Below are 123,643 nucleotides of genomic sequence, written 5' to 3' on the forward strand. Positions count from 1 at the left end.
AAATCCCCCCTCCTCCAATTATAAAAAAAAAAAAAATGAAGAGTAGAAACATCACAAGCATAATAAACATTAGCATAATTTATAGTTCTGCATATAACTAGTTATACTTAATAAGAAAATTTAAATTTTTCCTTAATTTAAAAGTTGAACAGAGAAAGGAGTGATTTGAAAATGACATCTCATTTTAAAAGTAAGGTGTAATTACCAAAAAGTATATACGCAATTTAAAAGAATTGTCAGTTGATTATGACAAAACGTTAAAAATTTTATCTTTATACATAATTTTGATTATATTTTTTATAGAGACAGCTGGATTCATAATCATTATATTTTGAGTCAATTGAAAGCAACTTATATAAATTATTATTCATCGGATTTAACCCTGAATCGAACATAATGAACAAATTGTACATATCAAGAAAGAGCATCCTTGTGATTTTATTGCATCCTTGTCACATTCACGACTTCCCCCACACTCCAACCTTCACCTTCTTCCCCCTTTTGATTTTTAAAGAACACATTTCTCCTTTCACCCCTTTTGATATTGACTAATATCTCTAAAAAAAGAAGGAAGAGCTTACCTATTGGCACTAAAGGCAACATGCTATTTACTTAAAAAACATAAGAATACATTTACCGATATAATTATTGCAAACCAATGAGCATTTTTTTATAGGGCAATCATATTTAAACTCCATTAAGGTAGCTCAAGACCCTACTACGAATTATTGTCATATTTAAAAACCTTTTTATAGATATAATCAATAATTAAAATTTTGAATAAGATAAGTTTGCTTAATAATGATAAATCATCAAGATGTCATTCCAACATGATGTGTTATATTTTCCTTTGTTATAATAATTTATGCTATGGATGATAAATTAATGCTTATAAGTATGAATTATCTCCATCTTTTCTCTACCTAAACAAGAGGAAGGAACTCCCAAATTTGTACAAATTCCCACGTAGGGATTTTCTTGATGGAGGGGTTCAAAGATTTGTGCAAGTTGAGTGTTGCTAAATTTAATGCTTTAATTTAATAGATCTGAAGATCTATTGGTGGGTTTCAGATGAGCTGATGGGCTGACAGTGCCACAACCTGGGAATTTGCTTTGTCAGAAACTTTAAGGAAGAAACACAGAGGATCAGGTGCCTGTTCTTACTTCTTACCCAAAAATTATGTAGTGGGAAGAAAAACATATTTCAGGATCCTTGGCAACATCAAAAGTTTTTGGATAGTTTCGCCCTGAAGCTGGGAGTTTTTGAGTGCTGCTGCACGATCTCCAATTTCCCAATCAGGAAACCTTAAAAACTTAAAAAGGAAACCCCTTTCCCATCCTCCACATCTTTTTCTGACACGTGGTGGCGCACCCAAGTCAGCCAGTTTAATGACCCAAATCGCCCCTGCCGTCCCATTCAATGCCAGATATGTCCCTGTGCTCCAGCTGAAATGACGAGGATGTCCTCAGAAAAATAATTGAAGAGTGGTTTTCCACGTAGAAAAAGCGCAACATGGAGGTAGGAAATGACAGCCATTATCATGGCAATGGCGTATTGTCTTTCATATATTTTCAAGTGAAATTACATGGTCCTCAGCTTTTTCGTGACTATGGCCATTGATTTGACTTAAACTAAATTGAAACAATACCAACGCCATTTATCTTGCCTGTTAGGTGTGTTTTTTTCCCCATATTTTTTATTAATTATTTTTTTCATTTAATTTTTCTAAGGTGGTGGGCAGTGGGCTAGATATCTAAGCAGTTGCTTTAATTGGATGACTTTGATGCTTACTTAGGAAGACATGGATTGTGGCTTGACAAGTTGCCACATAAATCCAAACTTCCTTTTACCCATTTTGAGAAAGCTTTTTGTAGAGCAGGCGAAGCTTGGTTGGAGCAAACTGTTGAGAAATTTGTTTGATATCACCCAATAAAAGGATCAATCTTTCTTGAAGGAGGTCAAGGATTGCTATAAATCTAGCCAACAACAACTTTGTCCAACAACTTCGAGACACTTTCATAATCATCATATAGTATGCCACAAAAAATTGACTATGAATATATCATACCTAGAGATCAAAATCACAAACCTAATTCTCTTAGATTGACTTGTTTGTAGTTTCCATTTCAATATCTATCGTTTTTGGGTCATTTGCTTAACCTTAATGGTTAGCTCATACATCCTTTTTAATCAAACGGTTTAAGATATTAATCATAAACACCGCTCTCTCTATATATAGGCCTAATCATTCTTAAATTGATTGTCATAGTACATATCTAAATATATAAAAGGTTAATTTTAGCATGCACTAGTTATGTTTTTTTTTTAATTATCGACAATCAAAACTTGATTTAAAATTAAAGTTAATGTTTTATAATCTACCCTTTCTTTATTCTAAATCAATCTTGTGCATATATATATATATAAATTATTGAATTTCACTTTCATTAGAAATGGGAGATTAAGGGCTACTTATTATTAATATTCATAATTAGTTTGTAAATTTTGTACCAACAGTAGATTGAATTTAAACCAAATAAAATAAAATCATAATTGATTCATTTACTTTTCAAGCTTATAAAATGACTATCTGCATTTTTAATGACAAAAAAAGTTTATTAAAGTTAACAAATTTGAATTGAATTTCAGAGTTTTTGAAGAACCGTACCCAATAAAGAAGAAGAAAAGAAAAAAGAAGAGCAAGCCAATTGACTTCTTTGTAAGTCTTATAAAAAAAAAAAAACCATATATATATTTATTTATTTTTTGCATTTTCACGCAATGATTATTGGTGCTCAAAAACAAGATAATGAGGTCGTTGACAATGACAGCCTCCTCTGCGGGGCTGTCACTTTTGCCCACCACTCTCACAGCTGCACCGGGGGACACAACGGCCATTTTAAAATTTAAAGGACACAAATTCGAATTTTATTCAAAAAAGAAAAATTTCCCCAAAATAGGATGTACGGGTAGACGCACGCGTCGATCATCTATAAGGGGGACGGCTCTTTTCCCCTAAATCAAAGCAATTAAACAAATTCTTTCGACTCGTTATTGGTCCACGTGCCCCTAGTCCCGTTGAAAACCACGAGTGGTTTCTACACCAAACCCGGTGGTTTTGCTTCCTCTCCTAAAAACTTTCCTTATATAGATGGTTTCTGCTGATGATAGTCAAGACCAAAACGACGTCTCTGAAAACCTCGGTTTGTCTCCTTCCTCCCGTTTCTCACTTCCTCTCCAAGTAAGTTTTTTTTCCCTTTTCTTTTCAAAAATAAAAAGCGAAAAAAAAACCACTAAAACTCCAATTCTTTTTGTTTTTTGCCAAGCTTTTTATTATACCTCCCCCTTTATCGAACATCGAGAGTTAATTTTTTTTCTTCTTCATTTTTTTGTTTGAATAAAAGAAGATTAATTGTTGAGTACTGCCGAGCTAAGGCTATGGGGAGAGGGAAAATAGTGATAAGGAGGATCGATAACTCGACGAGCAGACAAGTGACGTTTTCGAAGCGAAGGAACGGATTGTTGAAGAAAGCGAAGGAGCTCGCGATCTTGTGCGATGCTGAAGTCGGAGTAATGATCTTCTCTAGCACTGGAAAGCTCTACGATTTTGCTAGCACCAGGTCCTTTTAAGATCTCTTTATCATCATGATTATTTTTTTTCTTCACGCTTGATTATTCCTTTAATTATCATGATTTGTGATGCTGGCTAGCTATTGTTTTCCTAGATGAGATTTGTATTTTTTTTCCATAAAAATATTGTTATATATATATATATATATTTATTTATTTTTTGTTAATGTGACATAAAAACGGGAGCTTAGGGTTCAAAAGATGGAAAGGAAGTTTGAATGCAAGAGTTATAGTTTTGATTTTATGATTTTATGACTCAAAAAGAGTTTCGATTTTACTGTGCGTTTAGTTAGAGTTGCCTTTGATTGTTCATCGTTGATTGGATATCGTTTAGGATCTGGTTGAGTTCTTAGAAAGTGTTAAGTGAGCGTAGCTAGTTTTATATCTTGGAGTACGGTTACTGGTTAGAGAGATGTATATTGTAACCTAGTAATTTCAGTTTGCTAGTTGACTTCGAGGCTTTCTACGAAGACTAGCCATGGCTGATGGAAGGTTTCCATACAAGTCGAGTGTACTGAATTAATTACCTTTGTGAAATTTCAAGTTGGAGTTCGAGCGCTAAGAAGAATTATAGCTTTGCTTTGTTAGAGTCTAATAGGGGACACAAGCCATGACTTTTTTGCATGGTTAAGATTAGAAGAATTCAAATTGATGCAGCTTTGTTAATTATAATGCGCATGGTTGAAAAAATAAAGAAAATGGGAGTTGAATGTCGCCTCTACAACACTGTTACATATTGAATTCCTATCAGTTGAAATGACCTTAAATTCTTACTCTTTTCTTTTCTTCCAAAAGACACCAGATACAACCAAGAAAACACCTAAAGTTGTAGGAAAAGAGAGAGAAAATAGAGGATTTGCATTGCAAAACTAGACAGACTGGTCTAATGCAAGGGTTCCAACCTTGCTATCCTTGAATATTTAGACTGATATGCAGCACAAGTGTTTGAATAATCGATAGGAAACCTTTGAATCTCAGGAGAAAAAGATCAGGCTAGGGAAATCTCAACCCCAAATCTAGGTCGCTAATTGTCATGAAAAGGAAAGAAAAATGAAGCTAAAGAAGGGGAAGAAGAAAAATTAAGAATAGATAAGTGACTAATATATGAAAGTATATCTAAAGTGTTCCACCATAAAATTTGTGGAATGATGGAATTGCAGTATTGTTTGAAAAGTTTGATAAACAAAGTGTAAACATTGATTGAGCACAACTTTGAGATCCATCCTATACTGAAAAATATAAATGTCAATCGAGCATTGTACTAAAAATGGTTCTTAAATTTCCCCTTTAAATATGACTCATGAATATCCATATATTTTAGAGGTAGTATTATGTGTAAAGAGGCTGGATGGTTAAGAAGTTAAAAAGTTTGCTAGCAATTGCGGAAAAATGGTGGTGGCTAGTTGATTAATTTGAGATGGCAGAAATGGGCATATATAGATATATAACTCATACGAATTCAAAGTTAAGTGTCATAGAGGGATGATATAATTGTTGGTGATGATGGATAATGGCACACTGAGTGAGGCTGTTGCCACAATTTGATCAGTGCAGAGATAGCAAAAGCAAGGCTTGTGGTATTAAGAGGTCATTATAAGCAAATGGGAGGATATAATAGTAACAAATTGCCTGTGTTTGCTTGCGAATAAGATATAAAAAAACATAATTTCTTGTTGGGATTTTTCAAACGCTAAAGAAAGAATGGGAGGAGGAGGAGGAAAAGAAGGTAATTGAAAGCGTTATAACTGTGAAGTCAATGGAAGAAAACAAAAGACAATTCAAAATGTTGAAACTTTAATTAGGAATGAGCTAACTAAAATTCTTTCCTTAATAGTGCTTTATTATTCAATTAAAAATCCTTTTGTTTTATGATTGCATAGGCTATGAGGTATTTTATACTTGAAATATTTTTTTAGGTTTTTCAACTTAGCTACAATTTTTATTCACTAAACGTATGAAAAAAGAGGCAATACTATTCCTAAATCAGCACAAACAATTGATAATCGAAAATGCTGTTTTCTAGTATTTCAAAAGGTTAGTAGTTCCACTTGCATCGAGAGTGATACTCTTTGAAATGCAGCAAGTATATTTCCTGGAACAACGGGTAGTACTGAAAGTTATCGGCAAAATTCAAAAATAATTAGCAATGAAAATAAACTAAATTTCTAGGTAAATTTCCTTAGGCCAGGTTTACAAATTAAAATTGCAAAAGAAAAACTAAATAATAATTTAGAACCTGTGAAGTAGTATGTCCTATTTTGTAGACCAACAATATATAAAAAAAACAATTAATAATGATATTTAAACATAAAACAATCATTGTAGTGGTTAATAAACAATCAAAAACTTATTAAGAAATCTATTTAAATTTATAATATATTTAAAACTTATTATTTGATCACTTGGACTTTTGTAAATATATGAAACACATATTTAGAGCAAGGCTATAGGTTTTGATAATTAATTTAATATATTATATAGATGATTTGGAAATCTAAGGAGCTTGATATACACAAGAAACTTCATTACCTTAAAAAAAATGAAAGAAACTTTATGTATGTTTTAGGTACAATTTGTTCATTTTCAAATTTTCAATGATAAACAATAATACTTTTCCACCTTTAATTACTCTATCCATTAGCTTATTGTACGAGATCAACATAATGTTGTACAGTTTTCTAAAACTTTTTAGAGAATATTTTGATGAAGGATGAAAGGATCCTAATCACTCCTTTCAGAGAATATTTTGATCAAAATAAAAAAGAACTGCAAGACATAAACCAAATCTGAATTGAACTGTATATCTTAACCTAGGTACTAGGGCTTCATCATAAGAGTGATTAATTAGGGCTTTTTGGTTCATAGGTGGTAGATAATATTAACCTAGGAAAAAGGAAAAACTTCAAACCCCAAGTTTCAAGGTGGATCGAGTGAGCTGCATGCACCAAGGTCGACTTGAGCCTTGTTTATTAGCAGCTGCTGGATTGGAAACTTATACACTATCTTTGAACTGTCAAGCATGAATGCATGCTGTTCCTAGAGTGGAAAATTTTCTTGGAAACTTTTTTTTTTGTTTTTTAATTTTATTGGTACATATGAGGAGGCAGGAGACAATAAGGATTTAAACTTTGCACCTTACAAAATTTTGACAACATTCTAAATAAAAAAAAATCAAACCCACTGATTTTTTCTTTTTAAATAAAACTCTAAATCATAATTAGTTAAAACTGAAATTTATATTGTGGATAATTAGTTAGGCATTCACTTTCTTTTCATTGTCATAATCACTATAAAATGGACCCCTTAAGAAGAGATAAGAACTAATCATCTTCATGACAAAAGATACTAGCTAAGTTGCTCCTGTAAAAGGAAGGAAATATAATAGAAAAGAATCATGCATGAATCTTTTACAATAACATAGCTTAGCACCTTAACACATTGGAATAAACTATGGTGATTATGGACCACAAGACTGATTACTTTAAGATCCTTATGAAATTTAATATTGGAAAGATATCCATCTTATAACCAGAGAAATGTGAAGAAATTCTTACTTACATTATTTAAATATAATATCTTTGCCCCAAGAAAATAGCTGACTTGGACGGGTTTCCAAACACATTCACCACTTGCCCTTTGTTTATTACATCTCGTCAAACTCAAGTCCTCCCTTTTGCCATTCTTTGTTAATACTTTTGAAACTGTTTGGAATAATTGAATGCTTTCCCTACGATTTCCTTGGATATGGTGGCTGATCAGCATTCAGTAGCACAAAGGTCTTAAGCATCTAAGCTGGTGAACTACTGCCAACCTAACTTTATATATTACGTCAAAATTTTTGGATGGTGGATTCTTATGTTGTGCAAAGCAAAGTGTAAAATAGGTGCTTTGTGATCTGTAGGAAATCTCTTGTTTGGAGCCCTTTCTTTTTCTTAATCCATATATATATAAAGAATCATATCTCCACATTTATATTAATATCCTCTTTGGTAAAGAAGTATATAGAATATTTTTCTTTCATATAATTCTGAATATTAAGGAAACTTATCTTTTAGGGAATTGGCCTATAATTAACTTAGTATTAAAGCCTATGCTCCTCCTATGAATTTCTTTGTATGTACTGAAAGAAAATTTGATTGAGTCAGTATATATCTTTGGGATTATTCATATCGATAAGTGTTTTTTTTATTAAAAAGTATATATATAGAAATTACAATTACAACTAAACAACTTTTGAAATATGTGGTTGAAGAAATAGACGAACTAGCTGAATAAATAAATTAATGTAACATTAGATGAAATCTTCACACAACTAGACTTGAATCTAACACTTAAAAAATTCCAACAATTCTTCTTTATCATTGATTCAAAGTTTCATTGGTACAGTAAGTGTATATCATAGTACAAACTTTAATATGTAGTTAGAGTCAAAATCAATATTTTGACTAAATATTTTCTTTCCAACTTTCTCATTAGTATGCAATCCTAAATTATACTTCAAGATAACCATCAGAGGAACATTTCCTCTGGAGGGTGCATGATGATTACACTATTCTTTACATTTTGCTAAAGTATACACTTTTTTAGTGTTGTGAAACTAGTGTCCAGTCTAAGTAACTATTACTGACAAAGGGGAGGTTAGGGGGAGAGAGAGGAAGTGGAGGGAGATTGGGGGTGAGTGGAGTTCCTTGGTTAATGAGAGATAATTCTGTCTCACCTTATCCATTGTTTCACTTTTTCATTTTCAATTATTTGAAGTTGAGATTTTAAAATTAAAATTCTCAAAATTTTTAACAATTTGGATGAGCTAACAATTTTTAATTAAGGGTTGGAGGGCAAAGGGAAAGACTTATATACATTGGATGGATGAGGGAATATATACAGTGCTTTCTCGAGTTATTAAGAAAAATTTTAAAATTCATGTTAATTATATCTGTCCCAAATATTTTAAATAAAGTTACCAACATTATTATTTGAATTTATGTTTTCATTAAATTTTAACATAAAAAATTTATTTTTACATGGACCAGCCTCAAAAATTAACTTGAAAGTAAAATTAAGTTTAAAATTTAAATAACATTACCATTACGGCATTTACAAAAGGAAAAAGGAAGCAAAGCTAATCCATAATATATATATATATATATATATAATTCTCACGTAAAAAGAGGTGGAATTTAAAATTTGTAGGTATCAACTTGAATATTATCGAGCATTGTCGGAGAAAGCCCATGCTACCAGTAAGCCAAATGCATATGTAAATCTGCAATAACATTAACATAATAACAAATTAAATTATGTAAATCTTTGCTAACTATAAATGATGAAGACCAACAATTTTAAGTGAATGATATACTGGTTTAAAGAGGAACAAGTCAAATTACAAAGAATGTGAGATTGCAACTAAAATTACACGTGAGCCTTTAAAAGATATCTCAAATTGGATAAGAAAATAGTTATATATTCCTATTCACAAGAAAAATAAAGAATGTAGGGTCTATTTGATTTACAGACAATTTAGGGTTTAGTTTTTTTAAGGGAAAATTACTCCTACCCTGTTAGGTTTTTACGTTCATTTATCTTGGATTCATTAATGTTCAAAATACACTTCGTTCTAAAACTTTAAAAACGTTGTTAACAAATGTTAAAAAATAACTAAAATACCATTAAGATAAAAAAACATCAAAATGCATTTTTTTGAAACTAAAGATTTGAGATTGCTTCAACATTGATCCCATCCATGGCTTCATGAACACCACCAGGCTAGGCCATCATCGACCGTAACTTTGATTGCATTCACATTTTTAGCTATCTATTTTTTGCGGTTCATTAATTTGATTATTTCCATCTGTTTGGATGGAGTGTTTATTTTGAATACTAATGAATCCATAAAGATTTAAGATGAAACTCTAACCGTTGTTAGCAAAAATTCAAAAATGACTAAAATATTGTTGAGATTAAAAACACCAAAATGTTTTTTTCTTTTTAAATAAGATATTTGAGGTTGTTTCAACATCAATCTCGCCTATGGCTTTGTCAACACCATCAAGCTAGGTGTTACAATCTTAGTGATAAGTCATGAATCCCATCCCAAAGAAATTGTCACACTCCCAACGAGGAACCATGAGTATGTTATATTTTCAACAAAAAGTCATGAATCTCACATCAAAAAAAGATGTCATGGTTCAAGAGAGTCATAAATCCCATATTAATTGCATACTAAAATGAGATTAGGTATTTAAGAGTTTACATCATCTTCAAATTGTGAAGCATTTTTTGTGAGATAAAACCATGAACACAACGAATCAAAACAGACAATATCTTACAAGTTGATATAAATTGTGACAGTTGATATCAAGTCTATATAAGAGTGAGATTAAACAATTAAGAATTGTACCATAACTTGTGAAGCCGATATACGATATACTAGAATGAGATTGGATATTTAAGAGTTCATACTATCTTCAACTTATGAAACTCTTTTGTGGAACAGAATTGTGAGATCAACAAGTCAAAGTAAACAATATCCGACTGCAACTGTGTCTTAGAGTGAGATTAGACATTTAAGAGTTCACACCATAACTTGTGAGATCGATATGCTAAAATGAGATTAGACATTTAAGAGTCTACACCATCTTCAACTTGTGAGACTCTTTTGTAGATAAAACTACGAGATCAACGAACCAAAGTAAACAATATCTTACAAGTTGGTGTGGATCATAATACTAAGCCATCATTGACCAAAACTTTGATTACATTCACATTCTTAGCTTTGTCTTTGCTTTGTGGTTCATTAATTTGATTATATTCACCACTGAGAGTTTTATCTTAATTTATTTTAGACATTTCGTCTCAAAAGAATATATATCGTAAGACACGTAAATATATGAGGTTGTGTTGGAAGGAAAAATAGGAGATCTTTTTATTCTCTATCATAAAAAAATTATTTACAGCAGCTTATATATATATATATATATATATATACATGTTAACCCTAAAACAACCCTAAAATAAGAAATTGTCACAAATATAGAAAGCATAATATTAAGTCTTGAAAATCAGACACAAAAATACAATAATCTCTAAAATTATTCCTAAAAGATCTTTACCAAACACCAGTCAACACTCACCCTTAAGTTAGTGTATAGACATCACACATGCCCAACTTGCAAACTAAAGTATGAAATGGTCTACTGCTAAGTCCCTTAGTAAACACATCAGCTAGTTGTTTTTTTTAGGTCACATGAGAAACCTTCAAAAAACCATTGTTATTGTTTCTTTTATGAAATGCCAGTCAATCTCTTTATGCTTTGTTCTATCATGTTGAACCGGATTGTGAGCTATACTGATAGCAGCCTTGTTATCACAGAACAAGGATAGACATTTCCCTTCTGACAATTGCAATTCTTCCATTACTTTATGCAGCCATAGTAATTCACAAACACCCTATGCCATAGCTCTATATTCTGCTTCTACACTTGACCGAGCTACCACATTCGATTTTTTGCTCCTCCAAGTAACTAAATTTCTACCTATAAATATGTAATAACTAGATGTTGACCTCCTATCATTAGGTGATCCAACCCAATCTGCATATGTAAAAGCTTTTATCTTTAAGTGACCATATTTAGAGAAGAGTAATCCTTTTCTAGGTGCAAATTTTAGGTATCTTAAAATCCAAAAAACAACCTCTAGATGAGAATCTCAAGGGTCATGCATGTATTGACTTACCAAACTTACGGCATAGGCTATGTCCGGTCTGGTGTATGAGAGATAGATCAATCTCCCAACCAACATTTGATATTGACCTAAATCAACTGACTCACCAACTTTTGCTTGTAATTTATGATTAGCTTCAATAGGAAAGTCTACATGTTTACATCCCAACATACCAGTTTCTTCAAGAAGATCCAAAATGTATTTCCTTTGAAAAATAAAGATTACTTTATTAGATCTGGTAATCTCTATTCATAAAAAATATTGCAACTTACCCAAATCCTTAATTTCAAACTCCTGAGCTAAAAGTTTTCTGAGTCGGGCAATCTCCTCCTTATCACCCCCAATCATAACTATACCATCAACATAAACAATAAGTAATGTGATCTTACCATTACAGTGTTTAATAAACAAGGTATGATCAGCATTGCTTTGATGATATTCAAATGAGATCATGGCCTTACTGAACCAATCGAACTAGGCCTTGGGTGATTACTTCAAACCATATAATGCCTTCTTTAATTTGCAAACCTTCCCTTTACTCTTCTCATCATCAAATCTAGAAAGAATTTTCATATACACCTCTTCTTCCAAGTCTCCATGTAAGAAGGCATTCTTGACATTAAATTGTTGTAAGTCCCAATCAAGGTTAGCTACACGTGATAACATGATTTTGATAGTATTCATTTTTGCAACAAGAGCAAATGTCTCTTGATAGTCCATCCCATAGGTCTAGGTGAAGCCTTTTGCCACTAATCTAGCTTTGTACCTTTCAATTGAACCATCTACCTTATGTTTCATTGTAAACACTCATTTGCATCTAACTGATTTTTTTCCCAAAAGGGAAGTAACAAGTTCCCAAGTCTCATTTTTTGCCAAAGCTTTCATCTCTTCAATCGTTGCCTCTTTCCATTTTGGATCATGACATGCTTCTTGCCAACCTTGTGGAATAGAAATTGAGGAAACAAACAATACAAAGGCTCTATAGGAAAGAGACAGAATCGTAAGAAACAAAGTTAGAACTAAGATGTTTAGTACAAGTTCTGACTCTTTTTTTGATAGCAATAGGAACATCAAGATCATTAGCAATGGGATTAGAATTAAGGTAATTAAAAGGTAAAGAAGACTCACCACATGTATTTTCAGGGATTGAACTAAAAAATGACGCTTGACCAGGTATAACATGCTTGATGGCTTTATCTGTCTTTTCCATTCATATGTAAGTTTTCAAATTTAGCCTCCTAATTACCCAGTTTTAGGTTGTTCCTTGTCATCACTAGGATTTTTACTAGAAAACTGTATGGGGCAAGTGCTATTACCTCCACCTCTTCTTCCTTATTCTCCCCCCGAAAAGGTGAATGAGGTGCATGAAAATAAAGCTCAGACTCTCTAAAGGTAACAACCATACTTAGAAAGTACTTTCTCGAGGGTGGATAATAACACTTTTGAGTTGCAGAGTAGCTAACAAACACACATTTAAAGACCCTAGGTTCTAACTTACCTACGTTCCTCTTGTGAACAAAACATACACATCCAAAATTTTTTGGAGAAGCAGCATATGAATTACTACCTTGTAGAACTTTTAAAGGACTCTTAAAGTTGAGTTTTTTAAGGGCATTCTGTTAATAAGGTATACGATTGAAAGTACTGCATCGCCTCAATAAGCCTTTGGAACATTCATTAAAAAAACATGAGATCAAGCCACTTTTAATATGTGCTTGTTTCTCCTTTCAGACACTCCATTTTGTATACTAGTGTCTACACAACTAGTTTGGTGTAATATTTCATTGGAATCTAGATATGCCTTAAACACACCATCCATGTATTATGTACCATTGTTGATTCTCATAATCTTAACCTTAGCATCAAATTGTGTACAAATCATTTTGTGAAATAGTTGAAAACAAGAAAAAACCTCATTCTTTACTTTCATCAAATAAACCCAAGTTAATCTAATACAACAATCGATAAAGGTAACAAACCATCTGTAATCGGATAGAGAAACTATTTGACTAAGTCCCCATACATCAGAATGAATAGTCATAAAAGAAACTGAACTCTTATTATTAGTTGAAGGATAAGAATGTCTGCTGTGTTTAGCAATTCACAAGCGTTACAAATTAATAAATCCAACTTGCATTGTTTAAACAAACTAGGATATAATTTTTCTAAAACAAAAAAAGATGGGTGTCTTAATCGTTTATGCCATTGGATTATTTCTTGGTTAACATTCATAGAGTCTCCTAATAGGGCTCGAGTTATACTAGGAATCAAGTTACTGCGACCTTCCTCTAGTAGATACAAGCCATCTTACAATCTACCAAAGCTAATTGTTCTCTCTGTTTTCAAGTCCTAAAAAACACAATGAGTTGGAAAGAATTCCATTTTGCAATCAAATGCTTTTGTAATTGAACTAACAAATAAAAGGCTAATAGGAAAACTAGGAACATGAAGAACTGAATATAGATTAATGGTGGAAGTACATTTAACAGAACCTGTTCCAGATATAGATGCTAAAGATCTATCTGTGATACAGACTTTATCATTGTCTAAACACAGAGAACAAGTTAAGAATTTATTAGAAGAGCCTATCATATGTTTGTTTGCTCCAAAATCTAAAATCCATGAATCATTATGAGTATCAAGAGTAGCAAGAAAAACAGTACCTATTTTGACAAAATTGGAGGAAGCAACTATAGTTGATTGAGAATCAAGTTGAGACAAAAGACACCTTAGGGTTTGTACTTCTTCATTAGAAAGACTGCCAATACTAGTCTCTTTAGATATTTCTACTACTTCGAATAGGTTTGCTTGTGGTCTTGTTGAGCCCATCCGTTTACCTCCACGACTCCTAGTTGGTTGACCATTCAACTTCCAACAAGTCTCCTTAGCATGCCATAGCTTTCTACAATAATAACAGTGTAAATGATCCTTGTCTAATCGACCTTGGTTGCTGACTTTCAACTGTTCACGAAATGAATTTGCAACTAACCCTGCCTTGTCTACTGAAACTGTGTATATCATAGAGCTTCGACTTTCTTCTCGCTGCACATATAAATAAGTTTGCCTTAATGAAGACAAAGGATCCTTACCAAGCACCTGAACTCGTATTTGATCATATTTCATATTTAAACCAGCAAAAAAATCATATATGTGTTCTTTTTTCACTAGTTTCTGAAATTTAGCTACATCTTCAGAACATGTTGCTTGAAAATCTTGGTAATAGTCAAGTTCCTACCATAAACCACTCAATTCAACAAAGTATTGAGGAATAGTCATCTCACATTGTTTCATCTCATGCACCTTATTCCACAATTCAAAAATCTACGCATCATTACTCACTTGAGACTAGGTTTGAGAGGCTACATTCCAAATCTTAAATGCAATATTCAAGAATAGATAACCTCGGGCAATTTGAGATTGCATAGAATTAATGAGCCACGACATTACAAGGGAGTTTTTAGATTTCCATTGATTATAAGTGGGACTAGTGACGTCTGACTTTTGTTTATCTCTAGCAACATATCCTTTCAGACCTCTAACTTGAATGAACAATAAACAAGATCTTAACCACGCAAGATAATTTGTTTCATCTAGCTTTACGGGACTGATTTGTAAAGAGAGATTCTCACCGATCAAACCAACTTTTTTTTCGTTAGTTATTTTCTTCCCATCAACCTTGATTTGAAACACCAATCAAGCGAGGCTTTTGATGGTTATCAAGAGTTGCAGACAAGATCCCCTTACTGTCGAGCAATAAAAAATGACTTCTTTACTCAACGAAAGCTTTGTTACCATGTTGGAAGAAAAAACAAGAGAGTTTTTTATTCTCTATCATAAAAAAATCATTTGCAGCAGCCTATATATATATATATATATATATATATATATAATGTTAACCCTAAAACAACCATAAAATAAGAAGTTATCACAAATATAGAAAGCATAATATTAGGTTTTAAAAATCTGACACAAAAATACAATAATCCCTAAAATTATTCTTAAAAGATCTCTATCAAATACCAGTCAACAAGTTATAAGGTTGTAGCACAAAAAGAGCTTAGTCCATGGACAACAAGAAAAATGCAAGAGTGTGATACGAAACTGTTGAGTTTGAAAATTTACCTTACATAAACAATAAAAGATCTTTTTGAAACACAGAAAAACAAGAGAAAAGAAAATCACCTCATAAGGATATGAGCGATTGTACTTAGAGGTATATATCATCAAGGTCTACATGATTGTTATCTTTGTCAAATCAAGTCCTTTTTTTTTTTTTTATTAAGTTGAAATTTTTATTAAAATATCGCACATGATTCAAAAGTCAAAGTCCTGTAATCTCAAATTGCCATTACAAAGGATCCAAAGCAAAACTAAAAACAATACGATACAAACACCAATAATAACCCAACAAAACACCTTAACTTATAAGTTAAGAAACAGACAATTCCTCAAACAAAGCAAAACATAACTAACTTCTACCATAACAAAAAGATACGACACCCAACATTAAAAAAACCTACCATATCAACACTAGGCTACAAACCTTTCCTTTCAATCAACACCTAGGTTTCAAGAGAATCAACATACTTATTAGCTTCCTTATCTGGTTTGTTAAAACACCTTCCTTTCCCGATGAACTAGGCATTCCTTTAAGTATAACCATCAACCTTAAGTACAAGAAAATCAGTCTAGGGAGATTTCCATTGGATGCCCCTTTTGCATAGTGAATGCTTTGAAACATATGCTTTAGCTGAAATTCTTTTATTTGTACACCATATTTCACTTTCGAAAATAGTTTCATTTCAAACCCTCCATAGAGACCGCAGGTAGCCCCGCAAACCAAACACCATTGTTCCTTACATACCACATGCCCTACCACACACCCCAACATTCAAAAGTAAAACCCCAACAAATCCAGCTCCAAAAAACAGCACATGAACAGATGATAACAGTCATCAAGGGCAGAATGACACAAGGGGAATTGACATTTCTCATCCAAAAAAATATGACCCCTCCGTTAGAATAACCTTTTGAAGGGAATAAATCCAAAACATGTAAACTATAAAAATCGTTAAACGAATGAGGAAACCTTGATACTCTCAATTGTTCAGATGGTGTTATCAAACACCTTTCAAAATAACTCATGAAAGCAAGAGAGAGCTTTTATACTAGAGAGTACCATACTCATCAAATTTCTTAAATCAATCAGTCCTTGGTTGCACACGTCTTAGGATAATCAATAGTTGATCAAACACTCATTTTTCTAATTCCAAATATCTCTTCAAAGGTTAATTTGCCAATTGGAATTAGACTTCAAGGAAAAACTTTATCACTGTAGCATTCTTATTCCTAACAGCCAAAATCAGACAAAGAAATAACTCATTCAAAGGTCAATCCTCTAACCAGTAGACATGCCAAATTGAAAACATTCATCATTGCGTGATACCTTACCACACCCCTTTTTGTCAGTAAAATTTTGGACCCCTCGCATGCTTTAGATACTAACAATATCCCTTCACATTTTACACAACACTTTAAGATTCATCAAATCAAAATCTCAACATGGCAACACATCTTGATGAGACATCATTTGATCGGATCAGCTTCAATCCAAGGTTCCAATTCTAAGAATTCTCATCTTGACGATATGAACAAAAAAACAAACCCCCTAACTTCAAAACTAAACAAAAATAGATCACCAATCACCAAAATAACCAACACTCCAATGATCCAAATGTTGCCAAAAAACAATAGCAACAAAGCCAAAAAAAACCCAGATAGACTTAAACAAATTCATAGCACCAAGACACCAAACAGATTGAAACCCCAATGTTCATAACAAATCCAAAGCAACAACACAAAACCAAAACTTACCCAAACAAGGATTACACCATCTGAGCTGGGGAGACTCCTTTCCATTTCTTCAATTTATCAATTATCAATTCCTCACTTGAGTTGGCAACTAACCCAAGTTTCTTGCTGAGACTCCTAATCTCCTTTGCCTTTTAAAGAATTAATATTTCTATTTCTAAAGTCTCCATCTGATAGAGAAGCATTGGCCATCTTTGAATTTTCAGCAGCTGTAAGTTGTATCTTATGTTTTCTTCCATGTTTGCTCTTACCCTTCCTTTTCAGCACCTTTCCCTTCTTAATCTCCCCTCAATTTCAATTAGAAGGCTTTATATACAGTTCCTGAGTTCAGCATACAAGGTAGCAGAGAAGAAGATAGATCTTGTTGGAATTCCACCAAATCAATGGATTTAGGGCTACAAATTGGTTCAATCTGCTCAGACAAGCCCTCCTCTTTTCTCTCCAAGCCTAATAGTGAAATAGGCCAACATACACCATAATCAGCCCAGCCTTTAAGATCTCAGAATTCTCCCACCACCGCTTTTCCTTCAGCAGATTTCTTTCTCTTTTGTTAGTACTCCATACCATCTGACAACCATCAAAGGCTCCAATGTTTCCAAGACATTTGCATCAGAATTAAGGTTGGCTCCTAGATTCCTCCGAATAGCACTTGAAGCGTCTTCGAAATTTGAATACATCTCCAACTTTTTCTCCATTGGACTCTGTTCCAACATATTAACACACTCCATGTCAGCATTTGATGCCACTTCAACATTGTCATCAACCTCCATGATGATGCATGGACTCTGCAGAGAACTAAATCCTCCTTTTCTACCCCACAATGAGGAACAAAAACCCTCCTCCACTGGTAATTCACATCCACGAATAAAATACACGTTGTTTGCAACTTCCAACTCAACAACTTCATTAATGCATTCCATTTTATTAGTGGAGATAAGCATCGCGACATAACTGAAATTTTCAAAATTAAGTGTTTTGGTTTTAATGGAGATCAATTCTCCCCAACCATTAACGATATTAAAAAAAGTGTTGTAATTCCATGCATGAGCAGGTACACCATAAGTTGCAATCCATTTTTGACAGCACTTGATAGTGAAATTTGCATATCACACTTCAACTGAAGTGAACAAGTTATTAAGCCAGTCCCAATCTTTTTCTTTCAGCTCATCAAACATCATTTCATCACTATTGGAAATAAGAAAATTCTTTGGTCCTAGTTTTCTCTCATGTAAACCAGAAAAACCATCAATTCTAAACTATTCCACAAGAACCTTAGGATCAACATAATAATCAATGATGGCCACCACACCCTTTTCAAACCAAAGTAAATTTTTTATCACTAATTTCACCTACACATCGTTTCGCTGATTGAATATTGCATATATTTGCAGTATATGAATTTGAGACCTTTTTTGCAAATTCTTTCTCACCCTTTAGCACCTGTGCATGGGATAATTTGCTACTTTGTATTGAAATCTACTTTTGGACACCACTGCCATACTCACTTCTCACTTCTGTAATACCATTACCGGATAGTTCTAGTAAACCATTTCCTAGTTGTTCAGCATTTCGTTTTTTCCAATAAGACACTCTGCCACCAAATCTGGCAATATTCACCCCTATTCTCTGGTTCAATAACCAAGCTCCGTTGAATCTTGAAACTACCCTTCTAGCATCAGAAAAAGTAATATCTGACAAAGCCAAATTTTTTCCCTGTCTTGCTTCCTTTCTTCACAATAAAAACATCCCACTGTACCAAATTGTTGAAAGATTTGCCTAACCCATCTCCAATGAACTCTAAAAGGCAATTATTGACAAAGACTATGGTAATCCTATTACTGCTTACCAGAGCCAGCATTTTATCACTTTGTAAGCATCGTCTAGCACTTCGACATCTCTTCCAAGACATTCAATTAGCACTTTCTGAAGACATTGAAAATCAAAGCTGTTTTCATTCTTATACCCCTCTATCCCAGTAGAAAATCTGCCAAATCAGCATCCATGTGACCAAGAATGAAAATTCATGCTAAGTTGGCACTTACATGGCATGTAGCACTGGCTTACATTGCATATCACATCATTTACTGAACTTTTTTTTTTTTTTTTTTACAGTGGTTACAAATTTGTTTTTGAGTTGTGTAAAAACTCATTTTCAAACTCATCTAGAATATCAAGCATGAGCTTATTTATAACATCACAATTAAAAGTATCTAACTTTCTAAGAAACTTTGAATGCATAATTATAAAAAATTTTGCACCTAAGGGTAAATCGACTCTATAAGATGTGGTTTTGTTTAGAAAAATGATAAAAAAACTGAATTTTGGGAGACAAAAGAAAAGTTCAATATATTTACATCTTTTATCATTATGATCGGACCACTTTTGGACTTAAAACTGTCAACCCAAATAACACAAGTTGAAGTTAGAAAAGGACAAATGGCGCTAGCATCAAGAAACCACAGTGAAAGGTCAAAAGCCTATAACCCTTTGGTTAAAATATGCTTGTACCAAAGCACATATATGAGGTAGCTTTTGGAAAAGATTAATGGAAAGGTGATTATAACACAAATTACCTTGCACATATGGTTTCCATGGAAAAGGGGGAAGATGAGGTTGGGATCAAAATACAAAAGTGATAGTAAAAATTAGTGACATCTTAAAGATATAAATGAAATAACATCTGTTTCAATAGCCAGCTAATGACAAAAAACCTCAATTAGATAGCAAACAAACATGTATATGTTGAGGTCATTAAGTCAAACAAGCACCATCTTTTATGTTGATAGTCATGGGAAAGAATCATGGAGAGTTAACATATAACAATGGGACCAATGATCCTTTCTCAAAATTACTGACAATTGCAGCAAGACAGATAACCTCTTCTTTAATAATAGTAAGACTCAAAAACAAAGTGGGGAGGAAAGGCAAGGCAACAAAGTAGAGACTGAAGGAATACAATATACTTTACCGAGAACCCAATCTGTGTAGTTCAGATGTTATGGTTGAACAGCCAAGTATGAGATTAATTACAGCAAGAATGAAGGAGATACAACATTCTGACTAGTCAAGACTTGAATTACCTATTTAACCAAAAAGAAAACTTACGTTTAGAATTATGACTTCAACTGTTCTGCTCACCAGCTAATTTATCTTTCTGGAAGGGAACTGTCATTGACTAATATAATCACAACTTCGTCAGAAACAAGAATTTAAGATACACCAGGAAACAAGATGATTTTAGAGAGAGAGAAAGGAAGACAACAAATGTGGTTAAGTTACAGAAGCTATCATTATACTTTCTAGAGCCCCACGTGTGGTGATTTTTAGTGTAATGTTTTTCAGCATTTTTCTCTGTTTTTCTTTTCTCTCCTGTAAGTGTTTAGAATTTACAGAATGTCTGATGCAATTCAAATCTACTCTTGCCAGTATGAGATCAGTAATCGAGCGATACAACAAAACAAAGGAGGAACATCAGCAACTGGGGAACCCAACCTCTGAAGTCAAGGTATTGTTTAGTATTTGATCCTCAATTTCTTTGTATTTTACCTTCAGAGCATGCTCAATATGTAATTTTATTATTAGTGAATTTGCATGCATTTAGCTTCAACCAGAAAGAAAAGGTAAGATTGCAATGTTAATAAATTTCCAGTCATTGGACCAAACTTTAAAAAAGCATACCTGGAAATGTGATGTGCAAAATTCAACATCCCTAACTTTGCGTATGCTGTTTTCTCTGAACAAATGGGAGCAATAGAGCAAGACAATTTCTTTTGTTTTTGCTTTTCCAAATTGGCAGTAGGTTGAAGGTATTGGGCAAAATGCATGCAAAATTTTATAGCTAGACATTGGTTTCAGGTCTAAACTAGATTTTATGCAATTATAGACAAAGTTGACAGCACCACAACCTGATAGATAATAATTGATAAAAATACAAACCATAAACTCCTCTTCTGGCTGTTGGAATAGGAATGACTTAATTGCATGCATAAGCTAAATTGCTATGCTAGGACTCTGTCTTTCTCATAGCCACAAGGTGATGGAAACAGTACCAATAGAAAAAAATTGGATGATATCAAGGAAAAGAAAATGGGGCCCAAGGGGAACATTAGCAAAATGAAAATGCTAGGAAGCAATAATTAGCTTTAGATGAGACCATAGACATTAAATAGGAATCAGTTTGAATAACCCAGCACTTTTTCCAAAGTAAGGTTACACAACACTTCAATTAACTTCAGTTTATGCATCACATCAAATCATACCATAATCTTTATAAAAACTAAGCCATGTTCCCACTCAAACTTGCGTTGAAGATGTATCTAAAAACCATTGTTGGTCATATAGCCTCCATAATCCTCCTTTTTCTGGGCTTGGGACCATGTAATTTGTATAAAATACAGGCAGAGTCACCACATACCACAGGAAACAGTTCCCAATGATATATATGATAAAGGAGTGAACGTACAGGTACAACCAGCAAAACATTTTTTGCAACTGATATAGAAAAACCATAATGAGATGATGTCTAGAAGATGTGTGAGCCTAGAACATCTTTCTAGATGTGCTAGAGAGGATATATTTTAAACAATAAAAATTAAAAGGGAGGGTGAGGGTGGCTATAAAGCTCAACCCCATAGACAATTGAACAGTTTGAGCAGGTCTTAGTTCTAACCAGTAAGATACCTTGCAATGACAAGAACTATTGTCAAATCACGCACTAGTATTGAGGTGGTATGGTAGTATGCATAAATTACATGTTTCACTTTCATGTACCAGAAAAATTTTAGAAGCGAAGGTTCCAACTATAAAATACTGTATGAAGGCATCATGAAAAGATTTATTTCAGTTTTGATTGGTAGAAGATCAGTATACTGTATACATGTAATGTTGGAACAGACAACACCTCACATACATACCCAGGGATGGAAGGTTAACAAGAGATTACTGATGCTGCCTCAGAGTCATGGCATTCAACCTGCAAAAGGTTAAGAAGGAGAAACTACCTCTTATCTCAGCCTGTTGTCAAGATAAAAACCATTTTGTTGGTACCAATGCTTATTTGTGGTTATTTGTGGTTACTGGCCAACTACAGCATAACCATGACTCAAGATGGTAACAGATCAATAGAGCAAGAATTTTCCAATGTCAGCCATTAACTTGAAGGAGAATCACTGACGCAAGGAAAGAAGAAATTTGATGAAGCTAGAGATTACACCTCAAACATAGCAGTCAGCTATCCAAGCTTCCTATATGCATGGAAGATATTTAAAAACCTGCCAATAGGAAATTTCCTCTGTAGTTGTCTTCCCATTGGAGCCAGATGTTTGAAGAAGTGATGAAGCTTTGAACTTGGCTCAAAGCTTGTCCATGAAAAATTATTGAAGTTAATTCACCAATGAGAACTATCCACTTCAAGGGTTAACAACAGTAAAACCTACTTGATCTTTCCTTCATGTTTAATTCTCTATGCAATATGTTCGGTAGGAGGGATAGAGGAAGGAAGGAAAAGAAGTGGAAGGACGATAGTGTTTCTTTTGTTTCCTTCCTTCATTTGGTAGGACGGAAATAGGAGGGAAGGAAAATGGATGGATTGGCACCTTCCTTTCTCTCCAAATCTATTCCTTCCAAATAGGGAGGAAAACACCCTTTCTTCTTAAGTTTATCATTTCATTTATAATTTTACCCCTAGTCTCTATCTCCCTCTGTTTTCTCTCTTTCATACCAAACACAAGGAAGGCAAAAAAAAAACTTCACTTTCTCTATTCAATTTTTTCTTTCCTCACCTTTTTTGACTTCCCTTTATTTTCCTTCCTTCCTACCCAAATAGTGTATAGTCTATTAACTTTTCAACAAGCAATTACCTTAAGAATTAGGAAGATCCTTATAATGACCCCTTTCCCCGGAGACTTCACCAATTTTCTGAGAAGCCATATTTTCATCTCTTTTATGCCTCAATATAGGTAAAAGCTTCCTCCAACAAAAGCATATTCATGGACAGCTCCAAAATTAATAACATATTCCAAGGGCAAAATAGACCTTGCTATTCCTTGCTTCTAGACCAAATCCAAAGACTCCATCTATGATCTATCTATTTTGGAGTTCATATCTCAACCCCTTTTTTGCTTTTAAACTTTTTACTGGTGATATACATGGAAGCTAAAAGCAATCTCCAATCTCCAAATATAAATTATATTACTCCAAGAATAAAATTTGCACCTTGTAATATCCAAAAGAAAAAGCACCTAGCAGTGCATATAAATTTCAAATCAGATTTTGAAAAGTTGTTAGCTCTAACAGCCTAATTTTACTTGCTAAGTTGCTTGATCAGGCAATCCAAAAATAGAATCAACAATCTGGAGCAAGAGCTGATAAGAATGTGCTTAACTGTAACAAATAGACCAAGGACTCGAGAAGTGAATTATCAGCTGAATAGTTAAACTATCAAATTCCTGCTTCCACTGACACATTAGTAGAACTCATAATGTAACTTACTTCGCAAGATCAAAATCCTCTCTAGCAAGAACCTTGGATCTAAATATGTTTGATTCTGTTGTGAATTGCCAATGATCATAGTTGGTCATTTAGAGCATTGTCAAGTCTATATGTATGCATGGTTATTGTGATATTTCAATATCAAAGTTATTTATATGCATATTGATACTTAAGCAATTAAGGCTGTACACTGTGAATCTCACCATAATCTTATTTTTCAGTTCTGGCAAAGGGAGGCAGCAATTCTGAGACAACAACTGCAAAACCTGCAAGAAAATCACAGGTATATTGATTTTTTGGCAATACAAATTCATCATATCCAACATCAATGGACAAGTACAATGAGCCAAAAATGCAAAATCAAGAAAATAATTTTTCATTAGGCATTCTTCAGAGTACAATTATTATGCCTATATGTCTGAATTTAACAGACAACATCATGCTTTTCAACCAATAACATGTCACAAATAAGTGATATAACAGCTCTTTTCTCCTTTGACCTGTTATAACTATCTATTCCACCCTTTTATAGATGCAATTATGCTCAGGATTGTCTATGCTTTATGTCATGGTTCATATATCAGAAGATCAGACTTGAATGAATCATTCATTCTTCAGTTAAGATGAACACAAAAAGATTAATGGCCCTAGACATTAATTTCTGTTCTGTAAAAGCAGATTTCCTATCTAGCCTTAAAGCATCAAATGCATCAATTCTAAAAAGTAGAAATAGAAAGTGAAAGACAAGTCCAATTCATCTCATGTATATGCCTAAGAAAGGCTTTCACAATGTCTAAGATACAAATTTTATAGACTGAAATTATGCTTCTGCAAACCAAACAGACAAATGATGGGTGAAGAACTTTCTGGATTGAGCGTAAAAGATTTACAGAATTTGGAGAGCCAATTGGAAATGAGTCTACGTGGTGTCCGTATGAAGAAGGTTTGAAATTCTTATTTCCATGTCATCTTTTTTAAGTTCAAAATAGCATGCAAACTAAAGCAACTCCATGTTAGTAACATTTCTCCACTGCTGTAGGACCAAATTTTAATGGATGAAATTCAAGAATTGAACAGAAAGGTGAACCCTGGAAACAATAAATTTAGCTCTTTAATATCATACTCAGCTCAAGTTCCTAAATTTCATTGTCTCATTGCAGGGAAACCTCATTCATCAAGAAAATGTGGAACTCTATAAGAAGGTAAATTTAATTCGTCAAGAAAACATGGAATTATATAAGAAGGTATAAATTTGAACGGCTCATATAAATCTCGATTATCCTTGAAAGATTAAAAGATTCAACCATCAAACCTTTGTTAGTTGTGAGATGTTCTAAAAAACTAACCTCAACAGAAAAGTTTCGCATCCCAGGTTTATGGAACAAGGGATGTGAATGGTGCAAACAGAGACTCCCTTCTCACAAATGGTCTAGGCATTGGCGAGGAATCACATGTGCCCGTCCATCTCCAGCTAAGCCAGCCACAGCAACAAAACTACGAGACACCAGCAAGAGCTACAAAATTGGGGTATATTTTCCTCCATATGGTAGAATATTTCAATTAAACTACCAATTATTTTGCCACAATTTAATCTCCAACTTTTTCATGGTAACTGCAGCAGACTGCAACTGCATTAGCAAAACAAGATGCATCAAAGTGGGATTGGATGTCACTAGACTTTGATCAAAAAATGCTTATGGGTCCAAAGGTTATGCTTCTCATAGTAAGATGTGGTATGTTAAACCACTAATCATTCAGCAAAGCAACATTGGTTTGAAATGATTAAGCAAATGAAGTTTAGCATGTGTGTGAAAAAAAAACCATCTAGTTATGTAAAGATAAGTTAAGTGTAATAAAGAAAAATATATATATAAAAAGGAGCAAATGGACATTGTATTCCGTGTGCAGTTCAGCATTTTGCAGTTTTAAAGACAACTGGCAATGGAGGGCACAATTACATTCATTTTAGTTAATACAACTTATATAGTTGTCACCTCGGGGAACATATATGACAGCAACAGGGTGCTTCAGAAAGATAATAATATTTAGATTAGCGAACCTCAAACAAATATGAACTATAGAAGAATGTCCAACAAGATACTTAAAAGACTCAACTTATTACAGTCTTACTGCAACTCAATTTTCGATGATAATACCAAGATGGAGTAACTGTACCTACCTCATTATTCTCCTTCATTACATGGTAAACAAAAAACTGATATCCTGATCTGCACTACAAAAAAAATGGTTCATATAATGATCTGAGAACACCAGCCTATGCAAAAGAAAATAGCCTTGTTACAATATGTTACCAAAACTATGCAAACAGAAGGTGAAAAAAAGTTTCTTCAGTGATTAATACGAACCGATATTAAGAGACATAGCATATAATATAATTAGGGTGATAGTGCAATTTCAAAATGTAAAAACCATTCTAGTTCACTGCTTAACTTGAAGATGCATAAGCATCTCCTATATGGCTTAAAACCTAGGACTGTATTTTTCCTAAGAACAACTTGCATTCACGTAACCGACATTCACAGTTGCCATTGAGATATTGGGCCTTAAAAGTAACTTCAGGCTGCATTTAACGCTAGCAAGCGTCAGAGCAAAGTACAGCAACTGTGGACAGCATACAAGCATCCCAAGGAAGGTTCACAACTCAAGACTAGAAATGTCATAAGCAGAACAAGGAGTCAGCATATCTAACAAGAATTATAAGAATATGCTGCAATAACTCCGCCTGTGGCCACACCACATGCCTATATCAGCGACCACAGCCGGTCCCAAGCCCGGAAAAAGGAGGAGGGTTACAACATGTTGAAACAAAACACTACAAAACAATTATGGAACATCAAAAGAACCTATCTTTCAAATTGTTAAATCAAAGGAAGTATAACTAGAACAAAATAGAACTTAGTTATGCACCTTCCAATTAAGTTTAATTATATTCTAATGTTGGTCCAACTCTTTACTTTTCTAGTAGTACCCATGTTGGATACATATCTAATATATACCTTAGACCTACATTTAAAACATTAAAACTTGATGTAATTGAAGCTAAGTTATTCATCAAGAGACATAATCAAGCATAGTAAAAAGAAAAAAGGTCAAAGCAAACAAGAAATAAGGTAAAGGGAGAGAAAAGCAGAGGAAAATAAACTCATACCCTTACATTAATGTAGGAAAGAAAGCAAAGGAAACATTAATAATTCATACCCTTACATTAATGTAGGAGAGAAAGAAAAGGAAACATCAATAAGTTGCCTGGATAGTGGATAATATTGGATTTAGCCTTCATCTGCTTAAAGAACTCATATAATTATACAATACTGCATATCATTTATCAGTGAAACTTAGACATAACTCATGTCTTATAATTTATTGAGTATTTGCTGCCTCTCTACAAATCAACCGAAGTGAGCCTTAATCTCAAAATAACCAGCTACATCAATCTTTTTGCTCACGTCCACTCAGTTACAAGCTATGTGTTCCAAAAGATCAAAATGTGCCAGATCAAATAAACATATGTACACACATACATACATATTTGACACACACAGACACACATAGCTTTAACAAGAAATAAGTAGGCATATAGTCATGTTTCCACGTCTAAAGTTTTGGTACCTGCTTGAGTCCAGCATCTTCTCCCCATTTCAGAACATGACACAAGCATTGCCATATACTGATCATAGAGCTGGAGGAACTTATGTACAAACTTGACAATATGTGATGCATGCACTTAAAATTCTGTCATAGATGCTAAACACTTAACAGGAGTCCTCAAGCATTGGTGAATAACCTATATTCAGTTCGACCTTGAGGAATAAAGACAATTATTGAAAACCCATTCACACTATATGTCGCATATACGCTTTCTCTCTATAATCTTAGTCTGCTGATTTTAGCCCATAAGTACTCTGTACTCATCCAAAAAGGCAAAATACAATTCCCTAATCATCAAATCTTTTAGGATATTGAACATCCTTTTACAAAATTGACCTCATAATACGTGTATCCTAATCCTTAATACGCATTCTGAATCTCTAAGTAATGAATTGTGATCTTGATGAATATGATCTTCATCTTAAACGAGATCATCTATAGCTTGAAAGATTTTGAAAATTTAAATGAGCTAATAAAGTAAACAATTAAGATAAGATTTAGGCTAAGACTTCTTAGGAAAAGTAAAGGCATGATAACGAATCAAAAGAAAAACTAATGACAATATTGTGAATCCCCCAAAAACTCAATTGAGGACTCAACGAAAGACTTACATACATATTGTTGACTGAATTGTATTAGTGTTTGTTGAAATATAAGCAGTTGTAGACTAGAAATAATAGTCAAATCTTTTCAATGGATTAAAAATTTTATTATTTTACCAGAATACAAAATTCAACTTCAACACTCCCAACCCAAAAGGCATGCCCATCAGGTGGAAAAGGCCTTATAAGCTCATGACCCATCTCATCTCTTACTAATGTGAGATCTGACATTTTACCCTGCTCAATTGTGTAACACCCTCATTGCAATGACTCTTTCATCCAAAAAGGAGAGGGACCCACCTTGACCTAGGCCTATCTAACCCTAGTATCTCTAATGGAGGATCTCACATTAGTAAAGAATTAGGTAGGCTCTAATATCTCACCACAAACCCGCACTTCCAACCCAAAAGACTTGTCTATCAAGTCAAGGAAGACCCTTACAAACCCAAGACTCATCCTATCTTTTACTGATATAGGATCCATAACATTAGCAAATTCAAAATAAAATTGGTGCAAACAATAAAAAAAACTACATGCCATATATAAGGAAAATTAGTGGGGACATAAAAGAAAACTTTTCAAATAGTTATTATATACGCTACCTTTTGAAACTAACAACAAACTTCTATTTTTCCCCTTTAATTATCTACAAAATTTTATTAGAATAATAACTTAGGAAGAATTACTATCAAAACAATATAAACAAGAATGTTGAGTATGATCTTAACACATTCTGGGAGCCAAATAACAGTTAACAGAACCTTATAAAGGTAGATGTCACTTAAAGTATATGGCAACCATGCTTAGCTGCTACAAGGATTGTTCATCTTAAACTTATTGGGTCTCACAATTTTGTCCCCCAAGGTTAATTCCAATTTTTTTCCTTGCCCATGCAATGGGTCCATAATTTCCTCCATTTATTCCTTAACGTCCTTGTCAAGGAATCAATTGCTTAACCTCACACTAAGAAATGTAAAATTCTAAAAATATGGCAAGCATAAGGTTTAAAGGTGGCTCCCATCACGCTTGGACAAAGTAAAACTTTTGTTTCTTATAGCAACTTGTCCTAACAAACAACTTAGCTTCCACACTTAACACAAACGTAATACTACATGTTACAATTTCACCTAACTACTGTGAGGTAGAGATTTACTTTGGCCCCATTAAGCCTTACATGGGCCTCAAAATCTATCTCACAGGATTGATTTCAAATCTCTACATAAATGCCAAAGCCTTTCACATGGTCATAATTGGGATAGAGGTTTGTAAAGGGCTCTTCGGTAATGAAATAGAGAAGCATTGCAGCCAATGGTAGAAAGGAAGCAGTGACCATCCAAGAGATGTAATACTAAGTAAAGATAGTCGTGCTAGAGGATAAGTACTATCAATAGGTAGTAAAATCTGCCTCACAAGATTGATTTTAAATCTCTACATAAATGCCAAAGCCCTTCACATGGTCTTAATTGGGACAAAGGTTTGTAAAGGTCTCTTCTATAATGAAGTAAAGAAGCATTGCAACCAATGGTAGAGAGGATGTAGAAAGCTAAAGATGTTGCTTAAGCAGTGTTAATGTGCTCAAGTACCATGGTAGATAAGGAAATATTTGAATATTGACAAACATGTGAAGCAGATGGAGTGCCCCAAGGAGAAGCGATGAGCATCCAAAAGATAAAATACTAGGTAAAGATAGTAGCACTGGAAGATTAGTACTATCAATAGTTAGTATAGGTACTAGCAGAGATGCTACCTAGGAGCAATATCAGCCATGGATGAGAAAGAGTAGCTAGAAGCAATATTGGTACTCAAAGAAGAAGGACATCTAGGTTTTGTTTGGAGATGAACTAACTAGGAACACATAGTTATATTCTTGTACATGCAATCAATGAGACCAATGACATGAGGGCAACCCAATCTCAACCCATTTAAAGAGGTGTGAGGTATATGATGCATTGACTAATTGTTATATCTAGCGCTATGATAAATGCATAGGGAGACAAACCTGTGTCAATGGGTGATCCATGAAAAAACTATGGGCCCATTTAGTTTTAGAAAGTGTTTTCAATTTTCAATTACGATATGATCAATAAGGTAAAAACTAAATTTGGAAAATTGGAAAAAAAAGGATTCCATAAATGTAGTTAAAAAGTTAGAAGCTATTACCCTTATTTTGTCAATCATTTACAATGTAAAAATGGAGAAGGAAAGTGGAAAACATTTTCTAAAACTACAAGGGCCTTGAAGTGTTATGAGGAGAGATAGTACGGATAAGAATCGCTTAACTAGCCCCATAACTACCAAGCTAAAGCTCTACGACGTCCTAGTATTTAATTCTAACCTAGGGAACCCATCAGTACTCTTGGGGTTAACCCCATGTTGTAATACCTACAAATAAAAATTGCAAGATAATAGACCACAATCATAAATCTACAAATTGTTAAAAAAATTGCAAGGCAAGTATAATAGACCACAATCACCATTATGCATCTACAAATTGTTATAAAGCTAACCACCTACACGGAAAATAATCAAAATAAAATTGCTTCCAGCTTGTGGCAGATATTTGAATATTGATCCGAGCATTTTGCTCAATTGTTGGTGCATGATCCTCCAACTCAAAGAGTATGGTTTGAATCCCTTTTCCCTCAAAGCAAAAACAACAAAAAAAACATTTTTATCGTATGATAGATTACTTAAATCTTTACAATATAACCATTATCATGCTTGTCTCCAAATGTGTTATTTTTCCTTGTTCTTTTTCCTTTGATCAAATAAGGAATGTATTGTGTGATTTTTTTAGAATTCTAGAACTAGCTATACTATCAAATGAACCCAAAATTTTTATTGTTCTTGATTGGAAGGGGTAAAATTTTTGTGTAGATATTGACTCCATAGATGAATAATAAACTTTTACTAAGTTTGAGAGAATCAAACATGTAAAATTAAAGTTTTCAATTGTAAGAGTACTATTTAAAAGCAAGCACTCATGATTTATTTCTTTGAAGTATACTGGATAAACATATACAAATGTTGGAAGCACCTTGTTAGCAAGTTAGTAGCAACAATGTAACTTACACCAGTGAAATAACGTGCAAACTGTCTAAGTAAAAGCTATTAGCCACACACCAAAGGAAGCTGAATCTAATTGGTATTAACTTGCTAAAATTTTGGAACCGAAATGACAAGTTAAAGCATGCAAAGACATACTGAGCTTTCTCATGTGTAAAAAATAAAAGAGAGTAGGAAAAACTATCAGCTGCATGATGGAATTAGATAGTTTAAAGTAGAAGGTAGTATAACCAAAATATAAAATGTGTTTTTACTAGAACTGAAATTGTGAATGATGGGCATGCTAAAAGGTAACATTGTTTTAAAAACTGTATTCTTACTTTTTCCATCTAGAGAAATTAATTATTACAAAAAGACTGTTAACATATTAGTATAAACTTTAAGAAGATAAATGGAGAAATGGATCTGAAATGTTGTAGAACCTTAAATAATTTCTTAAAACAGATGATATTTGGTGCTAAAGCCAAACAAATCTCCAAAAGTTTACAATAGAGACAACTCCAATGAGAATTGAAAATAGAAACCCCAATGCAAAGGTGTCATTGATTAAGGCTATGATCAGAAGCATTTGTACATTATAGCAGAACCCAGTATAGATCTAGGAAAGCAACAATTCAAGGGAATGGCTCAAATAAAGCAAAACCAAACTAAAAGGTAAGCTACTAAAAGAACAAAAGAAAACGTGGGGGAAGGGAGAGAACTTGCAAGTTGATGATGTAAAATTTAGTTTCACAAATTTGCATAGGAAAATGCTAATCCCATGTGTTTAAGATTGACCACTCAAGATCAGCACATTGTAAATTAATCTAATTTCCAATTACTTAAATGAAAGGCAATGAGAATGAAGAGAGGAGATGCAACAAGGCACTCTCTTATTGGTTATGTAATAGAGCAAATTCCACCTAAAATCCAAATGAAGAAAGTGCCACTTCCAAGCTAAATACCAATATCATTTCAAAATTATATTATTATAAATATTAATTACTAATATTTATTACTCCAAATCTTCACTTCACCAAATCATAACCACAAATATATACCAAACTAAAAATGAATATCTCAACTTGATCCTCCAATTATCTCTCGAAATAACAAAAATTGAAACAAACAAGTATCAAACAAGGGTCTATCTCCTATACTAATACCAAAATATAAGTAATTTAACTAATATTCATAAGAATATGTGAGGAAAAAGGAAAAAGGCATGAAAACCCGCTCCAGCCCTATATTCCAAAAATCTTATCTTTTACATATTCCCAAGATCTCTTATCCACTAAGATCATGCCTCTATCCTTATGGTAGCCAGCATTCTTAGTGAAACTAAAAGTTTTGAAAAAGTCATCGTCCACATAGAGGTCTTGAGTTGTTTAACAGAATACTTATTAGTAATAATTAGTAACAAAACTAAAAATTGCTAGAAGGCAAGGGCAAAAAATGATCACTAGTACCAATGACGAACATCATCGGCAATTCATATCAGCAACAGCAAAAAAAAAAAAAAAAAGCAACATTAAGAAACTCAATAACTTCTCAAACACAAAACTTGTCATTTGGCAACCCAACCCACCGTCCTCCTCCTATCTAAACAAAACTTTAATGAGAAGTAAAATCAGTTTGATTACAAGTACAATTAGTAAAAAGGAATAGCACACACAACATGTATAGCCAACACAGCTAATTTACAAATAAAAGTCATGCGTACAAAGCACTGCTACTCATCATGAACCCTCTCCAAAAAGAAACTTTCAAATTTTTGGACAAATGTTAAATAATTAATGATGAGTAACCGTACTTGTTGAAAAATCTAGTCTAGCATATGTGACCATAAAGACAGCCATTACAACAACATTTTATGTGCTTTTCTATGATTGTTTAATCCAGGGAACCATCGACTTGCACTATGCACCTTATGATCCCTTATAATGATGATTATCCAGCAGTTAAAGTATAAAATATTGTACGACTGCAAATATTAATGGACTGTTATTTTGTAAAAAAATATAAGGACTGTGCAAAAACGTGTATGCTATGACATATCTTTCGCATCTCAATGTAAAAAAGGACTCAAACTCATTCAGTAGTACAAAATTTAAAAATTGAAGCAAAGGTGATATAATTGCTTTGCGGTAACAAAACCAAAGTTAAAAGAAAGGCGAACTGTACTCAAACGCTATGCAAAAAACGGAAGGAGATGATAATTAAAAAAGGTAGCACACATAAAAAATTTAAGAAGAATCATAAAAATTACCTGGAAGCCAAAAGCTAATTCGCTTTGAATCTCACCTGAAAATAGTCCAAAATGTCAAAATTCCTATTGCAATAACTTTTTTTTTACAAAAAAAAGGTCGTAATAAAGAGAAAGAAAATGTCAGCAATAAATTTTACAATAGCATTTCTACCGTAAGCGTAAAACACTCCATTTCTCCACTTCGTTAACGAGAAAACATGAGAAAATATGTCAAAAACGGATTACTATAGAAATGTTTTCAATGAAAAGGGCCATTCACAGTTGGCTTTCTTTTTCCATCACTCTCTCAAGTAACCAAACGGATTTTACACAAATAACAGCAAAACAAAGTTCTCTATCGCCATCAAGTATAAATTCCGAATCAAAACAAAACAACAACTCGTAAAAATCTCAAGCAACAAATTACTTCACTGTAAAATAAACAGCATTCACGTTTAAAGCTGAGAATGCAAGCTCAAAACAAAAACAAGAACAAAAACGAACGTAAAATCAAAAAAATAACGATCTGACTACGAAGATTTTAGCTGAATCAATAAAAGAGACAAAGAAAAAGGAGAAAATTAGAGAAAAAACGAGATCTGTTTCGTTTAAGGAGACAAAGAAAATTGTACCTGAAGAAACTAGGGAAGCTGAAGAAGAGCAAGAGAGAAAAATATCTGGAGCAGGAGCAGACGAGAGATGGGGGGCTTTAAATAAGTTAATGTGGGGGAGAGTAAATGAAGGATGCCCCCACTTAATCTTGTTCTTACCTACTTAATCAAATCAAAATTATTCAATAATCAGACATTGGTTGAAGCTTAGGCTTGGCTTTCGGGGAAAATTAGTAAAACAATTATTTTATTTTCTTTCGTTGTTGATTTTAAAACTTGACTTGATTCTTTCATAATCTAGGGTTTCGGGTTTTCTTAAAAAATATATGGAAATTAAAAATCGCTTTCTGCGTCTTTGGAGACGGCCGCTGTTTCATTTTCACCCGAAAACCGGCTAAGCCGCTATATTAAGTTCGAGCCGCCGATGTCTCCGGTTTTCACGCCGTTTGGAATAACACAATTCGCTGACGTGATTAGGCAAACCAACTAGCGCCCAGGGGAGACTAAATGGTGAGAGAACCAACTGGACACGTGTCGAAGAGGGACATCGACCACGATGAATCGCCTACAAGCACGAGAATTTTTAGGCATTTTAACGTGTTCAACCAAACGAACAGAAACTGGCCACGTCGTCGGAGTTCTTTAAAATCTCATAGGCTCATTTTTCTATTGACTTTTTGGGGTTTTGGAGGCATCAAGAAAAGAAACTTCCATTAGCAAATAAAAAATTAACAAAAAAGAAAGGGCAGAAAAATGACCTTCCTACCTGTCAGGGGCACGTGTCAATTTTGGAGATTGGTCCAAATATAACTGGATTAATTTATTCATAAAAGGAGGAAGATATTTTGGAGGGAGGGTAGGAGGGTGAAAAGTGACGGTCCTTGCCCTATGTAACAGAGGAATAAGATTCATTCAATTATAATTTACGAAAATACTACTGTTGTAACACGTGAAAAATAACAGATCCTAATTCAGATTGTACAGAGAAAAGTGTTCAATTATCGGCGGAGTCGGCAAGTAATCAGCTTATAAAGTAAAGTTCTTAATTGGAGTTCTTAATTGGAGAGAAAGAAAACAAAAGTTCATTGGAGAGAGAATACTAGGCTTTTCATGGCTATCCGTATCCTCCATTAACCTAGTACAATAACTTGGATTATCTTAGTCTTACTCTCTCTCTCTCTTTATCATAGTTTTAACTAAGCTAGCTTGACTTATGAGTACGAAATAAATGAAGGTTTTAAATGAAAAAAAGAATTAGTTTTTGTACTACTAATTACTCCTATTAAACTAAATAAATGTAAATGAATACAGTTTAAAATCTCTATCATATCAACATTAATTTAACTTTATTGTAAACAATTTGTGTTGAATTTAAGATTTTTGCATGTAAGGACAAATGTAACTTAAATTTTGTATGAGGATAATTGAATTTGAAAGAAGAAAATGGATAATTAGTGTATGAAATCCTTTCTAATTTTCATTTTGATATATCTTTTATTTCATAAAACTCATGTAGATAGATTGGAGTGTACTTATATTGCATAATTAGGTTTTTTTATACCATAAAAAGCAACATATAATTAATATTTTCAATATTGGTTAAGGGTAAAACGCCTAAGCATTTGATTTATTAGTTGGTGTATAGAGAGCAAAGTTTCGATCCCCGCTTAAAAAATAAAATTCGAATCCTTCTTTTTTTAATTAAAAAAAATACAAAAATAAACACATTTTATTTGCATCTGAACATTTAATTTATTGATTAATATATGAGCATAATCGAATCTCTCTTTCTCTAATTATAAAAAAAAATTTGATGAAAAAAAAAAAATTTAAATTTTAGTACCATAAAGTAGTGCAGACACTAATCTTAATCACAATCTTTGCTAAATTCATTTCTTTTGATATAATCCATTAGTCTATTCGCCTCCAACCAAATTGTGACATTAGGCTTTGCAATGCTAAAAAGATCATTGCTAATTGAAGCATATTTTCATGAATGATCTTATAACTTGAAAGATTTGCTTTATGTTTCTTTAAGGATTCAACATATCTTACCACCAATAAAATATCTTCTACATTTTAACTGATGAACGATCTTCATAAAGCCATGCACAGTACGAGAAAATAGAGAAGCAAATACGTGTTAAAAGCATCAAATTTCTTCGCTAATCGAGCTTAGGTAATTATAAATAATTAAATATTTATCCAAGATCGTGTCCGTTTTAGATTGGTCAATAGTCGAGATTTTGTCCTTCATATGGATTTTTTTTTTCCACATGAACTTACTTATCACTGAGAGATTAACAAAAGCATGAACTCCAATAGGACCAATAACATTGTTACATTTGTAGTTTGCATTGCTGAAAACCCCTGTCGGTAGTCTCGTAACAGGAAACCCACGTCAAAATCTTTCCCATACAACTTTATACCTTAATTAATTTCCTTTAAGTTTTTACCTATTTATTCTCATCAAAGGCAGGGTTCATTGAATACCTGACGTTTTGGGTTTCCAAGTCCAAGTCTATAATTCGAAGGAAAGCAAAAGCAAAAGCAAAAGCAAAAGCAAAGCAAAAGCAAAGTAGAAAGTTCCGTGCCAGGCTAAAGAATCTGAAACTCTTTGTAGAATAAGGTTTGTGTCAATATGGGATTGGTTGAGTTACTGATTTATTTATTTTTTATCTTTTCTTCGAAAATCTTCCTGTCGTAACAGGGGAAGTAGCGTCAGTCTTTTGAATTTTTATCTCTTGTTTCAATGCGGTGGCAATCTCCATATCACCCGACAAATAGGTGGGTAATTGAAATAAAATTTGACAGGTTTCCTTTTATTTTCACAAGTTAATATTGATAAAGTTTGAAAAATTCCATTTTTATTCTTTTCTTTTTACATCTCATTGCTTGATTGTTAAAACAGGCCAAAGAGAAACAACCAGCTGTTAAAAAGTACAATTTACAAGGTTAAGTATCATATTCCTAGGACCAGGCAGAGTATCTGGAAAGTGTAAAATAGCTTTCCTCGTGTCTTGACCGTCAGGTATTGAGTCCAACTGGCCAAGAGCGAATCATAACATTTTAATTGCTTACCAACACTAAGCATTAACATATGAAAGTACTCAAATGTAAAAAAAAAAAAAAAAAAAAACTTATCATGTTAGTGCAATTTTAAAAGTTAAAAATGATGTCACGGCAAATGTCATCATAAAGATATTTTATTGGGATCAATTTAGAGAGAAATGGGATATTACGATCGTCATTATCGAATACATAATATTTTAATTATTAGTATTAATGTGTGTATATATATATATATATCACTTTAGTGCAACATGAATATACTACTTTAGTGTAAATTATTTATAACTACTGATTATTAATTGTGATGATGTATGTCTAAATTCAATTCGATTAACACTTCTATACTCATTAGAGAGTTACTTTTTTCTCTTTATTTGAGCACTTTATGTGTAATAATGCTTGAATAAATTTTAGTTGAACTAACACTTGATGAATATATTAGTTAGGTAATAGCTCAAGTAGTGTGAACCCTTAATTATAATTGTTTACATGAATATAGATACAAAAATCACTTTTCACAATTTTATAAGTGGTAACTAATTTATCTGATTGAAATAATTATATTCATTAACGTACGTAAGTATATGATGTGAGTTTATATTAGAAAAATATAAGAGCTCAAGGTCCATAACCCCTGATATGGAAAATGATCCAGGGAGCCCAGGATTGTGCAGACATGGGTATGAACCCAAATTGGGAACATAATCACTGGGCTGGAGCCCACTCTCCTTTTAGTCCAATTGGCCTCAACATTCGCAGCCACCTCCTAATTAGTCCTATGCCATAGAGTTCAAGTGCAGATATATTTCATAGAAACCATAACCAGAAGAAAACAAAACTGGACAAAGCCACAACGCCGGCACCCTCTCCCACCTCTCAAGTCATCCCTTCACAAAGCCTATCTCAAGGTAAGCTCCCTCTCTTTACTCTCTTGAAACAATCCCATATGAATACCTATCACTTTTCTGGTAAAGAAAGACAGGCTCTCTCCACATAGCTATGTTGGAATAACTTGCCTTTAACTTCCTGGTTTCTATGAGATACTATATTTTAGTACTTTTGTAAGCGATGGTTTTTGAGTATTGATATTTTGGTTATTTACAAACTCGTAGGTGAAGTATGGATATGATAGTACATACAAATCATGCCCATGAAGGGTTTTGTTCATTTCAACACTTTCACAGGGAGGGTTTAAGAAATGGTATTAGTTTTTTAGAAGTTAGGGTTAAGGCTAAAGCTGTTGCCAATTTTAGTTCTGTGAAAGCTTATGCGGGATGCAAACCTGTGGGGTTTCAAAAGCAAAGGCGGTGTAGGGTCCTTGCTGTTTCAAAGGTTGAAAGTGCTGGCGTTAATGGTAGGTTTCAAAATCTTGACAGCTCTTCACAAGGGCACTTGGGAAATGGTCATGTTTCGTCAAGTCCGCTGAAATCCTTGCACAATTTTGAGGAATCTGGTAGCAATAATCAACTCCGTAAATTTGTTAGAAATGGTGAACTGGAAGAAGGGTTTAAGCTTCTTGAGGGCATGGTTTATCATGGTGAGATTCCTGATATTATAGCTTGTACAAGTTTAATTCGTGGATTTTGTAAGAAAGGCAAGACTAGGAAGGCTACGCGGGTTATGGAGATTATAGAAGATTCAGGGGCAGTTCCTGATGTTATAACGTATAATGTGTTGATTAGTGGCTATTGCAAGGCAGGGGAGATTGATAATGCTTTACAAGTCTTGGATCGAATGAGTGTTGCTCCAGATGTTGTTACATATAATACAATTTTGCGAAGCTTGTGTGATAGTGGGAAGTTGAAGCAAGCAATGGAAGTTATGGATCGACAATTGCAGAGAGAATGTTATCCAGATGTGATTACATATACAATTTTGATTGAAGCGACTTGCAAGGAAAGTGGTGTTGGACAGGCTATGAAGCTATTGGATGAGATGAGGAGTAGAGGATGTAAACCAGATGTGGTTACTTATAATGTTCTTGTCAATGGGATTTGTAAGGAGGGGAGATTGGATGAAGCAATCAAGTTCTTGAATAACATGCCATCATATGGATGCCAACCCAATGTGATTACTCATAATATTATCTTGCGTAGCATGTGTAGCACTGGCAGGTGGATGGATGCAGAGAGATTGTTAGCTGATATGCTTCGAAAAGGCTGTTCTCCTAGTGTAGTTACTTTTAATATCCTCATTAATTTCTTATGCCGGAAGGGTTTACTGGGCCGAGCAATTGACATTTTGGAGAAGATGCCCAAGCATGGGTGTACTCCTAATTCCTTAAGTTATAATCCACTGCTTCATGGGTTCTGCAAAGAAAAGAAGATGGAGAGAGCAATTGAGTATTTGGAGATAATGGTGTCTAGAGGTTGCTACCCGGACATTGTGACCTATAACACTTTGCTCACAGCATTATGCAAAGATGGGAAGGTTGATGTGGCAGTTGAGATACTCAATCAGCTGAGTACCAAGGGTTGCTCGCCTGTTTTGATCACATACAATACTGTGATTGATGGGCTGTCAAAGGTAGGGAAAACAGATCAAGCTATAAAACTTTTGGAGGAGATGCGTGCCAAGGGTCTAAAGCCTGATATAATTACCTACTCTTCACTTGTTGGAGGACTTAGTAGGGAAGGAAAGGTTGATGATGCAATAAAGTTTTTTCATGACTTTGAGAGAATGGGTATTAGGCCAAATGCCATAACCTATAACTCTATCATGCTGGGCCTTTGTAAGGCTCGGCAGACTGACCGTGCAATTGACTTTTTGGCTTATATGGTGATGAGGGGATGTAAACCTACTGAATCTACATACACCATTCTCATTGAAGGCTTAGCTTACGAAGGCTTTGCTAATGAGGCTTTGGAGTTACTAAATGAGTTGTGCTCCAGAGGTGTTGTGAAGAAAAGTTCAGCAGAACAGGTAGCTGTCAAGATGTAGGCTGTGGTGCATGCTGTATTTAGTTCTCCTCTGGGTGGCCAATGGTAATTCTTGCTGCTTTATACTGCTTGCCCCCTTTCTGCAAGCTAGGAGACTACATTTACTCAGTGTTCTCCTCACTATTGAATGATATCCAAGTTCAATTTTGGTAGATAGCCATGTAGCCTCACCCTTTTGCCTGTTGGAGTTCTACTTTTTGGTCTCGAATTATACTTTCCACCTTCATAAACATTGGTTTATATCCTTTCTCTAAGCTTATAAATTCTTTTCAGTTTTCTGTTAGCTTGCCTCTGATGTTGTAGTTATGTCTTTTGCTTAATTTAATGTCAATTAGTTTCGTTCTTAGAAGGTTCTTTGTGGATTATTTCATTGCTTCTCACGGTGTTGCATTCAATTTACTAAAAGAAATTTTCTAGATGCTTTCCTCTCTCTTTACTCATGATGGGCCATTAAATCTGTATGTGTCAAAATACTCTTCTGCAATGATTGGAATTGTGAATTTGTGATGGTAAAGCACCTGATAGATATAGGGACATTTTTTCTCTTTGCTATATGTAAGTACTGGGCAAATAGTATTAACTTACCATATAAATTGTGCTTTTCAGGGCACTTAAGGAGAAGAAATGATGTCCCCTCCCTCTTCTATTTTATTCCATTAGGATCATGTGATTGAGGCAGAAAAATGTTGTGCAATTGTTAAAGCTAAAATCTACCTACCATATTGTTCATCATGTTTGTTACATCTGCTATGAGTGTCATGGTACTTCTAAGAAACCTCTTGCTACTTTTTTGATGGTAAAAATTGTGTCTTTAGGTTCTGACATCAGTGTTAATTACTTTTGAGTCTCATTCATCCTTTGGGAAACTGTATAGGAGTCTCGCTCTATCAAACTCCTGGAGTAGGTTAAAAACTAGAACTTCCAGGGGCATTGTTCCTTTTTCATGCTTGTGTTCTCTTTTAACTTGCTTTGAAGAGCACTTAAAATATTTTCTTCCATACATTTCTGAGAAGCCCTGTTATTGATAGAGATATTACTCCATGTTGTGACACTTTCACTGGCAACTACCACTTTTAAACATCCATACCAGTCTTCTATCAGCTGAGCTTTTAGTCAGGAATTTTTGGGCTATCTAAAGCCAAATATTAAGTATGATCTTTTGGTGATGCCGAAGGACATTAAAGACAGGAAAGAGGCCGCTGGTAAGGATAAATGTAGTGATATCTCAGGCTCGTTGCAAGGATGTTGGCATAATAACTGGATAGAGAGGGAAAGGAAAAATACAATGGTGACTGTACGAGTGTAGGACAGAGTGACAGGTGCCCGAGGAAAGGATGGACCAGATGAGGAAGGCAGCTATCTACGCCCTTGAATCACATGGTTTGAGGGCCATTACTTATAGCAATTGATTTATCCACCCAAGTTGCTTTCTTTTATATTTTTTGAATGGCATCAACCATCTATATGAGGATATTCTCACTGCAAAGCTTCCAATTTTGTGCGTACCATCAAACGACAACGTCTCTTTGGGTGGCCGCTCTTCGTTCTTGTGTTAGGGAAACTTTCTTTCCCTCTCTTTTAATGAAATTCACAATTGTCTTTCAAAAAAAAAAACCGTTTTCTTCATTATCAAGAAAAAAAAATAAAAAACCCCAATAAAGATCAATGTCAATCTCATAACTATGGGAATTTTAACGATGGTCTTATTATTATTATATTATTACTGATAAATTTAACATTTATGGTTCCAAACTCCAATTTATGGTTTTTTGCTTTTATTTATTGAGTAAACTCGACGCTGTCATCATGTTTCTCCATTGTTTGAAGAATCTACATTTCTACAGCGTATCCAGTGGTGCAAATTTATCACACCATCAATGTACATACCTTTGTTTGGCGAAACGAATAGCGACAAATATTTCTTCACTCTCTCTGCCTCCTTACCTTAGATTCCCACCGCGTTACCTTTCACCTTTTCTTTGTTTCCATTCTTAAAACCCAAAAGGCGAACGACTTTTTCTCCATTCTGATGCTCTTCTTCTCTACCACACAATCAAAACCCAAAGCAAAGAAGTGAGTGAAAATCTTGAGACCCCACAACCTTTCATAAAGAAAACACATCATCATTTAGAAGCCAAGAAAGTTTCTCTTGGAAAAAGCTCAAAAACCATGGAGAGAAGTTCACCTCCGAGGAACACAGATGAGGAAGGGTTGCTTTCGTGCTGGGGTCGTCTCAAGCTGAAGCTTCCATGGACAAAAAGAAGAATAAGAAGTTTGGGCAATAGCATAACGGCAGCTTTCAGGGCAAAACAACCAAGACCAGTTGGTGGCTTTAGGTACGACCCTTTGAGCTATGCTCAAAACTTTGACGAGGGCTATGGGGATGATGATATTGAGGGCTCTCTGTATCGTGGGTTCTCCTCCCGATATGCTGCTCCTTCATCAAGATCAGTTGCGGACCAGTAAAATGACTTTGGCCAGACAGTTTGAGTCGTTGAAATGTAGAGATAATTATTCTTTTACATTTCTTTTGTTTCTTTCCTTTTTTTTTTTTCTTTTGTTTTAATTTTGTTCTATGGTGGATACTGGAAAGCGAGGATTGTTCATGCGTTACAGTATCAGTACAGTGCTGAAGGAAGTGCTTAGATAGATGATTTGTAAGCTCGTCTATTTGCAGGGAAAGAATTCAATATAGAAACATAATATATATAAAAAAAGAAAAAAAAAACAGTTGCGAGATTTACAAGTACATCTTTATTTTTTCTCCTTTCTCGATGATGAGCCCATTATGAAAATCTAGAGTGCTAAAAGCCTAAAATGAATTTTGATGTGCAGTTGAAACAAATCTAGTACACTGGACAGCCATCTACAACTATGCCTTTGGCAGTTGGACAGGAAGCCAGATCGCAGTGCTCGCCTTCGGCTCCCCACCAGGATATGCTAATACCTTGCACGGTCAATGTGAAATATAAGAGCACTCCCATGAAAGCCAGGCCAGCATCAAGGGCTGCTGAGAGAACATAGTTGTACCTCTGCCACCAACCTTTCCGGTATTTAAAAACATAGTAATTGAAGATGACTCCAACGATAATCCAGCAATTGAAGTTCAGTGATGTCGCTGGTGGCATTGCCGCTGTTGCTCCCAAGAGCACTGGAAGGTTGATCAGTGAGATCCATTTCTGGTTAGGGAAAGCTTTGTGGAATAGCCATACCACGACAGGTCCCAAGGCACCTCCAAGGAAGAACCAGTTCAGAGCGGCGTAGTTTCCAAGAGGACCGAAGATCCTTTTTGGTCCAACCAGACCCCAGATAACAGATGCATCATAGAAGACTCGGTCACCAGGACATGTCCAGGGACTGTTGGGAGGAAGTAGTTGATCCTGGCATATGTTCTCAACGGTAGTCAGCAGCCACCATGCTACTGCAAGGTTGATTGTTCCGGCTATTATAGTTCCCATGGCCTTTCAATAGAACACAAATAGGAGGAAAGGCATTAGCAAAAGTAAAGTAACCCTACAAAGGATCCTGTTCTGTTCTTACATAATTTATCTTAGGAAGCACAAATTAGTAAGGGGTTTATTCTTTATGGTGCTATAGACACTAGGATCAGGAATTAATTTGAAGCTTTCTTCTTTTAACTTGTCAAATCTATCTATATTTATTATATTACTATTATCTACTTCACTCAATTGACTCATTTGCTGTTTTGATTATAAATGTCATTTTCATTTTTACTTTTTGTCTGGATGTTTTTCTAAATGACTTAATTTCCCCTCAAGATGAAATGCCCTTTTTCAGGAGATTTACCTGGACTACAAACATCGATCTTGGTGGAATCTTCATGTAATGGCCCAGCTTGAAATCATTAAGAAAGGAAACTGCCTGTGCCATGCTTATATATCCGTAAGTTTTAAAGCAGACATTGGCTATTGGTTTTCCTGGTAATATGTAACCCATGATGTACTCTGTGATGACATTGAGTCCTGGTGACTGGCAACAAAAAGGGTGAAAATTAGCATGCATGTTAATCATATAGCGCTCAATGCCTCCAGGCTCCAATCATTAGCAAACAAAGATCAGCTAGATGGATCCACAAAGTTATCAGATATCGGAAACCAAAACAACACTCTAGTGATAACTCAGAATTACATGATTTTAGAGTGCTTTGTAGTGTAACATTTATTGCCGGCTTTTTTGCTAAATTCTACTAGTAATTATCTTTGGGTTCCTGCATGATTACCTGGCAGAGACATATAAAAGTGGGAGTTTCTTACCTGATTTGTAGTGGCAGTTATGATGCTGATAGGAAGAGTGAAAGCTAAAGCAAGGCCTGCCGCAAAGATAAGCCCCCACCAAGGCATTTGAATTTCACGTTTCAAAAAAATACACATCACAAGAGAGAGTAGCAATGTCAACACAAGCATCAGGTGAAACCACCAGTTAGGTATGTTCTTATACTTCTTCATTAACTTGGTATGGATATCTTCTTTTCCCTTGAAAGAAGCTTGCAGTTGTGCATATATCTCCCTGTTCCAACATTCAACACAAATTATATGTCAAAGATTAATTAACACCAAAAATCAAGGCCAAAAATAAGGTGACAAGCAATAAAATTAAAAGTTTTTGATTACTCACTTTCCATTAAAAACAGCCACGTGCGAAAGAGTAGCTATAATGGCAGCAAAGCCAATACCATAGGTGAGAGAAAAGAACACGCTCAGGTTTACACGTCCCTGCTGCTCGTATGCTGGCAATTCTATTTCAAATTTGTCATTTACAATTTCTGATACGTTGTACGGTTCTCCCTTGTGATTAAACAAATGCGAGGAGAAAATTGGGAAATTCTTGGCGTTATATACGTTTACTCCCCAATAGGCAATTGGAAGTATGATATACATAAATAACGCATAGCCTACAAAGATGTTAACAATTGCAAAAAAAGGGGTGACCAGAGGGCTGCCAAGGAAAGAGGCTATGACTGACCAGTCAATGGCAAAGGATCCAATGCCAATCCCGTCCATGCCTGATCCGATCTGCTGGGCAGTTACTGACTTGGGAAAAGCCCAGCAGACCCAAGAAATGGCTGATAACGTGGGGAAGAGGTAGCCTGGAAACACATACCAGGAGAAGCTGCAAATAAGTGCAATCAAGAAGAACTTCCCTCGGGACATGCGTTTGCTGTCTTTCTCATGCATGGCCCTGTAAATAATGTGTGAACATAATTGGCTGATGGTGTGTTTTGCAATTTCTTCCAGCATTAACAATAAAAATGTGCAATTTCAAACCATGTTATTCCATACTATCAAAATTAAAAACAAATCATCTTTGATTTCCGTTTTCTAATAAAATAAAATAAAATTTTGTTTTTGTGCTGAAAGTAGAGGCACTCTAAGACAAACAGGGGAAAGGACTAAGGGAAAACAGCATAATTACAGGCTGGCAGAATCTGAATACGAAAAATAGAATCCTAGTTGGCCAGAAATGGGAGGCCTGTATGAGCATTAGAACGATATATTGGAGTGGAAAATCTGTCATTAGTACATTACATTTAACCGAGGAATACTGTCCGGTAAAATTTCCATACATGGCCTAAGCATTAACTTCCGTGCGAAGTTTGAATTACCTTGGATTCCAATTTTCCGGATCAGCTGGTCCTTTTCTCTGCACCAGTCCATGTGTCAACCTTAATAGACCAACCCAGTTGTCTCCAACATGTACAATTATCAAACATAGCATATGTGCGCAAGATGGAGGTAAAAACCACCCAACATTTCACCACCCTCAAAAAATACTATCCAAGACAGGCTAAAATATAAAAATCCAATGGATTTTAATCTATGACGTTAAACTAATGAACACCATATGCATAACCAGATAAAATAACAGGACGAGGAACTGATTAAATAAACTCCATCTCAGCTTTAAGTCTGATTTTATATCCCTCAAGCACATATTAGCTTAGACCTGGGCTCATCTAGTTCGGATTAATGATCCTAGGCACAGCTATAGTTTAAATGTTGTATTATTCCAGAAGGTGAAATAATGAACCATAAATTCAATTCTCATTCACAGAAATTGCCCACAAAAAACAAAATTCGTTTCGTCACTAGGATCATGAGGCAGATGCCAACGTATAAACGACAGTTTTTTTTTTTACCTGAAAAGAGAAACCTGAACCAGGCTACTTGGCCACCACATCTGCGCAGGTTCCACCACAAACTTCCTCATAATCCCCGCCCATCCATACCCCAAAACCTGTTCAAATTTAGACAACTACTAATGAGACAAAAAGGAGCTCCAAGATTGAAGTTTTTTCTCTTTTAAAGGAGTGGGAATTTTTACCTGTGTGGTGATGACTAGAATCCAACTAGCCAAAAAACTGATCTTTTTATGATAGAAGGCCCGAATAATATTCACGATACCAATAGCATAAGCCGTACCGCCTCCAAAGGCAGCCCCAGCATTAGCGAAGATAGAGATCAAGACATGCTCTTTAACGTTAAAAGGGCCCGGGTTAAGCGTAAACTCGCGGCTTCCGAACCCGGGGATCTTAAACTTGGTGGTTGGTAGCACTCTCGCCAGGAACTTTCCCGCAGGGAGTGACGCCACCTGGATGGAGATCATGGTAACCTGGAGCGGCTCCGTACGGTAACTGAAAAAAGTGTTGAGGAAGGAAAGAAGACAGCATGAGAAGAGTCCAAGGAACCACATTCGGAATGTCCAAACAGGGAGTGTTGTATCGTCGTCGTTAGAAACGGTTAGACGAACTTCTTCTACGGGGGAGACGTCATCTTCGTCGACCGCCGAAACGACGTCGGCGTTGTACTCTATTTCGAGAGACGTCATTGAAAGAGTGTTGGCCAAAAAACAGGTGGTTTATTCCTTTTTCTTTTTGGGTTTGTTGCGGGAGGATATCTACTGCGTCTTGGGGAAATTTTCAGTTCGACTTTGAGAACGTGTCCATTCGTTGAGATTCTATAGGATTATTATGCCTTGAATGCAATCCCTTGATTAATGCATAACGATCGAGAGGCCTTTTAAGAAGGGCTTGTGGGATCAGTAAAAATTGTCTGTACTGTTTCTTGATTATGTGTATATACCTGTAAGGTAGCCAACGCTCTACGTTTATTTCCCTTTTCTGCTTACCACGTTAATCCCATTTATTATTAATAACTTCAAGGCTAACTTGTATGATGTTAGCAGTTGAGTGAAAATAGGTTCTTTAGTAATCTACACTTTTGAGTTTTGAGGGAACAAGAGTCCTTATTTCTTTATATATAAAAAAAGAGTCCTTATTTCATTTAAAAAAAATCAAGGGACTCTTATCATATATTCCTATTAAGAAAAAACTCTAAAGAAAAGAAAGAGATGGGAAAAACCCTTATTAATTAGCATTAGTAAAAAAATTTAACACAAATCAATATTATTTACTACATAAAAAATTTTAAGGTGAATTTGACCTTGGGTTGTTGGGTCATTTATTAAAAGCTATTATTTGGATTGCAAATAATAAAAATGCCAGCTGGGTTTAGTATATTTATGTTAAGTTCAACTTTTTTTCAAATTACTTCAGCAACAAATTAGTGTACAATCTAATTAATTATAATGCCAAACTAGGTATTACAGAAGTTAATTTCCATCTTTGGTTGGCAACTCTATTTTTGCCTATATTATTTATGACGAAATTATCACTAAAAGCTAATGGAAAGAGTGAGAAAACCAAAAGAAAAAGCTCATTTATATATTTCTAATGTAATTTCTTGATTTTGACTTTATTCCATGATCCTTGTTTCTTTAACAGTAACCTACCGCAGGAAAAGTTCCAAAAATCAAAGAATGGCGACCGCTTCAAGTGGTGGAAGCAAATAGGACTAGGGCTACAGCAGATGGACCCATTAAGCAATTTTGGGAACGTATACTATATGATTCCATTCAGCTCTCCAAGAAATTATGGAAAATCCAAACAGGTCTCTGCTCCAAAGGTTGCAAGATTTGTGGAAATCAGTACTCTTGACTTGAATCATTCACCATGTTTAAGGTTTTGTATGATAAGAATGATTAAAAAATTAAAGGGAAAGGATGGGGAGATCTTTTAATCTTATGATTTATGCAATCACCAACCTATTTGTAGAGTGAATAATAATGCTATTAACAATTGTAAACATGACACAAACTTAGCTTATGTACATAATTGTTTAGCCAACCCAGCTAATTATGAATCACACAAATTCTTTCATTAAGCTTGAATGCTTTTTTTTTTTATACTGTGACTTGCTGAGACCTTCAGAAAAATAAAGTAGCAGATTTGAACTGAGTACAACATTAACTATGAACATAGGAAGGAAAACATGAAGCTTAAAATGTTGGGCACCCATCAACTGATATGCCCTTTGCAGTGGGGCAACCTGCTAAATCACAGTGTTCAGGAATATAATCAGGACTAGAACCCCACCAATTCAAACTCTTATTCTCCAAGCCTAGTGCAAAGTAAAGCAGAACTGTCATGAAGGCTACTCCTGCATCCAGTGCTGCTGATAGAATGTAGTTATACCTCTGCCACCATTGCTTTCGATACCTGAAGACGAAGAAATTGAAGATGGTACCAACCAAAATCCAGGAAGTATAGTTCAATGGTGATGCTGGAGGCATGTTACCAGTTGCACCCAAAAGTACTGGTAGATTGATAAGGGGAATCCAAGACTGACTGGGAAATGCCTTGTGCAAAAGCCATACTACAACTGGTCCCAAAAGTCCTCCTAGGAAGAACCAGTTAAGTGTTGAGTATTGTCCAAGAGAGCCAAAAATTCGCTTAGGTCCCACCAGACCCCATATAACAGATGCATCAAAGAAGACTCTATCACCGGGGCATGTCCAAGGACTATTTTTTGGAAGAAAATCTTTGTGGCATATGCTATCAACAGAAGTTAAAAGCCACCAGGCCACGCCAAGGTTGACTGTTCCTGCTAAAACGGTCCCGATAAACTGATATGCAATTGCAACAATTGAAAAATGTAAGAGAATTAGAAGCAGGAAAATAAAGATCTGTTAGTTCTAAGAAAACGAAACAATTATAGAGAGAATATGTTATAATACCTGAACCAGGAACATTGATCTTGGAGGGATTTTCATGTAATGACCGAGCTTGAAATCACTAAGAAAAGCAACTGCCTGAGCCATGCTTATGTACCCATAGGTCTTAAAACAGACATTGGTTATTGGTTCTCCAGGTAATATTGCCCCCATTATATACTCTGTAATGATATTTAGCCCTGGTGTCTGCAGGGAGAGAATAAAAACTTTTGCATTTAGGAATCTTAAAGTTACTATAAAAGTCAAATAGATGGAAATTTAAAATATTTTATCCCCATTGATAACCAAAATTTATCTTAAAGTACTTGATTTGTCGTGGCTGTTATGATGCTGATAGGCAGGGTGAAGACGAAGGCGAGTGCAGCAGCAAACAACAGTCCCCACCAAGGCATCTGGACATCCTTATTAAGGAAGATGCAGAGTGCAAGGCCAACAACAATTGAGCCGAGAAGAAGCAAATAGAACCACCATGAAGGTATGTCCCGGTAGTTCCTCATCAACCTAGTGTGTATATCTGCCTTTTCCTTGGAAGAAGCTCGGTATCTACTATAAATTTCCCTGTAATTAACATGATCCTCTTTACTTAAGATGCAGCTTTAGTAGATGTTCAGTGATTAATTGAAAGTCTTGGAGACTGCAATAAGAAGAGTGAATTTTTCCTTCTGAATTAGTACTAAGGAATTACCTTCCATAGAACAAGGCCACATGACTTACTGTGGACGCAATGGTTGCAAACCCAAATCCATAGGTGAGAGCGAAGAAAGTGCTCAGATGGATCCTCCCTAACTTCTCGTATTCTGGCAAATCTAGCTCGAACTTCTCATTAACAATCTGTGTAATGTTATACAACTGACCTTGTGAAGTAAACAAGTCCGCTGAAAATATCGGGAAAGTTTTGGCGTTGTACAGGTTCATGCCCCAGTAAGATATTGGCATCACAAAATAAATTATCAAGGCATATCCTATGAAGACATTCACAATGGCAAAGAAGGGCGAAACGAGAGGGCTAAACAAGAAGGAGGCAACTGTTGTCCAGTCAAGAGTAAAGGCCCCTATGCCGAGACCACTCAGGCCTGACCCGATTTGATGGGCAGTTACTGAATGGGGGAAAGCCAAACAGACCAAGGAGATGCTTTGCAATGTGTTGAAGAGGTACCCAGGGACGATGTACCAGCAAAAGCTACAAACTAGTGCAATCACGAAGAATTTCGCTCGTGAAATGCGGCGCTTGCCATCATTTTCTTCCTTTTCATGCAGCGTCCTGAAAAATCAGCAGCATAGTTCCATCAGGGGCGCCAATTAATCTATCTAAGGTCTATATTTGATTTGGAACTCTCACTAAGCCTATTCGGTATTGATGATTTTTTTTTTGAATAAAATACTTTCACTTTTAATTTTTAATCATAATTTCAAATAAGTCTATTAATTTTTTAATTTTTCTTATCTAAATGAAATATATTAGTATGTTTTAACTTAAGTTAAATTATACTAAAATTATCTTAAAAGTGAATTGTTTTAGGTATCTATTAAAATAATGTCACATTATAATTTTTATTAAACATGTTATTAGTAATACCTTATTTGATAACTCATGATCAATTTTTGACGAAAATTTTCGACAAACACTATGTAGCCGAAAAATTATCAAAAAAGATTTTGACATTATTAAATTAAAATGATAAAAAATTTATTGACAGATTACTATCGATAGAGGGTCTTTTCTAATTATTTACTGACAAAAGTGTCTATTGATAACTTAGAATGATTTTCAAGGGATATTGTTCATAAATAGCCAATGGGAAACTAAGATACAAAAATACTTTCAATTAACCATTTGCATAAGTTGGTAGACTTCGGTTCTTTTCTAAAGTTAAGACTGTAGATATATATATAGATATGACAGATAAAAATAGCTAAAAATACTTAATTATATAGTAATTAATATGATGGATACTTGCCGGTTCACATCTTCTTCTTGTTACAAGGAAAATGATATTAAAGCTTGACATAGTAGTGATCATATCAGCCAGCCAGCATATATATGTGAAATACAAAAATACGTATCAAATTCATTATTCATTTGAGAAAATTGAAAACTATTCATAAGTTACTTTTAGAATTAAAATAACGCATTCGATTTCAGGATCCTTGGTGATACTTTTTGCATTAAAATTTATCAGGTAAGGTGTAGGTTGTTGAAGAAGCCAATTAAAGATAGATATTTTTCTGCTACTTTCACATGATATGTCGTTTCCAATGGATAACAAATATAGGGATAAGACCAAAAAGCTTGAATTACCTGAATAGAGAAATTTGAACGAGGGTAGAGGGCCACCACATGTGCGCCGGCTCGACCACGTACTTCCGCAGGAGCCCCGCCCAGCCATATCCCATCACCTGCACTCAACAAATCACACCATATGCCGATCGATGAACCTAAGCATATATAATTTACCAGAAACAAGAATAGCCAAACCCGAAACCAACTGTGCTTAGTGATAGCATTGCTATCTACACTATGAAAAGGAAAGATGGTTCATTTCCTCTTTGTTCTTTTTTCACTTTTAAAACATTAAACAACATCAAAACGAGGGTTAATTTAAACCTGAGAACTTCTCATTCCATAGTCTCAGCCTTTTCCTTTAAAACTGTTACTGTACCTCGTTAACATACATGTATAGTAGAGTAAACGAACCTGTGTAGTAATGATAAGAAGCCAACTAGCCAAGAAAGAGATGCTCCTCCCATAAAAAGCCTTGATAATGGTAACAATACCAACAGCATAAACAGTACCGCCCCCGAATGCACTCCCAGCATTAGCAAATATCGTAATCAAAACATGCTCCTTCATGTTAAAGGGTCCCGGGTTGAGCGAGAATTGCCTGGAACCAAACCCAGGTATTGGAAACTTAGTCGTGGGAAGAACAGAAGCCATGAACCGTCCGATGGGGAGAGTTGCCACTTGGACAGTGATTTGGGTGATGACGAGTGGCTCCGAACGGTAGCCGAAGAACTGGTTGAGGAATGAAAGAAGCAAACAAGAGGAAAGACCCAAGAACCACATACGAAAAGTCCATACAGGGAGTGAAGGCTCATCGGTGTTGGGTACTGTTAGACGAACTTCTTCTATCGGAGAGAGTTCGCTTTCGTCTATTTCAGGCTCCACTATGGGTTTCTCATCTAGTTTTGGTGATGCATCTAATTCCACAGTTCCCATTGAGAGAATCCAAAGAAGAGATCAGAACTAAGTAGCCTTAGAGAGACTGCTAGCTGCTGCGACTTTGTTTAGCACATCCATGCCACTTTTTATTCCAGAGGAGGGAGAATGTTTTGCTGCTATTTTTAGTTTTGGGTGTCCATTATATCATTTTTGGGGTCAACTTCTTCAACATCGGCCGGGCAAGGTCCTTAGTCTTACTTTTTTTGAACGGTGATTTCTATATCACGAGAGTTGTACGTTGTATACTTCAATAAAAATTGCTTGCTATGCGACAACTTCGTTAATTCAAAGGTTCAACATCAGTTTGAAATTAAAGATGATTACCAAAAGAGAGGTCAGCAAATCAAGTGTCTCTGCTTGTTACTATATAGCATATATGTAATCATGGGAGATGCGATAATTAATCAAATAACTGTTCATGGACGTAGCTTTACGCTGTAGGACTACGTGTGGACATTCCATACAGGACAGATACTGCATTTGACAAAACGGCCTAAGATTCCAAAATTCCATAGTTTACAAATACTTAGGAAAAGTTTAGAGATTAATATAGAAAACTATATATATCATCGGCCAGCATTCGGCTCAGGGAATGTCTAAATATGGTGAATTTGTTTCCATTGTTTTTTGTGAATATATGAGATCATCTGATTATTAATCCATTTTTGGACTTTGCACTAACAGTTAAGATTGTTTCATGTTTCGCTATATATTTCAATTTCTCTTTCATGGTTTGTGTGCTCATTATACTTTAAAGACAGGTTTTCCAATTCACCGGTTTGGATTGAAACTTCGAATTATACAATTGAATCATTTCAAAGGGAATAATACAAAATGCATGTCATTGTTTGAGAATGAAATGAGATGCTACCTATTTTATGTTATAAAAATATAAAATATGGGCTTTTTTTAGAAATTAAGAAAGGTATATTGCTTAAAAAAGTTTCTGAATTATTTAAAAAAATTTAAATAAATTCTTATTCTTTTGTTAAGTTCAATCAAATTTTTATATTTTTATTTTGAATTAAATAAACTTTTATAATTAATAATTGACTAATTGTCATAGGTTAAATATAACTTATTATTTTATATTTATATGGCATTGATATGAAAGATAAAAAAAATCACATGATCATGTTATTATGTCACAATAACAATTATATCATCATCGATTATAATATATCAACATATCATATCATCATCAACTATGACATGTTAGCATATTATGTTAACGTCGCATGACATAGAATGACAAATGATATTTTAATTAAGTCAATTATTAGTTATAAAGACTTATTAGACTTAAAATGAAAATATAAAAACTTTATTAGCTTAAAATAAAAATACAAGAGTTTGATTGAATACAATAAAATTATAAATGCTTATTTGAATTTTTTAAACAATTTAGGGGTTTTTTAGATACTATGCCATTAAGAAAAGAAAGACTATAAATTTTATTTTTTACATTTTTTTTAAAGTAGTTGACCTTTCGAATAACAATAAAAGAAGTTTTTTTGTTCTTTAAAATTTGATAAATAAATTGACATTTATTAACTCCAACTTGTGATGCAAATAAAAAAAATCAATTAGCAAAAATAAAAAAATAAAAAATCCAAAAAATACATTAATAATAATCACGCTGCTTTAACCCAAGACAAGATGCATCAGATCCGGTTAGGATTGGGCTAGGCCTGGTAAGTTTAGGCTTCTACACCAATCTTTTTTCTGACCAAAGTGGGCTAGGCATGATTGGTCTCGTTCAGCCTATAATTGGGCTGGGTTTGAGGTTTAGGCTTCTTCCCCAAACTAATTTCCTTAATGGGCTAGGCTCTGTTGATCTCAAAAGATGTCGTCAAAATCCAATTACCTACCTCGGTCGTTTTAAAATGATTACGTGGCAGTTGAGCGAGTGACGTTAACGTTACACCGCAAAACCAAACCAACCAATGTCCCCATTTCGTCGATCTACGGCACCCCGCACTTCTATAATATTAGCATAGCCAAGCAACAGTCTCAGTCTCCACCAACCCACTCGCAAACATTCCACTTGTTTTTTTTTTTTTTAATTTTTCCAACCAAAACGCAATAATCTTTCTGTTGGATTCGCTCGGATTTCAGAAATAATGGCAATGGCAATCAGTCTTCGCAGGCTCTCTTCCTCCATCAAATCTCCAATCAGACCTCTCTTCAATGGCAGCTCCATAAATTTCATGGTCCGAAATCTAATCCTTTTTGTTTCATTGTTTCTTCTGTTAAATTTCAAATTTTCATTTTAGTTTTGTTTGTGCAGTCTTCAGCTGCGGCTGAGAAAGAGAAAGCCCGTGCTAACGTAAGCCTTCTTTTCAAAAAAACACTTTAGATCTTTGATTCTGAGTTCTGATTTATGCTTATAGAAAAAAAAATGTATTTGATTTTTGCAGTGGATACATCAGTTGAATGCTCCGCTTGAGGAGATCGATCCTGAAATTGCTGACATTATCGAACTCGAGAAAGCTAGGCAATGGAAGGTACTTGGTTGGAATGCTAAATATTTCTGATTTTAGTTTTGTAATCAATGGTTCTTTGATCCATCGGAAATGAATAGAGTAATCTGTGAAATGTGATCTTTTTAGGTAACATAGTTATTGCCTAATTGAAAAATCAAACTTGTTTTTCCAATGTGTGATAGGGACTGGAACTTATTCCTTCAGAGAATTTCACGTCCGTCTCAGTGATGCAAGCAGTTGGCTCTGTAATGACCAATAAATACAGTGAAGGATATCCTGGTGCTAGATACTATGGAGGCAATGAGTATGACAATCTACCCATTTTTCTTTTACTATGTTCAAAATTTGTCTGCTACTATCAGTGTCTAATATTAATGGCCTATATTTCCTATTGTGCATGGTTTTGCAATCAATGTGATAGTGATTGATATTTTTTTGGCGAATTGAATTGGGAAATAAAATACGCCCCACATGGCATCCGGTTTTTTAGTACAAATTGTTAGTAGGGTGAATGTTTAATGTTTTGATACTTGTTTGATCAGGTATATCGACATGGCTGAGTCATTGTGTCAGAAGCGTGCGCTAGAGGCTTTTGGGTTGGATCCTGCAAAGTGGGGAGGTGAATGAATTACTTATGCATGCCATTTATATTTGGGCTTAGGTTATGTTTTGGGACCTGCATGGTGAAATGTTATGACAATGTCATGGATTAGATATTTGTTGGCTGTTTATTTGTTTCATTTTTCAAAGTATATAGAGCTAACTGCATGATTATGTAAATGTCAACTTACCTTTCATCTTTAGTTATAGTTCTGTTTCCATTTACCACTTTCCATTCTGAGCACGTGAAGGGTTTTGCATGCCTGAATACTTGTTTTGTTTATATCAGCGTACAACTTACCATGTATCTGTCTCATTATTGCAGTCAATGTGCAGTCACTATCTGGATCCCCTGCTAACTTTCAAGTTTACACAGCATTATTGAAACCTCACGAGAGAATTATGGCACTTGATCTACCACATGGTGGGCATCTTTCACATGGTTATCAGGTGCTTATAGAATTTTTTCAGTCATGAGCTTTTCTGCTGAATTAGGATTATTTTGTCCACTCATGGTAACTAAAATTCGAGTTTTTAATTTTTGATCTTCCATTTTTTTTTCTAAAAAGAATATCAGGTTATGCTACCTACCTATAAGATTCTTAGGAAAGCGTAACATTACTCTTAAGGCCATTAAGCTTGTGAAACTCAAGTTTTCACTTTCTCTTTGCATCATGCAGACTGATACTAAGAAGATATCTGCTGTGTCCATATTCTTTGAGACAATGCCATATAGATTGAATGAGAGTACAGGTTTTATCGATTATGATCAGGTAATTTTTCAATTCTATCTTAGTAAAGATGCTAGTTTTTTTCTTTCTTTTTTTCTTGTTTTTTTTTTTTGAAGAAAGAAAAGATTTGCATTTTGTGTATTCTACTCATAAGTAATTTACATGGGAATACAAAACCAGGCATGTGATTTTGATCACTGTTTCTTTTGCTTTAACAATCCTTTTAGATTCATGTCAGAAACATTCTGTGAATATTTGTTACATGCTGTACCTTTTGTGCATATTTTGACAAAAAGGGAAATGACTATCTTAATACTTTAAAATTTTCAATTGATTTGTTTGAAGCTTTCAAATTGTTTGGGACTTGCATATATATCACAAATCAAATTCTAGAGCAGAGTGGACAATAAAGATCTTTTCTGTGTGGATTAAGTGGAAAAGCCCTTGCACACTTTTTAAATTCATCTAAGTATGTTGTTGGAAATTTACTTGATTGTCTCTTTAAAAGATGTGATTTAAAGAATAAATATGTTTGCAGTTGGAGAAAAGTGCTGTGCTTTTCAGACCAAAACTTATAGTTGCTGGTGCCAGTGCTTATGCTCGCCTTTATGACTATGCGAGTATCCGCAAGGTAAAGTCCTTTGTACTTGACTCACTATCAAAAAATCTTGTCATATATCAGTGAATATTTTGACTCAACATTGAGAAACTAAGAGACTCTAATTTTGATATGTTGACAGGTTTGTGACAAGCAGAAAGCAATTCTGTTGGCTGACATGGCACATATTAGTGGGTTGGTTGCTGCAGGTGTTATTCCATCTCCTTTTGAATATGCAGATGTTGTGACAACCACAACGCACAAGTCGCTTCGTGGTCCACGTGGTGCAATGATCTTCTTCAGGAAGGGAGTGAAAGAGATCAACAAAAAAGGGCAAGAGGTGAGTATTAAATATTAATTCAAGTTAGTTTTGGTTTTTTTTTCCCTCTCTCTCTCTCTCTCCCTATAATGTTTGATGAATTAAAAAGAGAAGGAAAGAGTGAGACCAAAATGAATGCAGACATGGCTTACCTTGAGTATCACTTTTTTAGTAACATTTTCCTATTGTTTCTGGTTTGAAACTCTAAAGTGTAAAGTAGGAAGAGGAATTTATCCAATGCCTTGGGTTCTATCCTACAGGTGATGTATGATTTTGAAGATAAAATTAATCAAGCTGTCTTTCCTGGACTTCAAGGTGGTCCACACAATCACACCATAACGGGCTTAGCAGTTGCGTTGAAGCAGGTACTTTTTTATAAAAATTTGTGTTTATGCAAACAAAATACTTGGTCAGGCAATACAATTTTTAGATCCAAGTTAGCCAAGAGCATGTAGATTTCTCAAGTTTGACATATGTGATTATAGGTCAGAACACCCGAATACAAGGCTTACCAAGAACAAGTTCTCAGTAATTGCTCAAAATTTGCTCAGGTATACTGAATGATCTCCGGTTGATGCAAGTTCATTACTTGGCATTTGTAAATTCATTTCTTTTCCATTATGAACAACATTATCTTATCTCCGCTGAGTGATTTAACTATGGTAGTTACAATTCTAAGTTTCCTTTATGCAGAGGTTGCTAGAAAAGGGGTATGAACTAGTATCTGGTGGAACCGAGAATCATCTAGTCTTGGTCAATTTGAGAAACAAGGTACGAGGTTTGCTCCTTTCAGACTGTTTTAAGGAAAATTCTTTTACCTTCTATGTGATCAAGAGAATTCTGTTGGAATAATTGTATAGGAACTAATGTAATAGGTCTGCAAACTTTTCACCCTTTTACTAACCAGAACTCTGTAGAGAGGACTCTACCAATGTTTTATAACAATTTACTTGGTAATTAAAGTCTATAGCATGATAAAAAGAATAAGTTCCTTGTTTCTTAATGCTATCCAACAGGGTATTGATGGCTCAAGAGTTGAGAAGGTAATGGAATCAGTTCATATCGCAGCCAATAAAAACACTGTTCCAGGGGATGTGTCTGCTATGGTTCCTGGTGGCATCCGTATGGGTATGGACCTTCTCCTTTGATCATCAAGCATCTACTGGTTAATTTGGTCATTAGTTAGGTCCTTCAGTTTTTTGAATCCTGTGGTTTCTTGTGATTCAGGAACCCCAGCTCTCACATCTAGGGGTTTTATTGAGGAAGACTTTGAGAAGGTAGCTGACTTCTTTGATGCAGCTGTCAAGTTGGCCTTGAAAATCAAGGCTGAGACAAAAGGTATTTTCCTCTGCTTCATCATTTACCGATGCATCAATACCTCTATACATTGTAATATGACGTGAGTGCATTTAGCCACATAAAACGTGTGCTGACAGCATTTCCTTCCAATTATGATTAATCCAGGAACAAAGTTGAAGGACTTTGTAGAGACCTTGCAGTCAGATGTGAACATTCAATCTGAGATTGCAAAGCTCAGACGAGAAGTTGAGGAGTATGCCAAACAATTTCCAACTATTGGTTTTGAGAAAGAAACAATGAAATACAAGGACTAAAAGGGACTCTTTTATATGCAAGGTTTGTCAGCTTTATAGAACTGTGTAATTTATATATTTTTTCATACTTGTTGCACAAAAAGATTTTGGAGGAACACTGTCTCTGAGAATCTCTTACAATGCCAAAATATGCAGAGATTGTATCTAGTATCTCGAGTGTCAAAGATTCCATGCATGTGGATAAACCTATTGATGTGGTGTCGTAATACAGAGACATCTGATGTCTACTTCTGTGTGTAGATTTGAAATATGTTTATGCTGTTAATCAGATTTGTTCTTTTCAACACCTGATTGAGCATGCTGCTTTAGTGGTGGACTTGTTTATAAAAGGTGAAGCTTTTATCCGGTTTTGTTCGATACTGATGGCCGAGTACGGCTTTGTGATCTGCAGATGCATAGGATGCAGATCTCTGCTATCACATCTAAAAGGTTCATAGAAAAAGTGTTTATTCTTGTTTGCTACCGTGCTTTATGTTAGACAGTTTTAATGATCTTTACCACTATTGCAGATGCATTCGTTCTGAAGCAATGAAGCCTGCCTCAAGTTCTTGTTGTCAACTGAAGAGGATAAATTAGGGATTCAAAGGCTTCGATCGGCAATACAAGGAGCATATTGTTGTTTCATCCATGAGATCAAGATGAAATTCTTTGAAGTTTTTCGTTTTGAAGTGTAAATCTATACTCCGTTTTAAGTGCTTCTTTCTCATATTAGCATCAAAATTGCTTGAAATTGTTTTCCCGTTGGTAATATCCAATAAAATTTAAATGATCCGCGAAATTTAACAAGGGCAAAGTGTCAAGTAATTTGAGTTACATTTTCATATTATAAAGTGAAGCTTAGGCTGTGAAACCGCAACGATAATTTTGTAAATCGTGATTCCTCCGGTCCAAATTAAAAGCTGTCAAGGTTTACTTTATAACGAATAAAATATTTAATGGATATTTGATATTTCTGTTCAATTTATTTGTGCACAACCAATCAATTGTCTCACCTTTCAAAGAAAAAAAAATCCTAATTGTCTAACCATGCAGAGGATTCCATTTTCACGTTTTCAATTGAACCTAGAAAAAGTGTTTCAATAAAATATTTCAATTTTAAATTTAAGAGATGGACAATTTTTAAAAATTTATAAATTCGAATGTTAAAGTGATATTGTCACATTAAATATCTCAGAAAAAAATAATTTATTCTCATGACAAGAGAATTTGGAAAAATTTATAAATTTGAATTTTATATATCCTATCAAATTTATTTTTTAGAAAGACTTTTTTTAAAAAAAAAGGGTAAAAAATCCCATAAAAAAAAAGAGAAGGAAGATTTTTTTTTGAAGATTATCGTTAAGATTCATTGGGGTTGACCATGATTGACCAGAAAAGATGGACTATTATGAGTTCAGAGTTCACGTCCACTATTTGCCTATCACTCGTCATTTCTCAGACAAATAGGAATAAGGATAACGTAACAGTTGATGCTCCATAACTCTTATTACATTATAATGCTGCATTCAAAGCACTTTTATTATCCTTCCACCTTTCTTGAATGGCTTCTTTGCCTTCTTTTGCCGGCAGTGGCAGTCTCAAGCTCGAACCAGACTCCAGAAAGCACTCCCCGGCTTCTCTTTCCACGGATAAGGTATTCTTCAATGTCTTTCCTCAACTATTCTATTTGCTCTATGCAGTACCATGTAACTGAATTAACGAATTCCATGTCTTTCTTAGCTGCTGATAATGGGTTCTTCCTAATTTTGTAAGATATGGGATTTCCTTTTACTTACAACTGATGCAAGAGGGTTTGTCCATGCAGAATATCTGATTCCTTGACTACTTATCACTCTTCATCATGCCAAAATTTGGCTTTTTAATTGATTTTTCCATTTTCAGAGTAATTTAGCAAGAATTGTGTTGTGCTCTATTACATTTGTTGATGCTAAGCTGCATATTGATTCTCAGAGTCCAAGCATTTCTTATCCAAGAACTCACAAGTTCACCCAATTAGATGGCAAGTCAGAATCAGTTAGGTCTATGGACTTCCAAGAAGCACTCTCCAGGATAAAAGATGGTTCAAGGATTGAAACATCTTATTATGTCCCCCTCTTGCAAGAATGCATTGACAGGAATTCACTTGCGGGAGCACAAAATTTACATTCTCATATCATAAAGACCGGAACTCATGAAGATTTGTTTGTCCTGACATTCCTTGTTAATGTTTATGCCAAATGTGGAGCCATGGAAAATGCTCGAAAAGTCTTTACCAGTTTACCTAGAAAAAATGTTGTTGCCTGGACGACCTTGATGACGGGCTATGTTCATAATGATCAACCAGATGCTGCCATCTATGTTTTCCAACAGATGCTGGAATTCGGCTCTTATCCGACAAATTATACTTTAGGAAGTGCTTTGACTGCATGTTCTGCACTGAATTTTCTTGACTTGGGGAAGCAAATCCATGCCTACAGTATTAAATACCAGATTGACCATGATACAAGCGTTGGGAACTCCCTTTGTTGCTTATACTCGAAATGTGCCAGCTTGAATTCTGCTATTAAAGCCTTTCAAAAGATTGGGAGAAGGAATGTAATTTCATGGACTATTATTGTTTCTGCTTGTGGAGATAATGCTAGAGCTGCAAAGGGACTGAGATTCTTCACTGAGATGCTTGCTGAAAATGTTGAGCCTAATGAGTTCACTTTGACCAGCGCCCTGAGCATGTGCTGTACAATGCAATCTTTGAGAGTAGGGGCACAAGTTCATTGTTTAAGCATTAAGCTTGGCTATGGATCAAACCTCCGCATAAAGAATTCTATCATGTATTTGTATCTCAAATGTGGGTGGTTTAGAGAAGCACAGCAATTGTTCAATGGCATGGAAGACATGAGCTTGGTTACAATGAATTCAATGATTGCAGGCTACGGTGAAATGATGGATCTTGCAAAGGATGATCTATCAGCCTACCATAATGGAACCGAGGCTCTCAACATTTTCTCAAAATTGAATAACTCCGGCTTCAAACCTGATCTATTTACCTTCTCAAGTGTTTTAACTATATGTAGTAAGATGGTGGCCTTAGAACAAGGGGAACAAATCCATGCTCAGACCCTTAAAACTGGGTATTTGTCAGATGTGATTGTGGGAACGGCACTAGTTAATATGTACAATAAATGTGGAAGCATTGAAAGAGCAAGCAGAGCTTTTCTGGAGATGTCTGCCAGAACATTGATATCATGGACTTCTATGATTAATGCTTTTACACAGAATGGACAGACTCAGCAAGCACTGCAGCTCTTTGAGGATATGAGACTGGTAGGAGTCAGACCAAATCAGGTAACTTTTGTAGGTGTTTTATCGGCTTGTGGCCATGCTGGAATGGTAGATGAAGCATTCGGATATCTTGAGATGATGCAGAAAGACTATAAAATCAGACCTGTTATGGACCATTACGCATGCCTAATTGACATGTTTGTGAGGTTGGGAAGGTTAGCTGAAGCTTTTGATTTAATCAGGAAGATGGATTTTCAGCCAAATGAGTTTATATGGTCACTCTTGCTTGCAGGATGCAAAAGACATGGCAAAACTGAATTGGGATTCTATGCTGCTGAAAAGTTACTTGAGCTCAAGCCAAAAGATGCTGAGACTTACCTCTTGCTGTTGAATATGTACAAGTCTGCAGAGAGATGGGAGGATGTTTCCAAAGTAAGAGCATTGATGGAGGAGAAGAGACTTGAAAAGTTAATGGATTGGAGCTGGATCAGCACTAAGGACAAGGTTTATGCATTCAAATCCGATGAGAGGCAAACTTATGGGACTGAGATGCATGAATTGTTGGATGAACTGCTTGATAAAGCAAAAAGTCTTCTTGGATATGAATCACTTGAAAGTATTGACTTAGTTGATGAAGAGGATGAGGAAAAAACATTCTCTTCCACTGTTCAACATAGTGAAAAGCTGGCTGCTGCATTTGGCCTGTTGAATATAGCAGATGCTGCGCCTATACGAATTATCAAGAACATTAGCATGTGCAGGGGTTGCCATAATTTTATGAAGGCCATCTCTTCACTGAATGCTAGGAAAATCATCGTTCGGGATCGCAAGCGGCTCCATAAATTTGTTAATGGGCAGTGTTCATGTGGGGATAATGGTAGTTTACTTTGATGACTAAAGGCAGGTTCCCAACAATTCCTTTTTCCCAATTTTCTAAACTTGAAACATTTCATACAAATTATTTTCTCCGTGATATTTATGAAAAATTCAAAGGCTCTGTAAATATAGACATTGACAGTCCATTCGATTAGGTTATCGAAACTGTATGAAACGAACTGTGCTTGATTTCTTTAGCCAAGCTATGCTTTAGCAGCAGCTCTATGTCAATGCTCTGATTAGGCCTCCTAGAGCATTGGCTTAAAAGATGAAGTTCGTGCCTCAGATAAACCATGGCAGAAAGTTTTCTAAGAGAGAGATTGCTCAATTCCTTGACAAATTCTGAAATTATAATCCTCAGATTTTGCCATCCTGTGGCTGAATGACACCGACAATGTTAAATAAGGTCCTTAAGCAGCGAAAAAGCAAGGGCATTAGAAAGAGTGGAGCACCTTAACATAAACAGACAAGGGATCATCATGCATCAAAGTTCAAAAGAAAATCCTTGACTGAATGGAAATGCTTGGTGGAGTACTAGAGCTGTGAAATTGGATGATTCTGCTTAAAAAATAAATAAAGCCAACGACAAGTCGTCAACAACTAACCATTCTTCACATGATCTCATCGAAAGTCAAGTACTTGCACTCATATGATTATGGTATATAGCACATTACCTATGGAGACAAATTATGGATCAAGATAAAGTGAGCTTTACAAACACTAAGCATACAAAAACGTAGAAACAAATACTATATTTTCCTATTTCTCTTCAGGGAAGGAAAGGAGTTGGGGGAAGAATACAATGTGGGGTTAGGTAAGCCGTAATGTTGACCTCAAGGTTGTATCGCCTAAGCATATATAAAACGTATCAAAATACAGGCAATTTTACAGGATAAAAAATCAACGCCTTTTACTCTTAGATTTGGTGATCCTTGATTTGCTCGATTCGTTAGGTGGTTTCCATATGATATCCTCAAGGTTGCTACAAAATGTCTTGTAAAACTGTGAGACAAAAATGCACTGTTTATGTCAGAATCCAAAAATGCAAGAAAACAAGAGACTGAAGAGAGAGAGAGAGAGAGAGAGGGGTGCGGGGAAGAGAGATAATATGTTCAAGAGGGCCAAGTATGGAGGGAAGGCTGGAAGGCTATCCCAAGAAACCATGTCAACCAAAGAATCCAAGAAGCAGATTACATGGAACACACAAACTTGATATGTGACTGACAAGGTAGCTAACCTTTAGGTATTCTCCAGCATCACCAGCTGCTTTTTGAATATCAACCATCAAAAATGTGGGAGCAACCTCAAAAACCTTCAAGCCGAAGAATGATCAGAGGGAGAAAGGAAGAAAATAAGATTAAATTTAAAGGCTAATCTGGAATTCAATAGAGTTGAGGATGAAAACCTACTTCGAGGATAACTGAAAAATGAGAAGTCTTGTTAGCTGAAAGACCTTCAACTCTCATCTGAAAAATGAACATATAATCAAGAGTTTAGATGACTATGGAAATACTATGGGCAAGATTATTCTCCAGTCAAATTGATGAAATAACTTATAAAAGAAGAGAAGCTCATTTAGTACTAGAACTGCGGCAAAATAGCTAATTTAAATTGAAACAAAGCACAAAATCTGTTTGTTAAAAGCAATGGCTAAATGGCCTGAGTGGTCTACCTTATAATTTCGAATGTGTGTCTTATAGCCCATTGATTGTGCAACAACTTCCATGCTAGACAGAACAACCCTTGCTGGCTTCTGTGAAACAAAGCGTGTCTGATACTTCATGGAGTCCTGTCAAGGAGGATAATACATTCAAATAGCTTAACATTAGAAAGAAAAAGACATACATTGGACTGCCTCATAGAAACATATCCTGAAGGCAAGATATTGAGAAATTGCAATACAAGATTTCCTTATATGACTGCCAGGTGAAACTAAAGCTCATAAATGGATAGCTTTAGGCATCAAAAAGCATAGAAAACCCCAGCAGCTTTTAGAGCATGCTGTTTGGTTAAAAAACATTAAAGCACATATTCTTTCAAAAACTGGTCAACAGAGGTAGGACTGCATATAAACAATTTATTAAAGAACTCTACCTGTCCACGGTCAAAAAGCGTTGCAAGGTTCAAGCCTTGAGAAAGAATGATCAAGTCAAATGCATTAAGAATCAATGGACCCATATCCTCATTTCCAGATTGCTCATTACCCCTTTCTTCCTACAGTGTATTATCAAGCATAGAGAGTTCGATATTAATCACAATGATGCTTTCATACAAACAAACCCAATTTAGACACACCTAAGAAGACTTTATGTTATTTATTGGAAAATCCAAATTATACTTTTACAGCATATTTAACAAAATTAAAGCTTTTAAATACCTTACTGACCTCTGGATCATCAAAAACAGCATTTACATCATCCAAGTTAATATCTTCATACTCAAGAAGTCTGACAGGAACATAGCCCTTCTTAAACCACTCATCACTCCTGATTTGCTCAATTGTAATACGCTGTACAGAAAAGGAGAGAGATTTCTTACAATCAAGCAGAAACAGAAACTATATTGAAACCATTATTATATTTATAGAAACACCTCTATCAAATAAAAGGAATACCATATAGAGGTAGGAACCGGTGCACTAGTTTCAAATATGAGACCAGAATCCTTCATGGTTGCACTGAGTATAAGTTATGCAAAGTAAAGAGTCAATGCAATGCATATAGAAAACATGTCTTTATAATGGTCTGCATGAGGGTTATCAGAACAACAAGCGCCAAATAAATAATGGCTCCTTTTAAGCCATCACAAAGGTGATGATATTCTTGTGGTTCATTAAGTTGCATACTTTTAATTTAACTTCTAGTATATTAGGTTGAACATTTCTGTTTTAGTGTGCATTCCAGGATACTTAGAACCATTTCATCATATACCTTGAATCCACTCCATCAATTTCTATGGCCTTATTACTAATGCAGCTCAAAAAGTTCAAATTGTTGCCAACAAGTACTTACAGTTTGAGGATTTGGGTCTAGAATTCTATGAATCAAGGATTTTGCTCCCACAGGAAACCAAGAAGGGCAAGAAAATTCTGCTCTCTCAATCTGCACGTTAAAAACAAAAACACCAGTTACGCAATACTGATAATTTTAAAATGCAAGTTTTTTTTTTTGGTCCACTTTCAAGTTTTTTGGCAAATAAGTCATGAATCCAGAAGGATAAACACAATAACCATAAACTAGTAGACTATGACAAAAGTTCATACCTTACTGTATAGCGTGGTGAGATCAAGCTCATCAAATGGAAGATAACCTGCCATCAAAACATAAAGGATGACCCCACAAGACCAAACATCTGCCACAGCACCATCATATCCCTTGTGACTGAGAACCTATAACAAAAATGAAAATATTAATTTAAGAAACATTGCAACAGCACAAAATAAGCCATCAAAGTACAGTATATTCAACTCAAAAACTAACTATGATTACCTCTGGTGCCACATAGTTAGGAGTCCCGCATGTTGTCCGCAGGAGGCTAACTCCCTAAACACACGTCATAAAATAACAACCCGTGTGATTATACTTCTGTCAATCTTTATTAATGTCAAAGGAGGAAGGCAAAAAAGGAAGTTCACTCTTCAATTAATTTCTTACTTGTTCAGGCAACGCACTAAGGCCAAAATCTGAAATCTTCAAATTTCCTTGGGAATCCAGTAAAAGATTTTCAGGCTGTATGATAGACGCAAACAATCGATCAGAATTTGATGAAACCAAGGAAAGTAACATTACATTCCAGATGGTAACAAAAAGAACACCTTCAAATCTCTGTGGTAGACTCCCTTACTGTGGCAATATTCCACACCGTCAATAAGTTGTTGGAAGTATCTTCTAGCTTCTGCTTCACTAAGACGACCATTATGAACCTACATGATTACCAGCCACCTTTGATAATCACGAAAAACAAAAATCCAATAATACAACCAAATTTGGATCCTTTTAATGATACTTACTATTTTATCAAACAATTCACCACCCGTAATGAACTCCAAGATTATATAAATCTTAGTTCGACTTGCTATGACCTAAGAAATCAAACATTATATCGTTAAAAAACAAGCCAAACCACAAAATCTGAAATTTAATACTCTAAATACTAAATTACTTGCCTCGTGCAAACGAACAACATAAGGATGTCTAACAAGCTTCATTATAGATATCTCCCTTTTGATCTGCATTAATTAATAAACATAAGAAAGACAAAACTCATGATTAACTTGAAAAAGAATTCAAAATTTTAAATCATACTAAAGCTTAATTATTAGAACGGATAACTAAGACTACAATCTAAGCAATGAAAATTTATCAAATTCACCTCAGTTCAGTTAAAATACATAAAAAAAGAAAATTAAAAAACTAGTCTTTCTAATAAATTGAAGAACTTTCTCATAAAATTACCGAAATTTCATGACAACACCAAAGAAAAAAAAGGTGGAAATTTGACCTGATCGACCATCTTGTGTTTGATAATGGTGCTGCGATCGAGGACTTTCATGGCAACGCTTTCGCCGGTCTCCGTGTTTTGAGCGAACTTAACCTTCGCGAAGGTTCCTTCTCCGATTGTTCTTCCAATCTCATACTTCCCTACTTTCCTCACCACCATCGCTAATTTTCTGCCAATTATTTCCCCCTTAGCATTCCACTTTCTCTCTCACCAATCAGAGAGGGAAAAGAAAAGATAAAGAGTTTTAAGGTGCAGCTGCCAGCAGATATTGAACCAAAGCTTAATCAAAGCGCTAGTAGGAAGCTTTAAGCTTAAAAATAATCACAGTATTAGATACAAAATGTAGATTTTGAAGAAGAGAAAATTCAAGGAAAAAACCAAAAGAAAATTAAGGCCTGTAGTAAGGGAGGAAGGCTTTGGGTTTGGTGGGGGATGATATAGTGCTGACTACAGCTTTCTTACATGGTTGGTGACAGTTCACGAATTAGCCTCAATTTGTTGACTTTCCCCCTTTTTTTTTTTTTTCCTGAAAATATTTTCTACTATAAATAGAAACTCCATTTCCTTGTAGATAAATTAGGGAATTTTCCATTCAAAATTCTATTTTTTAATGCATTAATTTGGTAAAATCTTACCAAAATATGAATACGTTATACATGCACCTACTTATATGATCTGTTCTTACTAAGTATCACCTCTATGTTTCCAATTTATCTTGTCTAATTTAATTTAAAACTTTTATTCATTTATAAATTAATAATTCATCAATTTCAAATTTACTCGTGTTTTATTATTTAAAAGTAAAGTATAAATGTTAAAAGGATTGAATAACTAGTTTGATTTTTAACTAACCAAAAATTTTTATTTTAATTTTTTGGTGTTAAAATCACGTTTGGGTTTAACACCCTAACAATAAAATTGAGCACTAAAAAATTGTTTTTCATTTATCTGTTGATGAATTGAAAAACATAAAACCAAAGTTTTCAAATGTTTGATAAGAGATAAAAACTATTAAATATCAAAAGAAAAAAAAAACATATCTCTTCTAATTATTATATTATAAAAATAATCATTATTTAAAATATTATAGAGTCCTTTGCTTTGCTTAAATAAACGCATATTATAAAATGGGTGAATTCCAAAAACCCCCTCACAATATATTGAAAATCCAAAAATCGCCCCTGTAATTTTAAGTATGACACCTTTCCCTCCCCCTTGGTATCTTGTTCTGTTAGTCAAAGCGTTAGTCGTTTGGAGCTCGACCAAAAAGGCCAAGTAGAAAATTTGCAGACATTACTTTTTCTTTTTTCTTCTTTATTTTCTTTCTGTTGTTCAATTTTCTTTTTCTTTTTCTACTTTCTTGGCCCGATTCAAGTCTTGCATCACTCTCTTTTTCCTCTCTTACCATTGTTTCACAGTCGGCGAAGATTGTGCACCTCGACCAGCCTCCTTTCTTTTTCTTTCTATTTTTTCCCGGTATTGAGTTCTACCTCTCTTTTTCTTTTGACCCTTTACGTTTGTACCACTAGAGATCGGTGGCAATTCGCTGCCACTTTTCTCATTTTGACTAGTACTGATTATTCGTCTTCTTCTTTGTAGATATGGATAAAAAGATCAAAAGAAAAAATGTTTTCTCTTCTCTTTCACCTCCTAAAGTGTAGATTTCAGTCAAAGGATTTGACTTTTACGGTATGTCAAGGAATCATGATTGCTGCTTGACATGGTCTTCATTTCAGTAACTTAAATTTTGATTTGCTTGGCATTGGATTTTTGTGGCTTTGGATGTTGGAGATGAAGGTTTTTAAATTCGAAAAATCAAAATATGACTTGGAGTCGGAGGTTGTTTTTGCTTTATTTGTTGTTTGGTTAAATCTTGTTCTCCTTTTCATACTCTTGATGATTCCATGAATATATAATTCATGGAGAAACTAATCTGAAAATAAGAAGACAAAAGAAAAATCAAAGAAGAAATTTGGGACTTCTTGTCTGTAAATTGTCCACCTGATATTTTTGACATGATTGACAGAGTAAAAATCATGGAAGAAAAGGTGTCATTTTGAAATTAGAGGGGGGGTTTGGTGAATTTTCTATGTATTATCAAGGAGATTTTTTTTAGAATTTCACTTTATTTAAAATGTGATTAGACATTGCCTTCTTGATTACTATAAAGTTTCGTGCATAAAATACTAGCCAGGAATTTCTGACCAATGCTATTTCTTCTTCAGTTATGATCCTAGTAATTAGTGGGAGGAGTTAGGTCCTTCAGAATTCTTCAAAAGGTTAGGTAGATAGAATGCTTCAGGAGAAGAAAGGTAGGGCCTAGATAATGGAGAACAACGTCAATGCATCATGGACATTGGAAAGAGACATTGGCTGATAAGATGTGGAATTGAATTGTCTCCCAAAGTGCAAGTCTCCATGATGACGCTCTCATGGGAAAAAGTGGAAGAGGCCCAGCTGCCACTTCATTACTTCCATTATAAAATTAGAGTGAACTCTTGGGTCTCATGGTTGTTGCCTACTATGATTAGATCTCATGATCTTCAAAACAATAATAATGCCTAGCTTAAGTTACCTGCCTGGATTTGACATCAATTGTTTCTTAGATGGTGAGATTTGAAGTACAATCATACCAAAACAGAAGAAGAAGGGAACCATTTCAAGGAATTAAATTTGAACACTCTGTCAACTTATGAGAATAGAGATGCTGGAAGAAGCAACTGGTTGAGGCTTTTCCTATCATGCATAGCAATATATAGGAATGGAGTGAAAACATGGATAGCACAATTAGAAACTGGTTTAGACAATAATGATTGAAGGGTAGTTCATTCTTTGTTGGACACTACTCACACCAGTGTTCAGCTTAGGCTTCATGGTTACTAACTCCAGATTGATTTTGAATTTTCAAATTGTATGATTATTGTTTCATTATATTTTCCTTAGGCGCCTGTAGCATTCAATGATCTTTCCAGGGAGCTTCTCTCATATTTCGCAACAAATAAATGAAGACTAAATCAAGGAAATTGTTGCAGCCAAACCGCCCAGGGAACCTGCTTGTAAGGTGCCCTGAATGCCCTCCAAAACTGTCTTAATGCTGAGGAATGGCATGGACAAACTAACGAAGAGTTATGTTTGTTATGAGTTTCTGTGATTTCATTCACATTCAAGTCGGCAAATTAGCGATTTAAGCTCCAATTTTGAAATTCAATTTGGACAGTAAATATGTCATCAAACCTTGTAGAGAAAAAGAAAAGGAAATTTCATGAAAGCTAACATTTGATTTTTCAAACAGGGTTTTCCTTACCACACACGAATTCTCAGATTTCCAAATTTGACAAATCACTTCTCTGGCAAAACTTATGAATATCTCTCTCTTTCTTTGAGCTTTTTGAGTTTCTTCTACATTTAGCGAAGTAAGCGATCGGACAGAGTATAAATTCTGATGTACCTTCTCGGAATTGCTAAAGGTAGATTATTGAGTTTTAAGCGACATTGAAGTTTGATTTTGAAGCTAAAATTTTTCCTGTGCTTATTAGAATGGAAAAGGATCAAGAATTAGAATGGGCAGAGGCACAAAAGATTGCCATAAGCGTGGATCTTGTGGCTGCAGCCAAGCAACTGCTACGATTTCTTGCAGAGATTGATAGGAATCGCAGCCTCTATGATGGACATGCCTTAGACCGGACCATTTATAGGTAAGTACTCGAATTAAGTTCATTACTTAATTCATTTGATGTTTGCTACAACAATGAAATTTTAGCTAGAAATTTCTTCTTGAATGATGACTATGATTTCCAACTTTTGATTATCTTACCATGCCAATTATATGTATAAATACTGTTGGCTTCCTCGGCTTGCCATACATGCGGAGTCTTCGGTTTCAGAAGGCCCTTTAGTTGTGCCACTTGACTGTGAATGGATTTGGCATTGCCATAGGCTCAATCCGGTAGACTTTCTAAAACTTTGCAACCATGAATGCAAATGCAGCATTGCCTATATTTCTGCTTCAGGATTTGTCACGGTGGATTTTACGAATTTGTTGGCTTGTCAGGGGTGCTACAAGGCTGACTGTAAGGAGCTCTATGGGCGAATTCTTGACAACCAGAATGTCATATCTTCCACTAGGGCAATTTGCAGAAAGCAAACTGAAGAAATTTGGAAGAGGATGTATCCTGATGAGCCATATGAACTCAATACGATCACCCACTTTCTGGAGAATGTTGAAGATTTTCAAAGAGTTCCGAAGAGCACTGAGTATGATCTGATTTCAGCTGTCAAGAGGCAAAGTCTTTTCTTTTATCAGGTAATCAGGAAATTTGTCCAAGTTGGAGGCTGTTCCAGTTTTTAAAGATCGGCATAAATTGATTATTATTAGCATCATGACTGTTAAAATGTTAAGGAGCCAACCAACTTGAACAATGATAAAACTAATTGCTGCATTTGGCTTAGATTTTGAAAAGACAAATGCTTAATCCATATAAATGATAATGGAGGAAATTCAAATAACTTAACCATAGATATCATTCTTTTAAGTTTTTAGTCTCTCGCTTGACCGGTAAAGTGGGCAACAATGCATGCAACAGGTATCCAGATCCCACATGAATGGTGATCTCTTTCTTGAAGAAGCTGTAGCCAGGTATAAAGGTTTTCTGCATTTGTTTAAGAGGAATTGGGAAAAATCTGTGAGATGTTTCTGTGTTCCAACATATGACATAGACCTCATCTGGCACTCTCACCAATTGCATCCTTTTTCTTACTGCAAATATCTAGTGGCAACTATGGGCAAGATATTAGAGCATGATGACACAGATTCTGATAGAGCCAAGGGCAAGAAGCTGGACAATGGGTTTTCCGAAACTACCAAACAGTGGGAAGACACATTTGGTTCAAGGTATTGGCGGGCAGGAGCAATGTATAGAGGCAATGCTCCATCTCCACTTGCAATCAATTTGTCTCAATTGGGTAATCTGAGGGAAAAGGCAGTTCCATCCAATGAGTATCAAGATATTATTTCCCCTTCTAACAAATTCTTTTTGCAGGTACATTCAAATTTTGGGCTTATTGTAGGGAATGGTGAAAACTTGAATTTTTGGCAAGACGAATGGACTGAAGGTGTTGTATCGGCTGATGCTTTCCCAAGGATGTTTGCTCTAGCAGTGAAAAAAAGTGGGAAGGTTACTGAATTTGGCATTTGGGAGGATGGGAGGTGGGCATGGAACGTTCAATTTCGGAGGCAACTCTTTGACTGGGAGGTGGAGCAGTGGGAGCAGTTTCACGACAGCCTTAAAGAATTCCACCTTTGTAAGGATTTCAAAGATGAACTTGTGTGGAAGAGAGAAACGAGCGGCAACTACACAACAAAGTCTTTCTGCAGGTACGTCCATGTATCGAATGAGAATGTTGATAGAGTATGGAATTATGTGTGGGCTAATTTGGCTCCTTTTAGAATTGAGGTCTTTGTGTGGCAACTGTTGCAAGGAAGAATCGGGGTCAAAGATGAATTAGCCAAAAGGGGTGTGAATTTGAATAATATGCTTCAATGTGCTCTGTGCAATGTTGTAAGGGAAACATGCGATCATCTGTTTATTACATGTAGAAAGTCTTGGAAGGTTTGGATGGGCTGGTGTAGAATGTGGGGTATGGGTTGGGTTTTGCCAGGCAATGTTAAGGATTTGTTTGCTGTGTGGAATGAGTGGCAATTAGGAGGTTTGGATGGCAGGATTTGGAGAATGGTGTTTTTTGCGATTGCTTGGTCTGTGTGGAAAAGCAAGAACGAAACTGTGTTTCAAGGCAAAGAATGGAGTACTGATCAAGTGCTGGAGCTTGCAAGGATTCGAGTGGCAACTTGGGTGAATGCAAAATGGCCAAGGGAGTATCCATCAGCTCTTGATGTTTATAGACAACCCACGATTCAATGTCAGCTGCCTAAAAAGGGACAAGAAAGGAAGGGAATACAATGGGACAAACCAAGGTACGGGCAAATGAAGTTTAATGTGGATGGTGCAGCTCGAGGTTGTCCGGGACCAGCAGGGATTGGGGGAATATTAAGGGACCATAGAGGAGAAGTCAAAATTATTTTCTCTAAACCGATTGGTGAGACCGATTCTAAGTTTGCTGAGATGATGGCGATTAAGGAAGCCTTTTTGATCTTTTCAGTTTCAAGATGGAAGGACAATCACAAGCTTCTCATCGAAAGCGATTCCAGCAATGCTGTAAAATGGATTAAGCATCCGGATGGGGCACCATGGAGAATGAGAAAGCTAATTTTGCAAACGGAAAGATTGAAAAGAGAAGTTGAGGGGTGGGAGATCCAACATGTATGAAGAGAGGCTAACCGGAGAGCAGATGCCTTAGCAAAGGAGGGAGTTCAACTTCAGTCTGCTGTTTTGAGAACTTTTAGTTAATAGGGAGGTGCATGGGAGATGGGTCACTTGTATTAAGCTGCTGGTGATGGAGGGGTATTTCGGGCAACGTGGAGAACTCTGAAAAGATCCTGGATGTGTACAGGGGAGTTTTTCAACCTTTTGATTGTATTTCTGGTTTTGTTGGATTCTTCTGTGAATGATTGTGTTGATGTATAGGGGCCCTGCTTTTATTGTTGTTCCTAGTTTCCTCTGTGGGTGTGTGGCTAAGGTTGTGCTAACCTTACTGCTGGTTGGGGAGTGTAATGTGTTGTTTTTGGGGACACCTTGAGGTTGCTAGGACCTGCAGACTGTTTTTTGATGTTATCTGCAGGGTGTTATTTTTTGGGGGAGGAGGATGTTTCTTCCCTTCGTTTGGTTGACAATTTAGCATGAATTGAATAAAATCCAGCTTTTCAAAAAAAAAAAAAAATCAACTTCGCAAGAGAATGGTTGTGGAGGTAGCCTCATATATCCTAGAAGTCAAGTGTCTCCTCGCCACTAAATGCTGTTGGATTTCGTTGTTCTGATTTTTTGGCCTTCTTCTGTTTTTCAGATTATGCTAGAGATTGTGGGGGTCAGAGATCTACCTCACGGGCATAAAGGAAGCCTCCTTGTCACAATTAGCAAGAAACAACCGGATATAATTTTCAACTGCAAAAGAAGCTTAAGCATTTTGTCTGAGACCAGGGAGAAACAAGTAACTGTTTTCCAATATGAAATCAGGGGGGATCTCGTCTTTGAACTAATGACACCTTCTGCACTAGCCATAACTAGAGCTGCCAAAAAGCTCGGAACTACCTCTATCTCTCTGAAGGACCTAGTAAACCCAGTTTCTCAGCTTTCAATGGAAAAATGGTTTGATCTGGTGTCCAATTCTGTACTTGCTGATTCCAAACCTACAAGTCTACGAATCGCTTTCTCTTTCACTCCTCCAATTCCAGCAACATACGTGCTGCATTCTGTTCAAACTCAAACACGTTCAATCTCCAATTTTTGCTTTCCTCTTATCCATGGAATGTTTCAGCATTTTAAATAATCATACATTAGGGATGAGGCTGGTAATGATGTTATCAGCATCCAGATCAGGTACATTTAATAGCACAATTTTTTACCACTTCGAGTTTCTCCTGAACGACAGAGAATTCAGTCATTTACAGTACTATAACTTATGACACAGTAGTAATTATCATGGGTCAAGTTGAATTCCTGTATTGAATAATCTGCCTGTTTTCTAACCCGTCTCAGGGATTCTGTGAAAGAAGAGGCAAGTGACAATTGCCAATCCAAGAAGGAAGTGATTGGTGTGACCACATCTGGTGAAAGGCATGTGCTTGCAGAGGCTTCTGGAACAGTATGGTCTTTGATGAACTCCAATTGGCGGTTTCGGGTTCAAGAGAAATTTAATGAAGATGGCCATGCGTTTGGGTTTAAAGGAAATAGGAAGGTGAGCATCTAAACAACCCTTGGCTTCAGTTATATTAAAGAACCTAGCTCTGGTAAGTAGGTTCTCCAGGCAAGCAATATATTTGTAAATGCCCAAGGCATTATGCAAGAATAATTACAACTCTTGTAAGCATGGATTAGTTTCTTCATCTGTCAAAACCCTAAATTGTATATATTCTGGCTTCAGGTAATTGTTTTTCGTGGAAGAAAACTAGGGTATGAAATTAACAGCGGCAAGAAGCAGAAAAAGGAACAGCATTTTATGACGGCTGTAGAATTTTCCGTGGAGGATCCTTATGGAAAAGCTGTAGCTTTGCTCAACTTTAAGTCTGGCATTATATAGGTCAATCAATATCTGGCCGGAAATTAGCGTCTCAATTAATTGGCCTTAATTATCACCGAATTTTAATTTTCAAAAACAGATCAATGAAGAATCCTTGGTACTGCCCATGATTGTATTGGCTGTTCTACTTTCTGAAATCTATGGGAAAAGCTGCAAGACTGAAGAAAAAAGTTCCGACCAGCTTGGTTCAATGGAAAAGGTGACGGATATTAATGAGATTAATGCGTCGAAAGGTACTCAAGTACTTCTCAACATGAACTATGAATGTAGAAGAGAGTTTGAGATTGGTGGAGAAACGGTGCATAATACTCAATGCGAGGAGTGCTAGGTGGGAAGGGTTGGGGTGCTGGCGCTACAATGGAGGGTGGTAGGTCGTAGTACCTACAGTAGAGTTAAGAGTGTATGACAGACTGACAGTGACGCTGAAGCCATTAGCGTCGGAAATAACGACACTCCTTGTCGAGGAAGGTGCGGTAGCAACTGCGGCCACGAAGATCTGGTTACCACATACTACCGTGTCAAAGTAGAAATAGTTCAAACAAAGAAAAAAAACAGTTGTTATGCAAGAGACTCAAGGTAAAAAGTCCAGATGGAACTTCTCCCTTTTATTCATCTTTCATTGTGCATTTGGATTCAAATTCCTTCTGCACCGATTTTCAGCTCATTTCCTTTTAAATCAGATGCAACTGAGTCACTTTTGCTGAGTTATAGCAACTACCCAACCAACATTTTAAATGTGCATATGGACCCCATAGGTGGGACAAGTTGCAGCATAACGGTAAAAGAACAGGCAGAGAGTATCATTTCATTCTACAATCCAGAAGGGGAAAAAGGGTGGGGGTAATTGCAAGTATGGCTGTAAGATGTATGTTGAAGAAAAAGCAATATCAGTTTAGATACTCATGGTAACTTGACTAGGCCGTTTAAAGCAAAGTAACAAATATACGGCACCCAAATCCACCAAATGCAGATAGATGGAAGTCAAGCCCAAAATATGCAATGTCTATTTCATTCAATGAAAGCAGGCTAATGAATTTCAAAACAAAAAATATGCAATGTCTGAAACTTCTGACGATCCCAAAGTAAGATGGGCCAATAATCAACATACAACTGCAAACCCAAGATCAGACAATATCCAGCAGCAGCAATTCTCGCCAAAAAAATCAGACAGCATTGGAGTAATGAACTTGCCAGAGGTAGTAAAATATTTTCCTTATGCTACTTTCAGCAGGGTTTAAGGATTCTATGACTCCAAAAAGCTTGCCCAGTTGCAATAAACTAATCAGGAAATCAACTAATTTACAGTCATTTGCCAAAATCCCTCATCATATACACATCAAACAATGTCAAAAGTGATAGTAAAATAAATTTCAAAAAGATCCACAAGACATCAACAAATGCACCAAAACCTATAAAAATACTCGTTCTTATTCACTATATTATAATTATAACTTAATAAACAAAACATTGAAATCACACGGAAGAAGTTTGGGGAGGAGCCTGAGCGTTCACCGCAACCTTACCATCCTGATTCAACGCCGCAACACCGCCCGCTATCGCCACTGGTGCCATCGCCTGATACGGCGCCGCCGTGTAATACACTTGCCTTCCTGCCCCATCATAAGCCACCTGTACATACCCTGATTCAGGGACCCCACCTTTCGGCTGCATGACTGAGATTCCCTCAGGGTAAGCCCCAACCTTTGTGGTTGGCACCGCATTGTAAACCGGCTGCTCCCGGTAAACATCCTGAACCACCCGCTGCACTCCGTAGTAAGCTTGAGGAGCTGGTCCGGGAACCTGTCGCAATGTAGGAGGCGGTTGATAAACTCCAGCAGGGGGAGCTTGAAACAGGTAAACAGGCTGGTCAGTTCCTGGGGCTGCCGCTGCGGCCGCGGGCACTGGATAAGCGGCGGTAGTTAAATGCCGTTCCGGGAAGTATGCCGTCGGAATCGGCATTTGTAACGGAACTGATACTGGAGCTGGTGACGTAGCGATTTTATCTGACACTTTATGATAATCTTGAGTATTGTTGTAAGCTCTGGGATTGGATTCATCGATTTTCCTTTGTACAACGCCTTGTTCTAGAGTGGCAGCAATATGCAGTCTTTGTAATTCCTGGATCTGCCTCTGAATCTCCGCCGGAGACACCACCGGCTCTCCGATCACGTGCCGATCCTCCGATCCGCAGTCCGATCCTGCTGTCACATCCTTCGTAACCACCTCTTGAACCACCGCCGCCACCGGCGGAGGGACCGAATCCGGCAATTTCACCTTATCCAAACCGAAGAGAAAATCGGGATTCGCCGCCGGCAGCGCGGCAGATGGAGGCGAAGAGCCATCCATATTCTGAACCTGCACCGAATTCAACGCGTCAACGAACCATTGCCGCTCCGACTTCGGTTCACTCCCGCCAAATCCCGACGCCACCAACGATGGATTCAACGGGAACAAAAACAGCCTCAACCTGGCCGGTTTCGCGGAGGCACGATGCAACCGATCGTATTCCAACATCATGTGCTCGAGATCCTCATCATTCGTAACGGAAATCAAAGCATCGAGATCTTCACCAGGAAGTTGGTACTTGAAACAAACCTCAGAGTCTCCACCGTACTGCGAAGATAACTTAGCCATGATAGCAGAGAACTTGATATTGCGATCAACGGCCAGGATCTTCGTATCTCCTCCGATATAAGCCAGCTGGTTATCGTGTGAACGCGGCTGGATTTTGCCCCCATAACTGCACATAAACTTAACCTTACAATTAGCAGTACTATTATTATTACTATTAGTCGATGGCGGCTCGTCCCATGACTGGTTTTCGCAGTCAATTTCTCGAGAACGAGGCGAAGAGTCGCCGGAACCGGGATAAGAAGAGTAGGAGTAGTTTTCCATTGGAGGATGTTCGAGAGGTTTTCGGGTTTCTCTTTTTCTTTTTTTAAAGAAAAGACAGCCTTAGGGTTCCATTGGAAACGAAAAACGGCGGAAAATTGAGGTTTGGTTATGAGCGATATGGGCGTGGTGGACCCTGCTGGAGCTGGTGGATTGATTGACAAGGGAAATATTGAAGATGCGTGAAAGCATTCCTCAAAATTAATTAATTAATTAATTAGCCAATTATAAGGTTGTCAAAAGCGAAAGCATGGTGCAAAATGTATTTCTTTTTTCTTTTTTTTTTTATAAAAAAACTTACCTTGAATTATTATATTTGGTAAAATTAACAGTGCTGTAGTATAATTTTTGTTTGGAAATTAGAGACAGGAGTAAATCTATGGGCGGATCAAATCAACTGCGGAAAGCTTCCCTCATTTTTCTAGTTTCCCAGTGATCCTTGTCTCTGGAGAACGTTTCCAGAGCAGCGGACTTATTCGCTTTTTGTCTGCCAGTGAGTGAAGCTGTTGGTGGTGGGTCCATCCGGTGAAAGGAACAATTAAACAAAATCTAAAGCTACCAAACATCGAGAAAAAAAAAAAAGCCTGTCACAGAGAGAAGATCATTAACAGTCACAAAATTATGGGGAATTACCATAGATTAAGGAAGCATTAAGCTTTCTAATGTTATAAAATTGTAGACAGAAGGGTAGGTAGATGATAAGTCATTATCTAAGGGAAAATGACTTTAGAGCAGTTTTCTACTTGTATGTTCCTCAGCTTCGTGTTAGATGAAGTTGGTCGGGTCTATTGGATACAAAAGTTAGGAATTGCCCTCCCTTTTTTTCCAGTCAGCTAACCCTTTCCATTCTTATTTCCTTATTGAATTGGAAATTCAGTTTTGAACTCGCTTAACGACAACATAATTTTTAGGTTACACTCGAATAATGTTTATTGATTAATGTATAATTTTTTGCTTAAAAAGCAAGATTCGAGTCCTATTCATTAGTTGATATATAATTTTTTTTTTAAAGAATAAAATTCTCTTTTTTAATTAAAAAAATTAGGCTCTTGATTACTTTGTAATATAATGACCGCAAATATTATTTTAAAAATATGATAGAGGTTTCATTTGAAAAATATTAGGCAAAATTAATAATTTAGGTGGAACTAACTGCACTATCACGGTGTGGTCCTCTATTTTGGATCCTCATCAAAAAAAAAAAAATATTTGTCATTATGTGTAACCAATCAATTGTGTAAAGCCCTGATTTAAGTTGCACTAAATTCTGAAGGGAATATTCTTTGTATTCCATCAGCTAACCTACCAGCTGCCACTCCACTCACAGTCGCATTACTGAACTTTCCAGCCTCTCATCCAAAACCCATTCTCAAATCTTATGCCACCAGCTTATGTTACCGAAGGTTTGGACCAAAGTGCAAAAATGTTGCGGCGGACCCATCCTCAAAAAGGTCGAGAGGCAGGCTCCTTCCCGTTGATTAGATGACAAATTCTGATTTAATTTTAATTTAATTTAATCCTTTTTCTGTATTGCTTTGTGTTGCAGAGGCGGAGATTCTCTAGTACAACGTAACGAAAAGAGGGTCAAACAGTTGATTTGTTGTCCTGTTTTGTGTTGGAGCAACTTGGGTAATAACTTGGGAAATAACCTTGTTTCACGCATACTCTAAGGAAAAAAGGGTACAATATTTTAATGGCAAACTATATTTATATTTATGGCAAGGCCAACTCAGAACAGTTGGGTTTTTACCATATTCCCGGCGCCAGTGACTCCAGCAAATACACCCCTATCCCCATGTGGATACGAACGTTAATTTAATGCGCTGAACTGATGGCCTTCTGCGCTTCCTGTGCTGCAAATGCAGTGGGGGAAACTGGGGGATCGTTTCACTTCAAAACTGTTCAAAAGAGAGGGGAAGAAACAAAGACAAAGTAGAAGTCAAAAAAGCCTGAAAAGCAAGGGCAGCAGACATTGGCATGGCAGCCCGCATTTCCAGAACTAATATCGAATATGGAATACATGAATGTCAACTCCAATATAGAGTGAAGTTAAGTTTGTGCAAGGTAACGGTTGAAGAGTGGGATATTTGAGATTATTCTTAAATTAAATTTAATATTTAGGCGCCAGTTTTGCTTTTTCATTTAACAATCTTATATTTATTTGTACGTAATAATACTAAGAAAGGTTTTACTACAATGAGTTAGGACAACCAAAGCCCAAAGGAGAGAGCTGACGAAGCCCATTACAGCCCAAAAGCTACGAGAATCCCAAGTCCGAGGCCGACACGAACTGCAGAAACGCCAAGGCCCATGTCCTCTATCCAACGTATCAGTTAAAGGGCGGCACGGCGCCGTTTACTCATATTTTTCTTGATTTCTTCTTCTTGTATGGTGTAACGTTTCTCTGGAATCAGACGTTCTTCGATCTGTTGTTAGTGACAGTCAAAAGTCATGGTGAAAGCTGTGGTCGGAGACGAAACTCAACTCCAGCTAGCTGAGGATCGCCTCTCCCAATTTTCACTTCCTGCCCAGGTTCCAATCCATTTCATTTTTCAATTTTATGTTTTATACGAAAAACTTGAAATAAAATTACAGATATAAATTTTAAAATTCTGGCTATAAGTCCAGGTTGGTCTGGTGATAGGGAAGCTGAGCTCGTATCTGGAACGAGGCTTCGTGTTCGATTTAGTACCAACACCTCAGAACGATGCCGGACAGCCAGTTTGTTCGGTTTTGGAGGCGTCCAAATTCGACAGTAAAAAGGGGTCGAAACCCAAATCTCGGACATCTGATTCTTCCTCTTCTTTGGTCATTGACAAGGATTGGGTCGCTGAACACGCTCGCCAGGTACCCTTTCTTTTTTAACTTCGAATAATGTAATTGAATGCGGTTTTTCTTTTTCTTTTTTTTTCTTAAGTAAATAAATTTTGTAAATGTTGTTTCATTAAGGTGTCGAGGATGGTGGTGGGTGGAATGAAAGTAGTGGGTATTTATGTGTGGGCTAGTGAGGCCGCATTCAAGAATTCTACCATGGTGCTTTGCCAGGTTTGCTTCATTTTATTACGAGTTTGTCCTGTTTTCGTGTTTGAAAATTTCATTGAAGTTTTGTTTTCACCAATGTATGATCTCAAGTAAATGGAATGGTTTTCGCAGACAGTGAAAGGAGTTGCTGAAGCAATATCATTTTGTGACGATGACATGGATGAAAGACTGCTTATTCACATATGTTACAGTCCAAGGAGGTACTTATAAGATTTAAGGTCCATAGTTGTTTTTAGTTAAAAATGTTCCACTTCTTCATTTTATTAAAGTTCATTCACATTTTGACTTGAAAATACACTTTTTGTAGATGGACATGTCGGAATTGTACACTGTCCTCAAATATCACATCAAGCAGTTTGCAGCCTTGTGACTTCAAAATGGGAAGAGTCTTAACTTCCCTTCAAACTTTTAAGTGCTTGTACAACTTTGATCTTAGGTAACTTGTATTATCTATTCCTCTACTTTATCTTAATTAAAGTTCTTTACCATTGCAAAGCTTTATTATTTGGTGTAAGAAGACTAGTTGAACTTGTCCTTAGGTCCATTTGGAATTCACACTACTTGTCTTAGCATGTACTTTTGCCAGCTTGGTCATGGCTTCTATATGGTCCTTTTGGCTAAAACATTAGGCTTACTGTATAACAAGACTTAACTTGCAACTTAGTTTCTCTTCCACATTGTTGGTTCTCATGATATATATGGTGACATTCTTCAGCTGACCAATTCTAGCATCAAAATAATATTTATAGGCATTTCTTATTGACAGAGTTATGTTTCCCAGACTGCCAATATATCAAGGGAAAGCATCCAATTCCCAGACGCTTAGTGATGTTCTCCGCAATGGAATTTCAATTTATGCAAAAGAGCTGCGAGGGGCAAAAGCCCTGATTGATGGACACCTGGTGACAGTCACTCTAATCTACATTTGCATCCTTAAGTTTTAAATAAATTCTTCACCTTTTGTTAGTAATTTTTCTGATCCTATTTATATGTTTAGGTTGTTAATGATGAGACATGCAAAACAGATGGTTTGCATGAAGTGGAGTTGCTTCTACCATTCATGAAGGATATGTATATTGAAGGTGCTCTGGTTTTTTCAATTTTGAACTTGATTATGTTTTCACATTGTTATATTATTGTTTCTAACATTTAGTAATTTGTTTATATTTTGTGAAGCATGCAGCCAGAAAGATGTTGTAGGTGTTGTTAGTTTTACTGGCTCGGTATGTTCCTTTTCATTCTTGAATTCCAAGGAACCAATTTCACAGGCTATTGCTGATATAAAGGTACTGTGTTACTTCTAATTTGAAATTTATTTATTGATTTAGATGATAACTCGGTCTTGCTTTAATTTTTCAACTTTCAAGAGTTTGGAAATGCCTGTCCTGAGAAATAAATAGAATTAGATGTTGCCTCTCTACATGAGATGAATATGAAAAATGACCAAGTTAAGTATGTTTCCAAATGTTTATTCAAATAGATATCTGGAACAGAAAAATTGGGATTCAATTTATGGAATTATCTGGTTTTAGTTGAGTTATGCCTGATGACCAAGTTCAGGATAAATATGTGCCCCTAGATTCCTAGGTTTTCAGATCCTCTTGCACATCCAAAGACACTTATAACATATTGACACTAAAACTTTGGTTGGAAAAGTCTCTTTGAGCTTTTTGTCACCTTGTTTGAAACTAAAATCAGCATGCCTCTCAGTTTTAAATTATGTTTTTGTGTGCACTTATATGGTGCAAGTTTTTTCATGTATTGTAGTATTTTATCTTATTTGACATGTCATAGTTCATTTGGTAGGCTTTAAGTAAGCAGCTAGCATATTTTATCTTCCCTTCATCTTTATTGAGGTGCAGTTTCTATTCATTTATATCACGTCCTAAATTCTCAAAAACCATCATGTTGTAATTCTTTAATATTGCGATGAGTACTATCTTGAAATGCCAATGTCTAAAGGTTTTTTATATGTTTTCAATCCAAGAAAAATGAACGGTCTTTTTCTCTTGAGCTACATGGGTTTGATATTCTTGTCTTGTTCAATCTGATATGGCTGTGATCAGGATGATATCATCAGGAGTTTGCAAAGCAGGCTGGATATCATTTGTGATGAAGCAGATGGAGATCTAGGGCTAACTGACGACGGAATTATGGAAGAAAGCAATGATTTATCATCTGAAAAGCCAGTTTCCCAACTTGTTTTGCGTTCCTTGAGGTGCGTTAGCGGTGTTGTTAATATATGGTCTTTATTTTAGTAAAAAGAACCTAACTGTGATTAGAATGTTTATTTCTTGTCTCAGTCAATCAATTGCTAATTTTACATTTTCTCTATCAATCCATTTGAGCCATGAAGCTTCTGTTGTTTAGATCCCTGCTATAGTTTTTCTTCCACTGAATTACTGTGCATTGTTTATTATCATGGATTATTCTACTGAAGTTGAGATTTTCGACTATGTTGTGGCTGCAATATTGATTACATAAGCAAAAATAGGAGGCATTTGCCACATCTGTACCACAAGTAACTTCCCGAAATGGCATGTGCTTTTATTTATTCATGCTTACATGTTCACTATTTTCAATTGCTTTATAACTTTTTTCTTTCCTGCATTTTCAAGCTTGCACCTCAGAGATAACCTGTTAATTGAGTCTTGCTTTACTCGTTAACAAGTTGAAAGAATGAAAGTTGATATATTCCCCTTATTTTGTGCAATATTGATGATATCTGCTAGATGCTAAACAATTTCTAATAGGAAAAATTGCAATCTTTCATTACCTCGGAGGGTCTTTGTTCCTTGGTTGGCGGGTACATTTATCAGTGACTATCTACAATCATCCGAGACACTTGAGGTTTGTTATTAATATTATTATTATTATTATTATTGTCTCTTTTCAAAAGAACAAAATTTTCATTTGTTTAGAGATTGTTCTGATTTAGTGCTTTCATGCTGTGCAGGTTCTAAAAGATCATTGTGTTGAGTTGATGTCCATGGAAACTCCAAATGATGCCTCAACAATCTTGGAACCCGAAGAAGAAGCCCTCAGAGTGATCACTAGATCTTTTTGGGATGTAGTGGTCCCCTACTCTTCAGCGCCTAGCTCTTTCGAAGAAAAGAGCAGAGAAATTACCAGCGCAGAAAATAGCCAGAAACCCACCAAGTCACCCAATGTCAACTTCATTGCTGCTGTTTTCTTCCTCCTCCTCTCAGTTGTAGTAGGTTACATGCTTGTCAGGAAATCATAGTGCAATGAGTAAACATTTGCTAGTAATATGGAGTACTTTGAGAAATCAGTCATATGTCGAGTAGTGTTCCATTAAGTTTGATTACTTCAAATTGTTAATCAACACAACAACCTCTTCATCTATTGAAGACGGCACACCAAGAAAATAGAAAAAGAAAATTTTGTCTCTACATCAAACTCATGTCTATGCCTGTGGAATCGTTTGAAACAAATGGCAATTTTTGGGTGAGAAGACATCCATTGTAGTTTCCCTCATTTGTCCTAATGAATAATGTTGTTACACCGAAGTTGATCAGATGATGCCTATTTAAGCCATTTGCTTTTAGTATAAGTTGTTGGTGTTAAAGTTTTTTTTTTTTTTATAATTGGGGAGAGAGGATTCGAATTCTGCTCTTTAGATAGAAGATTATGTATCAACCAATGAGATAAATGTTCGGGTGCATTGTTGGTGTTAAAGATTCGATGCATGTTACAAGAAAATTGAACAATTTGTTGAGTCATGTTGCTTTCCTTTTGCAGCAGAGACTGGGATAGGAAAACAAGAAGAAATGCTGATTCTCCATAAATTATTCCACTCCAATTACAATTGCCCAACAGGACAATGAGTGTACATTGAATTTGACAAAATACATATTTATTCACCATGTATAAAGAATAGGGAACACATGTTAACGATCAATTATTTTACAATGGAAACAGACTTGAATTGATCAAACAACCTTAAAAAGAAAAGAATGCAATTTGGTAAGAAGATGAAAGAATCCTTAAGACTACCCCCTATTATTGACACAGTGAGTCTAATGTTTCAAAAGTCAGAGACTCCAATTAGTTTGAAACTTCCTTAACGCGTTCTCTTTTGCAACTTCTCTTGGTGATCAAAGAGGTGAATCCGATCCCATAAGGCTGCATGTTGCAAAAACCAGTTGAGTGAGCATTTGAAATTAAAAGCGTACAAGGTTGTCGATCGGATTGTCTCTAAATTTACAAACAAATGGTTACCTTTTGTCCACGATGACCACCGAACGAAGCTCACAATTGCCAAAGCTGAAAACACAGATAAGAGGCAATCCCTCATCAGTCAGAAACTTTGAAAAATTTCGAAGGCAAGCAAAGAATCAAGTTTTGTCTAAAGGAGAGGAGAACATATATATATAGACAATTAATTAACGCTCACCGTTGGCATAAAGCTGATCTAACTGTTGGGTGGGAGTCATTTCCAAGTACATACAGTATATGCTGCAGGATTATGCCATGGCTCACAATAACAATCTCCTGCTCTGGCCTTGTCCACAGCCTGGAACATGGGATAAATTGAAAGAAAGTTGAATTGTTAATGTATTAGATTTGCCATTTTGCAACCCAAGATTTTTCTTCTGACTGTTCTGAGAGAAAATTGCGACTTATTACCATTTCATAAACTGGGCCATCCTCACAGAAACTTTTTCATCGGGCTCTCGAACGTCCGGGTTCCACAGAGAATCCTCTTCCCCATCCATCTGAACGAAGACCAAAAGACAAAAGATCAATTTCATTCGGGTTTCTGAACCCATGTAAAACTTGAATTCTTTAACCATGATAAAATATTGAAGATATCAGAATCTTAAATCCTGTTAAAGATAGAGTAGCTAAAGTGCTTGCCATTGAAAAATCAATCGAAGGGAAAAGAGCTTGGCAGTCGCTGACCCTTCTCCTCATATCACAAGGACGAACCCCCTTCAGTAAAGGAATTAATGCATCAATATAAAAGTCCAAACAGTGGTAGAATTCAGGTAATTATATGTTAAGAAATCGCCTAACACGATAGATATCAGCCATACCATTTTGTCTCGACAAAGCTCAACTGCCATAATTTGGGGCCAACTGACAGCTGATATTGCAGAAAAGTTGTCATTCCCTCCTTCTCCAAGGCTTTCACCACCAAAAACTCCAATAGCTGTTTGCATTGTTCTGCAGTGATTACAGCACCAACATTAGCCATGTTAAAAATTTTTTTAAACAAGCAAGTGTTTCTTTGATTTGGTTTTCCATAGATTGGATCTTGAGCTTGGGATATGGAATTTGATAAGTACTAATCTCAAAACCTACAAAGTCCTTCGCAAAAGTTTGAAGTTCAGGCAATTTCGAGTTTTATACCTGTACAAAGGGGAAGTGACGACTAACTCAATCCTCTTCAGCATCCCACTAGCATGAACTTCCTTTCGCAGTCTATCAACCTGAAGGAAAGTGGAAAGATTGAACAATGATTATATCAAAAAATAGTTGTGGAGTTCATTCAGGTTGAATCGATTATGACAGTTTGATGATAACAAGCCATTAATTATTATTACCTGCTGCAGGCCAAGTGGGGAGAGTTCTGCATCAAATAGGTGAGGAGACAACAGTGCCTCACGATTAATGTCTCCTTCTACATTATGCATAGCTTGTCCGTGCCTCACCTGAAAATAATATAGTCTATGGTTTAATAAAAAAAGCCATTTACTGAGCAAAATTTTAATGCATGTGGGGTCTAGGACTAGGCAGCTTCAAGCATTCCCAATAGGTACTCTACATCGTTGAAAGGTAATTTTAATAGTATCAAAAGAATTGGTAGTAATATATAACTATATATACACACATACCAAGTGAATGATTTTGCAACGCTGCCATGGGTATGGAAATTGAGCTGCTGTGGTATCCATCTTCTGTGCAAATGGAAATTGAATTAAAGAACAAAAAATGCTTCTTACAAAAAGAAGGGAAATGGAGCAAGAAGAGAAATGTCAATGACACAAATAGCTAGAAATGAGAAATTGTAATGGAAGTAAATGTACGTATAAAGCTAGCTTCTTATATAGAGAGACTCTCAGTATTTTCTAGGCTGGTTCATATCTCTACTCATAACAACTAATTAAATAATTATGAGAGCATGCATATTCGATAGTCGAAGTCAAGGAGAAGGAAAAGGGGTGGAATTTAAGAAGGAAATAGAGGACGTAACTGGCTCATAACATTCCTTATTTGGTGAAAGAAGGAAGTAATGCGAATGTCAATGGAAGGGACTTTGAAAATACAGTCTGACTTCCATACCCAAGAACTTTCAAAAAATCTAATCTGATATACTATAATTTTCCTTCATTTACATCCAGTAGGTAGAACACGAATGAAACAAAATATATATATACCATTAAAATGCGTAAACATTTCCCAGAAAACCCACATCATAATTAAACTAATCAAATATAACTGATATGCAACTGCTAGCCACCTTACCAGAAAACTTAGAATAAAGAAATCGAAGGAAAAGATTAGTTGGGGAGGAAGAAACAAGACAGGCTCTATACTCGTGTTTTGGAAATTTGGAAAACGTTGTTTGTATAACGCCGTGGGCAGGGATGGAAGGCTTATATATATAACGGAAGGGAGGGCAATGGGAATGGTGACGCGTCAGCGGAAGAGCATGGAACATGTAGGGGTTTACTTTGATTCTTGGTAGTAGTAGTAATAATATTCAATCCATGCAACGTAAAGCAGGGATTATGGGTTTTTTGACTGTGTACGTGTGAACCATGCTGTACGCGTGACTCTAAAGAGTCTCCCTAGTCCCGTTCTGCTTGTTCTTTCCCTGTGTTTTTTTTTTTATTGTTAATTTCCTTGTTTTTCCTAGCTTTTTCTCTTGAAACTCGACTGCAATTTACAAGGCGGACCATTCTCCCGCTACGTTGCTCTATTAGAAGTAGTCAAACATTCAAGATATATATCTGCATTAATTTTCAGTAAAAGCATTAATTGATAATACTTGTATTGTTTAAGGAATTTTCTTGATGGATATATATATCTAGCTACCTACTCAATTCCTTTTCATTTGATTTAGTACTTGAGAACATGCCCCATTAATGAAGCTGCCCAAGTAAAGGTTTCAGTTTGGTCTCTTGTGTATATATAAATCAGATCAATAAGCTGAACAATCTCTATTTTGCATTTTCATAATAAAAATCTTAGACAAAAGTATTAATTTTTTATAAGTCTCAACCCATGTCTACAAATGTGCTAATTAATTTAAGATGTAATAATATAATTAATATTATATGTATGTATAATAATAGCGTATTAACAAGTGTGATAAAACAACTCAGAATATTAATATTATCTATAAAATATTCGTATATTTTAATGTGTTGACTTATACTATTGAATTTAAATTGCGACATAAACTAGTACAATAAATAAAATTAACAATATTTTTTAAAAAAATAATTAAATCATATAGGTAGCCTGGATTTGTACAGATAGAACTACCATTCATTCATCCCCCTACCCTACCATCTTTAATTTTGAGCTCCAGCTCCATGGGCTTTGGATTAACCAACAATTTAAAGAAACAAATATAGAAGAAAGAAAAATTATAGTTTTCTTTGTATATATATATATATATAGAGAGAGAGAGAGAGAGAAAGAGGCAATCGTGACAAATATTTTAAGGCAATGAATAAATAAAGAATAATGCATCAGTTGAATGACCCCACAAAGACCTTTACTGAATTGGGTGTTCAAAGTTTCAAACCTTTATAATTACGGCCTTTTTTAGGCTAAGTATGCGTCCACATGTGCATGGTGGAACAAATAATGATGACTGAGTCAGTTGGTCCGAATCGTTGCATTTAATTATTTATTTTTTTAGTTATTTTAGAGATTATTTATTTTTTTAATTATTTTAAAGAATAGTTATTGTGACAGAAACATCCGTGCTCCTACTTCGTATAGTTTTAAATTTTGAAAATAGAGTTTAATTAAATTTATAAATTATAAGTTATTGTTCTTAATATAAAAAATATGTTTGATAAGTGATGAAAAATACATATTTATAAACTAAAAAACCTAATCTATCTCTTACTGATATAGTAGCATTTTATTCTACTAAATTGTACAACGCTTTCGTTGCAATGACTTTTTACCTGCAAAAAAGAAAAACTTTTACACTAATTCGGAACTATCTTGACTCTCATCTTTTTCATGAGATACACATCACTGAAGATATAAGTTTGTTCTGATATCAAACATCACGAGTTAAAATTTAAGTTAAATCTTGTACGATTGTAAACTTTAAAAATAAAATTTAAATAAACTTATAAATCACAAGTTCACATTTTCAATTCAAAAGATATGCTTAATAAGTGATAAAAAATTTATATTTTTATACTCAAGACCAACTCCATCTCTTATTAATATGAGATTCGTAACATAATTAGTTATTTATTTTACAATTAATAATTGATTTTGCTTGGATTAATTAGCATCCTCACGAGGAAAAACAGCCTCTGGTCAAGTTCAAACTGGGATTATACATTGGGTTTCCCACTAATCTTTTAATTTTGAGCCGAAAGCAATATGCAAACCAAAAGCTCAAATAAAGAAAGCTCCCCTGTCATGACCTAGTAAAGCCTCCGCCTCAACAGCTGCAGTAATATACTTACAAGAAAACAAAACAATAAAAACCCTTAAATTCTAACATATAGTTTTAATATTGGCCAAAAAAAGTAAACAAACAAAAGAGAAAACAGAAAAGGTTCAAAGTGCAATGAGACTAATGGGTTGGTCAAATAATTCACTTGGCAAATAGCAGAAGCAAAAATAAAGTTGGTAGACGAGACTAGGAATGCAAATCCAGGTCCAAACCCAATGCTTTTAATCTTAAGAAGCATTTGGGCCAATGTCGTTAGCCTCTTAATCCTATTGGGACGCAAATTGCTGGCAAACACCCGAACCTCACAACCATTGGATTGGAACCCAAAGTTATCCCTGCCATACTTGTACATTATACATTTTCTAGGGGGAGGGGTGAGAGTATCACTGAATAGTCGATTAGGATTTGGTATGGATCTAGCATAATATTGATTCAACGGCAGAGATGGAGGAAAAAACTGATGCACCTTAATAATTAAAAAAAAAAGTAAGAAAATGACTGAAAAATCAGTCAAACTTTTAGTGCTAAATCCTATTAATCTCCAATATTATTTCTTTTAATTGGGAAAACATATAATTTGACATACTAAACTCAATTTACTTTCGTTGTTGTGTAGACTGTTCATTGCAGAATGTTAGTAATTAATCAAGTTTTGTGTTTAACTCCTTAAAAATCCATACTAACCCACTAATTAAGCTATGGGCGCAATACAAGCTAACCAGTAATCTCTTTCCAAAGTAAAACAATTATCCAGGCCCTTCCCATGTTCACATATTAAGGCCTTTTGAATAAAACCCAAAGCTGTTTAGGATTTGATGCTGAGAATTGAGATGACTATGTCAAGTTGGGCAACACTGGCTTTTTCTCCATATCCAACTGAGCTAAAGGAAATTTCCTCAACGATAGTTAGTCTTTCCACTGTCTGCCACAACTCAATAACAATGCAAGACGGTTTGACTAAGGAACTCAACGTTGCACCCACGACTATAGTTATTTCCTTTTTTATCTTATTTCAGCTGACTAAGTTTCCATTTTCCATCATTTTGCCAAATGACTAAAAAAAAAGCCTAAAAGTCTTCCTTTATCGGCCCAAATTCAGAGCATTAGTTTTCATGCACTAAGAAAATTAATCCAATCACACGTCTCTTCTTATACGCGCACTGAAATTTCACTTTCAAAAATGAAAATTTTAAATTTGTAAAACGAACATTCAACTTTAATTTTTAAAAAACCTTCTTTTGATGAGATATTTTATAAATTACTTAAATCATCGGATTGAATTTGTTGCTCTAGCATTTTAGGAGTTGACAAATGTAGATGGAACCAAATCATGGGAGTTTACTTTACAGCATATTTTGTTAATTATTTCAAACAATGAGAATGGGAGAAGGAGAATTAGATACTAAAACAATTATAACACGTTTGGTTTACAGAATAAATAAGAATGGAATAGAATAGTTATTACGTGAGAATATAATAGAATAAGTATTACGTAGTTTGGTATGACAAATGGAATAGAACAAGAATAATTATTATAACCTATTGTAGTGTTTGGTTGGTAACAATAACTTTAGAATAAAAAATGAATATAAAATAAAAAGATAAAAATACCTTTTATTATATATATATGATTATTTTATTTTATTTTATTTTCTAAATATTAATATTTTATTTATAGTCTAATAATTAACATTATAAAATACTAATATTTTATTTATAATTTAAATGTTATTATGATTGTTTATTTTTAAATTATTTTATTTTTAAACATTAATAATGTATAATTTATTTAAAATATTAAAATTTGATAGTTTAAATATTCATATTTTATTTATACTTTAATCATTAATATTAAATGTTATTATGATTATTTATTTTTATTTTATTTTATTTTTAAATATTAATAATTTATATTTTATTTATAATATTAATAAATTATCATTTAAATATTAATATTTTATTTATAATTTAAATTTTATTATGATTATTTATTTTTATTTAATTTTATCTTTTAAATATTAATAATTTATATTTTTTAAATATTAATAATTGATTATTTAAGTATTAATATTTTATTTATAATTTAATCATTAATATTATAAAATACTACTATTTTATTTATAATTTAAATGCTATTATGATTATTTGTTTTTAGTTTGTTTTTTAAATATTAATAATTTATAATTGATTTAAAATATTAATAATTGGTAATTTAATTTATAATATAAATATTATTATTATGAAAATATAAATACTTTTAATGAATTTTAAATTCAAGATATTTTATAATATATAATTAATAACTTAACCTTTTTATTATAATAAGATTTATTTTTCTCTATTTGCATTTTTCATTTTTAATTTAAATTCCACTTAATAATTAAAATTTTAATATTTTAAAATATTAATTTTTTATTTATAATTTAAATATATTATAATTAAAATATGAAAATATTAATAATTTTTTAATTTTAATTTAAAATATTAATTTTATAAGTTTAAGTTTGTAATTTTTAAAAATAAATAAAGATATTTTAGTCCAAAATGTTTAAATTTTATTTTCATGGGTGTGAAATAGCTAATTCCATGAGAGAAGATGGTACTAGCTATTTCAAGTTTTTGCCAAATTTTGAAGAATAGCCATTCCTTTTGGAATGACTATTCCTTCTCCAAAAACAAACCAAATAAGGGGATAAAATTTTGTAAGGAGTAGAGAGGGAATGGCTTAGCCATTCCCCCAACCAAACATGACCTTATTGTTGACGCACAGCTCAAAACTTGACGCTAATAATTTTGTCACAATGAATCAAAATACTATCTTAACACAATAGCTTAAAGTATTAACTTTATGAGCCTAAGTGCCATGAACAAGTAGTTTAAGATCATCTTAGATACTTCAAGATTTCAAAGGGTTGAAGCTATTATAAGTTGAACATCGTGGGTGCCCATAGATAGATATATATATATATGCTTATGAAAGATGGGCAACGTCATTACCCATCAAACGTCCAAAATTTCAAATGGCATTGTCTTATTCGTTCCTCTTGTATCTTAGGGGGAAAAATCCAAATGATGTTGTAAGCAAGCAGAGGATAAACTAATGAAACTTGATTGACTATGATAGAATAGGAATAGAACAAAATGTAGAAATTGTAACTTTAAAAAACAGAGTGCCCCGTGGAAGACAATGTAATTAAGAGCGGACTTTCCTTATTTAAAGTTAGAAATATAAGAAAAGAGTGGGTCTTTGTAATAGTAAAACAACAGCGATGGCAAATCGGTCATAACCAAATTGATAAGAACGACCAAACATAAAGTAGTAAGCCGACTTGGCGTTCTTAGCTACATCTGCATCCAGGATGCAGATATATATATATATATACACGTAGCAACCTTATCACAGGGTTTTTTTTTTAATTATTCGTTTGGAAATGATATGGTGTCCGAAGAAAGAAAGGCAAGTAGTCAGTAGATCGAAAGGAAAATTGTTCGGAAAGCACCTAGCTATGATCTAGCGGTCAGTGTTCAATCTGGATATCAGTTGGTCACTTCCTCCACTGATATATTCTCCTTGGCAGAATCTCTTGGGAGCTCAAGCCCGTAAGGGATTCGTCCACAATGGATAGTGGTTGGTAAGGAATCTGATTCCAAACCCATTACGCTACAAAAGAGAAACTAGAATGAGCATAAACGCCTTTATATACATATTTTTAAATTTTTTGTTCTTTAATTTTTTTAAAATAATACCAAATTTGCATGCTCACCTTTCATAAAAAATGGCTATGGATCGGATTTCACAATTTTTAAATCTGCATGAACAGTTTAATAGATGCCTTCTGATCAGTCATTAATTAAAATTAAAAACATTGAAAGCGAGTCAATGGTAACACACCAATGCCGAAATAAAACTATATTTCATATTCATATGAATACAAGATACACTACAAAGCATGCATAAAGGTACTTTATCAAATTAATCTTATTTGTAGTAACCTTAGAGGCTACAAAAATGGTAAGGGTCGTTCTAATATTTGCTTAATAATACGACAAAATGCAATTATATGAGTTGGTTAGATTTGTAAAATCATGTTTCATGCTTACAATATCATGAATAAAAAAGGTTGTTGTCGGTCAATATTGTGTTATAAAGTTGATGGTATAGACTTAGACATATCTATATAAAATGAAAATCAAAGATAAGGAAACAAAAATGGAAGTGTGATGAAATTAATCCTCTCCTACCTAATATAGATAAGAAAGAATATTAAAAGAGGATTGCTTAGGCATCCAGCAAAGAGGTTGAGGAGTCAATGTTTCGATCAGGTTGTGGTGAGGACAATATGCAGTTAGTCAATTTAGCACTCATGAATTAAAGAGAAATATGATACTCACCGGCTGAGTGGATCACCTTCCATTAAGGGGCAACACTTATTGCTCTTAATAAGTTCAGTCATTGCTTGCTGCAGGAACACACCATGGCTGACCACTGCTATCTCCTTTTCCTTTCGTCCACACAACCTAGAAAATTAAAGGCAAGTTGAGTACAAGTGGCTTTTGCTTTCAACCAAGAAGGAGCTATAATAACTTCTATGTGCCTATCTCGTTTTCATGATAAACACTGCTAGTCTAGATTTCAGCAATTATGGTTTTTGTTATCATGTGTGACAACAGCCGGCCCAAGTTTTGTAACCAATGGAAAATGATTTTGAGCACCTCACCATTTGATGAACTTCATTCCTCTAGCTACAACTGCTTCATGGGATTCTTTTTCTCCTTTCCACAAAACGTCATCTTCACTTTCAATCTGAACATTAGAAGTGTAGTATTAATGTTGATGAAAACTTGTACTCAAGGGGCAGCAAGCTATTTTAAGATCAATGGAATGCAACCAAGACCGCGGGGAAAACCGTGACTAAAGAATACTTGCCAATGAAAAATCAACATCAGGGAAACGAGAACGGTACAGGCTGATGGATCTTCTCTTGTCACATTCATATTTTCCCTACATTGAATTCAACATTTTAGAATTGAGAAAAAAAAAAACATGAAAACACAAGCTTTCATAACTCTATAACTTTGCTATGTTTGGTAAGAGGGAAAAAAGAAAAAAAAATAATATTTCTTTTTTGATAGGATTAGAAAATAGGTATATTTGTTCTTTTCTCTTCCGTCTAATTGTCTCATTCAACTTAAATTAACTACTATATTCAAACTTTACCTATAATCTCTTTTATTCCTTTTTTTTCTCATCATTCCTACCACACGCAAGGATGGAAGAACAATTTTCCTTCCTCTCCATTTTTTTTCCCTTTTCTCATTACTTTTTAACCTCTCCTCTACTATTTTTCTTTCTTTCCAACCAAACATAGCAACTAAAGAGTGCATCCTCCATGTGAAGATAAGACAACATGGTCCATACTTGCTTGATTAACGGGTGGATGAGGATTATTTAAAGGTGAATGCCAAAAGAAAATGGTGTCAAACAATGACCCCGATGATAATGTCTGTCTAGCATGTTCTCAATAATAAATGCATAGCTGTTATAATGCTGTGTAAGTCTGAGAAGAGGCATGTGAGCCCGCCTAACCTATGCTGTAGTTAGATGTCAGCAACATACCATACGTTCTCGACAAAGTTCATATGATATGATTGGTAGGCGATTGAAAGTCGATGTCTCAGCATTCTTTACATTTTCCTCCTCAAACGGAGTAACATAGAACCGATCAGCCGGCTGGCCTTCTCCACGAAAAATTCCAACTGCTGTTTGTAATGTCCTGCAATTTAACCATTAAAAAGCATCAATGGGGCTACAACAACGGGAACATTTGTTAAATATATATGTTAAATATGTCGGATATTATGTTGACTTTGAAGTTCATCCAAATCAACTCTTGAAGCATGAGAGATTGAAGCCTGCCGTCTATTACCAATATCTAAACATTTTCACTGTGAAATGATTTAAGAAAAGAGTGTCGTACTAGAGCAAATGAGGCATATAAATTGGGTTTGTTGCAAAGAAGAGGAAGATTGGTTACAAGAACATCCCTCAGAGAGACTAAATTGTTTTCAGGAATTTCTTGACGAAGTCAGGGTGATAGCGATATTCAAGGATGTAATTAAGTCATATTTACGAGAGGAGAGACTGAAATATGAGGAAAACTCCGGTACCTTGTCATAGGGGAAGTGATGACGACCTCAATCTTCTCAAGCAGTCCACTTGCACAAACATATCTCCGCTGATCACAAACCTGTTTCAAAGATGTGTAAATGGGCGAACCGCTATATTTGACAATATCCTCATTACAGCACTCTTCTGGAAGACGACACAGAAAAATAATACAAATAATAAATGATTCTAATCGCAAGCTGTCTATCACCTGCTGCCAGCCCTGAGAGGAGAGTTCAGCGTCAAAATATTCAAATGATGTTAGTGGATCACGACTCTTCTCTGATTCTAGATTGTGGACTCCTTGTGCATGCCTCACCTGAATGTGAACATACACAACAAACTGCTGTAAATATTAACTAAAAATCAACAAAATAGTAATAACTTGATAGATATCATTGTTGATTCCATCAAGTTTGGAGCTGCTAGCTTGTCTAAACTTCACATAATTTGGCTTAGCAGCACTCTTTTATGTTTCTAGCTTCTTTTGCGTGCATCTCTGATCCCCCCCTTCCCCCCCGCGACAATCGGTGCAAAATAAGGAAAAGAAAGGTTTCCTTGATGAAAAATAATTAGAGAACAAACCAGATGAAGAACTTTATAACTGGCAAACGGGTATGGGGATGGAGCTGCTGCAAATTTATCCATTTCTGCAAATGCAAAAAAACAGAGCAAGATAAAGACAACCAAAACAAGAAAGGCAGAAGAACCATAAATGAATGGAAGGTAAAATTTGGCTTAGAGTAACTAGACGGAGCTACCAATGGGAATTTAATGCGAGACCAGTCCTAAGCAACTAATCCATGTTTTTAAAATCTATTATTTCCGTTGCCCTAGTCCCATAGAAAATTATAATAAAGAATGCTTTCTTTCCTTCAATCCTCGTTTGAGTTCTAAAGTCTAACCAGACAAGCAAATAAAAAACAAAACAGGACATGACTAATGTACTTGAATCAGAGGTTTGTCGATTCAAATAATGTGCCCGAAGTAATTCTCCTCGTAGCTGTGCAAAGTTGAACACTAGATACTATATTTAAACGCATCGGAATTGACCAGGCTTACCGTGGAAGAAAACAAGCCCTGGCCCTCTTCCTTTTCGAGTATGAAAATCTAAAACCTACTAATGTCTCAAACACTAAAAAGAGAAAACTGAGCCTTGTCTAGAAAACCTGTCATGAGAAGACGTTGTTGACGACTAAAGACCCATGACGAAATATGATCCTTTAAGGAACATATTGAACAGAGAAATTTCCCTGGTAAATGCATATGCAGAGATAGCAAAACAAAACTAAACAAGCAACTATATGCCTTTTGATTTTTCCGAGCTTATAAGTTGATAAATAATCAAACCACAAGTTGACACAGGGCATACAATTTCCACATGACCTTACACAATTATAGTCTGTACTAGTAAATAATTCAAAGATAAGGATTGATCAGAAACTAAAGCAATGAGCATGCACTTATGCAAGAAAAAGAAGAGCAATAAGCATGCGGGTTTTTACCAGAGCGATACGAGGGGAGGAAAAGAATATCCGAAACCGAGAGGAAAGAAAAGAAAATTCAGAAAACGTCAACAGCTTAGAGGCATGATTGTCGGAAAAAGGAAAAAGTCAGATAAAACTGGTCAACTCAAGCCGGTGGGCGTCGGCAGCTAGTTTAGTTTGAATTTTTTTTTTTTTGGTTCTTTTTCTATTTTGGTGTTTTAACAAGACGATTATTCTAAAAAACAGTAAACAACTCCTTCATGGCTATTCTCATAGGTTACCAATCTGACAAGTTTTACCGACTTTGGAGTTCAGGAATTTCAATTTTTTTCCTTCTTTTGATCGGGTGCCCTAGTCAGCTACCTTCTTCATTGCTAGTAACATTGCTTCTACGGAAGCATTAACCCTTATTGCGTTACGCTATCACTCATGCTTTCTTTTCTTCCATTCTTTTTTTCTTGTCTTTTTTCTTTTCAAAATATTATTAAAATTAATTTTTATTCGGAATGCTATCAAGGAAATGATACATCTAAACTCAACCTTTGATTAAGGCATACTTGGTTGCAAGGGCGGAGTTAGCCAACTAATCAAAAACTAAGAAAAATAAAAGTTAAAAATTTAACCGATAAACAAAAAATTCAGAATATATAATAATTTTATATAACATATAAATCAAACGGAATGAAAAAAAGATTTACAACAATTTTTTAAAAAAATTGTGTTCAACGTTTAAAAAATAAATTGTGTTTCAGTGGTGAATTATAAAAAAGAGAGTAAAATAATAAAAAAAAAAAAACAATGCTTGCTGGCTTCAGCTTCGTAGCATGTGCCACCCATCAAAACTCGTATTTATGAATTATGTTGTTGGTTTGAAAATTGATAGAGATTCTCTTTGCTAGTCCATAAATCAAAACCAAAGAAATGAATTGATTTTTTTTTCGATATTGATGTATAGTTAGAGTGAAGTTTGTCCAGTAAGGATGACAATCAATACTTGCTAAGATTTTTTGTAAATCAAAGAGCTTTAAAAAGAAATGGCTCTAAACTTTAATTGTTCTTGTTGGTAGACTACTAGGTTTTAGATGTGTTATGTTTTATTATACATAGTTTATCTTATATTAAGAACATGTCTTATATATTTTTGTTGCAATACTACGAAAATGAGGTAGCTTTTGCACTCATTTATTAAGTAATGAAATTTCATTAAATGCTTTAAAAATAATAAAAAGACAAATGAGAATAGAACGAGAAAAAGAAGAGAGAGAAAAAAGTGTAGAAAAACTTAAAAAGTAAGATAAAATTGAGTAAGATTTATGATGTCATTTTATTAAAAAATTATTAAAAAAATTTAAAAATATATAATATTTATTTGTGGGGTATGGCCTTAATAATATTAGGATGCTATCTTCCACTCCTAATTAATATATATATATATATATAGATAATGAATAAAATATTTTAAAATTTTTTGGTTAACTACCCGCCGCTCCTGCTTGGTTGGACTTGTGACTTTAAGGTCAATAGCCAACAGCTCAAGTCGTTGGGCCGATCAGAGTTTAAATAAAATTGACTGCTGCTTGTGTTTGAAAGGAAAAAGTTCAAAGGTAATCTAGAAGTTAAAATGGGATGAGTTCCAACGTGATCTCATCCTGTTCTACTTCTTTCGGAGCCAAGGAAAAAGCACGAAACAAGACAGGTAAGGAGCTTTCAAAGTTGATGCACGTTGTTCTTGGTAGGACAGCCATGAAACATGAGAACCTCGTGGCATTTCATTTATCAGGCCAGGCACAAGGAAGTGTCTTCTCACCATCTTTATCTGGACAGCCCTCTAGAGACGTGCAATCAGGAGCCTTCTCAGTTTGCATGAACTTTAGTATGATTAGCCTCCAGCTTTCCAGCTTTCATTCCCATTCATTTTGATGGAATTCTCATGCTGCAGGTATACCGAGCCCGATAAGAGTCATGTGAGTTTAATCCTTGATTGGGGGAACTTAATCATGCTAGATCATGGATCAGCAAAATATCAATGCCTTTCAGAACCCCAATACAAAAGTCAATTCAAAATTGGAGTCAATGTCTGTATTAATTTTAACCCCAAGAGCTGGCAGCCAGTTGATCAAACCCAGACAGCTCAAAGGAAAATTGATGATACTGCCAGACATATTACAGAGTACAGACATACAAGTACAACGATGCAACGCTGAACACGCTCTCTCAAAAGACAATAATAGAATGCAAGGGTTCAAATGGTCCATCATAAAGAATTGACACTTGTAAGTGTTTAAAGCATTTTGATGTGACATATACTTGAATAATTGCCTAACATAGCCTGAGAGCTTACAAAATTTTCAAGTACCTAATGTTTTTGTAGTGTAACAATTATCTCAGTAAACTTGCAAAGAATCATATATGGATATCAAACTCATTCCTGATTGGTCGTCTCTCCAGATTAATAACTACTTGGCCACTCCTTCCTCTGCATGCTTCTCATCAGCAACATCACTTGGAAGATCAAGTCCACTAGGGATTTTTCCAGGATAGTTAGTTGTTGCGGGATCTGATCCCATCATACTGCAACAAAAAGTAAAGCAAAAAAAAAAAAAGGAAAAAAGAGATGAAAAGAAAAGGTTTCAACAATTGCACATGAGCAATAAAATGAATTCTACCACCAAGCTTTTAAAATATCTTGCTTACCTTTTATCAACAATAACTACAGAGCGAAGCTCACAATTCGCAAAGCTGCAAAAGACATAACAACATCTTCTTATTAGTCTGCAACAATCCAAGGTTTTGAGTAAGTATGCAATTGGTGGGTTATCTAAGGGAAATCCCTCAGCAAACTCTGATTCAAACTTGCTATAAACTAAAATTTTTCCCCAAAAAAAAATACATTTCACTATTTAAAATTTCTTGCATGTAAAGGAAAAAAAATTTTCAACTTCATGTCATTCAGTCAGACATAGAATTGCACTCCATTCTGTAGAGGACAAGCAGACAGAGCAATAATAGAGAAAATGCAAGGACCTCAAATACAAGATTTCGTTTTATCAGTAATTTCAACTTTCAAAGCTAAGTAGATCTATCAAGAAACACTTTTCCTCTGTTCCTGTCATGTAAAGATACACTAAAAGTAAATAAAAATATCAAATTGAAAAAAATAGAAAAAGCAGGCATCTATACTAATATATATTGCCTATATTGTAACCCTCCTTCATAATGGTTAATTAACATTGGACATTTTGCAGAACTCACTGTTTGCATATGTCATTCTTCACAGCTGGATGACAATCACTCCCAAAAGCACTTAAGGTATGGTACAAGAATCCACTGTGGGTAACAACTGCAATTTCCCTCTCTTTTCGCGTCCACAACCTGCAGCAAATGATAAATGGATAAAGGAAAAAAAATGGTGAGGAGTAAATGAACTAGCTATGGGATAATGCAATTTTAGTTCAATGTAAGATCTAGCAATTTCCAGGCTTGAACACTTTCATTTCTTTCATATGTTGATCAGGAGAAAGGGAAATTTTTGTTACGCAGAAACAAATAGGCCACTCACCAGTTCAAGAATTTCATTCCTCTAACTGCAACTTCTTCATTCTTTTCTCTAGTATTAGCTTCCCACAAAATATCCTCATTGCTTTCTATCTAAAGGAAAAAATGAAACAAGAATTCTTCCAATCAACCAATGTTGACTTCGAAATTATAACGATTGCTGATATCAGTAAAACAAATGAAAATCATAACTGCTTGATCAGAAAAGCTACACTAATTATGACAATCTACTTGCCAGAGAAAAATCAATTGCAGGAAAGAGAGGCCGATACTCGTTGATGCTTTTTCTTCTATCACATGGATGGACTCCCTGTGGTTCAGTATTTAGAGGGAAAAAAGATCACAATGAGAGGAGTAAGGCATAACATCAAAAGTCCAACAAAAATAAGAGAAAATATAGGCAATTGATATAAGCTGCAAAGTCTGCCATATGACCTAACTCTAAGTACACACATTTCCAACTTATGGTAGTTTCTCACATTAACTATACTAGGATTTGCAATATCAATTCTTCTTTAAATTCAGAATTTCTCAAGTTAAAGGTCATGTGCTATGGAAGCAATACAGATGACCTACATTTACCAGCAAACTGAAAAAAGCTGGGTTATGTTACAAGTCTCCAACACATATAATGGGGATTGCACTGTAGGTGTCAAAACCATCCAACTTCCAGCATTTATAATGACATGCCTAAATCATTATTATTATAATTTATCACAACCTTGAAGAGAAATAGAAATAAAACAAGAATATCTTCCAATCTTGACATCTATGCTGAGTCTGTGACCAGTAGAAGCACCTTCAAATGCATATTATGTGTCCAGGCAAATTTCACAGATATCTACCACGGATGTTTTGCAATAAGTTTTACATTTTGGGAGCTAGATCACCGATAGGACATGGTTAACAATAGATTTATACAGACGTAAAGAAGTTAAACATTGCTGCATTAGAAATCCTCACTCAAAAGAAGAAAAGGGGAAATTTAAATTGCACCAAGTAAAAAAAATAAATACATAGTTAAGATATACCATTTATTCCACAAGCAAAGTTTTGGAGTTTGATCAAGTATTATAAGTATTGCTGGATATTGAATATCAATGTTAAATATTGAAAAAAACTAAAAATTTTAGTGTTACAAAAATTTTTATCAGGGGAAAAGGGAGCAATCTACTTGTAAGAAACTAAAATAATGACTTTGCATATCCACTATGGCACCCAATTGGGATCTCTTCAACTAGAATACTTGACAGAGAGTTGACATAAAATTATTCCATTCTTTTAATATCAGTGGAGAAAACAAAGTTCATTCCTATGCTATGCATGCATGAAATTGACTATCCATATTCATTGTACACCAGACAAATAATTGATTCAACAGCATACCAAAATGTAGGCAGAAACACATGAAATGGTACATAAATTCTTCATATAGTGTCTACCTCAAACGGAACTTATTTTCTCTGTTTTCTTTATGTATAAAAGCAAGTCCAAAAGGTCCATACAGGGATTTAGTTTTTATAAGAAGTTCAAGGACATACCAAATGTTCCCGGCAAAGCTCAACTGCTACAAATGGAGGGCAATTCAGACTTGAAATTGCAGGATGGTGACTTTCCCCTGCATTTTCCACCATCAGTGGAGGTATGTCTATCCCATCCCTATACCCTTCACCACCAAAGGCTCCCACTGCAGTTTGCATAGTCCTATAACACCAAAATTTCCAAAATCCATTATTTCCAAACAACCAGAGCATGAGAATAAGTAAAAAATAGAATTTAAAAAACAGGTATTCATTTATAAAATGCAGAATGAATTTTTCCAGGCAATGCACATTCTCAGCAATAAACAATAATTACAATCCCCACATAATTTAATTAGTTGTTTTCAATTTTCCTCTGCATATGCTTCCTGTCCTTTCCTCTTCTTTTTCACTAAACTTGTTTTATGAAGCATACCTTTACTCTTACACTAAAAAAGTGTGCGCATAAACCTAGGCAAGTAGGCATAAGCTTTAAAATTTTCTGTTGCTATCGTAAAATATAATAGTACCACTCTTGGCAACGGAAACCAAAAAAAAAAGGGAAATCGGAAATAATTCCACAAAAGAAACACTACAGCCAGGAAGAAATGGGTTCACTGATTAACATAAGCATAAAAACGACAAAGGAAGGATAAACAATACTATATGCTAAGTGCTAACTTACCAAAATGATGCCAAGAAGTACTCTTTTTCTAAAAATAATACTAAAAGAGAAAGAAGGGCAACGAAAAGTGTCAAACACACAAAATCTTGACAAAGAAACTAACTAATCTTAAAGTTATACCTGAGCAAAGGGGATACAATGACCAAATCAATCTTCTTGGAAAGCCCGGTTTCTTGAACATGCTTGCGCAGATTATCAACCTGTTAAAAGTACAAATACAATTACAATCAAGCATTATTCTTTCCACTGATTGCAAAATAAAAACGCATCATTCCAAAGCAGATTCGTTAAACTCTAAAACTAGCTTTGATGCACATTCTAAATCTCGAAAGATAGTAAAAGGTACACAAAGAAACAGAAATTCAGATTCTCTAATAAATCCCAGATAAACCCAATTGCTAAATTTTTCACCTTTTCTTGAAAAACCAATGATTTTCGATTACATACCTGCTGCCAGCCAAGTGGCGTGAGATGGGCATCGAAAAGCTCTTCAGATAAATAAGCGGCATGATCTTTTTCCCCTGCTACATTATGAATCCCCTGAGCATGCCTCACCTGCATAAAATAATTCCAATATGAAACCAAAATGGGTTTATCATTTTAATTCCAAACGAATAAAAAAAAAAAGATTTACAGCAAGATCACAAACCAGATGCAGTGTTTTACAACGTTGCAAAGGGTATAGTCCTGGGTTGGTTGTTGCATCCATATCTGCACTCACCCAAAACAAAGAGCAACAACTTTTATATATTCAATGCAACAAGATCCCAATCTTGCATCAAGAAAACAGAGAATGAGGAGGAGGTAGAGAACAAGGTACCCGAGAGAGAAGCAGTGGTACGGTTGAAAGAAAGTTGTTTTGGTTTTGGCTTTGGAAAGGTAGAGGGGGAAATACACCAGCAGGAGGAATAATAAGAAGATGATGGTAATTGAATGTTACAACTGGCAATGGTCATGTTAAAAATTGTTTCTTTATAAGGTAAGTTGCTCTTTGCCTCCCCTCTCTCTTTGCTTGATTCCGTCCCTGGAAACTCGTGAAGTTCCAGTTTTCGTGTGAGTTAAATTATCTTACGCACACGGTGAGGCCGACTTTAACCGAAACCTGAATAACTCCTACAGAGAAAAATGAAAGATAAAAGAAACTCCTTATATGCAGTCGTATTGGACCAGAGATTTTGAACCACTTGGCATATTCTCCATCACTTTGCGTCATCAACTTCTTCTCTCAATTTGGGTTTCATGACAAAGACATGAAACATTTTTCGATTTTTTTAGTGTGCATTTTTTGTATTTTGGAACAACTTTTCTAAGATTTGGTCTGCTCTGTCTCTGTTCCTTACAAACTAGTAATATATTTATTTTTTTCTTGAATTAGTAGATTAAAATAAATTGAGCTTTAACAAAGACCAACCAAGGTAGCTCGTTCAGGTTCTCCATTTTGACCCGATTCATCATTTTTAGTAAATGAATTACTTGTTTTTATTAGAAGTTTAGTTCAAAATGTGTACTTAAATTATATATAAATGTACTAACATGAAAATATTTCCATTTATTTTAATAATATTACTCTCTAGCCTGAAGCCCAAATTAGACTTCCCTTGGACTCACCTGAACTCGATCTATATATACTTTAAAGCTCACATTTTTATCTTATTTTAAAAAATTATGTATTAATTAATAAATTAAATATTTGAATAATTAATAATTTGAAAAATTGTGGGGTTGGTCTTAACACATTTATGAGTTTGGTTACATGGTCCCGGCTGACAAACTTGAAGAATTGCTACTGGTGTTTCATTCCAACTTTTTGACTTAACTTTGGTCAAATTAAAACTAAAGGATTTGATTCATGAACACTTTCAACATGGAGGTTCTACTTAATTAAACTACAATAAGTTTTACATGTTTCATGTTTTTCACAAATTATTCGTAAGAATTTAAATACATATTAGTGCCAAGAAAAACAAAAATAGCATATCTTTTTATTTCATGAGAATAAATGATGAATAAAAATAGAAGAAGAATAGCTTAACTATTCTACGTACCCAACATACTCTCAATTTCGTCTGCACTTTGCATATGCCTCGGAATTTTGAAAAGTATTAAATTTGTGTACAATGTTTTTATGCATATTTGCATCAATTGTTTAAAAGGTTTGATTTTATTCTTTACAAGCATATCCTTTAGACTGGAAGATGCTGTTCGCTTTACTTGATTAAATTCTCTAGTTAAACTAGGGATCTATGGCAAAAAGAGGAGGTTTTGGATTGGAATATGCTTCGCTTGATTTGATTCTTGACAATCATATATTATTCCAATTATTGAATGAAAAAGAGGGGAAGAGAATATTGAATGATTAATTACAAGCATCGCATCAGATTTGTAACCGAAAAAAATAAACTCAAGCAATTAAGTTTGATATTAAGGGAAAAACGCAAGTTTAATTTTGTAATTGTCAAGCTTTGAGAGGAAATAATTGGACATTGCAAATTGGGCCTATGGCATATGAATTTTAAGTGAGGGGAAAGCTCAAAGCAGCTTTGTGCATGGGTTTGGCTCAAATCCAAGATAAGGGGCCTAGACTCAGTTGAGCCAGGACTAACTCAACACTGAAAAATGAAGTCTGAGACAAAGTTGTTTAATGGGCCTTTCTAGACCAAAACCACAAGCCAGGCTGAGTCGCTGCCATTCACAGTTGAAAATTGGACTGGGAAACTTGCTGGTGGCCCAACTACTGTCGCAGCAAAGCACGACAGTGGGGGCCAACTCATCTAGGGGTCGTTTAAGCTTTTTATAGAATTAAGCAAATTTAAACATAAAATGAGGGCAATTAGAAACAAATTTATTCGAATTATAAATTAAATTTTGTACACAAACAATCTAAAACTCAAACGATTGATGTTTAAAGCAGCACAGATGATTAATTACTTGTCATTAAAGAAGCAAAAAAAAACAAAGAGAAGTGCTTGGTCATGCATGCATATTGCCAGCATACCTTCACCATGATCACATGAAATGGAAGGGGGTACGATTCTCATGTTGGGTTAATGTGAGACATTTTTAGGTGATTTGTCTCTAAGTTCCTTGTCAATGAGGGCAGTGAACAGTGCATCTTCTATTTATCTTATGGCCGTAAAAGAAAAGTCGACAGAGATAGCTTGGTTGTTTTTTTCCCCTTTGGGGATAAGAAATGTTATGCAAATTTAGTCAGCAAAAACTTACTAGCCATAGTTTTCCTTCTTGCTACGGAAATAACATAAGCTTTTTTTTTTTTTCAAGAAATGTCCTTTGTTTGTTAGCTAGCAACTAAGGAAAGAATGAATGAAATATATTGGAATCTTCGCAAAATATCTTAAAACCTTGGATGCTAAGCTTTCAAGTTCGAAAGCTTGCGAAATGGAATTGTTAATTGATGACATAAGAGAAAGTTAACTTTTTTTTTTTTTTGTAATTCAAAATAATCTAATGATTAAGGTAAGCTACACCGATCTTGATCTTTAAATTTTAACATGCATGCATCACGCACGAAAATTAATTAATCACCTTATAAATTTTCTTTGTTGCCTTTTTTTATGTTGATTGAACACTCTTGCGTTGGATTCATTGACTCCTCCAAAACTTATTAATCTTGTCGATTATGTAATTTTATTTTATCAAAATTATATTAAACCACAGCAACATACACGCGTGTTAAACCTAATTGACCATCATCGTCTTAGTACCAAATTGCTATAAATATTATTATAGAGAAAAAGGAAAAAGACAATTTACTTGATACAATATAACTTAGTTTCAAAGATTTGATTTGCTAGTTAATTTCCAACTAGATTGATTAGATTTTTTTTTAATGAAAATGTTAATTAAGTCTTTAAAAGTAGAAATGTTGCATATCAACTTTTCCGAAATCAGCTCTCCACAGCCACCCTTGTTGTCCTTTATTGCTAAATTAAATCCTTCCAAGTCAACAAGTTCATTGTCAATCAGAGAATTGATTTCACACATATACTCTATATTTCTTCCAACTAATGTGGGTAAATGTCTCTACATACTTCTCAAAACAGCTAATAGCATATCTTCAACACAAGATTAATTAGTCTGGCAATGGAAGTCGAACACGCCATGAAACTATAAGCTTCAAAATTGTTCCCAGCATACAGTTAAACGCGTAGGCAGCTTTTAGTCCACTCATTCAGTCAGCAGAATGAACAAGTGGGGATTAATTACATATTTTTCTTAATTCTATCTGCTTGTTTTGCGATCTTAAGCAAAGGGTTCTTAATCAAAATACAATCACGGCTGATTTTCTAGCTATATTTTTTTATGAAAGGGTCTCCTACCTAACTTGACTGGAGCTTATAAAGCAGTATATCAACACTAAAAGATGCTTTCATCAAAGGAAAAAACAAAAAACAAACATCAATGGAGGAGAATTAATGAACCACTTGGAGAAAAACCCAAATGCCAGTTTCTTATTAGGTATAGCTAGGTCAGTTTTTGAAAGTTGAATTCCAGCCAGTTGTGCAATCAAATTTATGAAGCAACTAGTCTATAATTCATTTCGTAGTTGCAATCTTTTAGACTTGCACCCGATTTCTTTTCATAAAGTTGGTGAACATAACGAACTAGTTTAGCAAGATTTTCATGTACGACAACATAAAGTTTATGCTAAAAACAAATAAAGGGGAATCCTTTATATTCATATATATATATATATTAAAATTTTTCATCTCTCTCAAAAATATATAAGTGTCTAAGCTTATAATCAAGTTATTACAAAGTGTACATTTGTAGCATTTCTCAAATCTTTGAACAGACAAATTGTTAGATTTCATTGTAGTGCGACTACCAAACATGGAACCGATTAATTTTTGTTTAAATGTTCATGGACTGCCTTAAGAAGGCATTATGGTTGCATATTATTGCAATTGAACGAATTCCCATATCATAAATATATAATTTTTGTAGCTGGTCGTTGATCCTTAAGCAGTCCACATAATTTGGCTTTCTATATTAATTTCATTTGCTAAGATTACAACTAATTTCTTAATAAAAAGTGTACAACTTCTTGTCTTATTCGCGGTAGGAAAGATTTGAAAGCGTTCTATGTTGCTCGGGAAGCTTATATATGAAATCATAATGCAAAGCTCCCAAGATTCGTGAGTTATATATTAAAAAAAATGCATATTTAGGTATTAAATAAGCAGTTTTGTATTTTCCTAATTGGTACAAGAAAAACATAGGAGTCAATGATCTTGGCAAGCTGGATATATAGAAAATCATGGGATGCACATGTAAAGGCAAAAAGGACCCACACCACACAAAAACTGTTTAGCTTTAAAGACTTCGAACAGATAGTCAATGTAAGAGAATGATCTGAACTCAACCAACAGTTTCTCTTAACTCCATTTTAATATTCCTCCATTGTTGTTTTCTGGCTTCATAATTGCATTCCCTAAACTGATTAAAGCTGTGTAGCTAGTAAAGACAATAGTTGGTTGTTAATGGAAAATAAGATATAGCTGTAAGAAAAAAAGAAAACAAAAAGATACCAAGGGTTATATTGATCTTAGTTAATGGAAAATAAGATAGTCTTTTTTATCTTAATGCCCTTAATGAAAGATGACAATTACTGATAAAAACAAACATTAATGGTCAAAAAAATTATTTTGTACATAGATGCATATGTATACACGATTACGGAAATATTTGTGTGTATATATAATATGTCACATTTTGACTGCCATGTCTCATAGGTTCATATTAAGCTTCAAATTATCTCCATTTTGAGACTTCTTGTAGATTTATATCTTGATATTTTTTATTTACAAAAAAAAATTGATTTGTTGAACCAACTTGTTTAAGAAAAGATGGCATCTAAACCAATCAACGAATGAGGTGATTGTGACAATTAGCGGTATTGATCTTCCACAAAATCAAAGTTAAATCAAGATAACAAAGAAAGAAATTATTAAAATCTTCATGAGTTTCCATAATTCTAACCAGTCTTTCACACTAACAATTTGCCTTCACAAGTGGGGTTTTCATAAACACTATATAATCTTCGTCCAATCTCCAAAGCAAGTTTTAATTCTCTGCACATACATATATATCTGTTACATCCATCATTAAAATACTTTGCTATATATTTCTTGGGGATTCAACTTCAACCTAGTTCTCTTTGTTTTCTCTAACAAGTGGCATTATATTATGGTGACAACAATGCTACCCTAGTAGTATTTTAACCTAAAATATATATATATATGTTCTCATCTATCAAGGTATAAATTTATATTTTGTCTCTTTTTGATATACGTAGGTACATCATGCCCCCACTATATAATGACATGAACTCAATTTCGTTCGTTGAAACTAATCCAATTTTAATTATATATGCCCCCACATATTGGAAATCTTCAAGGAAAATACAAAGCAGGAAAACGTTTGCAGGCCTATTGGCTGCCCAACATGACAAGCAAGAGATCAGAAACCAATCTGTTTGAAAAGACGGGTACAAGAGAGAGCTGGATAGAGCTATTGTAAAGGTTGTCAATACTTGAGGAAAATGCCAAAATGAGGGAAAACCATAAAATAAGTAACAATCTCAGACTCTGATTATAAAGTAAAAAGATTTCATCATTGTATAGACTCATTCAACATGGAGTATAGAAGAAAATTCATTATATCAGGTTAGAGTTTTAGACCAATTCAACACTTATTTTGCCTGGACAAGGTGACAACTTGACGAAGTATCCTTTTTGACATTAAATGCAAGCGTAGTGGCCCAGCACTATACCTAAAGAAACTTTTTATGTATGACTTTTTTTTTCCTTTTCTTTTGTTCGTGTGTTTTTCATCAATTGATGGCTTAAGCTATAGGTCAATCGCCCGACACTCTTTTGGGTACAAAATAACTCTACAGTCGAATCAGCTCCTTGCACGATGAGGGTATGGGACCAGACCTTCATTTTGGTCGACAGTCACATGTTAGCTTAGGAGGAGAGGTAGAGATAAAAAGAGATGAGAGTTCTAACTAGACTTGGATAACAAATTAAAAGGATTAGCTAGAAGTTGATTAGTTTTGTGTTAAATTTCAACATTTCCTTTAACTAATCGTAATAATTAATTTTTTACATAATTTAATGACGTATTACTTAAAATAAAAATTGACATTTTGGATTCAAATTTGAGTAAGAAATCCATTCAAGAAATTCACGTACTCATATATTGAAAGAACAAGTTAAGTTCCTAAATTTGACTCTCCTCTATTGAATGAATCCTACACTTCTTAATTACTCAGCTTTGGCTCTGTTGTAACCCCACTTTTAACAGCCAAATTAAGAAGCAACAACTAGTTAATGATGGTTACCAGGACAAAAGGGAAATTGTAATTTTTGAAATTATTTTTGTTTGTTTTATGAATTTCTTTTTACCCAAATTTGTATGGCAGAGAGAGAGTTGGGTCTCAACACGTCTTTTGATAAGTGTGGTTGTAATTTGTGGGGTTGGCCTCGTTTTCTTGCGAGGAAAAGACTCGTGAAGCAACGTCCCTTTTAGAGTGTCCTAATGATGCCTATCCTTTTTTCTCTTCAAAAATTATGCAAACTCAAATTATAAAATAAAAAAAAAGAAATTGTATCTAATAGATAAAAATAAAAATAACAAATTATATTACAATTTTTTTTAAAAAAAAATGCTCTCTCCCTTCCATCCACATGCAATGCAATTCACTCAGAGTCCCATACGTTTATACGTACACACGAACACACGAGCAAGCAAGCCCTAACTCAAAAAAGGCTATAAAAGGAAAGATCTAACCCTCGGTTTCTTCAATGATCAAAAGCCTGCATTTCTTTGGATCCCTGCCATTGAAGTCACTAGCAAACAAAACACTAGCTGACAAATTTAGACAGAGAAGAGAAGAGAGAAAAAAAAATAAACAACAAACAAAAAAAGAGTGGTTTCGTTGAGCTCCAAACAAAACCCTAATGAGATATTGTGGGCTGTCAAGTTGTATTAGTAATGCTTGGAAAGGGTAGGAAAACTGCTGTTGCTGTTGAGAAACCGCCTAGTGTCGGGGTGGTAGGGAGAAACTGCCCGCGGTTTTCTCATTCTCCACCATTTTCCTTGCACTTCTTTCTGCTATTGTGGCTCTCGTGGATGTGTCATTGTCAAATATAAATATATTTGGTTTTTTTCGTCCCTTCTAGTATCCAGTTTCTAATTAATCTCTTGGGTTAATTAGACCCATATTAGATAGGGATTGCGATCTACTAAGTTGTTGGAATAAGATCCGATCCTAAAAACTATTAATTAGATATATCAGAAATTTAATATCAATTGATATATCGTACAATTAGTTACTTAACATGGTAAAAAGTGTCAAAAAAAGAAAAAAAAAAAAGCTACAAAAGATCAAATAGAATTTCATGCTTTTGTTGTGATATCAAAATTCTTTATTTTTAATTTTAATATTATGTTTATATTGAATTGTTCTGTGCGATACGTATTAAAAATTATTAATGAAATTGATTGACAAGTAATAAAACATTTGATATGATGACGTGCTTATAGAAAATTACTGAAGGTCAACAATGATTAACGCTTTTATAATTAAGCTTTTTTTATGTTTGTTATAATATGGATGCTATTTATTTTTAATTCTTGATATAATCTACATTAAATTGTTTGCAAGATACGCATCAAGAATTATTAGTGACATTAATTGAGATAATGCATAATAATGCATTCAATATCATCAACTGCTTGTAGAGTTTTAATTCTGATAATAATGTATAGGATAATAGTTTGAAAACTAATGTTCTATGCATTCTTTCCATTAAACAAATCCAATTTGACTCCTCTAGCCAAACTTTCAACACTAGTTCAAATATATATTAACAAAGGTAAATTTAATGTTGATACCATCTTCTTCTCTCTATGTTTCCCTTGTTATTTTCTTTATACCATAATATGTTGTTTATCATCATTCTCAGCTCTTAGAAAGGATATATCAAAGAAAAGACTCAAAATCAGAAGGAGAGGGAGAGGATGGCGAAGAGGGGGAGGGGGAGGGGGGAAGGTATGGTCATTTTATTAGGATTTAGGGTATCGAATTTTGGTATGAATAGATCGGTGGGAAGGCAATAAGGTTTGAGACGGAAACTTAGTCTTATTTTCTTTTAACACTTTGTTTATTGCAATTATATTATTTTTGTGATAGATAAAAATGCTTTTTGCATGGTTTTTTTTTAATTCCTTCTAAATAATGCCAAATTAAATTGTTTATTTTTTTATTAATTAACATTAAATCATCGAAAGACGACATACTCTCACATATAAACAAATTAAGAAGTTAATAAGCCATAATTTCAATAATTAACGAAGTCTTTAACTGATCACTTATCCTTTGGAATTATTTCTTAGTAAGGAATTGCTGCTCCAATAGTACAACAATGCATGTCTTGAACGAAAGATGCCAAGGAAATAACTAGACAAAGAGCCTCGGTTATTGCTTTCATTATATATCGCCTATACAAAATCAAAGCAATGAACGTGATGTGAAAATACAGACAAGAAGTTTTTCAACAATATAAGTGAAAGGAAAGGCTAAAGTGAATAGCCCTTTTTCATAATGTTTCATCCGTGATGATCCTTGATAGATAGGACATCCAAAATTAAAAAAAAAAATTATAAATATGCATGTCGATTAAAACAAAAACATCTTCTCTTTCTGCTTTCTCTGACATTGCATTACCATTTACATCGTACAAAACACACACAAAAACTTGTTTTGTTTGGCCGACATGGAATATAAAAAGTCTCTTGTTGAAATTATAACTTCCTTTGTAATAAAATTATCACTTTAAAAAAAAAAAAAGAAGACAGAAATGGAAAGGGTTTATTGGGCTTTTATTCTGTTTTTTAGGAGAAATATATTATTATGTTCTTTCCGAAATCCGCCACCTGTTTTGGTTTAGAACATGCATGGGGATGGGGAATGGATCATGGATCTGTAGGGTGGTAGATACATATTGTGTGTTTTTTCCTAGGGAGATTCCGTACATTCAACACGTGTCATGCTTAGAATTTGACTTGCTGAAGTATAGGCAAATCTCTTCCCTTCGTGCATTATTATTGGTACTTTCAATTATCAGAAGTTTACTGTTCATTGTTCACCTCAAATCATCCAACTTTTTCTTTGTTTTGTTCGGAAATAACCCTCTCACTACTCATTCATTGATGGAGAGTTTTTCTGTGTTAATGTTTTTGAAAATTCTTTCTGGCATGATCACTGATCCATTTGAAGCAAAAACCCTTTTCCATAATTTGCTAATGGAAGAATTTACCCTTCATTTTCCTTCTTCTAATTGAATGTTCATCATCATCACTCCCTTGTTTAATCATTCTGCATGCACTCCGGCTGCTAAAGAATAAATGGCCAGGGGCCCCATCTTCTGCTTTTTACTGTATATAAATAACTAAGTAATAGGATAAAAAAGTAAGAAAATTTTATTTATTTTTTCTAATCTTCTGTTTTCCCTTAATTTGCTTATCTCGCTGCATGTGACAGTCTCTACTCCAATCATTGCTTATTTCTTCGGCTATAAACATTAATCCTCCACGTGCTAGAACTCTTACTTTCCCTGATTAACTAGGTAAATACGCGTAAATATAGCACGTGGCTCAGATTTCTAATAGGTTTTTAATTATATAATATGACGATAATAACCCTGATTATGTACTGCATTAAATCTATTAACCCATGCTTTTTTGGTAATTTTGGAAGGAACAATATGGTGGTTGTCCCACGATTTCATGCGTTTTATTTTGTCCACCATATATCAAGTCTTTTAGTACAAACTTTATCCTAAAACTTTTATCCATGTTTTTCCTCAAAAAAACAGGTTAATAATGACAACTTTAGGGTTTCTGATTAACGATAAATAATAATAAATATAAATCTTGTACTAGCCGGTAAACAGGAAAAAGTAAAAATAATTAACCGGTGGATGTTGATATGTTGTACTGTTGGTGAGAATCAATTTGTATGATTAGAAATAATTACAATTACCCCATCTTGTGGGGTTTATCTTAATTATCAGTGGGAGTGAAGCATTTCTCAGTCTTGGAATTTCACTCACTCAAAACACATTTTAATTGATTGAAACTTTCAAAGGGTTAACACACATTTCACCTGTAAATGTTTCATGCATTGAAATATACCAAGAACTGTACAATTAGATAATAAACTGCCCTTGTGATCATCCTTGTCATAACCCTTGATCTGTACCTTATCTGTAAATTGGGCTGTTAGCTTAGCTATTTTGAATAATTTGTTCATGTTTTCCTGTACAGAATTGTCAATAGGTCTCCTTCTGTAGCAGATATATTCCTCCTGCCGGTATTAATATTTTACCACAAGTTATCCATGAAATACTGTAAACGTCTAAACATAATAAATTATTGCAATTGCGCATAGCCTCAGGTTTCAAAAGCCACAACAGGTATTCCTGTTTTGCCAATTACATACATAATTTAGACTTAATATGCTACATTCATAGTTTACTTACTATCTGAAGTATTAATCTTCTTCCTCTGCTTTCAATTCCAATACAAACATGTAATAAGACTAAAAGAGTATTACTCTCTGGCATCATATAATTAACCGAAGAGTCAAGCATATCAATGTATCTCCATTTGGCTGGTTCTGTTCAGTGATGCCACATTCGTGCTAATCTGGTAGCTTGCTTTAATCCTTTGTCATAATTTTCAATTGACAAGAGATACACGGTTACGTTTAAAGGAAGTTGTCAGACCCCGAGGCTGACTTCCCTGACCTTGTCTAACCAGTTCATTATTGACAATGAAATTAGGAGATGTTGATTTGGTAAATTAAGAAGGGATATGACAGCAGAATTGTAAATGGATGAGAGAAGGAGACAAAGCGGAAATGCCCCCTCAAGTAACGCCAAAAATGGTAGACCAGATCAGCCTACTGTAAACACCAGACATAATAAAATGACTGTAGACTATGGAGTTCACTGTTCTACATATTCATTGCACTGATTAAAGACATATGCATCAGCCAAAACAATTCCTTTAAGAAATAGTTCACTTGCAGTTGTATAATAATCTGGTTCCTGTTCATGGACATTGTTAATTAAGCCAGGTGAGGGTGAGGAACTGAGAATGGGATAGATGTCACCATTCCTTTATTCTAAAATGAGAAACATGGTAGATGTATAGCAGTTGTAGCTTAGTTATTTATGTATAATCAAAAACAAAATGGGGTGGATAATTCCAAAATTAGTGATAAGAAAAGGTTAGCAAAGAACAAAACAGGGCCACCAACTAATTTTGAATTTGTGAGCTAAGCCAAATTCTAGAGGCTGAAGGAAATGGGACCCAACTCAGCAAATATTTCTGTGTGGGATGGAGAGAGAGGGCTGGTTTTATATGTTCATGGATGGCCAAAGTGCAAATAATATTCACAGAGGTTAAGCGTACAAAGAACCTGACAGGGCCTATGATGTTAACTCCATCCTTTCGGTTCAGACAGAAATGTGGGTCAAAGTTTTCAGAGGAATTACCAATTAAATATTAAGTTTTCTTTGATAGGAGCGATTTCGGTGAAAAAGACATGAAATCACCCCTTCATGGAAAGAGAGTGAGGAAAAGCAGATTCCATTTCAATCTTAGGCCTCTAAGGCCTAACAATTACAACATATCATATACTTTAATCATATAAATTGTATATTATTTTATATTCAACTATACTGCCCTTTTTATCGGTGTAGCTATAAATTCTTCAACTTGGTGCACTTTCATTATCTCAAGGCATCTCCTAATAATAGCATTCCCGAGAGAGAAAGAGAAAGAGAGGGAAAAGCAAGAGAGAGAGAGAAAGAGAGATGGAGTTTAATGAGCAAAGTTTCTTAGAGGAATTATTAGCTCTAAGAAGAGACAGTTGGGACACAATTCCAACAGAAATGAATGAGATTTTCTCTAGTGGCTGGAACTTTGATTGCTTTGATGAGAACCCTGCTAGCTTTCTTCCAAATTCATTCTGCCAAGAATTCTCCGTGCCTTTACAGCAAGACTTCAATTACAACTTCAATGAAGTCCACTGTCCATTTGGCGATGAATTCTCTGCACCACAAGTAACAGATTCATCAAATAACACATTTGATACCCCACCATTTCCGGTTCAAGAAGATTACTCGTTGAATATGGTGGAGGAAGGAGAATCAGGCTTCCTTGCAGATGAACTTCACAAGTTGGATGTCCAAGCTGCTTGCAAAGCTGAGCCTATTCAATCACCTGAAGAACCAGTTTTCAACATGGGAACCTGTATAGACCGCAAGAACCGAGCTAAGAAGTTGGCGGGGCAGCCATCGAAGAATCTAATGGCAGAGAGAAGGAGAAGAAAGCGGCTGAATGATCGGCTTTCGATGTTAAGGTCAATTGTTCCTAAGATAAGCAAGGTAACTAGCAATGAGAGTTGTAGTAAAGTTTTCAAATCAGTACATAGTCCTATGCAAAATGCAAGTTGTTATTGGGGGCTAATCTGGTATTGTTTCCATTGCTCTTTAACAGATGGACAGGACATCCATACTTGGAGATACTATAGATTACATGAAAGAGCTCCTGGAGAGGATCAAAAGTTTGCAGCAAGAAATTGAAGCAGGTTCAAATGAGTTAAACGTGGCTCACATTTTCAAGGATGTAAAACCAAATGAAATCTTAGTGAGAAATACACCAAAGGTATTGGATTTTGCACCATTCTTCAGTACTTTTTAGGTCTGATTTAAAATGCCCAAATCCTGAATTTAGTTCCTACACCTGTTTCCTGCAGTTTGAGGTGGAAAGAAGAAATGTGGATACAAGGATTGAGATTTGTTGCACAGGAAAACCAGGACTGATGTTGTCAACTGTAACAACCTTGGAATCATTAGGCCTTGAGATTCAACAATGTGTTATCAGCTGTTTCAATGATTTTGCAATGCAAGCGTCCTGCTCAGAGGTAAAAAGGAAAAAGGAAAAAAATTGTTAGCATTTTTGTTTCTGAATCACTTCTTGTTAAGCCTCTGTCACTTTTAACTTGCAATCTTACATACATTCTGGTCTTTATTGCAGGACTTGGAACAGAGAACATTACTAAGCTCTGAAGACATAAAGCAGGCACTGTTTAGAAATGCAGGTTATGGAGGAAGATGTTTGTAGGAACAAAAGAAGAGGACTACAAAAAAGAAGCAACTTCTGGTGAATTTTTGAGAGGTTTCCAAATTCTCTGTTATTTCAATGAGCATTTGAAAGTGAGGGATTGTAGTAATTTTGCCTTCTTAAATAAGGGAAATTCTAGTCATCAGAGCTTTGTAATAGCTGCTTCAATTGGATATGTTTATCAATCCAAAATTCTTTGTTTAGCTCTTTTCTTTTCTTTTTCATCCAACATTCAGTGGCTTCTTTTGTTAGGAATGTTTTTAAGACTTCTTTCCCATACAATCTGGTAATGCCCAAAATGGCCTTCAGGAATTCAGTTACGGGCCTCTATAAGAATTAATTTAGCATTTCTTAATCATTTGAAAAAGAAATATGTACCATAGTGGAAAAGGTAAAAAAGGTAATTTACATTCCCCTTTTTGCTTTTCTCCATACCCTTTTATTTTTAGCAGGTAGGAGAGGGGACAGTGAATTCTGCAGTTAAAACCACCTTTTTGGCTTTTATGTCACAAGTATCAGATAGTTCCATTTGCAAGTTATCAACTCATTCTACAGAAGTGTAAAGGGAAAACATGTGCGGCAAGCACAAATGTAAATGGAATCTTGGGGTTTTTCAATCAAAAGATTTAAAGCAGATGAACTGATGCAACAAAAGGTGACAGCATTGTTGACAAAGGAGGTTCACCCGCAGTGAAAAGTTCATCTGCAGTAAATTTACACAGCTGGAACAATATCTAGCAAGTATTGCATACTTATCAGCAAACATACAACATAAACATTAACATACTATAGCTAGCTTACTGTCTTCCATACCTTTACCTTTATTTCCACGTGTTGATGAAAATGATGCAATTGCAACATATATGATAAACTTAACAGTCAGTTTTATCGGCATCAGATCTATCATCATCAACAGGATAGAGTCATTCTAAAGCTCCAAGAGACTGGTCTATTCATTCTTGTTCTGCATATCCCATGAATCTGATAGCTTTGGTGAGTGGCAGCTATTACACAAATTTAATAGGAAACTTTAGCAAAATTTGACAGCATCAAGAATTGCCATAATGCTTTCAGGCTTCAGTTACGGATGTCTCATGGCTCTTCATACCGTATAAATACAAGTTGACTCTAATGGTTCTTGGTTAAATATGTTCATACTACATGACAGATTGCTGTTGGACATACGCTGATACTCAATGGCAAGAGGTAGAGTTCGAAAATGGACATCATTGAGGTGAATCTCAGCAGATATTTTGGGATCATGCGGGCAATTCTGTCTGGGGATGTGAGCCAAGAGATCTGATTTTGGAGTGCAAAGCAAACCAGGCAAAACGGCAAGCACAAGCTAACAAACAATGCTGCATCTTTTAAAGACTTTAACCAAGAGTACAATACCATGTCTTGGTTTCCAAAAACTGAACAAATTCATAAAGACAAAGAAGAACATATTAAGAATGCCTTTGAAGGAAGCACAAATTATGTCCTAAATAACGCCAAAGGCACAATTAGAGAATATAGATACCGAATGTTCAACTAGTAGGCCACCATAAAGCCAGCAGTAACACAGTACAAATATATATATATAAAGAACAAAAAGGATTTGGTTTATTCTTTGGGATAAAAAATTTTGCTGGTCTTTTGTACCAAATGTTAAATCAGGTTGTCTTCTCTGTCCATGCTTTATCCCATTTCCGTTTTTATAGAGGTAGGGATTGGAGCCTTGATATGACCCTTAACTCATTTTGCAAACTCTGATTGGTGAAATCCTTTGATATGACACGTGTAAGAGGACTAAACTTTCTGGAAAGGCATAATTATGAAAACCCATGCTAGATATGCTAGATATAAAGATTTCAACAGCAGGAAGAAGCTGAGACATTTCCTCACAGTTTGTAGGAAGCTGCTGAGTTATTTCGTGGGCACAGGATCCATCTAGCATAAAGAGATTTAGAGGTATTTTTTTGATTCATTTCAGTATGTGGAGTACAACTAAAAGAGCCAAAAAAAACCAATGAGTTCAAGAACCTTTTACAATTTCAACAGCCAAGTTTTCCCAACCCCTGGAAATGAAGTTTCTCCATTAATAACTGCTAATTCAGTTTTTTAATCAGAAAGCTTTCAGGATATCCTTAATTCCCCTTGTTAAACTCAACTTCTATATAACATACAATGCTGTTTCCATCAGCACTACATACTTCCATTCATTAGCTTAACAATATACAAAAAGAACAATAATACATCTGATTACCCTGATATTATTTCTAAAGGAGATTTAATGTTTCTATTGGAATTATTTAACAGATGTTGCCATGCCAAACTAAGATATCCCACGTACACAGATATAACCGTTTACTAGTTTATATATATCTTGCAAGTAAAAAGGGGTGAAGAAAAGATTGTGGATCAAAGGAACAGCACTCCCTTTTTCTATTTCCTTTCTCTGCTTTTCTCAGCAGCCAAACAGAGTAATCATATGGCATTGCAACAGCATGGTGTTAATACCTACATCAACCAAGAATAATACTACAAGTCAATCAGTTTTTAGCCTGTCTATGCAAGGTGCAATTTGGGATCAACTTGATAAAGTGGTTTAGGAAACTGTGCCGAGAAGGCCAGAAACAGCCTGCTGGTAAAAATGTTTACGAGGCCCATGTTACGGCCCAAAGTCTAAATTAAGTTACATAATTCTAGTTTGATTAACTTGGTTTTAACTATGAGGTCGTGGAGCAAGATGTTTGTCTAGTTGATCGGTCAAGCACTAAACTTTTTTTAAGTACGGTAATTATACATTAAGAGCTTTCTTGTTCTAAATCTTGGTGCATTAGCTCAAATTAATCAGGCCAATTAAATACATAAAATTTTGAATTGACTTGCCACTTACCAATCCAATCAAAGTTTAGGTAGGTGAATGATGATGAACCAAGCAATTCTAATGGAAGCCCTGGTTTAGGGGTCGATGTTGAACTGTTTCATCCTTTTTATTCATATTTCAAGTATCAAAATCAGTGTTGACTTTGTTTTCTCACAAAACATATAGGCTTACTAGGTGAATGTAATGGAATTCCTCCTTGTTGCTTCAAGCAATGATTAAGACTATATTTTAAGTATTGACGTTGAAAAAAGTGAAAGAAAGCCTCCCCACTGAACGTTAAAATGTAAAGTTTGGTGGAAATTAAAATTGTATCAAACTAATTAATAAGAACATGCAAAACAAGAATAAAATTGAAACAAAGGGTACTCACCCACATGCTCTACTTTTTGCAGAAATAATGTTTTGGGCACTTAATTATTGTGTTAAGAATTAAGATCATTACCCCGTGGTATACGGTTCATCAAGGTAATTAATTAACTAGATAAATTTATCATGATTATGTCATTTTTAGTCTTTAATCTTTTGTTTTATAAAATTATTGTTCAAGCAATGATCATACTTCTATATTCACGTGATCTTTCTTAACCTTTCGGCTACAGTAAGTCATGTTTTTTATCAATTTGGGACAATTTTACAGTAATTTGTAGAACAAGGAGTTGCTGTTTAGCACCAAAATTGCACTGAACTATAGGTTTGTAAGCAAACCTGTTTCCATATGGACATCTCAAAGTCTTAGAAACTCCAAAAACCAGGTAAAATTTTCTACTAGGCAGGGCTTGCTCTCCACCAGGCAATTCCTCGAGTCGCGTTAGCTGTTTATATCCTAAATCATTGCACATTCCACTTTGGGTTGAAAGTGGAATGCAGAAGCAGCCGAATTGATGGATAATTGGACAATGAAAAAGACTAGGACCTAATATACTAAGGAACCAATTCAGAGGGTCACTGAATATACAATCAGTAACGATACGTCACTATGCATCTTGTCTGGGATAACATCATAAAAACCGCACCATGTCTTCCAATTGGAAATTCAAGTACTGGAGGGACCCTGGAATTTTCGACTTTGTATACCAATTGGTATAAATTTGATATTTGATAGAGGCAAGAGCATGAAGGAGGGAGGCGGCGAGAAGGAAAAGATTAAAAAGAGTTTCAAGCTGTAGAGCACTAAGCACCCAAATGAGGTGAAATATTTTGCAGAGCTTTTTCAAGGGATATGTCTAGGTGTCTGAGATTAGAAGCAAAAACCCGTGTGCTTAACACTATGATTGTAGAAGAAGAATGGCCTAGAAAAGGTGACGAGAAGTTGGAGAGATTATGCGTGGGTAAAAGTCAGGACATAATGGGACTGCTGGAATTTATGTGAGGGGATTGTGGTGGGGGCAAAGGCAGCTTAATTTTGTCTTTAAAAATATGCAGTGGAATTAGGTCAACAACTGTTGACATGTGATCGCAAAGCAGACAACTAACACTATTTGCTGTGGTACCTACATTCATTGATGGAAAGAAATAAACAAAATATATATATATATATATATTCTTCTCCAAGTCTAAGAGAAGAGCAACAATTTCTATATATCCAACAACTCGTCTTTGTCCCTTGTAATGTCCAGATCCTGCTAAGTAGTTATAATTTACTTCTGAATTCTTAGCAAATTTGGGGAACCTGTCTCTATTACACAAAAGCAAGCATCCAACTCTAAGTAGTTATATATAACTTCTAAATTCTTTGAACTATATTCTCTCACACACTGTAGAGATTCCAGAAATGTAAGAACTGATAATATTATATATATATATATATATATATATATTCGAAGTGCAGAAGGGACCCGCACTTTCCGTACATGTTGAAGTGCTACGTCCAAAATTAACGTGACCAACACTCAGCAACCCACCAACACTATCTGCCAGAGATATGGCGCCACCCTGACTATTCTCTGCCATTTTTCACTCTACGTATCATTTACATGAAGGAAGAAGAAAGAAGGATGGAGAACGAAGAATCGTCAAGCAGGCCGTCTATAGGGTTTCCTCTTGGTTTAGCCCTGCTTTTGATCTTGTTATTATGCATAAGCGGGTTTCTCATTTGTTACCTCAAATGGCACAAGCTTCGGGCCCTCATCCTCCGATCCTCCGAGGATGACAACGACGATATTCAATCAGATATCAATCACTCACCGGCCGTTCAAGCTGCATCTCCTGTCCTGGTATATATTTCTCTCTTTTTCTCTACCTCAAGCATGCTCATGATAATTTATTATTGCTTAGTTTACTTATATAATTTGAGCGTTTAAAACAGAAACCAAAGCCAAGTACTGGAGGGCAGACCCTGGCGGTTTTGATGCCAGGGGATCAGGTACCAAGGTTCATAGCAATGGCTAGTCCATGTGCGCCAGCGATGATGGAAAAGATTACGATAACAGTACAGAAGCCTCCAGCTCTTCCAGTGCCGTTTTATTACTCGTAAATAAACTTGTATGTTGCTACTTGCCATTGAACCATGCATCCCCTGTTCCTATCGAAAATTTTTATGCAGATTGTATATTCTATTTATTAGAAATAGACAGAATTACCTTGGTATAGATATTAGCAGAGCAGTCCATATCTTTGAAAAAAAAATGAAATCTGTAATATTTCAAACAAAGAAAAGATGTAAATATTTTTTGGGTATAACGGATTGGTTATTGTAGACAGCTACTTTCCATATTTGGGGTTCTTAGAAGCAAGAGTTATATTACTATTATCATCTGATCAGATCATGCATCCAGCTGTTATAGATGCCGTGCCACTTTTCCATGTCTTTGATTGGTCGGTCCAAGTATCTTGCCATAAATGTTGGGCTAGAAGATGGGCACGGGAAACATGGCAAATCATGGACCAGTATTTCGTAACACTCATTGAAGATATTTTAGTCGATATCTGATTTTTAACGTCTTCTTGACAACATGATCTAGTCCCCGTTCTTGCTTTTCAAAGCAAACCTGCTACTATAGAACTTTTAAGATGGGTTTTTATAGCTATGGACCTCTTCATATAGTGAAAATTTTTCATAATGAGAAAGCCCGCGTAATCTTTTAGAAAGAAAAAGGAATTAGGACATAAAATTCAATAATTATGAGTACAATTTCTTTGTTA

At 34.9% G+C, this 123,643-nt stretch overlaps 15 protein-coding genes and 1 pseudogene across 33 annotated transcripts; 8 read left to right on the top strand and 8 right to left on the bottom strand.

Moving 5' to 3' along the window:
* Window positions 1-3,187: 3,187 nt before the first annotated feature.
* Window positions 3,188-25,609, top strand: LOC18591843 (MADS-box transcription factor 23-like). 2 transcript variants are annotated; one of them, XM_018125905.2, is made up of 9 exons: window positions 3,188-3,242; window positions 3,406-3,621; window positions 20,648-20,726; window positions 23,932-23,993; window positions 24,554-24,653; window positions 24,750-24,791; window positions 24,871-24,954; window positions 25,083-25,237; window positions 25,329-25,609. In XM_018125905.2, the coding sequence occupies exons 2-9, from the start codon at window positions 3,440-3,442 to the stop codon at window positions 25,345-25,347; spliced, it is 723 nt and encodes a 240-aa protein (XP_017981394.2). In that variant the 5' UTR covers window positions 3,188-3,242; window positions 3,406-3,439; the 3' UTR covers window positions 25,348-25,609. The 2 variants fall into 2 exon arrangements, with proteins under 2 accessions (XP_017981394.2, XP_017981396.2); XM_018125907.2 differs by having other exon boundaries at window positions 24,871-24,912.
* LOC18591844 (uncharacterized) lies at window positions 8,598-34,330 on the bottom strand. Of its 11 annotated transcripts, none has more exons than XR_016027862.1 (8): window positions 33,907-34,330; window positions 33,296-33,330; window positions 25,890-25,938; window positions 25,057-25,338; window positions 23,914-23,976; window positions 20,327-22,193; window positions 14,340-14,392; window positions 12,790-14,252 (listed from the first exon to the last, which is right to left on the bottom strand). XR_016027862.1 is itself a non-coding variant. In XM_018125908.2 (4 exons), exons 1-4 carry the CDS (start codon window positions 25,075-25,077, stop codon window positions 8,866-8,868), a joined length of 492 nt encoding a protein of 163 aa, XP_017981397.1. In that variant the 5' UTR covers window positions 25,078-25,194; the 3' UTR covers window positions 8,598-8,865. The 11 variants fall into 11 exon arrangements, 2 of the variants coding, with proteins under 2 accessions (XP_017981397.1, XP_088665031.1); XR_016027866.1 differs by lacking the exon at window positions 20,327-22,193 and adding an exon at window positions 20,190-20,301 and having other exon boundaries at window positions 33,907-34,313; XR_016027865.1 differs by lacking the exons at window positions 12,790-14,252; window positions 14,340-14,392 and adding an exon at window positions 8,598-8,894.
* Window positions 34,331-37,748: 3,418 nt separating this feature from the next.
* On the top strand, window positions 37,749-40,898 carry LOC18591847 (Pentatricopeptide repeat (PPR-like) superfamily protein). 2 transcript variants are annotated; one of them, XM_088808913.1, is made up of 3 exons: window positions 37,749-37,865; window positions 38,070-39,941; window positions 40,503-40,898. In XM_088808913.1, the coding sequence occupies exon 2, from the start codon at window positions 38,077-38,079 to the stop codon at window positions 39,895-39,897; it is 1,821 nt and encodes a 606-aa protein (XP_088665039.1). In that variant the 5' UTR covers window positions 37,749-37,865; window positions 38,070-38,076; the 3' UTR covers window positions 39,898-39,941; window positions 40,503-40,898. The 2 variants fall into 2 exon arrangements, with proteins under 2 accessions (XP_088665039.1, XP_017981749.1); XM_018126260.2 differs by lacking the exon at window positions 40,503-40,898 and having other exon boundaries at window positions 38,070-40,245.
* Window positions 40,899-42,574: 1,676 nt separating this feature from the next.
* LOC18591849 (oligopeptide transporter 2-like) lies at window positions 42,575-46,742 on the bottom strand. Its single transcript, XM_007018242.3, has 6 exons — window positions 46,239-46,742; window positions 46,054-46,151; window positions 44,532-45,095; window positions 44,171-44,423; window positions 43,704-43,886; window positions 42,575-43,357 (listed from the first exon to the last, which is right to left on the bottom strand). Exons 1-6 carry the CDS (start codon window positions 46,740-46,742, stop codon window positions 42,743-42,745), a joined length of 2,217 nt encoding a protein of 738 aa, XP_007018304.2. The 3' UTR covers window positions 42,575-42,742.
* A 1,424-nt stretch (window positions 46,743-48,166) lies between these two features.
* LOC18591851 (oligopeptide transporter 4-like) lies at window positions 48,167-52,203 on the bottom strand. The gene is made up of 6 exons (XM_018126284.2): window positions 51,682-52,203; window positions 51,286-51,383; window positions 49,672-50,247; window positions 49,292-49,544; window positions 48,990-49,172; window positions 48,167-48,878 (listed from the first exon to the last, which is right to left on the bottom strand). The coding sequence occupies exons 1-6, from the start codon at window positions 52,201-52,203 to the stop codon at window positions 48,252-48,254; spliced, it is 2,259 nt and encodes a 752-aa protein (XP_017981773.1). The 3' UTR covers window positions 48,167-48,251.
* A 1,948-nt stretch (window positions 52,204-54,151) lies between these two features.
* LOC18591852 (serine hydroxymethyltransferase 2, mitochondrial) lies at window positions 54,152-59,331 on the top strand. Of its 2 annotated transcripts, XR_016027935.1 has the most exons (17): window positions 54,152-54,419; window positions 54,497-54,535; window positions 54,627-54,713; window positions 54,875-54,996; window positions 55,235-55,311; window positions 55,618-55,742; window positions 55,973-56,065; window positions 56,562-56,654; window positions 56,764-56,961; window positions 57,201-57,305; window positions 57,426-57,491; window positions 57,634-57,711; window positions 57,957-58,068; window positions 58,168-58,278; window positions 58,405-58,575; window positions 58,945-58,982; window positions 59,063-59,331. XR_016027935.1 is itself a non-coding variant. In XM_018126286.2 (16 exons), exons 1-15 carry the CDS (start codon window positions 54,330-54,332, stop codon window positions 58,551-58,553), a joined length of 1,545 nt encoding a protein of 514 aa, XP_017981775.1. In that variant the 5' UTR covers window positions 54,152-54,329; the 3' UTR covers window positions 58,554-58,575; window positions 58,823-58,961. The 2 variants fall into 2 exon arrangements, 1 of the variants encoding a protein (XP_017981775.1); XM_018126286.2 differs by lacking the exon at window positions 59,063-59,331 and having other exon boundaries at window positions 58,823-58,961.
* Window positions 59,332-59,961: 630 nt separating this feature from the next.
* LOC18591853 (putative pentatricopeptide repeat-containing protein At5g52630) lies at window positions 59,962-63,035 on the top strand. Its single transcript, XM_018125735.2, has 2 exons — window positions 59,962-60,186; window positions 60,504-63,035. Exons 1-2 carry the CDS (start codon window positions 60,094-60,096, stop codon window positions 62,700-62,702), a joined length of 2,292 nt encoding a protein of 763 aa, XP_017981224.1. The 5' UTR covers window positions 59,962-60,093; the 3' UTR covers window positions 62,703-63,035.
* A 240-nt stretch (window positions 63,036-63,275) lies between these two features.
* LOC18591854 (CBL-interacting serine/threonine-protein kinase 8) lies at window positions 63,276-67,683 on the bottom strand. 2 transcript variants are annotated; one of them, XM_007018253.3, is made up of 14 exons: window positions 67,188-67,683; window positions 66,853-66,915; window positions 66,697-66,768; window positions 66,502-66,609; window positions 66,341-66,415; window positions 66,176-66,229; window positions 65,950-66,075; window positions 65,699-65,788; window positions 65,074-65,196; window positions 64,782-64,901; window positions 64,360-64,476; window positions 64,097-64,153; window positions 63,925-63,999; window positions 63,276-63,689 (listed from the first exon to the last, which is right to left on the bottom strand). In XM_007018253.3, exons 1-14 carry the CDS (start codon window positions 67,344-67,346, stop codon window positions 63,588-63,590), a joined length of 1,341 nt encoding a protein of 446 aa, XP_007018315.2. In that variant the 5' UTR covers window positions 67,347-67,683; the 3' UTR covers window positions 63,276-63,587. The 2 variants fall into 2 exon arrangements, with proteins under 2 accessions (XP_007018315.2, XP_007018316.2); XM_007018254.3 differs by having other exon boundaries at window positions 65,065-65,196.
* A 753-nt stretch (window positions 67,684-68,436) lies between these two features.
* On the top strand, window positions 68,437-76,078 carry LOC18591855 (glycine-rich domain-containing protein 1-like; annotated as a pseudogene). Its single transcript, XR_016027837.1, has 10 exons — window positions 68,437-68,663; window positions 68,787-70,654; window positions 70,724-70,882; window positions 71,016-71,133; window positions 71,239-71,490; window positions 71,771-72,226; window positions 74,145-74,677; window positions 74,837-75,035; window positions 75,222-75,377; window positions 75,457-76,078. The product of XR_016027837.1 is annotated as a glycine-rich domain-containing protein 1-like (transcript).
* A 643-nt stretch (window positions 76,079-76,721) lies between these two features.
* Window positions 76,722-78,449, bottom strand: LOC18591858 (uncharacterized). The gene has a single exon (XM_007018260.3). The coding sequence runs from the start codon at window positions 78,270-78,272 to the stop codon at window positions 76,851-76,853; it is 1,422 nt and encodes a 473-aa protein (XP_007018322.2). The 5' UTR covers window positions 78,273-78,449; the 3' UTR covers window positions 76,722-76,850.
* Window positions 78,450-80,651: 2,202 nt separating this feature from the next.
* LOC18591859 (oxidoreductase, zinc-binding dehydrogenase family protein) lies at window positions 80,652-84,849 on the top strand. The gene is made up of 11 exons (XM_007018261.3): window positions 80,652-80,801; window positions 80,898-81,116; window positions 81,219-81,314; window positions 81,423-81,511; window positions 81,619-81,747; window positions 82,093-82,213; window positions 82,309-82,393; window positions 82,488-82,597; window positions 83,378-83,529; window positions 84,065-84,161; window positions 84,268-84,849. Exons 1-11 carry the CDS (start codon window positions 80,721-80,723, stop codon window positions 84,553-84,555), a joined length of 1,467 nt encoding a protein of 488 aa, XP_007018323.2. The 5' UTR covers window positions 80,652-80,720; the 3' UTR covers window positions 84,556-84,849.
* Window positions 84,850-85,110: 261 nt separating this feature from the next.
* LOC18591860 (Phosphoglycerate mutase family protein) lies at window positions 85,111-87,334 on the bottom strand. Its single transcript, XM_088808869.1, is given in 9 exon segments — window positions 85,111-85,457; window positions 85,554-85,598; window positions 85,729-85,848; window positions 85,962-86,050; window positions 86,193-86,267; window positions 86,372-86,501; window positions 86,688-86,767; window positions 86,882-86,989; window positions 87,173-87,334. Coding segments are annotated over 9 exon segments (798 nt in total). The 5' UTR covers window positions 87,233-87,334; the 3' UTR covers window positions 85,111-85,366.
* A 5,850-nt stretch (window positions 87,335-93,184) lies between these two features.
* On the bottom strand, window positions 93,185-98,024 carry LOC18591861 (phosphoglycerate mutase-like protein 1). 4 transcript variants are annotated; one of them, XM_007018263.3, is made up of 10 exons: window positions 97,666-98,024; window positions 96,746-96,810; window positions 96,372-96,479; window positions 96,163-96,242; window positions 95,612-95,768; window positions 94,922-94,996; window positions 94,713-94,798; window positions 94,387-94,512; window positions 93,759-93,803; window positions 93,185-93,655 (listed from the first exon to the last, which is right to left on the bottom strand). In XM_007018263.3, exons 2-10 carry the CDS (start codon window positions 96,806-96,808, stop codon window positions 93,532-93,534), a joined length of 864 nt encoding a protein of 287 aa, XP_007018325.2. In that variant the 5' UTR covers window positions 96,809-96,810; window positions 97,666-98,024; the 3' UTR covers window positions 93,185-93,531. The 4 variants fall into 4 exon arrangements, with proteins under 4 accessions (XP_007018325.2, XP_007018326.2, XP_017981800.1 ...); XM_007018264.3 differs by lacking the exon at window positions 97,666-98,024 and adding an exon at window positions 97,223-97,522; XM_018126311.2 differs by lacking the exon at window positions 97,666-98,024 and adding an exon at window positions 97,109-97,135.
* A 1,870-nt stretch (window positions 98,025-99,894) lies between these two features.
* Window positions 99,895-104,532, bottom strand: LOC18591863 (phosphoglycerate mutase-like protein 1). Its single transcript, XM_018126371.2, has 10 exons — window positions 104,228-104,532; window positions 104,057-104,118; window positions 103,855-103,962; window positions 103,528-103,607; window positions 102,744-102,906; window positions 101,438-101,512; window positions 101,207-101,295; window positions 100,900-101,019; window positions 100,342-100,386; window positions 99,895-100,218 (listed from the first exon to the last, which is right to left on the bottom strand). Exons 1-10 carry the CDS (start codon window positions 104,361-104,363, stop codon window positions 100,104-100,106), a joined length of 993 nt encoding a protein of 330 aa, XP_017981860.1. The 5' UTR covers window positions 104,364-104,532; the 3' UTR covers window positions 99,895-100,103.
* An 11,694-nt stretch (window positions 104,533-116,226) lies between these two features.
* LOC18591864 (transcription factor bHLH93-like) lies at window positions 116,227-117,833 on the top strand. Its single transcript, XM_007018271.3, has 4 exons — window positions 116,227-116,891; window positions 117,004-117,171; window positions 117,263-117,430; window positions 117,544-117,833. Exons 1-4 carry the CDS (start codon window positions 116,319-116,321, stop codon window positions 117,628-117,630), a joined length of 996 nt encoding a protein of 331 aa, XP_007018333.2. The 5' UTR covers window positions 116,227-116,318; the 3' UTR covers window positions 117,631-117,833.
* A 4,258-nt stretch (window positions 117,834-122,091) lies between these two features.
* Window positions 122,092-123,251, top strand: LOC18591865 (uncharacterized protein At5g65660-like). The gene is made up of 2 exons (XM_007018272.3): window positions 122,092-122,715; window positions 122,808-123,251. The coding sequence occupies exons 1-2, from the start codon at window positions 122,476-122,478 to the stop codon at window positions 122,973-122,975; spliced, it is 408 nt and encodes a 135-aa protein (XP_007018334.2). The 5' UTR covers window positions 122,092-122,475; the 3' UTR covers window positions 122,976-123,251.
* The last annotated feature ends 392 nt before the right edge of the window (window positions 123,252-123,643 follow it).

This window comes from Theobroma cacao, chromosome 8 (genome assembly GCF_053813885.1).
Source record: "Theobroma cacao isolate CCN51 chromosome 8, ASM5381388v1, whole genome shotgun sequence".
Classification (NCBI taxonomy): Eukaryota; Viridiplantae; Streptophyta; class Magnoliopsida; order Malvales; family Malvaceae; genus Theobroma; species Theobroma cacao.

Coding starts and splice junctions, on each gene's coding strand:
- LOC18591852 (XM_018126286.2), top strand. CDS start 54,330: ATGGCAATGGCAATCAGTCTTCGCAGGCTCTCTTCCTCCATCAAATCT. Junction 55,743..55,972: donor ATCTTTCACATGGTTATCAG/GTGCTTATAGAA, acceptor TGCATCATGCAG/ACTGATACTAAGAAGATATC. Junction 58,279..58,404: donor AATCAAGGCTGAGACAAAAG/GTATTTTCCTCT, acceptor TGATTAATCCAG/GAACAAAGTTGAAGGACTTT.
- LOC18591849 (XM_007018242.3), bottom strand. CDS start 46,742: ATGACGTCTCTCGAAATAGAGTACAACGCCGACGTCGTTTCGGCGGTC. Junction 44,424..44,531: donor GTGGCTGTTTTTAATGGAAA/GTGAGTAATCAA, acceptor ATGTTGGAACAG/GGAGATATATGCACAACTGC. Junction 43,358..43,703: donor GATCGATGTTTGTAGTCCAG/GTAAATCTCCTG, acceptor TTCTATTGAAAG/GCCATGGGAACTATAATAGC.
- LOC18591864 (XM_007018271.3), top strand. CDS start 116,319: ATGGAGTTTAATGAGCAAAGTTTCTTAGAGGAATTATTAGCTCTAAGA. Junction 116,892..117,003: donor TTGTTCCTAAGATAAGCAAG/GTAACTAGCAAT, acceptor GCTCTTTAACAG/ATGGACAGGACATCCATACT. Junction 117,172..117,262: donor TAGTGAGAAATACACCAAAG/GTATTGGATTTT, acceptor TGTTTCCTGCAG/TTTGAGGTGGAAAGAAGAAA.
- LOC18591847 (XM_088808913.1), top strand. CDS start 38,077: ATGGATATGATAGTACATACAAATCATGCCCATGAAGGGTTTTGTTCA.
- LOC18591863 (XM_018126371.2), bottom strand. CDS start 104,363: ATGACCATTGCCAGTTGTAACATTCAATTACCATCATCTTCTTATTAT. Junction 104,119..104,227: donor TACCACTGCTTCTCTCTCGG/GTACCTTGTTCT, acceptor GGGTGAGTGCAG/ATATGGATGCAACAACCAAC. Junction 100,387..100,899: donor AAGAATGACATATGCAAACA/GTGAGTTCTGCA, acceptor TGTCTTTTGCAG/CTTTGCGAATTGTGAGCTTC.
- LOC18591851 (XM_018126284.2), bottom strand. CDS start 52,203: ATGGGAACTGTGGAATTAGATGCATCACCAAAACTAGATGAGAAACCC. Junction 49,545..49,671: donor GTGGCCTTGTTCTATGGAAG/GTAATTCCTTAG, acceptor TGTTAATTACAG/GGAAATTTATAGTAGATACC. Junction 49,173..49,291: donor TAACAGCCACGACAAATCAA/GTACTTTAAGAT, acceptor CTCTCCCTGCAG/ACACCAGGGCTAAATATCAT.
- LOC18591853 (XM_018125735.2), top strand. CDS start 60,094: ATGGCTTCTTTGCCTTCTTTTGCCGGCAGTGGCAGTCTCAAGCTCGAA. Junction 60,187..60,503: donor CTTCTCTTTCCACGGATAAG/GTATTCTTCAAT, acceptor ATTGATTCTCAG/AGTCCAAGCATTTCTTATCC.
- LOC18591844 (XM_088808905.1), bottom strand. CDS start 25,077: ATGCGAAACTTTTCTGTTGAG. Junction 23,977..25,056: donor TGCGAAACTTTTCTGTTGAG/GTTAGTTTTTTA, acceptor ATTTTCTTGCAG/GTTTTGCAGTTGTTGTCTCA. Junction 14,393..23,913: donor AACTGAAAAATAAGATTATG/GTGAGATTCACA, acceptor TTATATGTGCAG/CGAGAAGAAAGTCGAAGCTC.
- LOC18591843 (XM_018125905.2), top strand. CDS start 3,440: ATGGGGAGAGGGAAAATAGTGATAAGGAGGATCGATAACTCGACGAGC. Junction 24,654..24,749: donor GTGGTGTCCGTATGAAGAAG/GTTTGAAATTCT, acceptor CCACTGCTGTAG/GACCAAATTTTAATGGATGA. Junction 24,955..25,082: donor ACATGGAATTATATAAGAAG/GTATAAATTTGA, acceptor TTCGCATCCCAG/GTTTATGGAACAAGGGATGT.
- LOC18591854 (XM_007018254.3), bottom strand. CDS start 67,346: ATGGTGGTGAGGAAAGTAGGGAAGTATGAGATTGGAAGAACAATCGGA. Junction 66,230..66,340: donor TTAGTGCGTTGCCTGAACAA/GTAAGAAATTAA, acceptor ACGTGTGTTTAG/GGAGTTAGCCTCCTGCGGAC. Junction 64,902..65,064: donor ATGATCCAGAGGTCAGTAAG/GTATTTAAAAGC, acceptor AATACACTGTAG/GAAGAAAGGGGTAATGAGCA.
- LOC18591859 (XM_007018261.3), top strand. CDS start 80,721: ATGGTGAAAGCTGTGGTCGGAGACGAAACTCAACTCCAGCTAGCTGAG. Junction 80,802..80,897: donor AATTTTCACTTCCTGCCCAG/GTTCCAATCCAT, acceptor CTATAAGTCCAG/GTTGGTCTGGTGATAGGGAA. Junction 81,512..81,618: donor ATATGTTACAGTCCAAGGAG/GTACTTATAAGA, acceptor CACTTTTTGTAG/ATGGACATGTCGGAATTGTA.
- LOC18591858 (XM_007018260.3), bottom strand. CDS start 78,272: ATGGAAAACTACTCCTACTCTTCTTATCCCGGTTCCGGCGACTCTTCG.
- LOC18591865 (XM_007018272.3), top strand. CDS start 122,476: ATGAAGGAAGAAGAAAGAAGGATGGAGAACGAAGAATCGTCAAGCAGG. Junction 122,716..122,807: donor AAGCTGCATCTCCTGTCCTG/GTATATATTTCT, acceptor CGTTTAAAACAG/AAACCAAAGCCAAGTACTGG.
- LOC18591861 (XM_007018263.3), bottom strand. CDS start 96,808: ATGGATAAATTTGCAGCAGCTCCATCCCCATACCCGTTTGCCAGTTAT. Junction 96,243..96,371: donor CCTCTCAGGGCTGGCAGCAG/GTGATAGACAGC, acceptor TCTTTGAAACAG/GTTTGTGATCAGCGGAGATA. Junction 93,656..93,758: donor ATAGCCATTTTTTATGAAAG/GTGAGCATGCAA, acceptor TCTCTTTTGTAG/CGTAATGGGTTTGGAATCAG.